General features: G+C 40.5%; 2 protein-coding genes across 2 annotated transcripts; one reads left to right on the forward strand and one right to left on the reverse strand.

Moving 5' to 3' along the window:
- Positions 1–7,171: 7,171 nt before the first annotated feature.
- On the reverse strand, positions 7,172–12,283 carry GPR141 (G protein-coupled receptor 141). The gene is made up of 3 exons (XM_028094520.2): positions 12,156–12,283; positions 10,936–11,061; positions 7,172–9,495 (listed from the first exon to the last, which is right to left on the reverse strand). The coding sequence occupies exon 3, from the start codon at positions 9,458–9,460 to the stop codon at positions 8,573–8,575; it is 888 nt and encodes a 295-aa protein (XP_027950321.1). The 5' UTR covers positions 9,461–9,495; positions 10,936–11,061; positions 12,156–12,283; the 3' UTR covers positions 7,172–8,572.
- A 22,300-nt stretch (positions 12,284–34,583) lies between these two features.
- Positions 34,584–77,111, forward strand: PNPLA8 (patatin like domain 8, phospholipase A2). The gene is made up of 10 exons (XM_028094518.2): positions 34,584–34,715; positions 41,172–42,311; positions 42,463–42,612; positions 48,438–48,589; positions 52,974–53,068; positions 55,731–55,902; positions 58,034–58,091; positions 60,222–60,416; positions 68,554–68,749; positions 75,336–77,111. Exons 2-10 carry the CDS (start codon positions 41,262–41,264, stop codon positions 75,608–75,610), a joined length of 2,343 nt encoding a protein of 780 aa, XP_027950319.1. The 5' UTR covers positions 34,584–34,715; positions 41,172–41,261; the 3' UTR covers positions 75,611–77,111.
- Positions 77,112–144,179: the final 67,068 nt, after the last annotated feature.

Consider the following 144,179-nt stretch of genomic DNA (forward strand, 5'->3'; position numbering starts at 1 on the left):
ATGTTAACAGCTAGCTCGCTTGGAAATTATTACAAATCATTATAAATTTTACTGACATACGTAAAAAAAATGTGTGGCAACAAGTAAATAATTATAAGGTATACAATATTCTATTGCAAATTCCACATAGCCAATAGATTTTTACAGAATGTTTTCACTGATTTTTGCCAGATTCTAGCATTCATAGCCAATTAATAGTTGCAACTCATTCAAAACTTGCCAGATCCCAAATATGAATAAATGCTTGGCCACTTCCACTATTAAAATCATGTTAAATACAGAAACATGTCTAAATACCAGCTTTCATACAGTTTTATCTCCTTACCATGAGTTGTTACAAAAAGTAGTCATTTTCTCACTGTTCTAAAATAGCACTCTAATCTTGAACAATAATGTTGATTATGTTTTAAAATATATCTGTTAGATAGCAATATACTGACGACCACATGTCCTCAAATTTGAAACTCTTTCTTTTTGCATAAGCTTTCCCATAAGATAACCAGTGAAAATCTATGTGGGAAAAATATTTTTCATAGGTACTCTCTATGCCACAAAAAGCATTGCAAAGATTCTCCTATTTTATGACCTAGATTCTTTTATTATTATTTTAATAAAGTTAACAGTTTGGGTGTAATGTGACATGTATAGAATGGCCTAATCTCGGCTGGTCTGGATTATTGTTTATTTCCCAAGCCACTTATTTCCCAAGCTACTTGGAGCACCCTAGTGACTCTTGGCCAACACTATGGGGTATATTAAGTAAAGACAAATGATATTCTGCCACTAGGTGTCCATGAGTGGTTTTGGAGTGGATGTGTGAGCCTGTCATCACCAATCAGGAATAATAATTGGATTTAGGATTTGTTGAAACTCAGGAGTTAAGGGTGAAAGGTGAGAGGAGAATCAATGGCCACACATAGCTGGGATGTGCCTATGTGTGACCAGCTCCCTGTAAGAAACACTTGACAGAACTTGAGCTTCCCCGTGCCTTTGCAGGTAGGTGGGTGGTTGAAACCTAGAGACAAAGCATGTACTGTGCAACACAGAAATGAGAGGACAAAGAAGTCATTGAGGACACTGCTGATAACGAATATATAAATAATAACAAAGCATAATATCCTTCTCATTTCTCAGATTAGAAAATAAACACAATTAGCAATATCTAACTTTTTCTTCCTGGAATCTTACAGATTATTTTGCACACCTCAGGGAAGGTGTGCTTAACACGTTGGGGACCTCTAGATAGAAAAATCAATATATCCACAAAATATCTGGGCAAGCATAGAGATTTGCAGATAATTGGCATATTTAAATGGTGATTTTTCAAAGTCAGGAGAGCAAAGGTTAAAGAAATAGAGCCCTTAAAGAGATGGGAGGGCACAGAAGGGAAAAAGGCCCAGATGGAGGACTGGTGCTCCTTCCAGCATGACCAAAAGAAATATGACCATGTTTCTGTATCCTGTTTTTCTCTATTTTATAAAGTTATTCAAATATCTTATGCTTTTAGTGACTTTTCTGCTGTCTTTACGCAAATTATTTCTATTACAAGTATCTTGGAGATTCCCTGTGGTCTAAAACTGTTAGCATTCAAAAGTCTATATCCATAAGCTGTATTTTTATCCAGTCAATCTGTGACCAGCTCCCAAGACCTGACCTTTACTGCCCGCCTGCTTGTACTCACTGACCCCTTTGTCTCACATTGTTCCTTGAGCTCTTCTTGAAACAGCTTAGCTCTTAACTCAGGCAAAAGGAAAGCGAAATCCCTCCCAGCGAAAAGGACTGCCCTGACAAGACCTTCAGGCTGCCCCGCCCGCCCAGACCAGTTTGAGCAGAACTCCTGACCCAAGCCTGTGCCGAAGGACTGTGGAGTGACCTCTAGAATGACCGACAACTACCTTTACCTCATTATAATGCTAAAATCTCCGCCCGGGGAGGAGCGCAAGGCTCATTTACATAATATACAGAAGATCTCACAGTATGATCATGCATGTGGGCTTTATGGGAAAGCTGTATGAAACTTCTCAAAGTTGATTTACAACAAATGGATGACATAAAAAGGTTTCAATTCTTAAAAAAAAAACAAACCACTGTGACATCAGTGTGACAATTGGAGTAAATGTGGTTGGGGAAGCGAAACCAGAGACAAGATAGAAACCTACTGTAGCAATCCGGGAGGGCGGGGTTAGGGCCTACATGAAAGCAGAGACCACAGACAAGGGGCAAAGAAGACTTGTGAGATATTTGGGGGTTAGTATCAATAGGACTTGCGAAGTAGCACTTTGCAGGGGTGAGCAAGGAGAAACCACAGAAAACGCTAAAGTTTCAGATTTGGCTGAGTGAATGATGCCTTTCACATGAGGGATGGAAAAAGAAGTATCAGAACTGGAGGGAAGATCATGAATTCAGGGATTTTAGGACGACAATGTGGAAGGAGAAGACTAATGAGTCCCACCATTATTGACTGCTAAATCAGTATTATTATGATCCACAGAATGAGTGAATACCCAGGAAACAAGTAACAGGGCAAAAGTCCTTGAGTAATAATAGCAAGATCAACCTTGCCCTGTGTGATCAGTAATTTGTGAATATATAACACTTATTACTTTAAGGCTTTTCTAACAGCCCCCCCCCACATACGCATATTTTTTTGTGAAATCCCTGTGAGGCAAAATTGGGTAGTGGGGGTCTTTGTGACCTTGGGCAAGTTTTTTATCCTCTTTGTAGTCCAGTGTCTTTACTGGAGATAATAATAGAACCTATTTAATCACTTTCGTGAGGATTCAATGATTTAAAGTAGATGTAAGGCTTAGAACAGTCCTTAGCTTACGGTGAGCATTCAATAATTGTTATCTATTGTCATGCAGAGATATAACTCTAAAATATTTCAATCAGTACTCTGGTGTGGGCATCATCTATCTAAAACCTGCAAAAGTACCTTTCCACAAAAATCCCTATCACTGTTAAATTAAATGGAGACTAGTGCACTAAAGCAAATTCATCAAAGTAAAAAAAAAAAAAAAATCCCCCTGCCACAGGTGTGTGATACTGACCTTTTGGTATGGTCCTGCACCATTTCTTCTTAAGGGGGTACCATTTTTTCCTCCTGCAATCTATTTGACATTTCCACCTGAAATGGCCCAGTGGAAAATCATGTGGAAATAGAAACTTGAAATCCAGTTTCAAGACACATGTGCTTTTATAATTATTTAGTGGATTTTTTTTTTGGTTCTCTCCAAAACCAGAACGAGTTGGAAGGATTTTTCATGGGAGAGCAATGGATTCACATCAGAACCTCTTGTTAGATTCTTCAGTGCTGTGACATGAAGTTGTCTTGGCTGAAGCTAAAGCCTCTGACCTTGCTCGCTGGGAAATGGGGAAGAGGTGGTTAAGTCCTCTTTATGGATGCATCCAAGGCCATGTTTACCTTTTGATCTAGCACCGTGATATTATTGTCAACATCTCTGCCTCTGCACCCCACCTCATTATTTGTTTGCATCTGTTGATATTCGTGAAATCTTTGCTTTCATGAAAAGGGGAAGAGCACGTTTGAGTCAGGTAGCCCAAGACAATGCGGAGAATGGGAGTTTCTTTCCACTCTGCTCTCAGGAATGAATTTGAGTTCTTTTGGAATATCAACCAGCTTCTCTGCAGGAAACAGAATGCAACTCAGAAGGAGAAACGGAAGAGGCATTAATGAAGGGACTCTTTCCAGAGGTGTGAGCAGAAATGAGGAAGCCAACAAGGGACACTGATGTAAACAGAGATAGCAGCACCAAGTCCAGGCCTGAAGGGACAAAGGGAAGAAAAGACCTTGGAATTCTCCGTGGCATGCCCGGAGAGCAGGGCCACAAAAGCAGGAGCTGAAGCCTAGAAGGGCTGCAGGCCATGCTGGATGTGTGATGACAGCGTAGGGAAGGGGCAGAGAATCAGTGCCTCATCCTCACTCTTCCCTCTGGACTGACTCTCCTGCTGGTAACTCCCAGCAGTCAAATCCAACCAGGAGCCCAATACCAGGAAAACCCAAAGCACCGGGCACCAGGGCCCGTTTCCTGATGCTCAGAGCAGGGCAAGGCAGAGAAGAACAGCGAATGGAACAACATATAGGGTTAGAAAAAGATCAGGAACAGACAGGGATGTTCATCCAGAGACTTAAAAGATTCTAGACATGGAATGAAGGTCAGAGCTAATAGAAATATGAAAGACAGTGGTAGAGACTCTGGGCCTAGGCAGAGCTGCTTTGTGGGTCCGCCAAGGAAGTGTGGCTGAATTTGGAGAAGGAACCATTCATTCTGTCCAGCCATGGCCTTGGAGCCCAGCAGAGCTCTCGTGTTTCAGTGACTGTAAACACTGGAAGAATCAGAGAATCTGGGGCATGGACATTGGAGATCTTGTGCCACTTTGTGGGGAGAAGATTTTGCCAACCAGGAGCATGAGGAACAGAGGAAGGACAGGACAGACCTATGTGGTGGCTGCAGCTGATGGTCCTGTGTGTGGATTTGCAAGAGGAAGGCTTCCTGACCCTTAGGTCTGTGGACTGAAGCAATCATAAGTTGCTTAATACAAACATACATGACATTTTCCTATAAGCAAAAGCTAGGGATATCTGGGATATCTTGCATCACACATGTATTAGTCAGGGTTCTCTACAGAAACAGAACCAATAGTATATATATGGATGGATAGACAGACAGAGAATTTGTACTTCCTGTGCACTGCTACTTGCATTTCATACAATACCATTTAATTTTTATATCCACTCTCTGAAGTAGGTTCTGTTATTCCCATTTCACATAGGAGGAAAGTGAATTTCAGAGAGATACAAGGCTCCTGTAAGAAAAGGGTCCTCAGGTACATCTCTAGATGATCTCTGGATGATCCCGATCTGTGCTAATACGTTAACCATGAGCCACGTGTGGCCACTGAAATGCAGCTACTCAGAATTAGGAGGTGCTACAAGCCTTAAATACACACTAGATTTTGAAAAGCTTAATAGGAACAAAAGAATGCAAAAAATCTCCTTAATAATTTTTATATTGATTGTTTCTTTAAATGATATTTTGGCTAGAATGGGTTACATAAAGCATATTATTTTTAAATTCAATTTCACCTGTTTCTTTTTAATTTTTTAATATGGCAACTAGAAAATTTTAAATTTTACATATGTGGCTCACCTTTGTGACTTGCATTCTATTTCTATTGAGCAGCACTGATCCAGAATTTCATTTGTAGTGAGTCATGAATTGTTGCATAACAGGTTGCCCCCCCGCCAAATCTAGTGGCTTAACACAATCATTTAGTTATATCTCTCAATTGTATGGATCAGGAATTCAGGCAGCATTGAGTAGGCCATTTCTCTGCACCAGGTGAGGTGGACTGGGATCACTTGGTGGTATCCACGTGGCAGCTGGGTGGTCTGGTGAGCCCAAGCAGCTTCATCACATTCCTGGGGCTTTGGCTGGAAGGCTGGGCTTATCTGGGTTCATCTCCACATCATCTCCAGCTGTCCATTGCAGACATCTCCAGGTGTTCTCCCCAGCAGGGAAGCTGAACTTCTTCCATGACACTTCAGGCTCCATGAGAGAGTGTTCCAAGGGACAGGAAATAGAGATTTCTAGTCTCTAAAGGCCCACTTCTGGAAATAGGCAGTGTCATTTCTCCTGTGTTCTGTTGCTTGGCACTGTCACAAATTCCACTCCCAGCGAAGAGTAAGGGACAGTCCATTTCACAATGGGAGCCGTGCCAAAGATTTTGTGTCCATTTTTAATCTATCAGGTTAATCTAGGGCAGCGATTCTTATATGTTAGCTCACATCAGAATCACCTAGAGGGCTTGTTAAAACACATTATCATTGGGTTCCACAGCCATGATTTCTGAATCAGTAGGTCTCAGATAGAGCTCAAGAATTTGCGTTTTTAATAAGGTCCCAGATGCTCTTCTGCAGGTGGTAGTCTAGGAACCACACTCAGAGCACCAGTAATCTCTACGTCAATATGACTAACAAAGAGCGATTCCTACCCACTCCCCAGCTGTCCCCTTTGCAATCTTCACCCTAAACCACCCCAGTGTATTTCCATGTAGTATCATATATTCCTACTTCTATTCTTCAGGGATAGAAGCAAAGCTTATACAATACCAGACACAGTTCTTATTGACTCAGAAAATAGGCAACAATGTGCTTGTTATCATGAACGGCTGGAGCAGGTAGGACCTAACAAGTGGATTGTCAATCTCAGACACAAGTGCCTTATGTGGCAGCATTCCACAGGTATAAAAACCTCACTCACTGTATTTGTTACCTATTGCTGCGTAATATATTATTCTGAAACTTACTAGGTTAAGACAACAAATATTTATTATCTCATAGTTTCCTGGCAGGAATCTAGGAGCAGATTAGCTGAGTGGTTCTGGCTCAGGGTCTCTCAGTGAGCTGCACTCAGTGTCATCCAGGGTTGCAATCACCTCAAGACTCAAATAGGAGAGGATTTGCTTCTGAGCTTACGCCAGGTCTACTGGCAGGTCTCAGAAGATCCACTTCCAAGCTCACCCATATGTTGGAAGGTCTTGATTCTTTGCCCCTTGTGCTGCCCCATGACATGGCAGATGGTTTCCTTCCTTCTTGAAGCAATCGAGAGACAGCAAGAAAGAGAGAAAGGATGCCCAAGATGGAAGCCATAGCCCTTTTATAACTTAATGCTGGAGGTGATAGCTCATTGCTCTGCCCTACTTCATTCATAAAAAGTCAGTAGTAAAAGGGGAGATTAAAAAGGGGCAGAAATACTAGGCAGGGCTCATTAGAGGCCTCCTTAGCCCTGTTGCCCACTATATTAAAAGGAATTCATGAAACCCAACAAAGTGGTAAGTTGAGTCCTGACTATATCCTAAAGTTACACAATCAATCACAATCTTGAAGTTATTTAGAACATACCATATCCCCTGAAAAAGTGATTACATGTAATTTAAGGGCACTGCTATTTATCTTGTTCTGTGACAGCAGGCTTATAAAATGGTTCTTCTATAGTATTCTAAGTATTAATAATAATAACAAGTTCTTATAGGCCAAAATAGGAATAAGCATTCATTTAGTTACTGACTTAATAATCACATAAAGCATGAGATTAACATTGACCAATAGCATCTGAGCCTTAATAATTAAATAAGCGTGAGTCGCTATTGGCCAATAGCGTCTGAACCTCTAAAATATATTTTTATATGAATCAACATTTTGAATCTATTTTAAAATTATTTGCAAAAAGGTGTCACTGGATTTGGAGAATAAGTAATGTTATCCTGAGGATCACATACCAGGCACTATGACACTATTTAACACATGTTGCTGTCTTGTTTCAACTTTACCCAAACCCTATAATGAAGGATACTGGGGCTCAGAAATTATAAATACTTCATCCATGATTCCATAGTTACTAAAAAGCTTTGAATCCATGTGTGCAGATGACTCCCAAACTCTTTTTTTAATTAACTATGCTGCCTTGTCAACCAGTTTAGGGTTTGGTTATTTGATTCATTAAATTTAATATCAAAGGTAGCATTATTATAAGCAAAGTATAAGGGCATGTCAATTTCTATGTCAGGTAAGTATCAGCTAACACAATAAAAATAACCAAGACAACCAACTTGGATTCTACTTACCTCAATCCAAGTTGCTTATCTTGGTTATTTTTATTGAGTTTAACTGACACCAGAATTGATTTTCATTATGTAATATTGCTTGGTCATATAGAGTGCCTTGAATAAGCTTAAGAACAGTCCCACACTCTCAGAAGTTTGGGCTCTCATATAGTCTAATATAGTCTCGTATAACATGCTTCAACTAAGACCAGCTGCCTTCTACCTTTTCCAGTTTCTTTTCCTGCTTAATGGATCCATGTCTGGAAATGTCAATCTGGGAGGCATTCTCTATTTCCTGGGTACCTACAAAGTCCTAGTCAGAATCAAACAGTATTAATGCTCCAGTGATCCTAGAAGTGTTTCCTCCCAATAGTCAAGTCTATTGACTATCGAAGCTAGCTCTTTCCTCCAAATACCACAGCCAGCAGCCATAGCTTCACGGGCTGTCAGTCATTTTCAAGAGGCACGTACATCAGGTTGAGCATAAGTTGAATAAGTTAAGGTTTCTAGAGTCCATATCTTCAAATTCTCTGGACCTTGAAGAATAGATAGTTTGGAGATGGAGGGTAAGAACATTCTAAGATCAAAGCTCAGCAAGAACAAATGCAGAGAACAGCCTGGATTCTTGCATAGGGAAGGCAGTAGTTGTGCTTAGCAGGAGTAAGTACTGCATGAAAGAGAGGTAGCAGCTGAGTCTGGAAAGGATGTTTGGGGTCAACTGGGGTAGAGCTATGGAAATTAAACATACACTACAGGTAATGGAGAACAGATCATCCAAGAAGAGGGGAACAATCAGTCTTCATTACCTTTTCATGGAAAAATAATTCCAGTGCCAATTAAGAGCAGAGAATTTGAAAAATTTTGAAATCATGGTAGCAGCCATTCATTTGAAACTGTTTTGTCACAACTGTAAAAAACTGATTACAAAGTGAGTGACAAGGAGTATTTAATGGATAACCCCACCTATGAAACACACCATATCCAGGCAACAGACGGTAGTCAAAGCAACAAAAATTTCATTATAAAGAACTAACTCAGACTTGTCTATCTCTGAGTAATTTTGAATAAAATGTACCCGGAATACATGGTGGGGTATAAAACAGACCACTATTACTAGGAGGAAGAAGAAACTTTTGATTTGAGCTCTATAGTCTTGATGTGCCCACATGTTAGGCCAGAGAGCTTTTATCAGTTGAACGATGACGGCCATCTGCATCAGAAAGAGTATCACAACCGTTGAGATCATAATGACAATCATAGAGTAGTTCAAGATAATGAGTTCCCTGCGGTCGAGATCTTTGTAGAACTCAAAGCATCGTTGTTGTTCTGAGTAACTTGGATGTACGCCATATTGTAAAAATAATATTGGCCAAAAAACAAGGCTACCAATGGTCCAAATAACAGTGCTTAAAACTACCATGTGGTACTTTTGCAACTGTTGTATTTGGAGTTTCTTAAAATAGATGAGCAATCGGAGTATGACAATGGCCACATAGAAAACAAAGGTGAAGTACATATGACCGTATATTATGCTGCTGACCAGTCGGCAGAGAAAGGATCCGAACTCCCAGACCTCTAAGATATAATAACTGAGGCGGAATGGGAGGCTGACCAGGAGGATTGAGTGTAGCACTATGATATTGAGAACGATCATGGCAATCATTGATTGGCTTTTCCTTTTGCACATCATACGTGCCATCAATACTGTCCCAGTAGTGCCTCCAAGCAAAACCATGCTGTAGAGTGTTATCAGAATCATCCTGCAGTGTCCCTTGCAGTGGCCTTGTTCTGTGTTTGAGGCGTCTGGCAGGGTGGTCGTATTGATGGGCTCCATGTTTCACCACAAAATGCTTAGAAGACCATAAACCCCTAAATCAAAAGTTTTACAAAATTATAATGGATATATTGAAACTATACACCTACACTTTTGCAATCCCAACCAATTGTTTACAAACTCAAGTGGTATACCCAATAAATATTGTCAGGGACTCCCCTTAATTACCCAAACATATTGAAGAGACAGAGTGAAGCAAAATCACAAAAGTAAGTTTGTTTGAATATAAAATTCATAACTGTACACCCAGGCATTCTATTAACAGATATGTCAAAGCTCACATACCAGGGCTGGGATTAGCATGGGACATGTTAGCCTGTGGCATAAAATTTAAGGAAGGGCCAAAAACTCGGTAATCAAAATCAAGATACTTTAAAGCAGTTTTTAAAAAAAAATCAAAATTAATGCAAAAAATTCATGATGAATAAAATAACAAAATTTTAAATAAAGGCAGAGTCAGTATACACACACTACACACTCATATCAGATCTACAAAGGTCATTCCTCCTATTGTCAGAATTCAATCTGAGATAACATAGAGAAGATCACATAAATTGTGCACAATTATTGTAAGAAGATGCATCAGACATTTTAAAATATTTTCTACTGGGGCGCCTGGCTGGTTCAGTCCAAAGAGCATGTGACTCTTGTCCTTGGGGTTTAAGACCCATGTTGGGCATAGAGCCTACTTTAAATAAATAAATAAATAAATGTATATAATCTTTTGTATGACTAGCTTTTGAGCAGGGAGCAGCACACACTCTTACATACTTTCTGCACTCTTTTCTTCTTGCTAACCCTGGATCTTTTCTTAGACTAGAGTGTCACATTTTGGTGAAAAGTTGGGGTTGATGAGTAAGTTCTGTTTAGTTGGGTTTTTTTTTTAAGATTTTATTTATTTATTGAGAGAGAGAGAGAGATAGTGAGAGAGTGGGGAGAGGGAAAAGCAGACACCCCGCTGAGCAGGGAGCCTGACGCAGGGCTCAATCCCAGGACCCCGAGATCATGACTGAGCCGAAGACAGATGCTTAACTGACTGAGCCACCCAGGCGTCCCTGTTTAGGTTTTATGTAAGTTTGTCGGGTATGGATGTGTAAGGAGCAGTGACTCATAGCAATCTGCCATCCTGCAAATGCGCGCCAGATCTGTCACTGAGGCGCTGTGGGAGTGTATGTGAGTCACCTGGCTCGACGGCGCTCAGGCTGTGAAATGGGAAAGGTCGTACTGCCTATATGAAGGGGTTATTGGAAAATTGCATGAGTTAGTGTACTTGAGACAGCTTGATAACAACAGGAAAAAAAACCGTGTAAAAGTTATGATTCTTAACATGAAACAACAGAAACAAAAAGGCATTTACCCCTTTCTCCTTACTCTATATACCTAGGCGGATATACTGTTAGTCACATAAAATTGTTATGGCATCAGTAAGTATTTAATGAATATCTGACAATAAAAAATAAAAAACTTTTTCAAACCTTTGACTGGACAGTATGGGTCTCAGGCATCAACAGGTCAGACTTCTCTTTCCAGAAGGATCTGTGTCTACTTTCCTCATGTATCTCCCATCCACACGGCCAGAAGCAAAGTTTGAGCATTTGTATCTGAAGGAGAAGTTATTCCACAGTGAATGTCTAAAATATCTTAGAATTTTTCTTCTGCTACTCCAGCATGTCCTCAGAGGAAATAACTAATTTTTTTGTTTGTGAAACATTATATTGGACCTGGCATATTTAGATGCTGTCAAATAAAATTTTATTATAACTCAAAAATGTAATTATAACTTGCTTAACAACCTAAATTTTATGTGCTGGAATATGCATTTTCACAAAGTACATATTTAAAACATATAATGCTGGGGCGCCTGGGTGGCTCAGTCAGTTGGGGGTCTTCCTTCAGTTCAGGTCATGATCCTGGAGTCCTAGGATTGAGCCCTGTGTCAGGATCCCTGCTCAGTGAGGAGCTCTGCCCCCTCATGCTCTCTCTTGTTCATTCTCTCTCAAATAAATAAATAGAATCTTTTAAAAAAATTTCTTTAATAAAACAAATTATATAATGCTTATGTGATTTTTGTGTGAAACAGAATAGTTTTATATAACTTATGAACAAATATGATACCAATTTAGTTTTAATATGTGGGCAGTCCTCAAGTCTAAGAAGACAAGATTCACGTTTGAAATTATTTTAAAGCAATGAAAATCTAAATTATTTGTCAGTTGCACAGTTTCAGTGGACATACCTCCCCAGGCAGTATGACATTTGGAAACAGGGTACCCTGCCATTTACTGGCAGCCTAATCGTGGGACAGACGCTTAACTCTAAAGTTGTCTCTTCAGCTGTAAATATGGGAATGAGAAGATCTATTTTGTAAGAAGGAAGTTAGATTGTGTCTGTAAAGAACCTAACAGATACCCTGACGTAGACTAGGGCTTCAAAGTGCGAATGCCACTTCTCCCTCCATAATGTACACAGGATATTTCATAAACACAAGATCCCATTCTTCTGTAGTTACTTCTCAGAATTGTCCTAAAAATACTTAAATACATGGGGACTATGTTCCACTGTTTTTCTCCCCCTCAGGACTTAAGGACACGGCCCCCATGTCCCCACCAAACATTATCCTTCAATAGCCTGTAATTTCTAGGTATTTCTTTGCTTGTTTTCTAAGCAGAAACAAATGACTACCCAGACTACTTACATGTTCTTTTCCTCTGAGGATTTGGTTCTGATGGAAGAGTCAGGGCATGCTGCTTATTTGTGGGTGCTCTACATGAGGGCAAGCAATAAGAACAGGTGGCTAGAATCAAGACTCCAGTAATGACAAGATTCAAGAGAAATCTTGGGGTGGGCTATGAATGACGAATGCACTTTAGACCGAAGGCTTCCAAAGTTGAACAGTCAAGATGGAGGACCCAGATAAACCTCCTGGACCACAAACGGATATTTGTCTCTACAGCTTGTGGTTAAACAGATAAAAGAGCATTCTTACACATAAAGGCTTTCATTTTTACTGCCAGTGACTTATTTGCAGAAATTTTTCTTATTAACCTCCAGAAAACATCCAGAGTTTTTTTTAAAAGCTGCCTCTTATCAGACTTGTATGTTTTCACCCATGTGTTTTACATTCAGAATGTAAGAATGACCTAGAGGAGTACTTTCGTGGAGACGTTCATATTCTCAACAGTGTGCTCAAAATATAGCTCTGTATTTCAATTTTCAAAGACTCCCCTCAGTAATCATATTTGGAGATATGGTTCTTTTGAAGCCCAAACATCTGGTACTATAACTTCCACGAGAGGGCTCATTTTCATTTTTCTCAAAGGTCTTTCCTTTTCTTACATCAACCTCACTTTCTACCTTCATAGTCTTCTTTAGCTGTGCTAAGACCTCAAAGCATATTTTTAAGGAAGCACTGGGTTTAGGACCGAGACCAACATGCCTTCCAGTGGCAGGCAAACCCAGCCCAAATCATATTACTGCTCAGCTACAGGAATTCAAAAGGATAAAAACTTGATCACCCGTATAGCAAGTTCGTGTTGGCCTACATTTAGGTAACTGATAAAATTCTCACTGATGTTGGAAACGTGAGTAGTGTCCCCACCTGTGCTATCTGCTACATGATCATCCAATAGTCCTTGTGGCCACAGAGATATAAGACAACAGAATCTAAAGGTAAAGGAGCCATAAGCTTGATTATGTCAAAAAAAAAAAAAAAAAAACCCTCTCAGTAGAAGATGAGATTTCTAACTCTTATTGTCAAAAGCAAATTTAGACCAACTCAACTCATCTGGAAAAATTTCACGTGGAACCAACATTTCAACCAGTTTTAAATGTATCTCCTTAAATCAAATTAATTCAAAAATACAAATTTTGGTTTGTAGGCCTGGATTGATCTGGCAGCCTTGTTTTTCAGATAAAACATGTTCCTAGAATCCACAGGATAAAGCATGTTTCCATAGAAACCACGCTATATTTAGGGGTTGCTTGTCTGCCCAAGGACTAACTGGGAAATGAGGGAGGTGTGACCAAGAGTTGCACACAGAAATAAATTCAGGTATAATTTGGGACTACAGCCAGCACACAAATTTATTGTTCACACTGACAATGTAAGGATTTCAAGGTACTAAAATGTGTGTATTATTGTATTTACAGCACTGTGCAGTCCATATTTTTTCTCACTATACCTAGAATTTGGCTCTTTTTTTCCTTGGATGGCACCCAGATTTTCAAAAAAAGAAAAAATAATAATAACAAAACCTTAATAGGAGAGCTTAGAAATCACCAAGTCCAGAAGAGTACAAACAACCATCTTCATTGACTGATAAAGCCACCACAATTCAGGGAGTTTGGAAAGTTACCACAGGCTGCAGGGCCGGTTGGGGAGTAGATAAGGTTGACGACCACAACCTCGTTTCAAGCCTTCATGTCCACTACACCACGATGTACAATGGTGAACTTGAGATCATTTTTGGGAGGCCCATTAACAATCTACGGCTTCAATTTCCATGTTTTCTATGATATCTGGAATCTTATTTTGGGGATGAACCTTAGTGCTTAAATAAAAGTACATTTTAAAATCCTAGAAAGTTAAAATTCTTCTTCACATGTATTTCTTTGCCCCCAAATAAACTGTTAGAGTAAGGCATTAACCTTGGTGATTATCTTAAGTTGGTTTTCAGAAGACAAAGTCATTCTGTCCCGCTCAAGAGCAGGTCCGAAGCAAACATTGCTGGAGAGGCCACCATCTGACCCACTCTTCCCCCTCCACGGAGGATGTCATCTGAGAAGGCCACCGGTGGGTAGTCTCTGCTTCTGGAATGCTGTAGTGGGAGTCACTTATCATTCTACAGTTGTTAAATTGCCACTCTGAAACATCCTTAGGAAAGGAATAACAAAATCTGCAACTGCTAATTCGTAAACCTGCTTATACTCCTAAGTCAATAACCAAGACCCTGAAGTGCCAGGCAGGATGCCTTGTTTGACCCCAAACACCCAGAGGCAAAGCCCAGCCAGACACTGGAGGCAGCACCTGGGACTTGGAGCTCTCCCGACTCTGGGCATCTGTGTTCTTGGTCCCTCTCCTCATCTCTCTCTGTGTGTTCATGTGGGTGGCTCCCTCTGTCTCCCTCTCTCCAGTTGCAACATCGCTTTCTTCCACGGAGACATGGGATTTGAAACCGGAAGGGGCCAGACAGACCATCCCACATCCCTCCCCTCCATTTCAAGACAGGAGATGGAGGCCCAGGTGGGCCCTTCTGTTCCTCTCCCTTCTCCCCCTGAGGAAGGTGACCCAGGGTAGCATTTCTGTGACTGAAGAGCGTCAAACAGCATGTTGCAAGAAACTCTTTTTTTTTTTTTTCAAATATTCTCTGGCATTTATGTTCTAGGATAGCTATAGTCTCAAATAATGAAACCAAAGTTGGCACACCAAAGTCTTAGACGGTTGGGAGCCAGGGAAATGTGTTGGGAAAGCTCAGGGAGGCTGCAGGCTGGGGAACATTTCCTCTGCCATAGCTATAACTTTACATGTTCCTCTCCTGTTCGAGGGAGTACGTGGGAGCACACAGAATGAGCGTCATGCTAGGGAGAACCTAAACACAGGCAGAAAACCTCATATTTCCAGAGTAGCATTCTCTCTAGGGCTTAGGAAAACCAGATTTTTTATTTTTGTAGGATGGAGGACTGTAGTTTTCCGTACCTACGATACAGACACTTGTGCTCTCGATGACCCCTTCTAGTGATGTAGGTCAAGTACTCACTGTTCCAAAAGAAGAAATGTGTCTCACTTCTGAGGCTCAGCAAAGGCCTAGAACTTAGAAATCCTGATCTGTAAAGACAGGTGAAAGGCATCCCTCATACATCAATTTAAATTTTTTTTTCTAGCAGAATTTTTCCTAGCAGCCAAAGACCTTTCAGGGAGGAAGGTAAATGGAACACAAATATCTCTTTGAGGTTTAGAGAGATTAAATAAAACACCTTTGATGGTTTGGAGTGGTCACAAATGAAACCAGCTATCATAAAAGGCCAACAGGGACCCTAGAGAAAATGCATTGTCCAGGAGGGATCTAAATGGGTGATCTGGCTGTCATACCAGAGCCTAGAGATTCTTTGAGGAGGGCTGAATCAAGGCACGATTTAAAGCTGGGACTGCACTCCCCTCCTAATGCAGATCTCATTTCTTTTACTGTTTCTTTTTATGGGAAGATGATGCTGTGTACAAACTCAGAGCTGGTGTGGAAAAGCCTGAGGTGGTGTGTTTGTCTACTGTGTTTGTTGCTGCGTGACACCCTAATGGGGTATATATTAGAGAGTGAAGGGAAACATTGCAGAATCAGCAGCTGTAAACAGCACACGAAGCAGGACTGCTAGAGCGCCCCATTTCCAAGAAGGCTGGTCCTTGGTTACCATGGTGATTCCTCAGCCTAGCAGAGCCCCGCCTTGGAGCTGTCTGATCCTGGAGGTTTATCACACACTGGGTCTCGGCTGGCACAGCATTCCTGCAGAGCGTGGCACCTGTATGCGCATCCAGAATCAGCAGTGGTAGAGATCAGCAGTGATGGGGACAGCAGGTTCCGTGCCCTCAGGACAGGTGGCAGGAACAGGCATGCACCGAGGAACACTGACTTAATACAGGAGTATAAGCTACTCTTGAGATTCTTTAAATGACCTGGGGTGGGACTTCAGAATAAAATCGGTATTTGCAACCATGTGAGTATGTGGGGCTTTGTCATCATAGTTTGAACACTGAAAACAAGATGATAATGGTTTTGAATCCTCAGATGTGAAGTGGGACCTCCTGGTTATATTTTTAAAAAAAAGTAAGTCCTTGCAATCTAGAGTACTTTACCTAATTAATACATTACTTCTTTTGTAGTTTTAAGCCCATCTGAGCCCGAGTGGACCCCATGCCACTGATGCCAACCTGCTGCTCTAGCCCGCTTCTCCCGAGTGCTGGGGCACGTGGCAAATGATCGTCTTATTGCCTTCACCTGTCTCCCTGCCTGGTTCCCTCCTACTTGGGCCTTTCCAGGTTTTCCTCCCCCTTGCCCTGTGGGTGCCATGGAAGGGATGTGGCAGGACAGATAGGACCTGGACGATCTCGAGCCAGGATGAGAGAAGGGGCTGTAGGGACACAGGTCCAGGTGCGGGACAGAGACAGAGCCTGTGCTAAGAGGTGGTTACTCTTAGGCGTGAAATGGTCTGATTGCCTTGGAGATGCTTGACCCTGAACTGAGAAGTCAGGCCTGCTTTCCTTCAGCCACCCCTGCAACCACACAGTTCCCTCTGGGTGAGAATCAGGTAGAGATCACATGTCTGACAGCAGAGGACAATGATCAAGGGAAAGAAAAGGAGGAATCATGGAGGGAAAGTCTCCGGGTGAGGCACTGGGGGGCAAATGGGCAAGACAACCGTAAGAAGAAGTCCCCCAGGGAGAGGGGTAGTCATGGTGCCAACACAACGGTTGAGAACAAGGGCTCTTTCTCCACTTTGGGAGAATTAAGGAAGGTGTAACCTCTCTAGGGAGTAAAGTAGGTCACTTTGCCTAAACAGAGTCTTGTTTTACATCATTTCCTGAACAGACCACGTGTGTTAATCAGCTAGCAGTAATGCCCCCACCCACCTCTGCCCTACCTCCCAAGAGTTGGTTGTTAATATCCCACCCTTCTGAAGCCGAGGGTACGCGAAGGGCTGCAGGGAATGTTGACATCTCACTGGTCTGTGGTATGATGTGGGCGAGGCCATATGGCCTCTTTCGTTCACAAGTGAGGGATCCTGAGGACACTGAGCCTCGCCTCTGTGTTGGAAGTGAGTCTCAACCCCCATCTGTGTCTGGTCCTGGGTCGAGTGGGAATAGGAACCAGAGAAGCAAGGGGAGCTGATTTTGTGTCTAAAACCTTTGAACTCACCACAGTTCCAGTTTAGGGCAGAAACTGATGTTAGGAAAGGAAACCTACATGGCTAATTACTTCCCGGCCAGAACAGATTTTAGAGGCCAGATAAATTCATTTACTGAGAAACAAGGAAGATATCATTTCAGCATCTAGAGAAACACTATGCCTTTTACTTTATTTCAGATCTTGAAAATTTAATTGATTTTTTAAATTTCTTTTCTCTACCTCTAACTGAGCCTTGAGATTTCATCAGATCAGGGAGGACCAGTTGTAGCTGGACAACTCTTGTTCCCCAGTGTGTGTGTGTGTGTGTGTGTGTGTGTGTGTGTGTGTGTGTGTGTGTGTGTGTGTGTGTGTGTGTGTCTGACATCGGACACCTAAGTTCATCCTAAATTCGTGCTCTTTCTACAACACCATGCTGCCTCTGAAGGAGAAGCAATTAATTCCTACAATATGGTTGTTTAACTCTGTGTTCTATGTTTTGTATTTAACTTAAATTACTCAGAAGTAAAGGAATGTCCTTGTAGTAGACTCTTGATGGGAAGCTGGACCAGCCTCCCACTATAATAGATAAATGGCCAGACCCTCTCCCTCCAGCGCACTGGCAGCCAGGGCTCGGGCAAGTGACCCAGCACTGTAGTCAAATATTCGTGCCCAGCGCTTGGACAGGGGGGCCAGGGCTACAGACACATAATAAAGCAGTCTAGATGTGATGTATCCCCACATCCTGGACTTGGATAAGCCCTGCCTTTAAGATCATATCTCTCAGACCACAGTCAGGGCAGGAAGTGTGGCAGGATGTTTGGTCAACATGTATGCAGCAAACACGCTTGACTACCCCCTGAGTTAGACATTTCCTACCTGCCAGTCTGTTGTTGCTCCCTAAGAATGTGACCCTGCTGTAGTTTCTTCTTGAGAACATCAGCTTCCTTTCTAGGGGTACGACCCTGAGGTAGTCTCTAGCTCTTCTGTGGGCTACCAACACCTGAAAGGATAAGGCCTGCTCTCACCATCCTGAGGGGGTGGTCCTCTGAACGATTGCATCAGGAGAACCCGGTGGCTTGCTGAAAGTGCGGATGCTTCATCCCACCCACACAGTAGCAGGAAGTACCCTGTTAAAAAGGTGCCCAGCTGACTCTGATGTGGGTTGAAGCTGAAAGCTCTGCCTCACTCTCCGCCTCCCTCTCACTGGGCCCATTCATGAATGAGCATAATACCAGCTTCCGGCTTCGCTGCCTCTACCTATCTGGATTTGGGTCACATCCATCACCTGGAATTCCTCCCGCCTCTTGTCCTTCACAGCAGGTCGAACCTGTCAGAATCTGTCATTTCCTCAGACCATGCCCTTGGACTGGCCAGCCGCCCCCATGAGGCAAACCCCTTGGGTGGAGTCCATTCCCTCAGCTTCGCCTTTCCTGGCTCAGTCTTTATCCCTAGTGTCCATAACTAAGCCAGTATTAATTATGATATCCTTAAGTCCCCACTGAGCCCATGTCCACATGACTGAAATCCATCGGTTAATCATAAGAAACTCACATTTTTTAATTCCTTAAAAGAAAAATTCTAGCCATAAACCTAGAGAATGCTTGGAGCGTGCAGAAATATCTTCAGAACTCAAGGTGCTTTTGATGGAGATGTCAGTTTCGCATTGTACTCCTCTTTAAAAACAAAACAAAACCCTCTTAGGACAGGGAAAAAATTATATGCTGCTTATTTTAAAAATAAAGGGAATCAAAGATTCTATTGCTTGTCCCAAATCATGTGGTGCCAATCTGAGTCTAAATCCCTGTTGTCTAGCTTGTCCCAGGCGTCCAATTCAAGGACTGTGCCAGCTCCCCTTTGCCTCCACATAATGCAGCGACACAACAGTCTGTTAGCAATTTGGAGCCATCTAGAAGGCGGTATTGGAAGTGTTTAACACTGCCCCAGGGAAATTAAGCCTTGTCTGCGCTCTGCTATGATAACAACCCAGTCTTCTTGAATGGGCTTTTCTGCTGTAGCTTTGGCACAATGTACTCAGCTTTGCCCATCACCAACTTCTATAAGCTTTTGTACTCTTCTTAAAATTTACTAATTACAGGGTAATTACTGTAATATCAAGACGTTTTCTTTCCTTGAAAAAGAGGCTGGCGCGTGCACCTAATTAAAACTGCTTTTTACACTTGAACAAGGTGTCAGATTTTGATCAGCAAAATCCCTCAGGGCTTGGCTTCTCCTTGAAGAAAGTTTATTGTTAAGGGTCTGGTGAAATTTTGAGTAAAAAGTGATCATTAGTGAAATTGCTCTTCATTCTAACTAGAGTCCGCAAAAGAGTGAAGAGTGAAGGTTTCTGTAGTCTCTGGTAAAATAGACAAAATCCCTATTTTTTTACTTAACCAGAAGGAAATGTGAGGTTTCCATGAAGGCTGGAGATATGCTCCTCAGACTTGGAGACTCTGAAATCTTTGATCGTTAATGGTATCTATTTGAGTTCTTTGAATGGTTAAAGTGTGAACCAGGTCACCACATGACCCATTTTGACTTGAAAATCCAAAACCAATATATCAATATGGACAGTCCTTTGTGGCCCAAGATTGGCATTTTCAAATTTTATAAATTTGAAGTAAGCAAAGAGCTTTCATCTTTAAAAACTCTCATCTGGGGGCGCCTGGGTGTTTCTGTCGGTTAAGCATCCCACTTTTGAGTTTGGCTCAGGTCATGATCTCAGGGTAGTGAGATCCAGCCCTGCATCGGGCTCCATGATCAGTGTGGAATCTGCTGGAGATTCTCTCTCCCTCTTCCTCTGCCCACCCGGCTCATGCTCACTCTCTCAACTAAATAAATAAATCTTAAAAAAAAAAAAAAACCTCATCTGATCCTATATTCCACCAACCATTGCCCTTTTACTCTCCCTGCAACTTCATAGTCAAGGGACAGTTTTCGATTCTTAGCTTATTTGTCTTCTTAGCAACATTTGACCCTGTTGAGCACATCTGTCTTGAAATAACTTTATTCTTTGGATTCCTCAAGCACCCTTCTCCCTGGCTCTCTTATACCTGCTTATCCAACCAATGCTTGCTATTCTTCAAATAAAAGCTGGAAGCTATCCAGGAAAGAGAGGAGGTGAGATCACAGGGACTAAGAATTATTTAATAAGTTGTACTTTCTTTAGTGTGTGTGTGTGTGTGTGTGTGTGCAATAGAACTTTCTGTAATTAAGCACTTGAAATGTGACTAATGGGACTGAGGAAGTGACTTGTTAAGTTTAATTTAATTTAATCAAAATAGCCACATGTGGCAGATGACTACCATATTAGGCAACACAATATAGAGTCTTCCTACACAAAATGTGGTCCATGGACCAGCAGCCAGTGCATCAGCTGGGCACCAGTTAGAAATGCAGAATCTCAGGCCCCACCCCAGACCTGTTGAATCAAAATCTGCCTCTTACCAAGATCTCCAGGTGGTTCATAAGCACAATAACATTTGAGAAACATTGCCCTAGAAGGTTCATTTTTAAAGCATTACAGTGACAGACATGTGTGCATATCCTCGCACAGCTTCTGGATCTTATTATACCTGAAGAAGTTTCTTTCTGTGAATTTTTTACCAAGACCTCCTTGACACATTAATCAAATATATTGTTTACTACATCCTAACTGAAATGACCTCTAGATGTTGGAACACTCAGATAATTATCATTTCAGAAAGCAGCTGAGTTTAACCTATTGATCTGCATTGTATCTGATTCTTCAGTAGTGCAACCTCCAGTTCCTTTCCTGTGCTCTGAGGAAATGGTATCTTCCTTTCATAAAAGAGTAGAATAAAGCAGAGAAAAAAATTAAACTACAGTGTCAATAGCCTCTGAAGAGGTAACTGGCTTTTTCTCTAGTGGAATCAGATCGGCACCCTAAGGCACAAGAGATGATTCACACAAAGCATTTGGAGGTCTGAAGCTAGAAAGAAGATTATAGGACAAGATGAACAAGATGAATGTCTTTCATGCTCTGGGATGTTTCCAATGTGTTCAGTGACACAGTCACCTCAAAAGAGACAAGACTCTTGGAATATGATGGAACCTCCAGTTGTGGTGGCCTTGGTGATGGTCAGCAGGGCAGCAGAGCAGGTCAGGAAAAGAGGAGAGACAGAATCTCTGGGTTAGGGCATCTGTGTGGCCTCAACTCAGGCAGCCCCTCTGGCCTCAGTTTCTTCTCCTGAGAAATGATATACTTGGATTCAAAAGAGACTCTTTTAGGTCAATTCCAGCTCTCACATTCTACCTTGGTCCTGGAAATCTTATATAAATGAAGTTTAAAATGATCGAATAATTATCTTTAAAAGGAGGATTCTTTCCAGCCACTCTTAGAAAATCATGTAATTTATACATTCAACAAATGTTGAATTCATTCAGTGTGTAATGTACAAGGCACTCTTCTGGGCACTGGGAAGTAACCATAAGTATCCAGTTAGGTTCTGGTGAAACACATCTTTAGGAAAGTGGTAAATAAATCAGCAACCTTAATTCTCATGCCTGTTAACAATCACTGACCAAGACTTTGAAACACCGGTCAGGGTGGCCTGTTCGATCTAAAGGTCCAAAAGCTAAGTTCACTGTGATACTGGAGGCAGTATATCCTAACAGACAATAAACCCATGATGCACAATTAAGCAATAAAAAGATCTGGTGGGAAATCACATGCAAAGAGTTCAAACAGGACGTTAGATAGTCCCCGAGAATTTGCCTATCGCTGTGGTAGTCGCGCATAGCTTTCTTGAGGAGGTGACATCAACGCTGAGAATTGAATGATAAGGGGCAGCCTGACATGTAGAAGAGGGAAAAACACTCCAGGCGGAGAGATCCACAGACGCAAAGGACACAATGCACAAGAACTGGGTGGGCTCAAGGAGCAAAAACAAATCCAAGGGATGGAGGATGGTGTGGTATGAATCGAGGTTGAGTGTATGAATGGAGCACCCGCATAAATGTCTCTCTGCCCGTGTTAGAGCTCTTTTCTCAGTGTCTGATCTCAGTCTTTCTTGCTGTACTTAAAATCATTTATCCTTCTATCAAATGTAGAGAACGCTCTGCCAGGACAAAGTATACATTTATGCATATTTGAAGACTAATATGCATGGCTCCCAACCGTCTAAGACTTTGGTGTGCCAACTTTGGTTTCATTATTTGAGACTATAGCTATCCTAGAACATAAATGCCAGAGAATATTTGAAGAAAAAAAAAAAAGAGTTTCTTGCAACATGACACTCTTCAGTCTCAGAAATGCTACCCTGGGTCACCTTCCTCAGGGGGAGAAGGGAGAGGAACAGAAGGGCCCACCTGGGCCTCCATCTCCTGTCTTGAAATGGAGGGGAGGGATGTGGGATGGTCTGTCTGGCCCCTTCCGGTTTCAAATCCCATGTCTCCGTGGAAGAAAGAGATGTTGCAACTGGAGAGAGGGAGACAGAGGGAGCCACCCACATGAACACACAGAGAGAGATGAGGAGAGGGACCAAGAACACAGATGCCCAGAGTCGGGAGAGCTCCAAGTCCCAGGTGCTGCCTCCAGTGTCTGGCTGGGCTTTGCCTCTGGGTGTTTGGGGTCAAACAAGGCATCCTGCCTGGCACTTCAGGGTCTTGGTTATTGACTTAGGAGTATAAGCAGGTTTACGAATTAGCAGTTGCAGATTTTGTTATTCCTTTCCTAAGGATGTTTCAGAGTGGCAATTTAACAACTGTAGAATGATAAGTGACTCCCACTACAGCATTCCAGAAGCAGAGACTACCCACTGGTGGCCTTCTCAGATGACATCCTCCGTGGAGGGGGAAGAGTGGGTCAGATGGTGGCCTCTCCAGCAATGTTTGCTTCGGACCTGCTCTTGAGCGGGACAGAATGACTTTGTCTTCTGAAAACCAACTTAAGATAATCACCAAGGTTAATGCCTTATTCTAACAGTTTTGGGGGGGAAAAGTCTATATTTAAAGAATTTTAATCCTCTAGGATTTTAAAATATACTTCTTTTTATACATTAAGTATATGTATCCTAATCTTCAGACTTTTTGTCCCGTGTCTGAGAATGCTCAGTTAAGCACTTGGGGAATATTTTACTTAACGAAGAAAAAAATCAGAATGAAAAAAACTACATTGAATCTAGTTCTACTTCAAAACTCAACCTTCTCTGTGAGATTCAACCTCTGCTTTTTCCAACAAACAGCAGCCATGGGACTCCATCTACCCCAACTGGAAAACCAACCCTTTTCTTTACCTGTGGCTGGAGTTTATTGGCACTAAACACCTAGCCCTCACCTCAAAAATCTCTTGGCAAAGAGAATGAGATGATCTGAGGAGTGACATTATTCCAACTTTGTTTTTTGTTTGTTTGCTTTTAAGATTTTATTTATTTATTTGACAGAGAGAGACACAGTGAGAGAGGGAATGCAAGCAGGGAGAGTGGGGGAGGGAGAAGCAGCCTTCCTGCAGAGCAGGGAGCCGCATGCGGGCCTGGATCCCAGGACTCTGGGATCATGACCTGAGCCAAAGGTAGATGCTTAACTGACTGAGCCACCCAGGCGCCCCCCAACTTTGTTTTTAATTGTTCTCCAGAGGTAGCCATTTCACTCATAAATTCCCCTTTTCCAAGATCAAATGGATTGCTTTCTCTCTTTTCTCTTTTTTTTGGTTACAAAATTATTTTCTTATAATGAGAACTTTTAAAATCTACTGCCTTAGATTCGAATATGCAATACAGTATTATTAACTATAGTTGCCACGCTGTACATTATATCCCCATGACTTAATTTATTTTATAACTGGAAGTTTGTACCTTTTTACTGCCTTCCCCCATTTCGCCCGTTCCCCCCCCCCCCCCCCGCCCCGGCCCCTCACCTCTGGCAACCACAGATCTGTTCTTTGTATCTAGGGGCTATTTTTGCGGGGATGGGGTTGTTTTTGTTTTTGTTTTAAACTTCCAAATATAAGTGAGATTATATGGTATATATATATGTCTTTCTCTGTCTTATTTCACTTAGCATAATGCCCTCAGGGTCTATCCATGTTGCTGCAAGTGGCAAGATTTCATTATATATAAATACCACAATTTCTTTATCTATTCATCCATCAGTGGACACTTAGGTTCCTTATCCAGACTATTATAAATAATGAATGCTGCAATGAACATGGGTACATACATCATTTCGTAGTGTTTTTGTCTTTTTTGGATAAATATCCAGAAATGGAATTGCTGGATTGAATGGTAGTTATATTTTTAATTTGGGGGAAACTCCATACAGTTTTCCACAGTGACTGTACCAATTTACAATCCCACCAGCCATGCACAAGTGTTCCGTTTCCTCCAAACCTTCTCCAACACCAATAACCTTATATGGTTTCTATCAGGTAATTAGTGTTTTAGAACATTGTTGGGGTAGCCCGCCCACCACCCCGTCTCTTTCCATATTACACTTCACATTTGGGGGACCATTTTACTTCAGTTTAGGAATTTTTTTCCCTACGGTTTAATTAACTTAAAATCATTAACTTGAATTATGGTGGTTAGCATATTAGCTAGCGAGGCACCTCCTTCTCCCATGCTGCCCAATTCCTGGCCTTGTACATGTTTGGCTGAAAAAAATCAGGAAGCTTTAGCATTTGGGCTTCCTTGCTGAGATAAAATGCTCTCTTGACTCACCCATTGTGATTCCCTTGAATTGTTGCACTTCCTGATCTTTGGGGATTTGGAAGGTGCATCATGGTTTCTGACTGTTTCAATTTGCATACAATCTTGCTTCACCCACTCTGAAGATGATGACTCACATGGCTAAGCATCAGCTAATGTTCCTCGAGAGAACTCATTTCCCATTTCTTTTAGACAGGTCTTTTCCTCTTCTCAAACTGTTCAAGCTGAGAACACCTTGAGAAGATTTTCACTGTTCATTTAATCTGAATTAATTAACAATTGGTTGGTTGGTTGGTTGGTTGGTTTAATCTGAAGTCACTCCCAGCTTCCTTTCAGGTCCCATTCTTCTGCAATAATCCCTTCGGACCTCCTTCCAGAGCGGCCCCCCTACCTGGTCCTCCCCATGGTGTCTTTGGCTATTCCAGCCACATTACATCCATAACCTAAATACTCAAAAATGGAAAGAAAGGTTAAATTACTATTTCACCAGCATTATACCCCACTATAAATAATCATCATCAAAAGGAGCAAATTCCTAGGTTAGCCATTCAAGGTTGTTTGTGATTTAGCTTTTCATAACATTTGGCTTCCAACCCATTCTCATAAAATACCGAATTCCTAAATTTGAGTTTCAGATAGACAACAAATAATTTTTTTGGTATCAGTATGTCCCATGCAATATTTATTTTGCTAAACCTGGCAGCCCTATCCCTAACCCCTTTCTGGAATCAGTCACTGCCTCCGCTGAATTCTCACATCACTTTGTCAGCTCTTTTGTTATATAACATATTTAATTCTTCCTTGTTTTACAGTAAATTCAGAGATCTGCCTCTTCTATAAGTTTACAAACATTTTGAAGGCAAGAATTGCACCTAGCTCCCTTTTTTGCAGATAGTCAGTACTCATAAATGTCATTTATTTTTATTTTATTTTATTTAAGATTTTTTTTATTTATTTGTCAGAGAGAGAGAGAGCACAAGGAGGGGGAGCGGCAGGCAGAGGGGGAAGCAGGCTCCCTGCTGAGCGAGGAGCCCGATGTGGGGCTCAATCCCAGGGCCCCGGGATCATGACCTGAGCCGACGGCAGAGGCTTAACTGACTAAGCCACCCAGGTATCCCCATAAATGTCATTAAAAAAAAAAAATTTTTTTTTTGAGAAAGAGAGCAAATGGGGGGGAAGGGGCAGAGAAAGAGGGAAAGAGAGAATCTCAAGGAGGCTCCATGCTCAACACAGAACCTGAGGTGGGACTCGATCTCACAACCCTGAGATCATGACCTAAACTGAAATCAACAGTTGGTTGCTTAACCAACTGAGCCACCCATGCAGCCCTCATAAATGTCTTTACTGAATGGAATTAGGCATTCTACTACATTGGTTCAGGCAGCCTCTTACTTCAGATAATATCTCTAGAACACTATGCACTTCTTTTCAGCCCTATTAATTTGATATTAATATGCTAATAATATTAACAAAATTTACTGAGTATATTCTCCATGTACAGACTGCTGAATTGCTCAGTTCACAAGGGCTGGGACCACATCTCTCTTACTGAGCAATGTATATTCAAAACTACCACAATTATCAGGTCAAAAAAAGTGTACAATAAATATTTTTTTAAAATATGAGGCATTTCACATGTATTACGTCAGTTATGTCTCTGTAAAACCCTATAAGATCTGTATTATTGGATCTACTTCTTTCTGGATGAGAAAAGTAAGATTAAAAGAGGTCATGAGAGGGGTGCCTGGGTGGCTCAGTCAGTTAAACATCTGACTTCAGCTCAGGTCATGATCTCAGTGTCCTGGGATTGAGCCCTACATTGGGCTCCACACTCAGTGGGGAGTCTGCTTGTCCCTCTGCCCCTCCCCCCACTTGTTCTCTCTTTCACTCTCTCTCTCTCCTTGCCTCTTAAAAAAATAAAGAGGTCATGAGATACAAAGTAATAACTCTGGTTTATATATATCTCTGAAGTCCATACTTTTAAGAATTTTATATGATACAAGTGAGTATTGATGCCTTTTAAAAATGGACATTCCATCTCAAATGGGACTCAAGCACCCTTGAAAAGGTCCTTGTAAACAAAAGAATGTATTTTTCAAGCATTGGAACTGAGACTTAAAAGTGGGTAATTTGGGACGCCTGGGTGGCTCAGTTGGTTGAGCATCCAAATCTTGGTTTCAACTCAGGTCTTGATATTGGGGTTGTGGGATTGAGCCTGGGTCAGGCTCCATGCTCAGTGTGGAGTCTACTTTAGACTCTCTCTCCCTCTGCTCCTCCCTCCCACCCACCCCCAATAAATAAATAAATCTTTTTTTGAGAGAGAGAGAGAGAAAGAGAAAGCACGAGCGGGAGGGAGGAGCAGAAGAAGAGGGACAAGCAGACTCCCCACCAAACAGGGAGCCCAGGACCCCGCAATCATGACCTTAGCCGAAGGCAGACGCTTAACCAACTGAGCCACCAGGTGCCCCAATAAATAAATAAATCTTAAAAAAAAAAAAAGGTAATTTACTCAAGTAAATGGCAAAGCTAGAACTGGAATGAGCTAAGGCTACCTACCTCAGAGTCCTTGCTTACCACAAACCTTGTACTTCCCAACAGTGTTAGTCCCTGAGCAACCTCTAACCTCTCAGAGACTATAAAAAATATTGAAGGAAAAGAGCTACTTGCTCTCTTGCATCTGGGTACTGACTCATTCATCCTTCCAACCAGTGGTCCTGTGCTTGCTGTGTGGCCCCGCCTTTTTGCTTTTCTTCCCTGCATTCCTCTGCTTCTGGGAAAAACTTTTCTCCCAGACAAATTCTGTGGTTCTGTGGGAGCTGCTGTTGTCTTGAAAGATCCAACACCCTAGTGCACTGTTGCGGAGTCTGAGGCGACCATGCTGTCCAATCAAAGTACCTCAGCCCCTGGCCACAGATCATGCCTTTAGATGCAATTCCAAGAACTTTTACTGATGAGAAGAGGGAGGCTTGCACAAGTTATTTGCCCAAAGTTTCACAACCACTCAGTGGTAAGACTAGAGCTCCAATCCTATATTAATTGTGAAGTTACACAACACAAATACAGATACTTGGCTACAAAACATTGGCAGTAAAGCCCATTATCCTACAAATAACTATTAAGACAAGGAATAATCTACAAAAGTATTAGATAAAAGGTAAAATGTAACTTATGTTCAAAAGCAAGTTAAAAAATATAATTATGGGGACGTGTGGGTAACTCAGTGGATTAAGCATCCGACTCTTGATTTCAGCTCATGCCATGATCTCAGGGTCATTGGATCGAGTCCCTTGTCCAGCTCTGCGCTCAGTGGAGCGTCTGCTTGAGATTCTCTCTCCCTTTCCCTCTGCCTCTCCCACTTGTGCTCTCTTTCTCTCTCTCTAAAATAAATAAATAAATCTTAAAAAATGTAATTTTGTGTGCCCTTAAGATTTTAATTTTGTGTTATTACTCTCATGCTAAAACCTGTGACACAACTTGTCTCTGAATAATACTATTCTTTCTTCACTCAGAAAATTACCTCATATAGCTGGTTTAGCTACTCTGAGGATGTCCCAGCAGAAGGTGGAATAAACTGGTTCAAGCTTGATAAAGAGGTCTGGACTGCATATATAGATAAGCAAATTCTTTAAGGCAATTTGGGAGGGTGGGGTGAAGAAAGGATGATTTTATTAATAGATTAAACAGGAAAATGACACAAGATAACAGGACTGCTCATCTTCACATCTTGCCTTCTCACAATGCCAAAAGGAATCTACCTAAAACTTAAATGGGTGGCTCAGTCAGTTGAGCGTCAGACTCTTGATTTTGGCTCAGGTGGTGATCTCAGGGTCGTGACCTCAGGGTCATGAGCTGGAGCCTGGGAGTCTGCTTGAGATTCTCTCTCTCTCCATCTCCCCCTACTCCTTCTCAACACACACACACACACACACACACACACACACACACACACACACGAACCCAAAACTTAAATTGATCATATTATTCTTTTGCCTAGAATCTGACAATGATTCCGATTACCTAGAATATCAAGGCCAGGCTTGGTCTCAGCGCTCACCTAACACTTACATCCCATTTCCAGGACTAACAACAGGGAACGGGTGGTAGTTCCTTTCATGAATTCTGGCGAGTGCTCAATAGGACTGTGTTGATTCTCATTTCATCACCTTTGACCACGATGTCTACTCTCTCTGTAAACTCTCTTCCTTGTCTCCACAACTTTACCACCTCCACTACTACCACCTGCCCTGCTAACAACTTCATCTTTTAAGACTCAGCTCAGAAGTCTTCTCCCCAAGTGAGCCTTTCCTAACCTCACAGGCTGGGCTGGTTATCTCTGCTCTGAGCTTTTATAATACCAAGTGCATATCTCTATTAGAGCTCTTTCCACGTTAGTAGTATAATTACCTAAACTTACTCCATGAGTTCTGTGAAAGTTTTTCAATTTTTTAGCAAACAGCTTGGTGCCAGGCATAGTAGAGACTCAAGTAAATAACTGTTGAAGCAATGACTCTGATTCATTCGAGATGCACACATCAAATATTACTGAGTACCTACTAAATGCCAGGCCTAGATGCTAAGGATCAAAACAGATAAAGTCCTTGCTTTCCTGTCCTCAAACGATATAAAGACAATTGTATTAATTTCCTATTGTTGCTGAAGCAAAATACCACACATTTAGTGACTTAAAACAATTCAAATTTATTATGTCACAATTTGTAGGTCAGAAGTCCAGGTAGGGTTGGCTGTTTCCTCTGCTCTAGGTCTCTTATGGTGAAAACCAGGATGTCAGCTTGTATCTGGTGGCTCTGGGGGAGAACATGCTTTTAAAGGTAATTTAGCTTTTATGGCGCACCTGGGTGGTTCAGTCGATTGAGCGATTGAGTGTCCCACTCTTGGTTTCAGCTCAGATCATGGTCTTGGGGTCCTGGGATCGCCCCCATGGGGCTCTGTGCTCAGCAGGGAGTCTGCTTTTCCCTGTCCCTCCCCCTCTGCTCCTCCCCTCGCTCTCACTCTTGCTCACTCTCTCTAACAAATAAAATCTTTTTTTTTTTAAAAAAAGGTAATTTAGCTTTTGGCATAATTCAGTTCCTTGAAGCTATAGGGCTGAGGTCCCCGTTTCCTTGTTGGCTGCCAGCCAAGAACATCTCTTAGCGCCTTAAGGCCGTCTGTATTCCTTGTTAAATTGTCCCCACTTCTTCCTGTCACTCCAGCACCCATGAATCTCTCCGACTTTCCTTCTGCCAAATCTCTACTGCTTCCAACCTGAGAAAGTTCTCCACTTTTAGGGGAATATGTGATTAGATTGGACCCACCTGGACCATCCAGGATAATTTCCTTTTCTTAAAATCTGTATCTTAATTACTTCCGCAAAGTCCCTTTTGCCATGTAACATAATTTATTCACAGGTTAAGGTCATGAGCATTTTTTTAAGAGGCCATTATTCTTTCTGCCTACCAAAGTAATTCTTCTTCTAGAATTATTTCCTGGCATATCCCTCACTGAGGTGATCTGGAGAAATACTTCACAGCAATATGTCTAAATTTATTTTGGCTATGGCATTAAGTTTTGTTTGAACAATAAAGAGACTAGACGTTCTTTGAACAAGTATTATGAGCCAGACCTTACTAGTTAATAGAAAAAAGGGTTGACTATGGATTTACAGAAGAGAAAGATCTAAGATAGGCAATCAGTAAATCTTGTAAATTGAACGAAAACAGTCAGTCAATGATACAGGAGCAACGCAGATGTCTATTTTATCTAGCAGCAAAAGAAAATGAGTTTGAACAATTATTGTATTTCGTATTATTCCAAGTATGATGTTTTCCTGAAGGCTATTAAATATTATTAGTCTCCTATTAAAAACACAAGATAATCTCCTATTTTGCACATTACTGAATTTATTTTGTTTGAAAGTAATTGAAATTCAAATAAAATTTTTTAAATAAACATTTTTTAAAAAGTAATTGAAATTCTCTTTTCCCCTAAACTTTTTCCAACATCAAAAGAATCACCAATTTTTAAAATTTATTAACTAGTAATCTAAATAAAATTAAAAATCAATTCAATAATGCAGAATTTTACAGGGTCTACTATTTGCTAGGTGTCTATGCTAGATCCGGAGGATTTACAAATATAAATATGTTTGTTATACTTCCTGCCTACAGGAAACTCATAGGCATATAAATGAATGAATTACAATACTGGGCAGCCAGGGCACTAGGAGAAGCAAGCACAAATGGAAGAAATGATTTACTCTATGAAGTAGTAAGATAAGCCTTTTCTGGTTTTTCTTTTTAAATTTTTAAAGACTTAATTTTTTTAGAAAAATTTTAGGTTCACAGAAAAATTGACAGGAGGGTACGGAGATTTCCCATATACCTTGGACCAGTGTATATGCGTGGCCTTCCCCATTATGGACATCCGCCAGAGTGGTACATTTGTTACAATCAATGAATCTACATTGACACATTGTAATAACCCCAAGTCCATAGTTCAGGGTTCACTGTTGATGTTGTACATTCTATGGGTTTGGACAAATGTATAGTAACATGTAGTCATCATCCTAGTATCATATAGAGTATGTTCACTGCTCTAAAAATACTCTGGGCAGAGCCCAGAGTATTCATCTCCCTTCTCCCCAGATTCCTAATCTTTAGCAACCACTGGTCTTTTTACTGCCTCCATAGTTTTGCCTTTTCCAGAATGTCATATGGTTGAGATCATATGGTTGGTATGTAGCCTTTTCAGATTGGCTTCTTTCACTTAGTAATAAGCATTTAAACTTCCTCTACATCTTTCCATGGCTTGAAGCTCACTTCTTTTTATCACTGACTAATATTCCATTGTTTGGATGTATCACAGTTATTTGTTCATTCACCTACTGAAGGACATCTTGGCTGTTTCTAAGTTTTGACAATAATGGATAAAACTGCTATAAACCTCTGTGTGTAGGTTTTTGTGTGGACATAAGTTTTTAACTCCTTTGGATAAATACCAAGGAGTGGGATTGCTAGATGTATGGTAATAGTTTGTTTAGGTTTTGTAGGCTCTTCTGGTTTTGAAGGAGGCATAAACAAAGGCACTGAAGTACAAAAAGGCACAAGGTATTTGGAGAACTCTATTATGTTTGGGAACATAATATATTAACCAGTTGAAGGTTGTGAGCATTTTTTAAGAGGCCATTATTCTGCCTACCACAGTAACCATTCTTCTAGAATTATTTCCTGGCATATCCCTCACTGAAGTGATTTGTAGAAATACCTCACAGCAAGATGTCTAAATTTATTTTGGCTACAGCATTAAGTTTGAACAATAAAGAGACTAGATGTTCTTCAGCAGGTATTATGAGCCAGAACTTATTAGTTAATAGAAAAAAGAGTAAAGAGCAGCCTGTGGTGAAGTTAAGCCTGGAAGGTTGGTGGGGCTGGAGCCTGCTATGGAGGCTATGCATTTTATTCTATGAGGATGAAGTGACAGCAAAAACTTTTTAATCAGGGACAACACATGATTGGATTTGTACTTTAGAAAGATCACTTTGGCTACACAGAAAAGAATGGCTCTGGGTTGGAGGTCAGTTACAGCCTGGAAAACCAGTTTGGATAAGATTGTGTCTCAAGGATGAAAGCCTAAATTAATACAGTGGCAATGACAATGCAGAGCCAGTGGGAAGATAAGAGAGATTTGGCAGTAGGAATCATCAGACTTCATTCATGACTGTTAAAGGTGTATGGGGGTAGACAGGGAGGGAAGGGAAGGACAAAGGAGGAGAAGGACTTGAGAATTATTTGAAAATTTCTGACATGGGAGAAAAATCTAGATATTTGATGAAGCCTGACTAAATTAAGGAATAAAGGAAAACAAGGGGAGAATAAATGGTGACAAAGACTTTCTGTTTGACCAAATTTTAGGCATCTGTGAGTCCTCCTCTCAGGTAGCCTTCCTGCCTGGACCCTGTCTTTGGCCTGCCAAGTCCAGTTTTAGTAAGAATCCTGCTGAATCAGTTTGGACAGAATCTCCCACCCTTTCTATCTGACCACCCTTGACATCTGATTAAATTCCTCATTCCTCACCTTTGATATGTGACCTCACGGGCCTGTCCTCAGCAAGAATCCTGTGAAATCGGTTAAGCAAGAATCACTCCCACGCTTGATGTCCCCTCTTAGTAATTTTTTATCCACTCACCCCTCTCACTCTGCTCATCTGCTGTGCATCTCCAGCTGTCATAGTTGAGGCCAATCTCTCTTCCCTACTGCAATAGTCTTGACACCTACAGCAATAAGGTCTTTCTTATAGTTTTAACAAGTGGAAGAATATTTTTTTTTAACAATGGGGAGAAGCATCACTCTAGAACTAAAGTTATCTCCAAACACCTCTAAAGTTAAATTGTTGCATACATCTTTTAACTACCGTATAAAAAATAACATGTCTGATTCATGTGCTTCACGCATTGTGATGTACACAATCCAGCCATCTGTGTGTGCCCCAAGAGCCTAGTAAGATAACAAGATGGCTTCCTTGCCATAATTTAAATATATATATATATATAGAGAGAGAGAGAGAGATTGGGAGAGAGAGATATCAGTCTAATACCCACTATGTTTGACAGTTCATGCAATTCCTTCCCTAAAGATTTTACAATCTTACAGGGTGCTAAAGCCTGGTGAGCTTTAAGGGAAAAGAGTCTTAAGTCTTGGTAACATTTTGAGGTTGCAGTCTAGTACAGGCTACTTTTCTATGTTTCCCAACCTCGATTTAATTGCAAGGCCGGTTCAAGAGAATAAAGGAAGCTGTTATAACTACTCACATTCACTGCTGTAGCATGAAAGTTGCTTGAATAGAGGAATAGGCATGGTTGTGTTCTAATAAAACTTTTTTTATGGACATTGAAATTTGGATTTCATGTTATTGCATGTGTTCCAAAGTATACTTAATTTTTTTAACCATTGAAGAATGTAAAGGCATTCTTAGCTCACAGATGTACAAAAACAGCCAATGGGCCGTATCTGCTGTAAGGCTGTAGATTGCTCATCTGGTATGCATACAATGTCAGAATTCAAAAAATATAAGTGTGAAGTGTGGGACCTTTTGTGGGAGGTACATGGTAATGTCACAAGCTAACTTCCACTACGATAATATATGTGGAAGGGCTTTCCAGTGATATTTGGCCGCGGTGGCCATGCCCAGGAATGGCGACAGCAGAGGGCTAAGCAGACGGGTAGGAGCCCCGGCCCAGGCCGCTCGCGACCCTCTCGGCCGCTGGGAACGCAGGCCCCAGCTCCGCAGAGTGGACAGGGCGCAGACACCGCCCTCAGGGGCGTGAGGATGGAAGCCCGCCGACAAGCACACGGAGTGAAACAACGGCCCCCACCCCACCAACCCAGCCGCGCCTCCCCGGCGCAAGCAGGCGCGTGCACGCACGCACGTCTCCCGCTCGTCGCTCACTCAGGCTCTATTGCGCATGTCTGGGAAAAGGAGCGGCGATTGACAGGTTGGCCCAGGCCGGAACGGAGCTGAGGAGCTCCTCCGGGCCTGGCGGGTAGACGCGGCCCGCGCGTGCGTCACTTCCGCTAGGGGCGGGACGGAGCTGTGGGGGTGGTGCCCCGGCCGCTGCTCTTCTGTTTGTGTTGGAAGCTCAGCTGATGCGGGTCGGCCAGAGTGGACGTCAGTGCGGGACAGAGGCGCGTCGCCGCTGCCGCCCAAGTAGCGGCCTGCATCCCGGTGAGTGGCGGCGGGGGGACAGAGGCGGGACGATAGGTTAGAGAAGAGGGCAGCCTGGTCTCCCCGGGCACTTGTCTGGCCCTTCTTATTTGCCCTCAGAGGGCACTTGCAGGGTCGGAGAGTGGGGAGACGCCCGGCTTTGAGGAGGTCCCGGGACCAAGGTTCCAAGAGGCAGCCGGGCACCGGAAGGAGCCGCGGACCCGGGGCTGATTGGTGCGCGGTGCCCGCCCCCGCCCCCCATCCCCCGCCGGTTTTGCTGGCCTGGACCCGCAAGCTGATTATGGTTTCCTGGTCCCGCCCCTCGCTTTCTGTCTCACCCCCACTACTCCTAGCCGGGTTACCCCGAGTGTGTTTGGCTGCCCCTGAACTGTAGGGTTTTCCAGCGGTTCCCTGGTGACTGTCAAAACGGTTTCCCTGTTCTACATCGTCCTCCACTCTCAGTGCACCGGGTCATTATGCTGCGTGATGTTTTAGTTACCAGCGGCTGCTTTTTAACCCCAGCCGTACTTAAGTGCCTTCCTCCCTCCACTGCTGTTGCTTCAGCAGGTTCAGGTATGTGTTTTTTCAAAGACGAAGCTGTGTGAATCATTTTGTTGCAGTGTTCCCCGTCATTGTCATTTCTGTCATCATGCTGGGAGGAACCTGGTTTCTACGCCTAATACAATGATAACTTTAAAGAAAAGTGGTGACTTCTAGGGGAAACATAGAAGAAGTGTCCATAAGGGACTATCTTCTTTAAAATGGTGTTTTTACTTCAGTAACAGTTGCATCTGGTTCTTGCATTATAGTCCTGGTTGCTGAGATTTCAGACTGACAAAAGTACGCTTCCTTGTGTTGAGGAAATGCTGTTAAAACAGTGAAATAGTAAGAATTTTTAAATCCCAGAGTTAAAAAAAAATGTATTAAACTGTGAGCCGAGAATTGATGCCTCTTATGAGGCAGTTGTTTCCAAGTCCATTGTAGTTAACTTAAATTGCGCGATTTACTCGTACTTTCATTATAAGAACATGTTCTTATTTCATAATTTCTATTATCAAACTTTTTCTCAATGTTGATCTTGCTTTTCTATTTCTTAGATCTATATTAAAATCTTGAGAGAGTGTCTTTATAGTGAAGTTGAGGGAAAAGAGCAGTTGACTAGTTGATGTAATTATTTGCATCACTTGCAAAGTTGATAAAAGTACAGCTTGTACTGAGTTGTTCTTTTGCTCAGTAATCACAAAGGAATTGTGCTGAAGGGTACATACTGCCTCACTTGTGGAACACATATTTGTGAAAAGGTCAGTTAGAACTCTTAGCCTTGGACGCCTTTCTGTCATGTCATGCCTTACAATCTTCCTCTCCCATGTTATATATTTTACTTTGTTCATTATCCAATTCTTTTAAGAACTTGCTGTTGTATTGGTTTCCATGACCCTGATTTTTTCAGGATATCTTTTCACCTGTGCTGTTTTGTTTTCTGGGAAGACTTCTTCTAACTCTGGATGTCAGTCCAAGCTCTACCCTTGGTCTTCTTTCTAAAGAAACCAGAGTTTTAAAAAATTTCAAATCCAAGGAATACTTTACTAGGTCCATGAGTCCTGAAATGTTAAGGAAAATATAGTATATATATGCAAATAACCATTTTTCGAGGAAGAGGAGCTGTGATCCCCAAATTCTTAGGAATTATTACCATAAACCTTTGTGTGTGTGTGTGTGTAAATCCAGTCTTGGGTTTTTAGTTGTCATTGTGCTGGTAACTCCAGACATAAACCACATCCTGTGTTCCTATAGTACATCTCCATTTAAATGTCCCATGTTACTTCATCCAAGAGATTTTTCTTCATATTAAATTGGTCCCCTTCCCAGTCATCTCATATTCACAAATGGTATTTCTCCGTGTGTCTCTGAATAAAAACTTGAGTTGTTTTGACTACTTCTCCTTACCCCATTCTTCCCTGTTACCAAGTCCCATGTTTTGCCTTTTCCCCACTTTCAAAGTGTGGCTCAAAATAACGCTTTCTCCAGTACAGTAGCATTACCTTAATTCAAACCCTTGTGACTTTATGCCTGCATTATTGCAATAACTAAGGGAAGTCCTATGTAGAGTCATTCTTTCTATCCTCAGCTGAGCCTCCACCTAGGAATTCCCTTATTTCCTCGAGTTAAAATGCAGTTGCATTCCCTAGAGGTTGGTCTAAACCTCCCTGTTGCACTTATTCCTCCACTGTATTTATACTACCCTATAAATAGGTACCCTAGTCTTCTCTGCTCTTTTCTCAGTAGGTGATGGCACCTACCACTGTACATTCTTCTCGTTATCATTTTGCAGTCTAACTTTTGTTCCAGCGGAATTTACTCTCAAAACTATTTATGTGCATTTACTGGTGTGATTTGGGAGCAGTTAAATGAAGCGTGTTGATTTTGATAGTTTTCTAGGTTTATTAATTTTTGCTTGATAATTGTTTCTAAGAGGTGTATTAAATATTATGATCATGAAATTGTCTAGTCTTCCTGTAATTGTTCCTTTTTTTTTTTTTTTTTTTTTGCTTTATATACTGTATTTCAGTGCCTTGTTGTTAGGTGTATTCATAATTGGTCATGAGAATTATGTCATTGGAAAGAAACAATGCACACCCATTACCGTAGTCTAGGCTTGTATAGCTCTGTCTTCTGCTTGATTCTTGGGCCCATTTTTCCACCATTTTCCCTGTTTTTTACTTACCTTCAACTTCCTGGTTGTTCTTCTAGTCTTGAGTAGACAGAGCTTATTACGGTCTCCAAAGCCTTGGTTGCTTTTTCCTTTGTCTTGAATGCTTTTTTCCCAGATTTTCTTACTTAATTCAGGTCTCCAGTAAAATGTCAACTAAGTTCTTCTCTTGGTCATGTCAAGTAAAATAGCCCGTTTGCCCTGAGTTTTGGAAGTATCTTTTCATGGTAGTTTTTTGTTGCTGTTGTTTAAAGATTTATTTATTTGTAAAAGAGAGAGAGCAAGCTTGAGCACACATGCTTGAGAGCGGGGGAGGGGCAGAGAGAGGGGGAGAGAGAATCTCAAGTAGACTCCCAGCTCAGTGCGGATCTCACACTCTGAGATCAAGACCTGAGCTGAAACCAAGAGTCAGAAACTCAATGGACTGAGCCACCCAGGCACCCCCTTTCATGGTACTTTTAGTTGATTCTACTGAACCCCCTTGGGGTTCACTAGCTCTGACTAGTTTTCATTTGCTTAGGGTCTGTGCACCATTCAAGGCAATGTGACTGAAGAAGATCCAGGCTTGTGATTTCTCAACTATGGATTTCCCACTATTGGGGTGGTTTTTTTTATTGTAATAAAAACAAGTATTATAAAATTTACCATCTTAAGTATGTGGTTCTGTGGCATTAAGTACATTCACATTGTTGTAAAATAGATCTCCAGTACTTTTTCATCTTGTGGACCTGAAACTCTGTGCCCATGAAACTACCCCTTTTGCCCCATTCCCCTACCCCTGGAAACCACCGTTCTGTTTTCTATAGCTATGATTTTGAATACTCTAGATGCTTTATGTAAGTGGAATCATACAGTATTTGTCCTTTTGTGACTGGCTTATTTTACTTAAAATAATGTCCTCAGAATTCATCCCTGTTGTAACATGTGACAGGATTTCCATCCTTTTAAAGGCTGAATAATAGTCCATTGTAGGTAAATACCACATTTTGTTTATCTGTTTTTCTGTCCATGGACATTTGTTTCCACCTCTGCTATTGTGTGCTTCTATGGACACAGGTGTACAAATACCTCTTGGAGACCCTCCTTTCAATTCCTTTGGATATATGCCCAGAAGGAAGGTTGCTAGATCATATGGTATTTGTATTTTTAATATTTTCAGGAACCACAATACTATTTTCCGTAGCAGCTCTTCCATTTTACAGTCCCACCTACAGTGCACAAGGGTTCCAACTTCATGTCTCTGCCAACGCTTGTTAGTTTCTGTTTGTTTTTAATCATAGTCATCCTAATGAGTCTGAAGTGATATCTCATTTGGTTTTGATTTGCATTTCTCTGAGTATCAGTGATGTTGAGCATCTTTTCATATGCTTGTTGGCCATTTGTTTATCCTCTTTGGAGAAATATCTATTCAAGTTCTTTGCCCATTTTTTAAATTGGGTTTATTTGGTTTTTTTGTTGTTGAGTTGTGGGAGTCCATTATTGGTTTTGAGCATAGCTTTTTATTCCACAAGTACTTTAATTGTATTTTATCAAATATTTCTGTGTTGGGGATTATGGGGCTTTTATGTTAATTCAGCTTATTCATTGACCATAAGTCTGAGGAAATCAGAAAAGCTGGGAAGGCAGATAGGTTGGTTTCTTTTCTCTCTGCCTCTCTGTCAAATTGGGTATTTTAAAATAATACATTCACATGCGATTTAGAAAGATTTTAGTTCAGACTATAATCTGAACAGTCATGGTAGGTTCTGGGTTGCTATCTTTCTCAGTCCTGTCCTGTTTCATTCTGTCAGATTTGCTGGAATCCTCTTTCTAATGTCATTCCTTTGCTTAAAATACTCCATTGACAGTCTGATCTCTAATCTCCTTGGCAAGATTTGTAAGAGCCTTCATAATCTGGCCCAAAACCATCTTTGCAACATCATCTTCTACTTCTCCCTCATTATTCTCATTACTCTCTCTAGGTCTTGGAGTGAAACTAGACTGCTTGCAATTTTTGATCATGCTGTGTGTGCTTTCTTAAATGCTTTTTTGTCTTTGTGTTTATTTTTTTCCCATGATCTAAAATTCTCTCCTTTTCTCAACTTTCCACTTGAATTCCTTTTTAACTTTGTCCAGTTTTTAGTGTCTTTTTATTTTTTGGACTTACCTGGATATCCACTCTCACCATTCGCATGGCACCGTCTGTTAAAATGTTCTGAACTATTTGCTTTTTCTTCTTTTTTGTTTGCTTTTTCTAATTACAAAAGTAATACCTGCTCATTGTAAAAAATACAATACAAAAGGAAAAAGAAAAAGCCCCTCTCCTTATTCTCTTTTGATCCCACTCCTTGGTTCACAAGAATAAACAAACTGGTGCTTATCCTTTCAGAATCTGTGTGTGTGTGTGTTTGTGCGTGTGCATGTGTGTGTGCGCGTGCCATGTGTGGACAGCCACGCATTTAAACTGCACGTATAGGTTTTGCTGTCTTTCATTACCTAACATCTACCTCTTTACCTTTTGTATCTCCACATGTGTATCGTGCATGTAGTCTTGCAGCTGGCCTTTTTCACTGTAGTACATATGAAGGATATGCAGATCTAGTTTCCTTTAACTGCTACAGAATATTATATGGCAACCCATTCTGCTGTATGTATGTGCCATAATTTGTTGAGCCATCCCTTGCTAGAAGACCTTTAGAGTTGTTTTTCATTGCTTTATTATTCCAAGCAGTGCATTAGGGAATGTGTATATATACTTTTGCACTCTTACACAAGTATTTCTGTAGGATTCTTAATAGAGTTTTAATAGTGGGATTGCTGATCAAAAAATATGTGCCTTTAAAATTGTGATAGATAGTAGATAGATAGATAGATAGTATTTAGTATTTAGTATTACTTACTGTCAAATAGCCCTATGTGTCCTATTTCTCCAGCCCATTATTAATACTGGATATTATCAACCATTTACATTTTTACCTATTGAAAGAACAAAATATGTTTTAGTTGGTATTTTTCTTTGATGTGGTGAAGGATGTTCTCATAATTTTACTGTTTGTATTTCTTCTTCTAATTCTCCATAAACTGGCCTGTTAATGTCCTTCGCCTATTTTTCCATTAGATTAATCTTTCTTATTATATTATGGTTATGAACCCCTTGTCTGTTAGGTGTGGCACATAGCTTCTTCTAGTCAGACTTCTTTGATTTAATAAACACAACTAGATAGTGAGATGTTTTTTTGCATGGCTATCTGTAGCTCTAGCCTGAAAGTTCCTTCGTATCCTGTTTGTCTTTGTGGTCTCAGCATCCAGCACCATGTCTGTGTAGATTAAATATTCTGTAAATGGTTTGCAGTAGACGAGGTAGTATAAGACTTGACTCTTTCAAAGAACTCAAAGTCTAGTGTCACATAAACTAGTCCAGACTTTGACAAAGAAAGAAAACAACATAGTATCTAAATTGCATATTTAGTTATGTGTTGTAGGAAAACTTATGTATTTGGTAGCTTCCCTAAATTCGTTCTTAGAAACATCCTACTACTCACTTTCTTTTTTCACTGAATTCTGTACTGAAAAATGAATTGTCTTCTGTGAGCTTAAAAGTCACATTTTTGTGACTTGCCATATAATATTCTGTATAAAAATCTACATTATCCCTAATGGAAATACGTTATTCTGTCTTCTTTGAGACAGGTTGCTGAGTTTAGTTCAAGTAGAAATGTATTTTATCTTATACCCAGTTTCAATTTTACCTTGAATCCTAACGTTTTTTTTTTTTCTTGCTATTTCAGGTAAGACCATGAATTATGGCATTTCTTAAATGAAGCATTCAGGAATGAAGTGAAAATCATAACATATAGAAAATAAATGATTTTTAAGTTATGTCTATTAATTTGACTATAGATATATATTATATTTACCTCCTTAGTAATGCAAGAAGTCTTTGTGGGAAGCAGAGAAGCAAGCAACTGCATTTCTTATGCTCACCTGAACATTACTGGAGGATAAGTCACGTCAGTCTACAAAGAGGTTTTCATACAAGCAAAATAAGATGTAAATTGACCAAAAGTGAAGCCCATTCTTGCAGCAAGCACTGTTACTCTCCAAGCCACCATGGTTTACATATTGGAATTTTGAAACTTAGCACTTCTACTCCGAAGGGACTTACGAAAGTGAGCATTCGTATGTCCCGTATTAAAAGTACTTTGATCTCTGTTTCAAAGGCTGTTTTTGGCACTCAGAATGAAATGATCTCACGTTTAGCTCAATTTAAGCCAAGTTCTCGAATATTAAGAAAAGTATCAGATAGTGGCTGGTTAAAACAGACAGGCATTAAACAAGCCATCAAATCTCTGAAAAAATACAGCGACAAATCAGTAGAAAAGGGTTCTTTTACAGAAAGTAATATTCTAGATAAAGATGAAGATATAGGTAAACAAAGCCTTTTTCGTTACACAAGTAGTATAACCACAAGATTTGGAGAGTCATTCTACTTTTTATCAAAGCATATTAATTCATACTTCAAACGGGAGGAAAGAATGTCTCAAAAAAAGGAAAATAAAGATTTCCAGGACAAACTTGAAGATAAAAAGATTGAAGAAGAGAAATCGAGCTCTCCAGATCCTAGCACCCTGACTGATAAGCTAGATTCAGAATCTTCTTTATATTCTGTGGACAAGCCTGCAAGTGCCAGTGGGACACCTGAGGCTCTTCCAGTTTCTACTAAACAAAGTATTGCTAACTTTCTTTCTCGTCCCACCGAAGGTGTCCAAGCTTTAGTAGGTGGTTATATTGGTGGACTTGTCCCCAAATTAAAGTATGATTCAAAGAGTCAGCCAGAAGAACAGGAAGAGGCTATTAAAGCTGAGCAACCTGTCAGCAAAGACAAAAATGCAGAGGAGAAAAAGCGGTTATCTCTTCAGCGAGAAAAGGCAAGTCGTTATCAGTGTTGCTTGACATTTTAATTTTGGTCAAATGCATAAATTTCATTTCCCTATGGGACCTAAGAAACTTTAATCATGTGTTGGTATTACTAGAGAAGTATCACATTCTAATCAGATATATTTTAATATGTCTTTGTAGATTATTGCAAGAGTGAGTATTGATAACAGAACTCGGGCATTAGTTCAGGCATTGAGAAGAACAACTGACCCAAAGCTCTGCATTAACAGGGTTGAAGAATTGACTTTTCATCTTCTAGAATTTCCTGAAGGAAAAGGAGTGGCTGTCAAGGTAATTCTAATTTATTTTATCTGGTTTTTTCTTGTAATAAAAATACTAATACACTTTTTAAAATGGAAAAGGCAATACCTTTCATTTTTTTATTTAAATATTTTTATGGTTTTTATCATACACATGATGTGTCATAGAGTCAGTAATTGCCCCACTTATTCTGTTATATATATTATGCTAAATACTCTCTTTTAGTCTGTGATGATAAATTACACTATTGATACTGCTATCTATACTTTGAGATTAAACATTTTAAAATAGAAGATAAATCTCAGTGTGTTCATTGAATTGCTAAATAGTTGCCAAGTTTTTCTTAAATGTGTTTATACTATATAACTACTTTTAAGACAGGAGGTGTAATTCATAAGTAAAACCATTGCTAATTTTTATTTCATGATCTTTTTGTATTTGCAAGTCAACATTTTAATGATCTTAATGATAATTGGATTGATAATTTTATTAATAAAATGATTAGCTTTTCTTGGCCTGAGTTTTTTCAAATATAAAATAGTGAAGGTAATTTAGACCCATTTAAATAGACTCTTTTCAGAGAAATACTGTAAAACATGAATGATTCGGTTGCGTCTCTTTCCATCTGCACTGCTAAGATTATTTGTAATATTTATCAACAAATTACAAATATATAATGAACAGATAATGTTAACATTTGATTAGAGATCTGTTAATGCTTGTTTTTAACTTGACATTCAGAAAATTTTAAGTTAACTTAGTTCATATTTATTCCATTTTTTGACAACCATCTTGCTGAAGAGTTACGTCTTTAAATAAGGTTGCCTTCTTTGTATAATTGTATATTGTATAATTGTATGACTCATACATTATAAAGCTAAACTTTAGAATTTCATGTTCATAAAATTGGGGATTATCTTTCATAGATATTTAATCTCTTACCTAAAAGACAAATTTTCCAAAGATAGATAATGCTTTTAAGTCTATTTAACATTTCAGGGATATACTGAAAGCAGAGATCTAAAATAGAATTGCATACTTTAAAAAAGTGTTTTATTGAAATATAATACAACTTGCAGTTATTGGAATCAAGTTCAATGAATTTTTCACACACTAAATGCATCCATGTAACCGGCACCCAGATGAAGAACACAATTTACCAGCACTTCAGAAGCCTCCCTTATGCCCCCTTCAGTCACAATCTCCCCAAATTAGTTTAGATAGATTAGTTTTGGGGTTTTTTTTGTACATTATATAAACTACTGTGATGGCGTTTTTTCATTCATCATGTTGGTAGTAATCATTTACATTGTTGTGAGTAGTTATAGAACATTCATTCTTGTTGCTTTTATGTTCCATGGTGTGAATGTATTACAATTTATTTATTTATTGCACTATTGATGAATTGTTGGGTACTTTCCAGTTTTAGTCTATTATGAATAGTCATGCTAGTAGAAACTTTAGGGCTCTTTTATTTTGCTTACTGATCACGTCTAAGGACCCTTCAATACCAAGGAGTAATGTGTTGTAGGAATGTATAATTCCGATCAAGTATGATTGAAAATCTGGATAGTCTTTAAAAAGTTCTTATCATTTCCCTAAATAAGAAGCATCTCAAAAAGAATGAACTTGATAAATTAAGACTGGTTAACATGCACACTCATGTGAACTTTCCCAGTGAAGTTTTCATTATTCAAAAGAATTGAGCTTTTGAAAAATGCTAGAATTGTTTGTTCTAAAACATTTGTATAATTTCACGTTTTTGTGAATCATATTTATGGTGGCCAAATCAGAGTGAATTGTCTTTGATAGACTTGTTTCCTCCTGTGTATATATATATATGTATTTGATGTGCTACATTTATGGCAGCCACATCTAGGAAATTGCCTTTGATGATTTTTTCATTGTTGGTGAAGGTAGTCTCCTTTCACTATTTGTTAAATAAAGAAGTAACCTTTTATTATTAAAAAAAGGGCAGCATAAACTTTGTAAAAAATTTTTTAAAAATTAAAAAAATGAGAAAATAAGAATAACATATTTCTGCTACCCAGAGATTAACACTGTAAATGTATTACTGTCTATTTGTATTAATCAGATTAAGCCGAGTTAATAAACAATACCAAAACCTCAGTGGTTTAACACAAGAGGAGCTTATTTGTCCCTTGTGCAAAGTCGCCTGAGGGTTTGGGTGACTCTCCAGGACAGTGAACCTCTGTGTGGTGGCTACTTTGATCTTGTTCTCATATATGTGCGTTCGAGGCCTCCATGATCACTCTAGTAGGGTAAGAGTTTTCAGCAGCAAGTGCCACAGGTTTCTTCTACTCACGACTTATCCTGCACAATTGCATTGGCCTGAGAAGTACTGTCTTCTTGTGCCTGGAAGGAGAAGCAAATTGGATATTGGTGAACATTAGTAATGTCTATCGTGGTATTTCTCTAGAAAATGTTCTATGCATATATATAATATACCAGAATAAAGCCATTCAGTATGTACTGGTTTTTAGTCTGTTTTTTATTTTGTTTTTTTTCAGTTTGTAATGTACACCTCTCTGTATCAGTAAATTGTCATCTCATCCTATACCCAAGTTGAAAATGTTTTTTGTGTAACTAATTGGGTCCAAATGAGGGTCCAGTCTAGACCATATTTATATATTATCTGGTTATTTCCCCTAAGTCACTTACAGCCCTGTTCCTCCTTATCCACAAAAACTAATTGAAGAGACCAGGCTGGTTATTTTGTAGAATGGCTCACTTTGTGGATTTACGTGGCTTCCTCCTCATTGGTGTTATTTGATGTATTCCTTCTTCCTTTGTATTTGCTGAACACTGGAATATAAATATAAAGACTTGGTTGAGTTAAACATTTTTTGTTAGAGCACATTGTATATGATGCCACGTACCTCATCTTCCATCATATCAGAACACAAATAATTGGTTGAAAAACGAAGGTTGATCACGGGATTAGGGAGATGACAGTCTGATCTTCTATTGGACATTTAGGCTAGAACCATAATCCCATCAGCCATTAACCTAATTGTTCCCAGAACTAGTCATTTCATTAGGGTTGCAGAATGATAAATTTCTAATTCTGCCACTCCTTCTGCATTGTAATTGACATTCTGTAAAAGTAGAGCTTTCCTTTACCAGCTAAAGCTATTTGGTTACTCAAAGACCAATTTCACAGGATAAGCAAGAAAAATGTTGTTTTCTTCTACTTAGTCACCAATTTTCAAAGTAAAGAGATGCTTTAAAAGCTGCCTCATTGGTGACATGAATTTTTTGGCATTTTTTTAAACTATCATTATGAACTCCTAGTTTTTCATAAATTGTGTTTCCATAATTTTTTTCCTCCCCCCTCTCTTTTTTGAATGCTGAATTCATCTCAACTTTGGTAGGCACCCCAAGTTCATTCATGTGATTTTAACTTTTTATAAAAATATCATGGGCAGAAAAGTATATGTAAGCACACAGCTCCCATGAATTTTCAAAAATTGAAAACATCTATATAACCCTCACCCCTTTATGTCCCCTTCCAATCATTGTCTCCAAAGAGATTAGACCAGTTTTCCTGATCGTTAGCAGTCTAGATTAGTCATGCCTTTTTCTGCACGTTCTACAAATGGAATGGTACAGCTTGTGCTCTTTTATATCTTTTTTCACTTGACATTATTTGTGAGAACCTTCAATGTGGGGTATGGTTATGAAACATTCTCATTGTGGTGTATTCTGTGGTATCAATATAGGACGGTGTATCCATTTTACTGATGGACATTTGGATAGTTTCCAGTCTGGGAGTATTAAGGAATAGTGCTTCGGGGACGTATCTTTTGGAAAACATAGGTCTTTATTTGTTTGGGAGTGTATACCCAAGAGTAGTGGTCCTGGTCATGAAGTATACCTATTTTCATCGTAAGTAGATACTGCCAAATGGTTTTGCAAAGTGTTTATATCAATTTATACTTTCGCCAAAATTGTATCGACCTCCTGGTGGGTTCTACTTCCTCCCCGACACTTTATCTTTTTTATTTTAGCCATTGTGTTGGATGTTTAGTGATATTAAATTGTGGCTTTAGTTTGCATTTCTCTGGTAACTGAAGTTTAGCACCTTTTCCAGTGTTTATTGGCCATTTGTATACTTCCTTTGTGAAGTGCCTATTCCAGGTCTTACTCATTTTTCCTTTGGGTTGACCAGTTTTTTCTTACTGATTGGGAGAATTTCTTTATATATTATGGATAAAAGTTTTTATATATATGGTGTATATTACATGTATATATTACATATGTATAATAGTAATATGCAATAACTGTATTTTTTGTAAATGTATTTTCCCACTCTTTGAGTTACCTTTTAACTCAGCTGGTTTCTCAGTCCTCCGTTTATAGCCCTCTGTCTGAACCAGTCCCAGAGGTAAGAAAGGCTATAGTTTATGAGATCACTTCTTTTTTTAAAAAAAGATTTTATTTATTTATTTGAGAGAGCATGAGCAGAGGGGAGAGGGAGAAGCAGGCTCCTCCCTGAGCAGGGAGCCCGACGTGGGGCTCGATCCCAGCACCCTGGGATTATGACCTGAGCCAAAGGCAGACGTCTCACCGACTGAGCCACCCAAGTACCCCTGAGCTCACTTCTTAGCAATTATCTTCTCTCCAGATTCTTAGCTCCTGCTGTCCTCATTGCTTCAGCAGCCCTCTGGTGCTTTTAAACAGATGGAACTTCTTTTGTCTTTTATTAAAGTTTTCTAATTGTTTTTGGAAAAAGACTGTTCTAACCAGAAATGGAAATTTACATTCCCAAGCTCCACCCGACTGAAAAGGAATTTAGAACAATATTTTTGCAGATTTGATTTATCATAAAAAAGAAACAAAATGAGTGATATATTGGGATTTTTTTTTTTATTTTGCTGAAGGTTACATAGCACAAATATAGCTGCTAGTCACCTATTCCCTTGAACCTGGGGTTCCCAACCGGGTAAGAGGCTTATGTATACAGAACCCAGAGAATCTCTGGTAAACTCAGTATAGAACCCTGAGATTTAAGCTCTTGCCTCTGGTCCGCAATATGAAGTTAAACACTTAAGAGTCTTGGAGTCCTAGTTTTGTTTAAACTATTTAAGGGGCGCCTACGTGGCTCAGTCATTAAGCGTCCACCTTCTGCTCAGGTCATGATCCCAGGGTCCTGGGATCGAGCACCACATCCGGCTCCCTGCTCCGCGGGAAGCCTGCTTCTCCCTTCCCACTCTCTGCTTGTGTTCCCTCTCTCGCTGTGTCTCTCTCTATCAAATAAACAAAATCTTTAAAAAAATAAATAACCATTTAAATGTAATGAATGTGAATCTGAATTATTTGTTGTAATGGTCAGCTTTTGCCTTCTACCTTAATTATGTTTATTGATATTTGTTTATATTTCACTATGAGCTACCCTTATATCCCATGTGCACAAGATGGTTTGTTTTTCTTTTGATAACAAGTTTAATTTCCAATAATTACTATGAAGAAGTTTGATCTTTAGGATTTAGAGAAAATAGCTTATACAATTTATAATGTTAACCTTTTGTTTTAACAATTAATACTTTGTAAATTCGTGTTAGGTGAATTATATTTTTTCTAATAAGCATTGAATCTTTTAAAGAAAATATTTGGACTGAGGTTAATTTTTAACCTAGATATTAGAAGAAATATAATTTAAATATTAATTGACATTACTATGTTAAAAAATAATGTCATTTAAGATATTGAGAAAGTAATAAACACTGGCACTGTGATTATATGTGATGATCTACATAGGTTGGTTAAAAATAATCATACATTTTCATTCTTGATTTGACAAAAGCAATAAAATATTTTTTCTCTCAATACAGGAGAAAATTATTCCGTATTTACTAAGATTGAGACAAATTAAGGATGAAACTCTTCAGGCTGCAGTTAGGGAAATTTTGGCCTTAATTGGCTATGTGGATCCAGTGAAAGGAAGAGGAATCCGAATTCTTACAATTGATGGTGGAGGAACAAGGTAAAGCTAGAAAAATGATTTTTTAAATCTATAGATCCAGTTCAGCCTTAGAACTTTTTTTAACCGATTCTGTGTAATTATAGTAACTATATCATCATAAAACCAGATTTTTAAAATAAAACATGAAATAGTTTTTCTTAATTTATTTTATCAATCTAAGAGCTTCTTTGTTGTTGTTTTTTTTTAAGATTAATTTAGAGCAAGAGTGAGCATGAGTTGGGGGGAGGGGCAGAGGGAGAGAGAGAGAGAGAGAGAATCTCAAGCAGGCGCCATGCTCAGCACAGAGCCCGAGACAGGGGTCGATCCCAGGACCCTGAGATCATGACCTGAGCAGAAATAGAGTCAGCCGCTTAACCATCTGAGCCGCTCAGGCACCCCAAGAGCTTCTTTAACATATACCTGAATTTGCTTTTATTTTAATTTGACCTAGTATTTATTTCAGTTTGGTTTTTTCAGACCTTTTTGTTAGTTTAGGACAGTGTATCAACCATGACTTAAAAAATCTTGTAAGTGTTTTGTATTGTTAGCTTTCTTTTGTTATATTTATCTTACCCAGGTTTATCAGTCAACTAGTCACTTAATAAAGTGATGGCTATAAAAGGAGTCTATATCAGTAACTTTCTGACTCCCCACATCCTCACCTGCAGAGGCCAGTTCTGCTACACAGGAGATATTTAATGTATTCTTAGCTCAGAAGGAGATAATTTCACCATCAGACTCCATTCTTACTGTCAACAGTTCATCTGTGCTTATTAGTTTGCCTAGTTCCTTACTACTTGTTGGTTAGATCCTTTGGTGTTAACCTTTCCCCCCAGATTTTCTAGCTTGGGTTCTAGTTTCCTGCCATCTCTATTCTCACCTCTGAAATTGACAGTACATGCCATGCCTACTGTTCCTTGATTACTTTGCCTCTCTGATTCGTTCTGATAGACCTGCCTTGCCAGTTACCATTTTATATGTCCAAGTACTACCCTTATCTTTTTGTTAAATTCTAAAGTCCTGTATGTCAGCCAGATTCTTTTAATTTTGACACCAATGTGAATAACGGGTGTGAGTTATGAAGGAAGAAGGCTGTTTAATAATCTAGGCAGAGGACAATAAAATAACAGCTTTGGGTGGTGGCGTGGGAAGCAGGAGGAAGGAAAAATATGCAAGAAAACTTTGAAGAAAAGGGGGATTGGATATAGAAGGAGGTCAAGAGCGCTCTTAAATGTAGACCCCATGGATGCCTGGGACAGAATTGCAGAGAAATGGGAGGAGGTGATGGGTATTGAGAAAGTTCTATTTCGAACATGTTGAATATAAGACTTTACACATCAGTATAGAAGTGCTAATTGGCAAATGAAGATTGGGTTGACTGAGGAGAGAAAAGTCTTAGAAGATCTTTTGTGCAGTGTCTGGGTGGCTCAGTCAAACGTCTGCCTTCGGCTCAGGTCATGATCCCAGGGTCCTGGGATCGAGCCCTGCATTGGGCTCCCTGCTCCATGGGAAGCCTGCTTCTCCCTCTCCCACTCCCCCTGCTTGTGTTCCCTCTCTTGCTGTCTCTCTCTCTGTCAAATAAATAAAATCTTTGGGGAAAAAAAAAGATCTTTTGTATGTTTCTTATGGAAGTGAAATAATTCAAGAAGGTGAACATCATTTATATGATAGATAAAGTGGTAATGTATTGGAGAGGATCATTCTAGTTCATAGAATTAGTTCAAAGTGATGGGAAGTAAGGAGAGTGGCAGTTAAATGAGTAAGGAATTTTACTGAGGAGCAGGAAGAAGCCAGTCCTCTCTGCCATTAAGATCAGGGCAGATAGAAAGGATGGTATCATTCATTGAGTCAACTAACAGGTTTTGAGTGCCTACCATGTTCTTTACACTGATTTGGATCCGGGAATCAGTCAGTAAGCAAAACAGACAAAATCCAAGTCTTAATGGTACTAGCGTTCCAGAGGAGGAAAGAGAACAAATAGAAAGCAAAAATGTATTTTTGAATAGTATGAAGAAAAATAAAGCAAAGTGATAAAGAGTAACAGTGCTATTTTAGAGAATGATCATGACTTCTTTTTTTTTCGATTTAAAAAAATACTGAGATACCGACTTACTATATTAGTTTCAGGTGTACAACACAATGATTTGATACCTGTTTATTTTGCAAAATGATCACAGTAAGTCCAGTTAACATCTATCACCACACAGTTAACAATTTTTTTTCTTGAGAGCATTTGAGATTAATACTTTTAATAACTTTCAAATATACAGTACAGCATTAGTAACTATGTTGCCATGTTGTCCCTTACATCCCGGAGACGTATTTATTGTATTATTTATTGCGTAACTGGATGTTTGTACCTTCTGATGTCTTCACCCATTTTGTCAACCCCACCCACCCACCACCTTTGGCAACCACCTACATGACTGTGACTTTTTTTTGAAAAAGTAACATTTGAGTAGAGATCTGAAGGAACAGTCAAGAACATTCAGCTATCTATTTAGAGTGAGGGAGGTATGTTGAAAAGAGCTTTGGGACCAATAAGTATTTGATTTTAGAGAATAGGAGTTTTGTTAGTCATTCAGGGAAGAAATTGGAGTTGAAGCCATTTGGGGAAATCTAACCGTGGATTAGGATGAAGGGAGGTTTAGATCAGCAGTTCTCCACTGGAGGCAATTTGGCTGCCTAGGGGACGTTTGTCAGTGTCTGGAGGCATTCTTAGTTGTTGCAGCTGGGGGACCACCACTTGCGTCTAGGGGGAAGAGGGAAGTTGATGCTGAAACCCTACAATGCACAGGCTAGCCTGACAGCAAAGACTTGTCCAGCCCAAAATGTCACGCATGCTGCTGCTGAGAAGCCTTGCTTGAGGGGAACATGAGAAGGCAGCCAGGATAGGAAGTTTGTGTGGAGAGGAGTAAGGTATGAGGGCTTGGGAGAAAAAGAACCCATACCTTTTATTTCTTTTGTATATGAGAGCCCCATACAGTGTTAAGCAGAGAGAATCAACCTGGCAAGTGTATTTATTTCTAAATTTGACCTGAATTAATTTATAAAAACAGCATTTTAAAATAGTTTTCTTCCTGATTATACAAGTAAAACTTGGAGGGGAAGAAAAAAAAGAAAAATATGAAGAAAAGCAAAACAAAAAATTATAGCTCACAATTCCGATTTTTAATATTATGACTTATTTCTTTAAACCTTTTTTTCTTGCATGAGTATGTATGTGCATGTTTTACTTCTTTTTTATAAGATAAATAGAGGTCACATTGTTAAGTATATTTATCTGGCATTATCTCAAATTCTTCATGTCTCACTTTGATTTCATAATGTATCTCTCTTACCCTCTCTTCAAATCCACATTACTTCTTAAAATGAAAAAAAAAATTAGCACTTTTGGTTTTCTATTTTAATGTTAGAGTATTTTCTAGTGATTTCCTGTTAGCAGCAGTATCAAAGGACACTTTGACACTCTAGGTTGTATTTGGTGGTGCCTGACTATAGCCACGACCTCTCTGCCCCACATCTTGTATTGGGTTTAGACCCTTTCATTGCTTCCGTGTATCTCCCAGCATTAAGAATTGTCCACATGTTACACATATCCTGAATTGGCCTACACCTCCTGGCCCCTTTCATTTCCACATTCATCATCAAGCTCTTTGCTGCTTTTGGCAGGGATCCAGAAATGAGCAAAGTAAGCAGCATAAAGTAGTATATCCCTCATGAGGGGCATTGTCTTGAAGTTGTTGAAGTATTTTAAAAAATGAATAAATAAAAGAACTCTTAAAAGTATGACTAGCGAGGGGCACCTGGGTGGCTCAGTTGTTGAGCGTCTCCCTTCGGCTCAGGTCGGGATCCCAGGGTCCTGGGATCGAGTCCCGCGTTGGGCTCCCTGCTTCTTGGGGAGCCTGCTTCTCCCTCTCTCACTCTCCCTGCTTGTGTTCCCTCTCTCGCTGTGTCTCTCTCTGTCAAATAAATAAATAAAATCTTTTAAAAAAGTATAACTAGCGAAATGCAGAAAACAAAAATGTATAGGAGCATAGGCAACCAACTTACATTGCAGGGAGAGGAAACCAATATATGGTGTTCCAAAAGTGAGTGCAGGTTTTAAGTATTTTCCACAGTCTGGGGTGTTTAAAAAAAATATCTTCCGTTCGCATCTTTATAGTCTTATGCAAAGAGATACTAATATAAATGTAAAACATGCTGCTATAACACAGGTTTTCTACCATTATTTAGATACTGGAATTTTGAAAGTGATCTTACTAACAGGCAGTTTTTACCGACGTTAATTTATATTACCAGTTTCCATGTTAGCATATAAGCTAGAAAAGCAACTAGTAGGCTTGTTTTATTCAAGACTTAATTTCCTTGAAACAGGAATTTTCATTTTTCCTTTTTTCTGTAGGGGTGTGGTTGCTCTTCAGACACTGCGAAAATTGGTTGAACTTACTCAGAAGCCAGTTCATCAGCTCTTTGATTACATCTGTGGTGTGAGCACAGGTAATTATTGTTACATGGAAGCCCTGCGTCCCCACAGTATGCATTTAAAATCATGGTCATTCTCTGAAGTGATGAGTATTAGTTTTATATTTTGATGATGAATAATCCTTTGATTGGCTTAACTTCATAAAATGTTTATTGGGAATAAGTTACCATTTGGAGGTGGTGGTTTGTTTTTTGTTTTTTTGAGAGAGAGAGAGCGCGTGTGTGCAAGAGCATGCACTTGTGCAAGTAGGGGTGAGGGGCAGAGAGAGAATCTTAAGCAGTCTCCATGCTCAGCACGGAGCCCAAGGCAGGGCTTCACCTCTTGACCCTGAGATCACGACCTGAGCTGTATCAAGAATTGGACGCTTAGCAGTCTGAGCCACCTGGGTGCCCAGGAAATCATTTCTTATCTGATTGTTTAAAGCCAGAATTTAAATTGATAAATGTGAGAACCTGTGTGTTTAAAAGCCTACTTCTTAATACAGCTAGGTACATTTAAAATTGTAGTTTCATGTTTGTATAGAAGAAATTGGCAATTTAGAATACGATTGTTACTGAATAATTTTTTAGTTTTCCTTGAATCACCATCTGATAAATTTTTGTTCTGTTTTCTGTTTTTCTTTTTCCTTACTTCAGCTCTATCACCCATCCATCCATCCAGGCCCACCCCGTGTATGCATTAAGCCCCTCAGGATACCCATTGCTGTTGCTTATCCCCTAGGTAACACTCAAGGACTATTAGGATTGAGATCCTTGCTGTATATTTTACTGTGTGACCTGATAATTTCTCACTTCGTGTTAGTTCATAAGCTTTCATTTCTATTTCTTTTTCTCATTCTTTTAAATTAAAATAGTTCTAAAGGCCACTAGTAACAAAATCAAATGATTTCTCTATGTTATCTCTGTCAAGTATGACAAATATGCCCAAAGGGCATGTTAATTGATGTTCAATTGTGAAAACTTACTGAGTGCAATTAAAGGAATGATTCAAAAGCAAAAGGAATTAGTGCTTCTTATAATGTTCCATGGAACACTAATTCCTCAAGATGTTAGGTTACAGGAAGTTGTTGGGTTAAAGGAAGTTATGCAGGTTTCTTTACAGAGGGACTTCTGAGATATTTTAGTATGTTAAAAATGTATCGTAACTCTCAGGATAGGAAAATAATGTTTATTTCCCAATTTGATTTAACTGTGGAAATGTTTCTTAAAAGAGACCTTTCCTATGGCTGATGTTTTTTTGGCACTTTTTTTGAAGCTTTTACCCAAACCATTTCTGTTCAATTTTGTGGTGGTTCTTAGCAGTTCACACATTTAAACAAGCTAACGTTCTGCTTTGGCACCAAAGAGAATTTTAAATCACAGAGATTCATCCATGGAGTAGAATATCAGTTTATGTAATAACGCACATTTCTGTGTTTATCACAATATATCTTTTCCATTGTGTCTTCGCACTTATGTTAATCTTAACTTCTAATAGAGTGCGTATAATTTCCTTTCTTTTTTTCATTTTGTATATTCTAATGTAGAAATTTTGTTTGCACTTAGAATTTTTATAAAGTTAATATATTTAGTTTAAGGGTAATAATATCCTTACCAGTGTAATAAAATTTAGTTTTAAAATATCTGCTCATCTTTATAATAGCTCTACTTAAAAGACACTTAATTTTTGGCAAGTTATTTCTTGTGTTAATAAGGGATTTTCTGCAAATTGAAAAAAGTAATTTCTATAGTTACGCCAGTCAATTTATTTTAAAACATAAGCTGTTTTATCTTTTACTAAAAAGAATAAGACCACGTATGACAAAATACATACAATATTTGACATAGGTTACGATAATGAGTTCCTGTTTTTTCCTTGTTCGCAATCTCACACTGATGCTGTTTGTCTTTGTCCCCCATCCCCAAAGCTTTCTCCCCTACGTCTTCCTTAAGTTCAGGGTTAGGCCAGTTAGGTACACTAGGTGGCAGTGTGTCCTACCAAGTGCAGCCAGGACATGCACTCCGCTATTTAAAAGGATATCCCAGAAGAGACCTAATTTCTTTACTTAGTTTAGTTCCCCGGACCGACTCAAAAGAGTAATTATTTTAATGAATTGGTAAGTTGTCAAGTATATTGTATTCTGTAACTAAAACTAAGGAATTTATTAAGGTTAGAAAGAACATCATTGATCATGATATCTTAATTATGTATTTGATGTACAGCAATCCTGTATTTTAAAATTAATCTTCGTATCATTGGTTAACATTTATTTAGTCCTTATTGAGGCCGGGTAGAGCCCTTTACATGTGTTATCCCTATATAAGAACATTATAAATTTTAGTTATCTTTTTTTTAAAGATTTTATTTATTTATTTGAGAGGGAGAGAGCACAAGCAGGGGGAGTGGCAGAGGGAGAAGCAGACTCCCCGCTGAGCAGAGAGCCCGATGCAGTTTTCAATCCCAGGACCCTGGGATCATGACCTGAGCCAAAGGCAGACGCTTAACTGACTAAGCCACCCAAGCGCCCCAGTTTTAGTTATTATCTTAATAGATGAAAAAATTGGGGCTGTGAGAGGTTAAATAGTTGGTCCCAGATGGCACAGAAAGTATCAGAGCTAGAATTTTAACCAGGTCTGTGACTCAGGAATAAGTACTGTAATGTCAACACCGATAAAAACTAAGCACTCTTTCTTTCAGGTGCTATATTAGCATTCATGTTGGGATTGTTTCATATGCCCTTGGATGAATGTGAGGAACTTTACCGAAAATTAGGATCTGATGTGTTTTCACAAAATGTCATTGTTGGAACAGTCAAAATGAGTTGGAGCCATGCATTTTATGACAGTCAAACATGGGAAAATATTCTTAAGTAAGTTATTAGTTATTTTTTAAAAAAATGTTTGATTCTATAAATAATATGTGCGTATTATTTGAAAAATGAAAAAAATTAAAAAATATTAAATTATTGATCCCAGTAATCAGAGGTAACCACTGTTAGTATTTTGGTGCATAATTCCGTCACTATTTTTTTTTTTAGTTCATTTGTGAGATTTACATGTAGAAATTACAATTGCCTTTTTTAAAAATTAAGACCAGGTTATAAATAGACACATGTTTTTTACAACCATTTGATATAATTTCATTTTCCTCCTTTAATAAAAGAATAGAATGGGATCCTCACTAATCCCCTGTTTTTTCCCTACAAGTTATGTTTTTTCCCCCCCCCTACTTTTGCTGTACAACATACCACTCCAGAACTTACTGGTTTAAAACAACCTGATTCTGTGGTGTAGTGTTTCTTCTGTTCTTGTTTAAACTCACACACCACAGCTGAGGTGGCTGGGACACCAGTCTCTCTCTCCACATGGCCACTCTCATTCTGGACTTCCATCTTGTTAGAATGGTCTGAGTTTCCAGAGGGCAAGCCCCATTGCATGAATACTTATTAGGCCTCAGTTTAATGGCATGTTTGCTGAGGTCCCATTGGCTACAACCACTCAAACATAGGGCCTGTAGGAAGGGACTCTTCACAGGGTCATGGATAGCGAGAAGTGTGATTCATTGGAGGGTCATTATTGTTATCCACCACATCTACTCTCTGGCCTTTTTTTTTTTTTTTTAAGATTTTATTTATTTATTTGACAGAGAGAGACACAGCGAGAGAGGGAACACAAGCAGGGAGAGTGGGAGAGGGAGAAGCAGGCTTCCCGGAGCAGGAAGCCCGATGCAGGGCTTGATCCCAGGACCCTGGGATCATGACCTGAGCTGAAGGCAGCCACTTAATGACTGAGCCACCCAGGCACCCCTCTCTGGCCTTTTTTTTGTCTTTTTCCCCCCTCTTTTTTATTGAGAGCATATTTCTGCCTTTTTTTTTAATTTTAACTGTGATAATGATTTTGTGTTATTTTAGGGACACTGTGTTTATCAGTGGAATCTAGCAGTTTTGAGGGCTTTTTTTTTTGGTATTTTCAATCTCTCTGAAAGAAGCAATTAATGTTCCTGACTTTCTCTTCAAATTTATATTCATAACATACTACACTAAAGCGTTTTACCTCTGTTTATAAAATCCAAGGCTTAAAAAAAATGTGAACTTTGCTTAAAGTGTAAAAGCAACATGCTGCCAGGGTCTCTGTCCCAATTTTACAGCAAGATCTCTGTGAAAAGATAAAGATCCTTAGAAGAAACACAGATCAGGTTGGAAAGACAAAGATCTTGTCCACTTTAGAAAGTATTTTACATTGATATTTATGAAAGATTATAAAGGGTAGATCACCACCTAATTTATACATATTACCTACATGTGAAATTCATTAATACTGTATTTGAGAATCATGAATATTGTTTGAAAAAACGTCATTAGAAACATGTTTTTTTCTTATTGAGGCAAGTTAGCAAAAAACATAGTCTTCATACCCAAAACAGGGGAAAATATATTTTTAAGTCAGGAAAAAATCTGTGAAATAAAACTCCTTTATAAAATGGAATTGTGGAAATTGCTGCCCAAGGAAAAGATCTGTAATGTTGCAGTAATTCAGAGCCCAACTCTGGTGATTTAAAAAGCATTTTGTAGGAGTGACATTGGCTCTGTATTGCTAGAACAAGTTTAAAGTCTAAATGTCCTGATCTGGTTTTTAGATTACTCTGTTATTAGTCTACATACTTCTGCAGTTTTATTTCAACACAGCTCCTTTATCCCTCAGGAGGACCCTGAAAACAGCCGGGTTATTCTGCCTCAGTGCCTTTCTTTACCCCTTAGTCGGGGTTGAATGTGTTCCCTTGTCATTTTTTGGTGTTCTTCTCAACCTCCACCTCAACTGTATATTGTTTTATGTGCATTAATTGTACTATCAGGCACCTGGAAGAGATTTTTATATTTCTTTTATGTCACTCATAGTACTTTGAGCAAAGTCCTGAGCAAACAGTATTAGCATATTTTATGTTCCCTGATGTTAGGAGATACGATCATTTTGATATACTTTAATTTTCCTCCTTTAATAAAGGGATAGAATGGGATCCTCACTAATGATTGAAACAGCAAGAAACCCTACATGTCCTAAGGTAAGTTTGGAGTCTTAAATATAATACCAACTTGGAATTGAAGGTTAGGCGATAACACCTGTTCTAAAGGCTCATTACTAAGAGAAACATTTCTTAGGAACCTCTTAATAGATTATATTGATTCCTTACCTCTTGGGCCATTTTATGAAGATCTAGGTTATGGTCATTAGACCTCTTCCTATATCCAGTAAAAGTGTAACAAAAAGTTTAAGAACATGAAAGACTACGACTGAAAATAAGGAAGAATTATTTTATCATAAGGTTAATCAAATCCAGTGATTTAAGAAAAATTGTAGCATTTCCTCACCCAGACTTTTTAAAAGAAATTTTGTGTGCCTGTAGATATATGTTAGATTAACATACAAATGGAATCCCAATTTAAAAAATTTTAAAGCCACAAGGATATGTCTCATGTGGCCTCTTTTTATTTATTTTGTCTGAAACCTCATAATCTGAGCATTGCTTGAGTTCTGTGTTCTTTAATAATACTTGTTTTTGATTAAGGAATAGCATTTATGGACTTCAGAATCCCTTGTAGCTTGTATTTATTCTTGGATAACAAGCTGTAACTGTGAAAAATCAAATTCAGCTCCCTTTATTTCTCTTTCACTCTTGCTTGTTCAAAAATCATTCATTCTTTAGTTATTAATTCTGAGCCCAATGTGTCAACACTGTGCCTCTGGAGACCTTAGTAAATGCAGACATGGTTTATAGTCCAGTAGGGCAAAGTAGGCATTCATCAGGTAATCACACAAACGAGATGTAGTTTCCCTGAAATAAATGCTGTGGAGTACAAAAACAGACCTCTGAAAGCATATATTTACAGTGACAGGAGGGAAGGCTATTCTGAGGAAAGGATGTTTGAGATCTCAGTGTGCAGGCTGATGAGTAGGAGCAGTGCTGGCAAGGGGAAGGACCTGTGCGGGAGGAGGCATGGAGAGGCACAGGAACTGAGAGCCCCAGGAGACCAGAGCCTGATGATTCAAGGGCGGCATGCAAAACGGGACTGAAGTGGCAGGTGAATCAGACCACAGGGCCTTGGAGGCCATGTTAATGAGATGCATGCAGCTCTTTTAGAGGAGATCCCAGGGTGCACTCTACTCCTCTTGTTTGTTTCCCTGCATCTTCAGAACTGTTTGTTTTTCAGTCATGGGAGTTGCCAACTTTAAATAAAAGACTAGAGTAGGTGTAAGGGAACTTTAGCCACATCAAAAAGTAATTCACTCATGATGAATGGGTTTATCATGTTTCCCACATGATTCTTAATTCAGCCTGTCTCCTGTCCAGTTAATAGAAAGACCCCCTGGATTTTAGTGTATGACCAGCTCTTACCCATGGTGGCCTAGAGACACTGGGATCGCTCACAGGATCTGGGGATATCTCCTTTGGTTTCACAGGATCTGGGGATATCTCCTTTGGTTTATAAAATGGCAAAGCAGCAAGCCCCTGGCAGGGCTTGACACGGAACCCTAATAACTTTGGCCTCCTCCATACCTTTCAGCTTCTTAAGTTTATGTTAGAGGTCATTAACCAGTACAACACATTTTACATTAATTCAACTTACATTGATAAAATCTGAGACCCAAGGTGGTCAGTATTAGTTATTTAATAAAAAATTACCTAGCTACCAGTTATTAACTATGAAAAGAAAGTCTCAAGAGTGTCTATTGTTAGTTTCAGTTACTAAAGTCGTAATGCTTTCAAAGAGAACAGAAGCAAAGACTAATTTGTAAATGATACTATGAAAATAGTGTATTACTTCTTCTTTGAGTAGTTTATATTCATTGCTACTACTGCTACGTTGATTATTATATAAAGATTTGCAAATTTATGTCTTCCTAATGTCTTTTTAAATAGCTAATCCAATCATGTAGTCCAATAATATCTTTTATTGTTGTTGTCTTACCATACATTTCTCAAAATTGTCTCAAGTCCTTGTATCTACTGTCCCATAAAGAAATACCTAGTTAGATCTGGTTCCCTTTGTTTAACATCATATTTATGTTATACATTTATCTTGATGGGTAAAGTTGTAGGTGGTTCATTCACACTACTAAATAATATTCAGTTTTCTACAGATCCCAAATACTGCTATTTACAGTGGGTATTGTTCACTTTTTACTTTACTAGGTAGCTGCAGTAAGTACCATAGTAAACAGAGGGATAACACCAAAAGCTTTTGTCTTCAGAAACTATGGTCATTTTCCTGGAATCAACTCGCATTATTTGGGAGGCTGTCAGTATAAAATGTGGCAGGCCATTAGAGCCTCATCTGCTGCTCCCGGCTACTTTGCGGAGTATGCATTGGGAGATGATCTTCACCAGGTAAGTTGACTGTGGCCTACCTTTTAAAAGTTTATGTGATTAAAGAATTAGCACTCATTAAATGTCGCAGAGGGATCAACCATGATTTCTTCTTCATGTTTACATGTGGCAAAATGTTTTTATTTGTTGCTTGTTTTTCTTAAATCAACATTGAGAGCGCGTTTTAGGAAAGATTTTCTTTGTATTTTATATAATGTGATTCATAGCTAATTATGATTTTATTGATGGAAAAATGTGGTATGTAGGATTGGCTTTCGAAATGTAATAAAAATTAAAAATAAAACACGGTCCCTGAAAACACAGAACCCAATCTGTTTGACAGTTGGGGTGACATATTTTGAAGGAGATGATATAATAAAATGATAACTATAAACACTCATTAAGTTAGCTGTGTGCCGGACACTTAATATAGTCCTTTGCATGCATTATCTCATTTAATCATCACTGCTTATGAGGTGGGTAGAGTTAGTCCCACTTTTACAAATGAGATATTGAAGTCTTGAGAGAGGTTAAGTACCTAGAGTAGGATCACAACTGTCAAGTGACAGGATTGGGATGCTACCTATAGTTACACTGCTTCTAAGTTTATGGCTAATTGATGTATAAAGTTGAATATTATTTCTGGCAATTTATTCCTTTTCTGTTAATGGAGACTTATTTATTTATCATAAATGTTTCCTCTGTCAAGTTTTTCCCATTATGAAATGTTAACCCATAACTTAGAGTAAATGATAAAGTCACTAAAGCTTTTGAGCTCCTACTTCCAAGATATGTTTTGTAGATGCTTAGTTTTTGTAATAATATCCCACCTAAAGTCAATCTCATTCAATAGAGCTATTAACCTTAACTATCCTCTCTAGTCAGTGTAAAGTATTTGTGTTCTGTTTCTTTGGTATTTAAATATATGTTGAGAAGAAAACTATTTTGACCAGGATTTTCAGATGTCATTCAAAAGCTCATATATAGATCTTCTATATGAACTACATATCAACTATATACTTTTAATTTACATGTGTCAGTATTATAATAACTAAAACACTTTTAATCAGTTTTATTTTCTCCTATATTTTTATTATATGTTAGACATATTTTTAAATATTATGGCCCGGTATCCCATTTTTTTCTGTATTTCTAGAAGTAATGTCATAATCTTTGTAGTTACAAGATTAACCTAGGTTTCCTTTTGTCTTTGGAGTCAGTTCAGACATTTCTTTGTCAAATCAGTCATTGTTGAATTATGTAAGGCACTTCCCCCTCTCACCTTTTTCTTTCTTCCACCTACTCAAGGCAGAAAGTGCTAGCTGTAGAGTTTTTCTGACATTGATTTCAAGACTTACTGGTCAAATTAAAATTTTTATTTTAAAATGTACCCTGCTGTTTTTAACCATTTCTGCTTATTCTTATTCTTACCAGGTTGTAAATGGAGAAATAATTTAGACAGTGTGTTCAAAATAGTAGTTAAGATTCATAACATATTTTAAGGTGGTTGTCATGCTACAAAATTGCAGTTATGCCAAATATTAATGACAGTGTCAAATGATAAGTTACTGCATTTCAGGACCATATGCTCCCAGACTTCAAAAGAAGTTGTCTCATTTGCTCTTTATTCTTTAAGTGAAAATAGTGCTAAAGTTTAATTCAGTACATAATAACAAACCAAAGTAATTCAGTGGTTCTTTTTCCATTTCATTTAGACTAGTGATACTTCTTTTCATGCTTAGCCATTTTTATATTGATGACCATAATCTTTGAGTTTAGGTTTGAGCTACAGAATAAAATAATTAATTATATAAAGTTTATGTAAAGTATATAACCACATGTACAGAGAATATACTTTTATATAAATCACTGACTTGACTCCAGGAGGATTTGTACATCTAATTAGATTTACATGAAATCTGGATTCTAAGCAAACCCTGTTTTTAAGAATATTTTTCTTGAGGCGCCTGGGTGGCTCAGTCGTTAAGCGTCTGCCTTCAGCTCAGGTCATGATCCCAGGGTCCTGGGATCGAGCCCTGCATTGGGCTCCCTGATCAGCAGGAAGCCTGCTTCTCCATCTCCCACTCCCCCTGCTTGTGTTCCCTTTCTCGCTGTCTCTCTGTCAAATAAATAAATAAGATCTTTAAAAAAACAAAAAAGAATATTTGTCTTACTGCATGTTCTCTTCCAAACTTGAGGAAGAAATGGGATATTCTTCTACTCACAAGGCGCCGTGAAAGATTGTTTAGGATATTCTAACATGTGAGTGATCTTGATTGCTTAAACAAAAAAAATTCAAGTGAAGTTCCTTTCCAACCCTTGAGAAATTAAGAAGTTTAAAACTAAAATACAGTACTTACTTATTATAATCCTCTTATCCTAAGCCCTTTGAATAATTATATTGAGTTATTTACAGACTCATTTTTAAAATCTCTTTTAACTGAGATTAGTCTGATACATGTTTTAATGTAAGTTACTTCATATCCTTTTGGAACCATGTAGAGTATAAATTTAGACTAATATTCTGTTAGAGCAGTTATTGAAAGTAGTGCCACAATTAAGAGGTGTGAGTAGGTAGATTTGTAGATTTTATTTGCCTTTGCCTATACAGAGAAGAATATTACTACGGTATTCACCAGGGTTATTACATGTCCTAGAAAATTATAAAGTGAGAAGAATTCTTTTTGAGTAGCTTTCCAAGTATTACTTCTCTCCCCCTGCCCAAGTAGCATCATATTTATCTTGAAATAGAATGTTTTACACAAAATTAACCCTTCTTTCTCTCTCTTTTTAACAGTTTTATTGACATATAATTGATATACAAAAAACTGGGCATATTTGATGTATACAGTTTGATGAGTTTGGACATATGCATATCCCTTCTCTCTGATCTTTCTCCATCTCCACCTCCAAAATTAAATTATTCATTTTCTGCCTTTGGAGAAAGAGCCTGGTAAATTAATTTGCAGTAAAGGTCTTGATGACAGATTGCCATGTATTATCTCTCTTAGGCCTTATTTACATTTTGAAAGGTTATGTCCAGAACTCAGAATACATTAACGTAAGAGGAATTATGATATTTCTTATAAATGTTCCAGGTAAATAGTGTTTTCAGCAGAAAGAACCTGCCTAGTACCTGGCAGATGATGCCTTTGCCAGGCCACAACTATTAATTTTCAGTATAACTCGTCAAAAATGTAGTGACTGCTAGCTCAGTGCCAGGCACTGTATTAACCATGAAGAACATAAGGGTTTTAATAAGTGCCAGCTTATTGTTTGTGTTTCCTGGGCCATAGCCTCAAACAGCTCAGACTAGAAGAATATAAGCACAGTTATATAAGAAGATGATAAATTCAATAATATGGAGGCTCCTCAAGAAGTTAAAACTACTCTACGGCTCAGCAATTGTACTACTGGGTATTTATACAAAGGATACAAACACAGTGATTGGGAGCGGCACGTGCACCCCAATATTTGTAACAGCAATGTCCACAATAGCCAAACTATGGCAAGAGCCCAGATGTCCATCGACAGATGAATGGATAAAGAAGATGTGGGCACACATACACAATGGAATATTACTCCGCCATCAGAAAGAATGACATCTTGCCATTTGCAACAATACAGATAGAACTAGAGAGTATTATGCTAAGTGAAATAAGTCAGTCAGAGAAAGACAAATACCATATGATTTCACTCATATGGAATTTAAGAAACAAAACATGAACATAGGGGAAGGGAAGGAAAAATAAGATAAAGGCAGAGAAGGAGGCAAACGATAAGACATTCTTAACTGTAGAGAACAAACAGGGTTGATGAAGGGGAGGTGGGCGGGGAATGGGCTAACTGGGTGGTGGGTATTAAGGAGGGCACTTGTTGTGATGAGCACTGGGGTGTTACATGCAACTGATGAATCACTAAATTGTACTCCTGAAATGAATACTATACTATATGTGAACTAACTTGAATTTAAATAAAGTCTTGAAAAAAATTCAATAATGAAAATATGCATAGCGTTAAGAAATACAGAAGATGTGGCTTATTCTGTTACAGTTGGCTTTACAAAGACATTTCCACTCCGGTTGAGATCTAAAGAATGAATAGTTGGGTAGGACAGAAATGGGATTGGGAGGGGAAAACGGGGAAGAATTGCTTAATGGTTTTAGAGTTTCTCTTTGGGGTGATGAAAACATTTTGGAAATAGATAGTGGTGATGGTTGTAAAACATTCTGAATGTAATTAATGCCACTGAATTGTAACCTTAAAAATGCTTAAAAGGACCAATTTTATGTTTTGTACATTTTACCATAATAAAAAACAGAATGTTTTTAAAACTCTAAAAAAATAATAACTGAGTGAGATGATTAGGAGAAGTTCCCATTGTGCAATGGTTATTTTCTGGTAGGTACTCTGTATGATTTGAAATGATTAAATGTACATTAAAAGCAATCAAAAGTATCTAAATTTTAGGCTAGTGAGTATATGTATGATGTATTGCTATTAAAACACAATTCTGTGTATACCTCTGAGAGATAAATAGCAAATTTTTCAGTCAGTTCGTTTTTTAAGTCTGTTTTACTGCAGTATCTAGCAGTGGGCCTGGCAAAACTAAATAACACAATAAATAGATAACTATGAATATGAATACCTAAGTGAAGGAAATACCATGGTCTCACCATTGTCCTGATGACTTCCTGATAGAAGAGGCATGGACAGGAGTGGACTAAGAAGGGAGTTCAAGGGACGGCGTGCCTCTGCATAGACTGGAGTGAGCACCTTAAAAATCTTAACTTCTGCACTTACGTAACGGAAAGCAGTAAAATTTAAGGAACAAGAATTTATTGCCATGGCTATTAAAACCATTGGAAACCTGACAACGTTTTAATTTGGGAGTGATATTACTATTATCAATTCTTGCTAAACCTCGTTTGCCCCTTATCTTTTCTTCCCTTTTTGTCTCTTCTGATCCTTCTTGGTAGGCTTTTATATAAAATAGTGCAGGTGTGTTCCATCTAAAATACCGAGACGGTTAAAAGTTATGTAGAGTATATCTATAGAATTTAAGGTAAAAGTAGTTTTGGGCCCCTGGCTGGCCCAGTTGGGGGAACATGGGACTCTTGATCTCAAGGTTGTGGGTTCAAGCCCTACATTGGGTGTAGAGATTACTTAAAAGTAAAATCTTAAAATTTTTTTTTAAATTCTTGCTGAATTAGAAATGAAATGTTACCTCTATTATGTGATGGATATTGTTCCAATGTCCTGTTAATTGAAAACAAAAGATAAAGTTGAAAGGACTAAATTAAAATTTAACCCACAAAAAAAATTAAATTAAACTAAATTTAAATTAGAAGCCTTTAGGAAATAATTATTACTACCTACATTTAAGGAATCCTAGTAGGGTTTCACAAAGTTAAACAGTACAAATAGACAGTGTTAAGACTTTAACAGATATATTAAGATAACTAAATTTAAAAATAAAAAATAACTAAAAATAAAAAAACAGTACAAATAGACAATGTAAGACTTTCAACAGATATATAAAGATAACTAAATTTAAAAATAAAAAATAACTAAAAATAAAAAAACCTAAATTTAAAAATAGTTCCTTTCAACTGACACATCCAAGTAACTAAATATTACTCAGCCCTAAAAAGGAATGAATTACTGGGCTGTCCAGTGACATGGATGGATCTCAGAAGCATTATTCTAGGTGAAAGAAACCAAACTCAAAAGACTACATCTATCTTGGTAACAAGAGCTAATGTGTGACCTTGGGGAGCAGATAGAAGAATGGTTTTTGAAGATAAGAGGATTGAGGAACTGAGAGTCTAGGGTGTTCTAAAGATGAAAAGTCACATGGGGTATGATAAAGAATCTCTACCTTTTTCTGCATGGGATAGTAAGGAAGCCTATGGGCCAGGTGCTGAACAGTTTGTTGAATGAGAAGTTGATAGATGACAGCAGTGATGGTAGCATGGGCCAGTAGTTGGGCCTTTAAAGCATATGAGTTTTCTAAGTGGATTGGAACTAGTAATGGTCTAGAAGGAACACTGAAGAACAAATAGGACACCATTCCCTCCTAACCATTAAGGTATATGAGATAGGAAAGAATCAACAGCTACCTGGGCGACAACATTAGGGAAGAGCAACGTCTCTGTTAAAGAGAGCATTCAGAAGAAAGTGACGTTACCTTGGAAGTTGTAGCTGTGGAACAAGATCCACACAGCCCAGTGGAAGGGTTTAAGATGTCAAGGAGGAGTGGACCACTGTGTCAGTGGCAAGGAAGCTCAGAGATTTGAATAGCATTATTGAATGGAACAGAAGCACGGTGGAGTTTAGAATGACATGTGAATTTAACCTCTATTGGTTCTCTGAAGAAAGTGGGCCTAGTACCTCTAAAAACACTAAAAACATCCCACCCTCCATAGTGATCATTTCCAGCAGATGCAGTCTCAGTTCATCTGCTTCAAGCTCAGCACACACAAGGATAGCAGTCCCTAAACTGTAGTCACTACATGCTCTTTGGCCTGGCATAGAGTAGATGGACATTTAAGTTTTTAATGAATGAACTGAAACTGTCTGCTTGGTGTCAGAGAAGCTTTACTTCTGACAGTGTTAACTTGCACTGTGATGTGTTTTTAGTTTAGGATTCTGACCTTTTGTGTGCATTCTCTGCCATGCTGCTTTTAGTTTAGGAATGATATATTATGATGGCATTTAGCTGTTTTACTAAGATGTACACTGAAAATTAAGTCTAGTGAACCTGTAATAAAGAGAAGTTTAATGCTAGCACGTGTGCTACTGTGTCGTCATTCTGCTCCTGATACAAGTTTCCCTCTTCCTGAGTCTAGACAAGGGACAGAAGAGAGAAGCTCCACTCTCCTCAGGACACCTACTGCCGGTCAGGTGGCAGATGACATGAAACCAGGGCCCCCCTTTCTTGTATCCCGGGCCTGGGGCCAGTCACAGGCCTGCTGTCTGCAGTCTTCTAGGTCTCAGAGACCATCCCAACTTAAGCTTATCTCAGTCACAAAGGGACTTTAAGAAAAGAGCGAAGGACCTAAAATATAGTGGACCCATGAATAAATGGGCCCCCATTGACAAGAAGTGTCTTTTGAAAGAATAAATAGCCTTTTCTCATGAAAGTCATAAACGTTGAAACATGAACCACATTCTTTTGAAAAGATGTAGTTAGAGTGATGGAGGTCGCACCTCAGGGAAAGGTAGAGATTAGATTGGAAATGGCAGCAAACAACCTACTGGAAAATGGAGACTAGTGCAAGCAGTGAAAACACATGATGAAACCGTTTCTCTGGGAATCCACATAGCCCTGTGTATCTCTGTTACCCCAGGGGCATCATAAAGCTACACACTGTGGATGAATGCCCTATGCATATGATAACTGTGGCTTTTGGGCTTTTTAGAAGGAGTAACTTTCTAACACTTGTCGCTTTTCAAAATTGAATGGTTACACTAATAGCAAGTGAAGTTTATCCCAGCAGTGCAAGGCTAGTTACATACTTTTATTCTGCTACAGTTTAACAGTATTCTGTCTGCATGTTTTACCCTCCTTTCCTCCTGAAGTCTTCAAAATAAGTTATTATTTATAATAATAAATGCTTAGAAGTACAAAGTTTGCCTACCTCGTTTAGATCATATCTGCATTATAATGAATGTGATACTTCGAAATTGTATGGTTGATAAAGTTTCAGTTAAATTAGTTGAATTAATTTGGTTATATTTGACTTGTGAATGAAGAGCTAGTTTTAATTGGTAGAACCACAGTTCTGTTAGGTTTTATATCGAATCTCTAGTAACCACTAGCCAAAGATACTAACTCTTAAAAATAACTTTGTTCATTTTAGTAGTTTGAGAAAAATATGCAAAGCAATCAAAGAAAAAGTTAAAATAACTTTCATAATAGGAAAGGGAAGCTTAATGAGGCCAGTGAGCTTTCACATTACCCTTTTCTGAAGCTGTAGTATATAAAATAAGTTCACTTTAAAGAAATTTCCTGTCTTCAAGTAATTTGTTCAATTTTTTGTTCAATCCTTTAGCTCTCCTTGTAAGTACATTTCAGCCTGTTTAAAATACAATTTTTGTCTTCATATTGTAAAATAGAATTTCACTTTTAAGAGTTCTGCATTATATTTTGCAGGATGGAGGTTTGCTTCTGAATAACCCTTCGGCGCTAGCAATGCACGAGTGTAAATGTCTTTGGCCCGACGTCCCGTTAGAGTGCATAGTGTCCCTGGGCACTGGGCGTTACGAGAGTGATGTGAGGAACTCTGTGACTTACACGAGCTTGAAGACCAAACTGTCTAATGTTATCAACAGTGCCACAGATACAGAAGGTTAGTCTGTCTGTTTGCCACCTTAGAGTACTTTAACTTCCAGAGTTCAGTGTTTGGTAGCATATGCTGATGCTGCCTATGAAAAAGTATGTTACATCTGTATGGAGGGCTCAGGAAGCAGAGGGGAGCAAATCTTTTGTTGTTTTCATTTCTCCCTACTCATTTCTTCTAAGTGACCCTCGAATGGAGACTCTACTTTCTCTGTATGCTAGTACTACCGTGCCTATATACAGTTGGAAAAGTATCTACAGCTGGATTAGCACAAAGGTTCAGTTGGAGACTCTTAAAATATACATCATGTCTTTACCCTGCTCAGAGTCCTCTAGGCTTCCCATCATACTTAGAACAAAATCCAAAAGCCTCATTCACTAAAATTGAGCAGGCCCTTTGAACCTAGCCTTTGACTACATCTCCTCCCCCATTCCTCACATGTGTCCCTTCTACGAAGTTGTCCTCAGTCTGGCTCAGAAGTTTCCTGCCTCTGGCCCTCTGCAGTTGCTGCCTTCTCCGTGTGAGGTCTCCTTCCCTCAGATTTACGCTTGCATCACTCCTGTTTCTTTCAGGTCTCTGCCCAGATGTCACTTCCTCAGAGAGACCATTTCCGGTTCCTTTCTGTCCCCCTCACTACGTCATTCTACCCTCTTACCCTGCTTCTCTCTCTCTCTCTCTTTTTTTTTTTTTTTGACTTAGAGCATTTGTCTCATCACATTACATATTTGCTTGTTTTATTGCTTATTATGTCTCTATCCCACAAGAATGTAACGTGAGCAGTTGTCCAGTTGACTGTGTTGACTGTGATGCCCGCACATAGTAGGCAGTCAGTGAGTATTTGTTGAATGTCTAGTTTTGGCCTGGAGGTCTAGATCTCCTTATTTTGTTACTTTATTTTTAAGTCTTTGGTGAAATCTGTTATTCAGTTCTTAAAAAGAATTGTTACCACTTACCTGCCCCTTGCTTCTGAATCTCATTCTTTTCATATCATTGTGTTACTGGCCGAGTCTTTCGTCCACATGAGGATCTTAAACTCCCCACTAAGGACTTTTATCTAGTAAATGATAACCCGAAAGAAGCTTATATACTGGATTTTTCACTATCTGAAATTTTGTCAAATCAACAAGATACTCTTTTTTCTCTTTTATTTTCCCATAACATTTTTATTTTATTAGATCACAGCACAAATGCATTTGACTTACACCTAGAATACTAAACTTCTGAATGTCTGCAGTGAAATAAATGCTTATGGCATCATAAAACAATTTTCTTAAAGATGACATGACATTGCTTCATATACATATATTCACATATGTATATGTGAATATATTAACATATACATGTGGCATATTTTTATGTACATGCAAGTGAACAGTTAAAATTGAATAAGGCTTGATCTGTGACTTAAAAATAGTAAAAGAGGAGTGCCTGGGTGGCTCAGTCAGTTAAGCATTCGACTCTTGATTTCAGCTCAGGTCATGATCTCCGTTGCAAGACCGAGCCCTGCATGGGGCTCCGTGCTGAACGTGGAGCCTGCTTAAGATTCTCTCTCCCTCTGCCTCTCCCCCACTCGTGCATGCTCTCTTTCTCTAAAAAAATCATAAAAATAGTAAAAGAAAATTTCTTAATATTTTTCACTAAACTGTGGAATTAACACCATCATTATCAAGAAGCATATTTCTAGGTCTGTACAATATTCTTATTTTAAGCAATCTGCTGAGAAAAAGAAAGCTTTTATCAGCTAGTCTCAAAATACTTGTATGTATATCTGGGTGCACATCATATGATGGAATAATTTGAAATTTTCAAGAAACGAGTAATGGTATTTCCACATACTTACACCCTTGTTAATGACAAACTTGAGTAAAACACATGTAATTGCTGATACTAGATGGTTATTGACCTATGAAAACTGCAGTTTCATTTAGCTCAATCTAATGCATTATCAATTACTAAATAAATGGTGAATAGTTGTAGACGATTAAGACTATGAATTAAGAGGAGAAGTAAGAAAACAAAACTAGATTATTGTAAACAGTTCACAAGAAGCAAATTGGACTAGGGGCCCCTGGGTGGCTCAGTCAGTTAAGCCTCTGCCTTCGGCTTGGGTCATGATCAAGCCCTGCATTGGGCTCCCTGCTCAGTGGGGAGCCTGTTTCTCCCTCTGCCTGCAGCTCCCCCTGCTTGTGCTCTGTCTCTCGCTGTCTGTCATATAAATAAATAAAATCTTCTAAAAAAAAAAAAAAGCAAATTAGACTTGATACAGGTCTTAAAGGATGATAGGGTTTTGAGATTTTTAGAAGAGGGTTAAGAGTGCCACTTCTGGCCATGATAAAATGATAGAGGCCATATATTTCCTCCCACCTTACACCATTAGCAAACTGAACGGAACAGTGGTTTTCAGCCATTAAAGGACAGGTGGCATGGGTTCATGATCCCTGAGAGAAGGAAAATAAATGAAGTAATCCCTGCGATTGCCCAGCTTGCTACCTGAAAAGAGTTTCTAGGTTGTAGCAAAGGACAGGTGAACCCAGATACAGAGTTGGAGTTCATGGAGGCCCAGGAAACTAGAATTTGTGGCAAAATACAATAGAGGAGGCAGCTTTTCAGAGTGCTCCAGAGACATGCAGGGGTGTCCCCCTTGAGTATTGATCTGTGCATGCTTGTGAGGAAGCTACCCAAAGCGGGGCAAAGAACCACAAACAGTTCTTGGAGCTCACATAGGACCCAGAATAGCTCAGATTTTTATCAAGTTGATAAGAAGGACCTTGTAATACACAAGATATGCAGTGGAGTTCTCAGAGGAGTATTGTCTCAATAGTGGCATCAGATTAGTTCTAGACTGAGGGCTGCTGTGGATCTACCCTAACACTGCTTAAAAGCAGCCCTCAAAAAGATCAAATTGAATCCAGTTAACAGCGTTCATTGTTAGAATAAATCAAACAATATTAAAAGGAATACAGCAAATTCCAGCACACAAAAATATAAAAAATCACAATGTTTGGTGTCCAATAAAAAATTACCAGGCATACAAAGAAGCAAGAAAAGACATCCTTCACCAAGAGAAAACCCAATCAGTGGGAATAGACCTAGCTATGAAACAGATGATAGGTAATTAGCAGACAAAGACATTACAGTAACTACTAAAAACATACTTTGCATGTTTACTGGGCTGGAGGAGGACTTTTTTTTAAAGATTTTATTTATTTATTTGACAGAGAGATAGCGAGAGCAGGAACACAAGCTGCTCAGGGGGAGTGGGAGAGGGAGAAGCAGGCTTCCCTGCGGAGCAGGGAGCCCGATGTGAGGCTCGATCCCAGAACCCCGGGATCACGACCCGAGCCGAAGGCAGACACCTAACATCTGGGCCACCCAGGCACCCCTGGAGGAGGACTTGAATATGATGAGAGAAATGGGTGATATAAAAGAGGCCCAAATCAAATTTTCTAGAGGTGAAAGATAACACTATGTGAAATGAAAAATACAGCTGATTAATAGCAATTCTACATAAAAACTTGCAGAAACTAGAAGAAGGATAAATACTTCCCAGCTCATTTTATAGGGCCAGCATTATCCTGACACCAAAACCGGGGGGGCGGGGCAGGGATTATAAAATACATAAAAATACCAATTCCCTATTAGTTTTTCCTTGCTGAAATTCTTAAAATATACTAATAAATTGAATTCAGCAATATATAAAAAGAGAATACAGTATAACCAAGTAGGATCATCCCAAGAATACAGAATTGGTTTAACATATTAAAAAAAATCAATGAAATGTTAATTTAAGACTAAAAATTGAAAAATTGAAAATTTTGTGGTGGTTTCAATAGATGCAGAAAAGACATCTGATGGGCACCTGGGTGGCTCAGTTGTTAAGCGTCTGCCTTCAGCTCAGGTCATGATCCCAGGGTCCTGGGATCGAGCCCCGCATCGGGCTCCCTGCTCCGCGAGAAGCCTGCCTCTCCCTCTCCCACTCCCCCTGTTTGTGTGCCCTCTCTCGCTGTGTCTCTCTCTGTCAAATAAATAATTAAAAAAAAAAAGACATCTGATAGAATTTGAGATCCATCCATAATAAAAACTCACAGTAAGTTAGGAACAGAAGGGAACTTCCTCAGCCCGACAAAGGGCATCTATTAAAACAAACAAACAAAACCCCCCAGAGCTGGCATTATATTTAATGATGAAAGACTGAATACTTTCTATTTTAAGATCAGAAGCAGAGTAAGATGTCTCTCATCACTTCTAGTCAGCATTGTACTGGAGGTCCTTTCCAGTACAGCAAGGCACTAAAAGGAAATAAAAGGCAGATAGATTAGAAATGAAGTAAATATTTATAGATAACACCATTGTCTATGTTGACAATCTTAAGGAAAAAGCTCCTAGAACTAACAAGTGAGTTCAGCAAAGTTGGAGAATACAGGGTCAGTAAAACTCAATTGTATTTCTGCATACTAGCAGTTGGAAATTGAAATTAAATATATACAAGGATAAACATCATTTATAATAGCATGAGAATATTAAACACTGATGGAATTACTTGTTTTAAATTATGTGCAAGACCCGAACTATAAAAACTACAAAACATTGCTGGACAGAAATTAAAGAAGTTCTGAAAAAGTCTGTAGATACACCATGCTTATGAACTGGAAATCTCAGTGTTGTTTTAGTGACTCACCACAAATTGATCTGTAGACACCATGCAATTGCTGTAAGAATCCAGACAGCCTTTTTCTGGGGTAGAGATTTAACAAGATGACTGTAAAATTTATATGGATATGCAAAGGACGTAGAAGAACCAAAACAATTTTGGAAAAGAACAAAGTTGGAGGACTTACACCTTCTGATCTCAAAACTATAAAACTCCAGTAAAGCAAGGGACTGTGGTATTTGCGTAAAGATAGACATATAGATCAATGATACATTGATCCATATGTGTCAGCTCAAACGATTTTTGACAAGGTAACTCAATGGGGAACGGATAGTCTTTTCAGCCAATAGTACAGGGACAATGAGGTAACTATATTCAAAAAAAGTGAGTCTTGACCCTTCACACCATATGCAAAAACTAATCTGAAATGGATCATAGACTTAAATAAAAGAGTTAAAACTGTAGAACTTCTAGAAGAATACCCTGGAGAAAATCTTAATGGCTTGGGTTAGGTGAAGATTCTTTAGATAGGACACAAAAAGCCTGAACCAAAAAAGAAAAAAATAGATAAATTAGACTTTACTGAAGTACAGATTTTGCTCTTCAGAAGACACTTTTAGTAAAATGAAAAGCAGTAGACCTAATAAAATACTAGCAAAGCATGTATCTGGTCCATTATCAGAACCAAATATATAAACAGATCCAAATTATATAGAGAATTCCCACATTATGTATATAAAAAGCACATAAACAAATTCACTAAAAAAAATGGGCAAAATATTTGAAGGGACACTTCATTGAAGAAGATGTGCAGATGACTAAAAAGTACATAAAAGACTTCACACCATTAGTCATTAGAGAAATGAAAGGTAAAACCACAAGGTACCACTACACATCCTCTAGAATGGCTAAAATTAAGGCTGACAATACCAAGTTTTGACAAAGATGTGGAACAGTGGGAACTCTGATATATTAATGGTTGGAATGCAAAATGATATGGCCATCTGGAAAATAGTGCTGCAGTTCTTAAAAAGATGAACGTGTAACATTGTAACATTGTCTATCAACTATACATCAGTTAAAAAAAAAAAAGATAAATATGCTTTTGCCATATGACCCAGCAATTTCATCGCAGAGTATTACCTCAAGAGAAATGGAATCATGTATCCACAGAAAGACTTACATGTAAATGTTTACAGCAGGATTATTCCTACTAGCTAAAAACTGAAGAGAACCAGAACTGGAAAGAACAAATTGTGGTCTATCTGTGCAATGGAATTCTACCCACCAATAAAAAGGAAGGAGCAGTTGATACATCCTATGACAGGGATGAATTTCAAAAGCATGTTGCTAGGTAAAAGAAGCTAGACACAGAAGAGCTAGCTATATACTCCTGTTTCTGTTTATATGAAATTCTAGAAAAGGCAAAGAATAAGAAGAGGAGGAACTATAAAAAGACATGAAGGAACTTTCTGGAGTGATAGAAATGTTCTGTCATGACTGGTGTGATTACACAAAGATATTCATTTGTCGAAACTTCTCAAATTATACACTTAAGATTGGTGAATTTTGTATGTAAATTAACCCTCAGTAAAGAAAGACTTTACCAAAAACTATAAAACACAAAAAGGAAAGTTGGGAAGGCATTTCAGCAGTGGCTAACAGTATGACCAAAGAAAATCGAGTACAGGAGCAAGTACTCTAATTAGCAGAATTACATGAATGATCTTGGGAGATGAATTTCATTTTGTAGTTATAGTCATTAGTATGGATTCCTTGGACCGACTGTTAATTGGCTGGAGTGATGAAATAAGGCTTTGTAATTTGCCCTCAAAGAAGATAATTTTAAATAAGGATAAAATTAGATCATTGCAGAATAAATCAATTTTCAGAATAAATCAATTTTCTTATCTACCCTGTTCTCTTCTTTATTTGTTTTAACAGAAGTCCATGTAATGCTTGATGGTCTCTTACCTCCTGACACCTATTTTAGATTTAATCCTGTAATGTGTGAAAACATACCTCTGGATGAAAGCCGAAATGAAAAGCTCAATCAGCTGCAGCTGGAAGGGTTGAAGTATATAGAAAGAAATGAAGAAAAAATGAAAAAACTTGCAAAAATATTAACTCAAGAAAAAACAACTCTGCAGAAAATTAATGATTGGATAAAACTAAAAACTGACATGTATGAAGGCCTTCCATTCTTTTCAAAGTTGTGATAAGGGTGTGTGTATATTTTCATAAGTGAGGGCCTGATCAGAAGATCAGTGAGTTTGGTTAGGAGTTGTGGGGTTCAGCATGAGTTTACTTTGAAATACTGGCAAATCCTGGAAAAGTACGTGCTTGGACCAGCTTGCACAGCACAGAGGGTATGCTTGGCTACAGAATTCATGTGGAAATTGGGTTTTTATGATGTGAATACTTAACTGTGCTTTAGGAGTCTTATTATTGTGCTTAGTTGGTTTTAGTAGATATTGCTGTTCCATTGTTTGATATTTGAAAATTTATTAATATATGTGCCAAACAAGAACTATTATCATCCTGTACTTGGTATTTTTGCTTTAGTCACCATAATCATGTTGAATGTATTTGATACTGATTTTCTGTCATGGGGAAAAGCTAATTTCTTCTTAAATTTCCATCACTTATGTTTTCACTAGCTATATCCTAGGATCCAAGTATTGACTTTTACTGGAATATCATCAAAACAGGTACAGAAAAATAGAATTTTCTCTATCAGAAGACTTTTACATTTTAAATACAAAAGAACCAGATACAGTTCTATTCAAAATGTGTTTATTTCAGTCAGTATCGTTTGGTTCAGAAAGAAAGGTGAAGCTCCAATCAACCACTTTCCCCCCTGAAATTTCAAGATAATGCTAGGTGTTAACTTTTCTAGCTCTAGCTTATCATTCACTGTTATAAAATTATTTGAATTTACTGAGAAGATATCCCTATCATTAACAAAAATAAACTATTGAAATAATGTATTGTTAAAAGGTTAATGTCGTTTTTAAATTTTTTTATTGTTCATATGAAATGTAGCTTCCCATCTCTTGTAAGCATTTGAATATACCTGCCAACAGTGTGCTTAAAAAAATAAGTTTTGTTTTATCTGATTAAACTCCTTTAACCTGCTGGATTTCGTGGAGGTTGTGTATATATCAACCCGAATCATTGTTTATGCCAACCCAATTCATCTTGGCTTTGTTATCTGTCTGCCATGTAAATGCTTACATCATGTATAGATTGGTCAAGGAGAATGAAAACAGGTAAATGCCTTTTGCTTTGTACATACCAACTAAAGCTAAACCTCACTGCCTAGATGATTGTGTTGCTTCTTTGTAACCTGAATTCAGAGAGGCAGTGAGGCATGGTTCAGAGCGCTGTGGGGAGCTGAGAGTCTGGAAGCTAAGCCGACCTCTGATGCAGAGTAATGTTTGTGACCCGGAGGAGGCGAGACAGCCTATCTGGGCTTCGGATATTTCATTTATAAAATGAGAAAAGCTAGCTTGAAAATTTTATTTACTCTTCAGTGGCAATCTAAATTCTGCCAGTGTACAAGCAAAAGATGGGAAGAGATGTGAAAATGAGTTTTCAGTCTACCAGTGTTAAACTGGTAGATTATCTGTTCTTTTCAAAGAAGCAAAGAAGAAAAATAAAATGTAGTAAATTCTCCAACTCATCAGTTATATAAAAAAAAATAGAATAAAAATTGTTTTGATGCTCAGGCCTTTTGGAGTGTCTCAAAATTCTTCTGTAATAAAGGGTATGGTGGCCATGTTTCAGTTCTGTTCTCACCACAGATAGTATTCTTTATTAAAAATAGTACCTCAGATAGGATTGTCCTTAGAGGCATATGGGCTGCATGGGATTTCCCCCAGAGGGTGGAGAGAGCCCAGCCTGGGTTAAAATTACCCTGTGAGCCTTTTCTCCTCCCACACCGCATTTCATCCAGGAGAAAGTAGATGTCAAGGGACTCTTCTGAGAGGGAAGGAAGTCACAAAAAGTGTGCAGCCTGAGGGGATGGAGGGGGGCTCCCAACCTTGTTTCAGTGACGGAATAGCTGGGCTCCCCCTGAGCCTCCCTGCCAGCAGCGGCTACGGATGGCTGCCTCCCCTTTTCCCCTTCCAGAGAGCTGCTAATCACCGAAGTGGCTAGGACCCCAGAAGTTCAAAAGCTCGTTGGAAGCTCAAAATGTTACCTAATCTGCTGTGCTCTAGAAATAATTCTAGGCACAGTTTTGAGTATTTCACAAGTATCAGTGCTAGTAATATGGCTAAAAATACAGGTCTATAAGATCCGAATGACACGGTTTTTAGACAGTCTAAGTAAATATGAAAATACCAGTGGTTTCTGAAGATACTATAAAATAGTCCTTTCAGATCACAAATACTGCATATTTTTGTGCAACTAGAATGTAAGAAAAATACAAATAATTGGCAGAATGAATTCCCAGAAATATTTTGCTTGTAATATAACATTTCAGGCACAATAAGGTAATATGTACTGCAGTTTACATATGGCACCTTATCATAAGGTCACTCTTCCCCTAATGTGATGCAGCTCATCTGTTCTACAGGGAAGTTAACTCTCTGTCCTTGTTTTTGCTTGGCTGATCATTTCCCTCTTGAACAGTACAAAATTTACAAGTGTGTGCTGGCCACCGCTTCTTTCTTGAACTGCATGTCATGGCACCTGAGTATGTCCCCATGTCCCCGTCGCTGATTCTTTAGCTCTTTTCACTGTCCAACGAAAGGGGAACCCAGAACACCCAGTTCGGTGGTGTACCAATTTTCAGTCATTCTTGTCCCCATTTGTACTTGAACCTGGTTATCTGAAGAACTGTGTAATTCACCTGATAATACCCCTCATTTTATAATGAAACCAGTACTTTCCACTCTCCAAAAGCAAAGTGGATTTCTTTCTAGGAAAGAATAGAAGTAAAGAACACTCTTCTGAAAGATGAGCGCTTGCTACCAAGTAGGTTATGGATTCTTCATTGCACTGTTTATTTAAAGTACGATAAGTTCGTTATGAGAGAAAATTCTGAAGGGGATAAATGGCCTACTTAGGTTCTTTCAAACCCTATAATTCTGTGATAATTTATAAAAATAAACAATGGTCAAATAAGTTACAAGAAACAAGTTAGGATATTATATTTTTCTTGTTCATTGTGTAAGATTTAACTGATGTCTTTAGCACACAGTTTATGCTTCTTGATAAACTTGTGTATTTAAATCAGCTAGTTTTCATTCATGCCAGTAGATACATCTCATTTTGTTAATCATTTTGTATTTTTAAAATATGTCAATGTATGCCTTGAAAATGGATTTATTTTTAAAAATCTGATTGAAAAACCAACATTTATCCTGGGCAGATGGAGGGGAGGCCCAGACAACCACTGATTTGTCAGTATAGATTTACCATTTCTGGATATTACATACACATACAATTAGGCAGTATGTAATCTTTTGTATCTGGCTTCTGTCACTTAGCATGTTTTTGAGATTCATCCAGGTTGTGGCATGTATCAGGAGTTGGCTCCTTTTTATTATTGAGTAGTATTCCATTGTAGGGATCTACCACATTTGTTGATCCATTCACAAGTTGATGACCATTGGAATTGTCTCCAGTATTTACCTGTGATGAGTAATGCTGCTCTGAAATTCACATACAAGCCTCCTTGAGGACATCTTGTCATTTTTCATGAACAGATATCCGGAAGTATAATTGCTGCAGCTGTGTGGTGTGTGTGTGTGTGTTTGATTTCTCAGGAAACAGTCCAGCAGTTCTCCAAAGTGTCTGGACCACTTTACATCCCCCGTCAGCACTGTATGAGAGTTCCAGTTTCTCCACATCTTTACCAGACCTGGGTATTGTTTCTCTTTTTGATGATTGCCATCCTAGGGGATCTGTAGTGGTATCCCACCATGGTTTTAATTTGCAGTCTTCTAATGACTATTGATGGTTAGCATCTTTTTTAGGGGCCTACTAGCTATTTGTGTATCTTCTTTGGTTAAAATGTTCAAATCTTTCGCCCATTTCTCTTTTTATATATTTGTCTCTTCTTAGGGAATTGTAAGAATTCTTTAATATTGTGTGTGTGTGTGTGTGTAGGGGTAGCCAGTTGTCCCAACATCATTTGTTGAAAAAAAAATCTCTCACCACTGAACTGCATCTGTGCTTTTGTCAAAAACCTGTTGTCTTTATATTCGTGAGTCTGTTTCTGGACTACTCTGTTCCATTGAGCAATACACTATTCCTGTATCAGTATCTCAAGGTCCTGGTTACCATACCCGTATAATAAGATTTTTTTAAATTTTTTATTGTTATGTTAATCACCATATGTTACATCATTAGTTTTTGATGTAGTGTTCCATGATTCATTGTTTGTGCATAACACCCAGTGCTCCATGCAGAATGTGCCCTCTTTAATACTCGTCACCAGGCTAACCCATCCCCCTACCCTCCTCCCCTCTAGAACCCTCAGTTTGTTTTTCAGAGTCCATCGTCTCTCATGGTTCGTCTCCCCCTCCGACTTACTCCCCTTCATTCTTCCTCTCCTGCTATCTTCTTCTTTTTCTTTTTTCTTAAAATATGTTGCGTTATTTGTTTCAGAAGTACGGATCTGTGATTCAACAGTCTTGCACAATTCACAGCGCTCACCGTAGCACATACCCTCCCCAATGTCTGTCACCCAGCCACCCCATCCCTCCCACCCACAACCACTCCAGCAACCCTCCGTTTGTTTCCTGAGATTAAAAATTCCTCATATAAGTGAGGTCATATGATACATGTCTTTCTCTGATTGACTTATTTCACTCAGCATAACACCCTCCAGTTCCATCCACGTCGTTTGCAAATGGCAAGATCTCATTCCTTTTGATGGCTGCATAATATTCCATTGTGTATATATACCACATCTTCTTTAGCCATTCATCTGTCGATGGACATCTTGGCTCTTTCCACAGTTTGGCTATTGTGGACATTGCTGCTATAAACATTGAGGTGCACGTACCCCTTCGGGTCCCTACATTTGTATCTTTGTGGTAAATACCGAGTAGTGCAATTGCTGGATCGAATGGTAGCTCTAATTTCAACTGTTTGAGGAACCTCCATATTGTTTTCCAGAGGGGTTGCACCAGCTTGCATTCCCACCAAGAGTGTAGGAGGAGTCCCCTTTCTCCGCATCCTCGCCAACATCTGTCGTTTCCTGACTTGTTAATTTTAGCCATTCTGACGGGTGTGAGGCGGTATCTCATTGAGGTTTTGATTTGGATTTCCCTGATGCCGAGCGATGTTGAGCACTTTTTCATGTGTCTGTTGGCCATTTGGATGTCTTCTTTGGAAAAATGTCTGTTCCTGTCTTCTGCCCATTTCTTGATTGGATTATTTGTTCTTTGGGTGTTGAGTTTGATAAGTTCTTTGTAGATTTTGGATACTAGCCCTTTATCTGATATGTCATTTGCAAATATTTTCTCCCATTCTGTCGGTTGTCTTCTGGTTTTGTAGACTGTTTCTTTTGCTGTGCAAAAGCTTTTGATCTTGATGACATCCCAATAGTTCATTTTTGCCCTGGCTTCCCATGCCTTTGGCGATGTCTTCTAGGAAGAAGTTGCTGCGGCTGAGGTCGAAGAGGTTGCTACCTGTGTTCTCCTTTAGGATTTGGATGGACTCCTGTCTCACGTTTACGGCTTTCAACCATTTGGAGTCTATTTTTGTGTGTGGTGTAAGGAAATGGTCCAGTTTCATTCTTCTGCATGTGGCTTTCCAATTTTCCCATCACCATTTGTTGCAGAGACTGTCTTTTTTCCATTGGACATTCTTTCCTGCTTTGTCAAAAATTAGTTGACCGTAGAGTTGAGGGTCCATTTCTGGGCTCTCAATTCTGTTCCATTGATCTATGTGTCTGTTTTTGTGCCAGTACCATACTGTCTTGATAATGACAGCTTTGTAATAGAGCTGGAAGTCCGGAATTGTGATGCCGCCAGCTTTGCTTTTCTTTTTCAATATTCCTCTGGCTATTCGGGGTCTCTTCTGGTTCCATACAAATTTTAGGATTATTTGTTCCATTTCTTTGAAAAAAGTGGGTGGTATTTTGATGGGGATTGCATCGAATGTGTAGATTGCTCTAGGTAGCATTGACATCTTCACAATGTTGGTTCTTCCAATCCATGAGCATGGAACGTTTTTCCATTTCTTTGTGTCTTCTTCAATTTCTTTCCTGAGTATTTTATAGTTTTCTGAGTACAGATCCTTTGCCTCTTTGGTTAAATTTATTCCTAGGTATCTTATGGTTTTGGGTGCAATTGTAAATGGGATCGACTCCTTGATTTGTCTCTCTTCTGTCTTGTTGGTGTATAGGAATGCCACTGATTTCTGTGCATTGATTTTATAGCCTGCTACTTGACTGAATTCCTGTATGAGTTCTAGCAGTTTTGGGGTGGAGTCTTTTGGGTTTTCCACATACAGTATCATATCATCTGCAAAGAGTGAGAGTTTGACCTCCTCTTTGCCGATTTGGATGCCTTTGATTTCTTTTTCTTGTCTGATTGCTGTGGCTAGGACTTCTAGTACTATGTTGAATAGCAGTGGTGAGAGTGGACATCCCTGCCGCGTTCCTGACCTTAGGGGAAAAGCTCTCAGCTTTTCCCCATTGAGAATGATATTCGCTGTAGGTTTTTCATAGATGGCTTTTATGATAGTGAGGTATGTACCCTCTATCCCTATACTCTGAAGAGTTTTGATCAAGAAAGGATGCTGTACTTTGTCAAATGCTTTTTCTGCGTCTATTGAGAGGATCATATGATTCTTGTTCTTTCTTTTGTTAATGTATCACGTTGATTGATTTGCGGATGTTGAACCAGCCTTGCAGCCCAGGGATAAATCCCACTTGGTCGTGGTGAATAATCCTTTTAATGTACTGTTGGATCCTATTGGCTAGTATTTTGGTGAGAATTTTTACATCCATGTTCATCAAGGATATTGGTCTGTAGTTCTCCTTTTTGATGGGGTCTTTGTCTGGTTTGGGGATCAAGGTAATGCTGGCCTCATAAAATACGTTTGGAAGTTTCCCTTCCATTTCTATTTTTTGGAACAGTTTCAGGAGAACAGATATTAATTCTTCTTGAAATGTCTGATAGAATTCCCCTGGGAAGCCATCTGGCCTTGGGCTTTTGTTTGTTGGGAGATTTTTGATGACTGGTTCAATTTCCTTAGTGGTTATAGGTCTGTTCAGGTTTTCTATTTCTTCCTGGTTCAATTTTGGTAGTTGAAACATCTCTAGGAATGCACCCATTTCTTCCAGGTTATCTAATTTGCTGGCATAGAGTTGCTCGTCATATGTTCTTATAATTGTTTGTATTTCTTTGGTGTTGGTTGTGATCTCTCCTCTTTCATTCATGATTTTGTTGATTTGGGTCATTTCTCTTTTCTTTTTGATAAGTCTGGCCACGGGTTTATCAATCTGGTTAATTCTTTCAAAGAACCAGCTCCTAGTTTCGTTGATCTGTTCTACTGTTCTTTTGGTTTCTATTTCATTGATTTCTGCTCTGATCTTTATTATTTCTCTTCTCCTGCTGGGTTTAGGCTTTATTTGCTGTTCTTTCTCCAGCTCCTTTAGGTGTAGAGTTAGGTTGTGTATTTGAGACCTTTCTTGTTTCTTGAGAAGGGCTTGTATTGCTATATACTTTCCTCTCAGGACTGCCTTTGCTGTATCCCAAAGATTTTGAACAGTTGTGTTTTCATTTTCATTGGTTTCCATGAATTTTTTTAATTCTTCTTTAATTTCCTGGTTGACCCTCATTCTTTAGTAGGATGCTCTGTAGCCTCCATGTATTTGAGTTCTTTCCGACTTTCCTCTTGTGGTTGAGTTCTAGTTTCAAAGCATTGTGGTCTGAAAACATGCAGGGAATGATCCCAATCTTTTGGTACCGGTTTAGACCTGATTTGTGACCTAGGATGTGATCAATTCTGGAGAATGTTCCATGGGCACTAGAGAAGAATGTGTATTCCGTTGCTTTGGGATGGAATGTTCTGAATATGTCTGTGACGTCCATTTGGTCCAGTGTGTCATTTAAAGTCTTTATTTCCTTGTTGATCTTTTGCTTAGATGATCTGTCCATTTCAGTGAGGGGGGGTGTTAAAGTCCCCCACTATTATTGTATTGTTGTCAATGTGTTTCTTCACTTTTGTTATTAATTGCCTTTTATAAATGGCTGCTCCCATGTTCGGGGCATAGATACTTACAGTTGTTAGATCTTCTTGTTGGATAGACCCTTTAAGTAGGATATAGTGTCCTTCCTCATCTCTTATTACAGTCTTTGTTTTAAAATCTAATTTTTGTGATATAAGGATTGCCACCCCAGCTTTCTTTTGGTGTCCATTAGCATGGTAAATGGTTTTCCACCCCCTCACTTTCAATCTGGGGGTGTCTTTGGGTCTAAAATGAGTCTCTTGCAGACAGCATATCGATGGGTCTTGTTTTTTAATCCAATCTGATAGCCTGTGTCTTTTGATTGGAGCATTTAGCCCATTTATATTCAGGGTAACTATTGAAAGGTATGAATTTAGTGCCATTTTATTGCCTGTAAGGTGACTGTTACTGTATGTTGTCTGTGTTCCTTTCTGATCTATGCTGCTTTTAGGCTCTCTCTTTGCTTAGAGGACCCCTTTCAATATTTCTTGGAGGGCTGGTTTCGTGTTTGCAAATTCCTTTAGTTTTTGTTTGTTCTGGAAGCTTTTTATCTCTCCTTCAATTTTCAATGAGAGCCTAGCTGGATATAGTATTCTTGGCTGCATATTTTTCTCGTTTAGTGCTCTGAAGATATCTTGCCATTCCTTTCTGGCCTGCCAGGGCTCTGGATAGGTCTGTTTGCAATCTAATATTTTTACCATTGTAGGTTACATATCTCTTCTCCCAAGCTGCTTTCAGGATTTTCTCTTTGTCTCTGAGACTCGTAAGTTTTACTATTAGATGTCGGGGTGTTGACCTATTATTATTGATTTTGAGAGGGTTTCTCTATGCCTCCTGGATTTTGATGCCTGTTTCCTTCCTCACAGTAGGGAAGTTCTGTGCTCTTATTTGCTCCAATATACCTTCTGCCCCTCTCTCTCTTTCTTCTTCTGGGATCCCAATTATTCTAATGTTTCATCCTATCGTATCACTTATCTCTCGAATTCTGCCCTCGTGATCCTGTAGTTGTTTATCTCTCTTTTTCTCAGCCTCTTTATTTTCCATCATTTGGTCTTCTATATCACTGATTCTCTCTTCTGCCTCATTTATCCTAGCAGTTAGTGCCCCCATTTTTGATTGCACCTCATTAATAGCCTTTATGATTTTGACTTGGTTAGATTTTAGTTCTTTTATTTTTCCAGAAAAGGTTTCTCTAATAACTTCCATGCTTTTTTCAAGCCCAGCTAGTATCTTTAAAGTCATGATTCTGAACTCTAGGTCCAACATTGTACTAATGTCCATATTGAGTAGGTCCCTGGGTGACAGTACTATCTCTTGTTCTTTTTGCTGAAGTGATTTTTTTCGTCTTGTCATTTTGTCCAGAGGAGAATAGATGAATGAGAGAACAAAATGCTAACAGGTTTACAGCGTCCCCAGGAAATATACTGTATACAAATCAGAAAAGACCTGAAACCAGGGGAAAAGAAAGGGAAAGAAAGAAAACAGAAAGAGAAAAAAAAAGATAAAAACAAAAACAGAACAATACAAAAAAAGCAGAATATGATCAAATATGATCAGGTTAGTGCATAGATCAGTGCCACACACTAGATTTTGGGCGTATTTTGGTCTGTTAGAAAAAAGTGCCTCCTAAAATTTTAAAGGAAGAAAGACATATATCTACAAAATAAGGGTTGATACAATGAAGGGATGGAAGATGAGTGTAAAGATGAAAGTTATAAAAGATTTTATAAGAGGAATTGATAAGAAGTTTGAAAAAAGAAGAAGATTTAAGAAAAAAAAAGGAAAAAGGGAGAGAATGTGATCAGGCAGGAGACTAGAACAAAGCCATACACTAGTGATTTAGGGTATATTTTGATCTGTTAGAAGAAACTGTATCTCAAAATTTTAAAGAGAGAACAACTTATATATATATGCCAAAAATAAGGGTAACTACTATGAAGGGATAAAATATGACTCTAAAAATGAAAAATAAAAAACGTTTTTTTAAAAAAGGGATTGATAAGATGTTGGTTGAAAAAGGGAAAAAAAATAAAAAAAAAAAAAACAGTTACCAAAAATTAACTTTGATGAACTAATGAATCATGGTAAAAAAAAGCCATGAATTCTATATGCAGTATTCCCCTAGCGCTGGAGTTTTCCCATTCTCCTTGATCGGTAAACTTGGTCTTGGCTTGCTGGCTGTTCGTGCTGATCTTCTGGGGGAGGGGCCTATTGCTGTGGTTTCCAAATGTCTTTGCCGGAGGCTGAATTGCCCCGCCCTTGTTGGTCCGGGCTAAGCAAGCTGCTCGGGTTTGCTCTCAGGAGCTTTTGTTCCCTGCAAGCTGTCGGTACAGCTTTGGAGGACCAGGGCGAAAATGGTGGCCTCTCAATCTCCACCAGCAGGAGCTGAGAACTCGGGGCCCTGGTCCTCAGTGCGCCCCCAGAGAAAAGCAGTCACTCCCGTGTCCCTGGTCTCCGGCCGCACTCCGTGCTCACCCGGCCTGTGACCGAGCGTTACTATCTCTGGCACCCGACCCCGTGTGGAGCCTCCAAACCCAGCAGATGCCTGCGGTGCCTTCCCGCGCCGCTCCTCCCCAGGGAGAAAGGGGAGTCCCCCCCAGCTCTGCCACTTGTTGGGTCCCTGCTGGAGGAGCAGTGGCCCGACTGGGCCGCCGATCACAGTTTATGGCAACCTGGAGCTGAGAGCCCACGCCTCGACTCCATCTCTGCAGCTGGCTTCCCCGCTCCGATACCTGGGAGCTCTCCCGCACTCAGGCACCCCCGGTCTTTCTGTGACCCCAAGGGTCCTGAGACCCCACTGTCCCGTGAGGGTTCCACCCCCTGCTTAGCCACTGCAGCGACGTCCCTCAGCAGAGCCGACTTCTAAAAGGTCCGATTTTGTGCTCCGCGGCTCTATCACTTGCCAGAAGCGGCCGGCGGAGGCCCCTCCCCCGCCATCTATCCTCCCGAATATTGCCTCGGATTCGCTTCTCCGCACGTCCTACCTTCCAGTAAGTGGTCGCTTCTCTGTTCAGAGAGTTGTTGCTACTCTCCTCTTCGATCTCCTGTTGAGTTCGTAGGTGTTCAGAATGGTTTGATCCTTATTCAGCTGAATTCCTGAGACCAGACGAAATCTAGGTCTCCTACTCCTCCGCCATCTTGCTGCGCCCCCCCCCCCCCCCGTATAATAAGTTTTGAAGGCGGAATGTAATTCTAACAATTTGTTCTCTTTGAAAATTATTTTTATGCTTTGGGTTCCTTTGCATTTCCATATAAATTGTAGAATCAGCTTGTTTACACACACACACACACACACACACACACAGACACACGTGCTAGAATGTGATAGGGATTACATTGAATATATAAAGTTGAGAGAACTGACATTTTAATATTGAATCTTCAGTGGTATCGGTCCTTCGAGGCATACAATGGACATGGACTACCTCTCCATTTATTTGGATATTTAAAACATTTTTTTCTCAGCAATGTTTTGTAGTTTTCAGTGTACAAATCTTGCACTCCTTTTGTAAAATTTATTTCTAAGTATTTTATTCATTTTGATGCAATTGTGAATGGAATTTTTTTAATTTCACTTTCTAATTGGTGCTAGTATATAAAAATACATACAGTGATTGCAACTTTGGTGATAACATGGTTTTCCAGTTTGTGAATTATCAAACTAGTAATGTCACAGTGACCTGGCCAATGAAATACAGACAGGGTGCTATAGATTGTGAAAAATAATTGCAGTATTGTCTTAATGGTCTCACTGGAATGCATGATTGTGATAGTTCTGGGTTATTGTTATCTTTGGGCAGTGAACAGCTATTTTAAAGTGCTAATACTAATTGTGCAACAACGTGTATGTATTAAATATCACACATTGTTACCTTATCTTTTGGCATAAAGGTATTTAGAGCTCTAGGAATTTTGTTCATTTAGAAAAAGTCAGATCCTGGATTCTGGATCGGATGATATTTTATTGTTGGCAGACACTGAGTAAAGTTACTTATCAGTTACTGAGTGACATTTTAGCATTTTATGTTATTGTTACTTAAAATGCTTTGAATTTATATCTGATTAGATGTGTTAATTGGATTAGAGTTCAATCTCAAACAGTAAAAACATGAATTACAGCCTATTTTAGAGAAGAAAAGCCTATTAGGTGCACAATACATTTGTTAGATTAAGAATTTAGGAATAAGAGTGCACACTTTCCGTGTTTCCATATGTATTCATTGTGGATTCCTGAACTGAATTCATAATTAATGAAACAAAACCTTTTGACTTAGGCTGAGCAATTGTGAACCATTCAGTGTAGAGTTCCTGAATTGTACAAATTTAAACAGGAGTCCATCATGAATTTAAAATATGGCATAAAATTGGGGTGCCTGGGTGGCTCAGTTAAGCATCTGACTTGATTTTGGCTCAGGTCATGACCTCAGGGTCATGAGATTGAGCTATGCTGTCTAAAAAGTAAATAAATAAAATATGGCACAAAAGAATAAACATGAAAGCTTATCGCATGCCTTGTGATTTTATGAAAATACACTCTTATTTTTTCTTTAGCAGTTAACAGGACAACAAATAAGACCTATTTCTGGTGGTAGAAAATTGCCATTTGCCTTATTTTTTTAGTTTTTTCTGAGGCTGCCCTAATTTCCCTTGTTTCTTCCAATGTACATTATTCTGACAAATTCTTGGTCCTTGTGAATGATCTCCATTAAATGCAAAACTTTGCTAGCTTTATGCCTCACAGCTGGAACATTTGAGGGCTTGTTGCATACCAGGAGCTGAGCTGCGCAAGTGACACGTTAGCACGCTGAATCCTTCCAGTAAGCCTGCGAAGTGAAGATCACCATTATCCCTCCCTTAGTAAGAAGTAGTTGTGCAACATGTCACAGCTAGGAAGTGGGAGAGCTAAGATGCATCCATTTTCTTAACCACAATTCTTTCCATCCCTCTTTCCTAGAATGTCCTTTCCTGAAATGTTGCAAAGTGACTTCCTACCCCCACTTAACCAAATCTAACCTCTTGGGTTAGAGGTTAGACGGGAAGACGTGTAATCCCAACATCAAACCCTGTGCACAGTTCTTATGCCCTTGTCTACCACAGTGGTTCTGTGCTAGGAGTGGCATTACCATATCCCTGAAAAAGCAAGGGAGTAAGGAGAGATTGTCTGGGGGACCATCGGTATTTGGTACCTCAGGAGTCAGAGACAGTGAATGTTATGCTGTGGACCGGGCACACAAGAAAGCCCTTCATAATGAAGAGCTCTCCCACCCAAAATACCAACATTGCTCCCTTTCAGAAACTGTGAGCTGCTAATCCACAAAACGCAAATAAGGAATTTCTTCCACCAGAAATTGAAAGTCTAGTTGGACTAGAGTTAGGATGCCTACACCATTTGCAAAATTCCATTTCCAGTTCATCCCAACAGGAATTCTTATTGCATTCATTGCTCCCGGTTCTTCTTCTTCCTTTTTTTTTTTTTTTTTTTTTTGCCAAGTTTAATTACAAATGAACTGTTCACTTAATCTCACTTTTTTGGACCAGCTCTGTGGCAGTTGCTCTTTTCAGGACTAGGAAATAGGAAGGAGGGAGGTCACATTAAAAAACAGTTTGTTCTGTTCCTGGCAGGAGCTATCTGCTGTCCAAAAAGATTCACAGAGTACAGATGTCCCTGGACTAAACTGTTTGCATGTGCTGGTCCAAGGGTTTGATAAATGTGTCTCTCTCAGAAGTCACACTGATCGCCTTGTTCATTAGAGCCTTTATTCAACTGAGGCAAGTGGGCTGAGATTTATCACACCCCACAGAGAGGTATTATTAGTTTGGGTAATTCGTTTGTTGAAAATAAAGCATTGACTGGAATGTTGACTTACCTTCATGATAAAAATCATTAATTCAGATTCATTCCTCACCTCTAGACAATATAGAGTTGAGATATATTTTAAAGATTTCAGTCTGATTAATATGAACAGGTTACATGGGCCAAAATGGTTGAGAGTTCCAGTAATAATTGTAGCTGACATTTATGGCCATTCAGTGGCCATCACCATGAGCTTGTGAGGTCAGTGCTATCATTATCCCTCTTTTATACTTGATGGTCATGATGATGGTGAGAAAAGTCTTCTATTTCTTGACTGCTGCTAAGTCCAGACTCTCTATCTTTCCCCAAAGAAAAGCAAGTAAACTTCTCATTACCAATGGGAAATTAAAGATTATGGTGTGAACATGGGTGATACCAGTCTTTTTAAAGTTATATCTAACGGGGCACTTGGGTGGCTCAGTCGGTTAAGCATCTGCCTTCAGCTCAGGTCATGATCCCAGAGTCCTGGGATCGAGCCCCGCATCCGGCACCCTGCTCAGTGGGGAACCTACTTCTCCCTCTCCCAGTCCTCCTGCTTGTGTTCCCTCTCTCGCTGTCTCTCTCTCTGTCAAATAAAAAAAAAAAAAAAAAAAATCTTTAAACCCTGGACTGAAATCCCCATTTAAAAAAAAATAAAGTTGTATCTAACATAAATACTGTAATATGCTTTCACATATTTTATTCTAATCAAAGACATCACATTGAAATGCCTGATTTGTATTATTTAGGCAATTTTCAAGGATCAAACCAAGACAAATGTACTAACTTATAGAAGAATAAAGTAGTATAACAATTACTACTTGGCAGCACTCTTTCTTGTATCATATACTGCTACTAACAGTGTTTGTAAAACACAAAGTGATTAACAGTGATCCCAAAGTCCATCCAATTATCTGAGAAGAAAGGAAAGCTATGTCATCTTAGCTTATGTTAATTACATTACAATGTATTCCCAACACACCTTGCTTCAAAATAGTATTGAATGCAGCATTTTGATTAAATTACTTATGAAAATAATTTAGAAAGAACTGTGAATGCAATTAAAAATAACCCACGCCTTGACCAGAACAGTATTAAAAAGCAAAAAAACAAAAATCACCAAATGTTCTACACCAAGAGACACAATCCTTGGGATTCATAAAGGAATCTTACAAAAGAAAGTGTCTATCATTCTTCCTACGTTTTGTACAATCGGACCACATTTTTTTAAAAACATGTTCTAGGGTAACAAACATAGCCATTGTGCTTTTGTGTTTGTGGTAACATGCATGAACAATCTAAGGAATTCTTGAAAGACTCAAATTGAAAATGTTAGGTAAAACAAGTGTTACTCCACACCTCTCCCTGCCTTTCAGATTTGTTCTTAAAAACACAAATTTTAAAAATAATACTAGAATTAAGAACCATTTAAAACAGTTTTTTTCTGTCTTCAGTTGTTAAAGCCACATTCTTGCAAATCACAGGTGCTGTTATTGTGCTAATTATGAATGCTCCTTTGGTATCAGGATACAAATAATCCATACATATCTAAACATGCCCTTAGGCATCCAATTCCTGTGTTGAATTATGTGAAAAGTGCCCAGTGCTGACCCTCAAAACCTCAAAAAGAGAAGTATTGGCCATGTTAATGCAAATATTTGTTTATGTATGCATACAGAAGAAAGAAATATATGCCTCAAAGGTTTTGATGAAGTTTAGATAGTATAGAATGTTATTATATAGGCTTACATCATTCTTATTTTGTAAGCCTGGGTAAGTAGCTATGTCCTGATCTTCAGACTCAGCGTCCCGAATGTTGGCAATAGTGTGTGGAAAACTACCGCTCCATCCAGCTCATCACGAACAGGATCATCAGCTCAACTCCAGCTCTCTTTAGAATAATTTTCACAGCCAGAGTTAATGTTTTTTAAAAACAAGGATCTTGTATGCCCTGCAATCATCTGAGAATATCTGCAAAAGTCTGATTACAGTCTTAAAACATGTAAATAAAGCTATGACGTGCTTCTGTTTCAAGCATGAAAGAAAAAGGAAGGAAAATTCTTATGGGATAACATAATTGAAATAAGGTAGCTTTCTTTATTTTTAACTAAATATGTATTCCCGACTCAACTTATCATGTGGTTCTCTTACAAGATCCTTAATATTTGTCTTAAGTTAGGTTTAACTGAATGATCTGCCTTAAACCATTATGGGGAGTTGGGAAAAATGAAAATGCTTTTAAAAGTACTTTCTGAGACAGTTTACTTTTAAAATCTGAAAATGGGGCTGTTCCCTGTGCTGGTAGGTAGATTGGTGGCAGGCATCATTTTCCTCAGGGTGAGTAAGACCCTTTGCAGACAATAGAAATTGCACAGATGACAAAGCCTGTCATTTCCTCTCACCTACAGCCTGAGGTAAATACTGCTTCTGCATCTGCATCGTCAAGTCTCTCATCTTGACAGGGGCTCAAAGACAACCCTTCTGGGCACAGAAGAAAGGGTTTTTTTGTTTGTTTGAAATGTGAGCTTTTATCTACCCCTTTCTGATTGCTATCTGCTCATCCTAAAACCATCTTTTCTTCATCACTGCCCCCTAACTTGGGCTCTTTGTCACTTTTTCAATCGAGTCTTTTTAGTGGGCTGCCTACATCCTTAAAGATATGTCTTATTTTAGTAAATTTATGGGTGAGGAGCTCTGTACCTTCAATGAATAATAACTATAGTAATACATTTGTACACATTTATTTATAGTTGCATACAGCATTTATATACTTTCCCAAACACCTTCAAATAGACTTCTTCATTTTATTCTAACAACTGTCGTGTGGGTTTGGCAAGGCCAGCATTTTCACCCCACAAGGAATATATGAAAGGCACATCACCAACAAATCCAAAGGCTTGTATGACCTCACCCTGTTAAATACGATGGTTTGAGCCAGTGGATTCCCAGCCCAAGACTCCTTCCGCTGCTTTGCATATCATAGCTGGGGGTGAGGAGATTGGATGCAGTTAATAGGTTTTGGTTGTGATGGTGACTGTATCCTTTCTCAGGATCACGCAAGAGTTGTATTTCTGTAAGATTTGCTTTTATTTTTCTAAAATGGGAAAACTTCATCTAAATGACATTTGTTAAGTGCCTTTTTGGATCATTAACTCTTATTTTTTTAAAGATTATTTATTTTAGAGACAGTGAGAGTGCAGGGGTCATGGGGAGAGGGGCAGAGGTAGAGGGAGAATCCTCAAGCAGACTCACCGCTGAGAGGGAGCCACATGTGGGGCTCGATTTCACGACCCTGAGATCATGACCTGAGCTGAAATCAAGAGTTGGATGTTTAATTGACTGAGACACCCAGGTGCCCCTTTTAACTCTTGATGAGATTTCAGTATATTAAGGAATTTGTCCTAGAAGATTCTAGGAAGATCTGGATGTCAGAAAAACAATATAGTGAGTGATATCCTACACACTTTGGAAGTATACCAATGGAACAAGATTGGTGCGATGTCCAGATTTCCATCTAGTTTCTCCAAAGTCCCTGGTCCTAGCCCACAGGAGGTAATAGGTTTTGTGTTAACATGAAGGTATTTGTTTTATGTATGTATGTTTGTATGTATGTAAGCTCTATGCCCAGCATGGAGCCCCATGTGGGGCTTGAACTCACAACCCTGAGATCAAGACCTGAGCTGAGATCAAGAGTCAGATGCCTAACCGACTGACCCAGCCAGGTGCCCCAACATGAAGGTCTTTATTGAAACTTGAATGGGTTCCACGTGAGGCCTTAGCCAAGTTTCTTAATCTCCCTTTCAGTTTCCTCACCTGAAAAATGCAGTGTTGTGAGCACTAAGAATAATGTAAGTCAAAGTGCCTGAATATAGCAGGTGCTTAATTGGTAATTGCTATTATTTTTGTGTTCTGGGAAATTAAGGTACTGAGGGAGAGTACATTAAACTGATCATGTTTTTCTGAAATATATAGTTCTAACATCAAAGTGTGTTTCTCAAGCACAATGTCATAGATCTAAGTTGTACAACACTCTTCCCCCTCAGTCCTTGTAAGGATGGTGTAATCACTTGCTAGGACCTCTTTTTATTTTCCTGCATTATCTTTTATTATTCTATTAAGTTGTATCATATGTTGCATTGCTAAACACATTAATACTATTATACTTAGTATCATACTTTGGGGATAAAAATCGAGGATATAAATCGTCTTGTTGCACATGAATTATTACATTCCCTATTATTTGCTTCCAAATGATTTTAAACAATTTTCTGAAATTGAATTTAAAATAAAACAACAACAGGGACACGTGGGTGGCACAGTTGGTTAGGCATCTGACTTTTGGTTTCAGCTCAGGTTGTGATCTCATGGTGATGAGATCAAGCCCCATGTCAGGCTCCGTGCTCAGCATGGAGTCAGCTTGAGATTCTCTCTCTCCCTCTGCCCCTCCCCCTGGTCTCTCGCTCTCAAATAAATAAATAAATCTTAAAAAATAAAATAAAGTAAAATAACAAAATAAAATAAGCATGAAAACTGTAGACCCTACATGTTTTAATTTTGCCTAAAAAATACTTTAAGATACGTAGCATATTATATTTCCTTTAGGTTGCGGTAGTTGCTAACTGTGCAAATGAAACCACGTGGCTGTGAAGAAATGCAGCATGGGCCTTCCTGGGGTTCCCACCTCAGATCCTGACTGTGGAGGCTACTCCTTTCACACAGAGACTACTCCTTCAAGAAATGTAAAAGAGGGAGTTTAGTCTGGGTTACAGGGCAGAAATTGTGGCAGGCGGGGAAGGAACAGTTTCCCGAGAATACATTGATTTTTGTTGTCCTAGGCCCAGGGATTTAATCTTCCTCTGTAGCTGAGGAAAGATGTTTTTTTGGTGCTTTGTGCTTAATGTGTTGTTTCATTTTTTAAGATTTTATTTATTTACTTAGAGCGAGAGAGAGAGCTCAGACTGGGGGAAGGAGGAGCAGAGGGAGAAGCAGACTCCCCACTGAGCAGGGAGCCCGATGCGGGGCTCCATCCCAGGACCCGGGATCACGACCTGAGCCAAAGGCAGACACTTAACGACTGAGCCACCCAGGCGCCCCTTAATGTATTTTTAAACTCACTGTTATTTAGCAGGGTGTCGTCCTTGTTCCTTGTGCTATACACTCCTCCTCCCCTTGGCACACACGCCAAGGTTCCAGAGGCCTATGAGTTCTCTGTGCTGATGGTCCATTTGTTCATTGAGCGAATATTTATTAAACATCTAATATGTGCCAGACATAGTCAAGAAATTACAATAAAATAGGCAGAGTGATGAAAACACCAAAGTACCAGACCTTGTGCATCTCAAAGAGAGTCACTATGGGAAGCTTTGCAGTTTTATCAGTGGTTTTCCCAGTGCGACCTCTCTTTGGGAACTGTATTCCTGGGCCAGTGCATGTGTGGCTGTGTATATAATTTCAGTTTTTTATATATGTAATACATGCATTCTGTTATGTCTATAAAACATGTAATTTCTATTATATGGAAAATAGGTAATTTCTGGGATATATGTATATGTTTAATTTTTTGAATTAATTTCTTTACTAATACTGTGGTGGAAATACCTGAGACTTTGGAACAAAACAAGCAAGTTCAAATATATGACCTTTCAGGAAGGTCTTCCAAGGCTCAGTTTTGTCACCTGTAAGACCGGATTAACAATGGAAAATCATATGGTCGTGAGGATTTATTTGTTTATTTAATTCATCCAAAATGGTACCCGTGAATTGAACGCCTATCTTACTTGACAAAAATCTATCTGGACATTTTAAAAAATTAAGCCTCAATCATACTGCTTTTTAATCAAATACCTTCTAAATCACATAGGATTTGTATGTGTTTAGACAGAAGCATGCATTGTTGAGCAAAAGTATATCAAAGTATTCAGCCTGTGTGGTTTTTTGTTTCTGCCTTTAGGTTTTTCCATTTCAAAATACTATGCATTTCCAAAGACAATCACTAAAGGGCCGAATGTCCAAGAGTTCTTTAGGCAAGCACCTAGTCTTTGCCTCACCGATACATATTTCCTGTAGTGTAGGGTCAGATGACTGCGGTGCATTCTATTTCCGGGCCATCTTTTGAAGATCACCAGAACGCAGAGGCCCCTCTCACCTCAGGGCCCATATTCATGGGACACGCTGTCCCTGGGCTTTGCAGTAGGACCATGAGCTGCCTTACTTCCGAGTTTCAGTGCCAAGGCCAAGGTACCACTGTCTGGTCTAGGGCATGACAGGAGAGAAGAGAAGGAAAAGAAAAATGAGAAAAGAGACCCAACTTTTTTTTTTTCATTGACTTACATTTTTAAAAATTTAAATTCCACGGTAGTTAACATACAGTGTTGTCTTAGTTTCAGGTGTACAATATAGTGAGTCACAGTTCCATGTATTACTCAGTGCTCATCAAGAGAAGTTTAATAATTCAGTTTAATTAATTCTAAGTTTAATTAATCCCCTTCACCTATTTCCCCCATCACCCCACCCACCTCCCCTCTGGTGACCATGTGTTTGTTCTCTATAGCTAAGAGTTGGTTTTTGGATTTATCTTTCTCTCTCTTTTTTTCCCCCTTTGCTTGTTTGTTTCATTTCTTAAATTCCACTTGTGAGTGAAATCATACGGTATTTGTCTCTCTCTGACTTATTTTGCTTAGTATTATAGTCTCTAGCTCCAACCATGTTGTTGCAAATGGTAAGATTTCATTCTTTTTCATGGCTGAATAATATTCCATTGCAAATATATACCACATCTTCTTTATCCGTTCCTCAATCGATGGACACTGGGGCTACTTCCATATCTTGGCTACTGTACATAATGCTGCTATAAACATAGGGGCAGGGTGCCTGGGTGGCTCAGTTGGTTGGGCGACTGCCTTCGGCTCAGGTCATGATCCTGGAGTCCCTGGATCGAGTCCCGCATCGGGCTCCCTGCTTGGTGGGGGGTCTGCTTCTGCCTCTGACCCTCCCCCCCATGTGCTTTTCTCTCTCTCTCATTCTCTCTCTCTCAAATAAATAAAATCTTTAAAAAAAAAAATAAAAATAAAAATAAACATAGGGGCACATGTGTCCCTTTGAATTAGTGTTTTTGTATTCTTTGGGTGAATACCCAGTAATGGGATTACTGGATAGTTCTATATTTAACTCCTTGAGGAAACTCCATACTGTTTTCCACAGTGATTGCACCAGTTTGCATTCCCACCAACAATGCAGGAAGGTTCCCCTTTCTCCACATCCTCTCCAACACCTGTTGTTTCTTGTGTTGTTGATTTTAGCCATTCTGACAGGTGTGAGGTGAAATCTCATCATAGTTTTGATTTGCATTTCCCTGATGGTTAAATGGTGATGATGAACATCTTTTCATGTGTCTGTTTGCCATCTGTATGTCTTCTTTGGAGAAATGTCTGTTCATGTCTTCGGCTCATTTTTTCATAGGATTATTTGGGTTTTGGGTGTTGAGTCGTCTAAGTTCTTTACATATTTTGGGTACTAACCCTTTAGTGGACATGTCGTTTGCAAATATTTTCTCTCATTCCATAGGTTGCCTTTTAGTTTTGTTGATTGTTTCCTTCACTGTGTAGAAGCTTTTTATTTTGATGTAGTCCCAGTAGTTTATTTTTGCTTTTATTTTCCTTGCCTCAGGAGAGATATCTAGAAAGATGTTGCTATGACCAGTGTCAGAGAAATTACCACCCGTCCTCTCTTGTAGGATTTTTATGGTTTCATGTCCTTAATCTGTGTTGAGTTTATTTTTGTGTATGGTGAAAGAAAGTGGTCCAGTTTCATTCTTTTACATGTAGCGGTCCAGTTTTCCCAACACAGTGGTTGAAGAGACTGCCTTTTTCCCATTGCATATTCTTTCCTCCTTTGTCAAAAATTAATTGACCATATCATTGTGGGTTTATTTCTGGGTTTTCTATTGTGTTCAATTGATCTGTGTCTATTGTTGACCATACTGTACTGTTTTGATTACTACAGCTTACAATATAACTAACTACAGTTACAATACAACTCAAAGTCTAGAATTGTGATAGCTGCAGTTTTGTTTTTCTTTTTCAAGATTGTCTTGGCTGTTTGGGGTCCTTTGTGGTTCCATACAAGCTTTAGGATTGTTTGTTCTAGTTCTGTGAAAAATGCTGTTCATATTTTGATAGAGATTGCATTAAATGTGTAGACTGCTTTGGGTAATATAGACATTTTAACAATATTTGTTTTTCCAATCCATGAGCATAGAATGTCTTTCCATTTCTTTGTGTCATCTTCAACTTCTTTCATCAGTGTTTTATAGTTTTCATGGTACAGATCTGTCACCACGTTGGTCAAGTTTATTCCTAGGTATTTTATTGGTTTTGGTGCAATTGTAAATGGGGTTGGTTTTTAAAATTTCTCTTTCTGCTGCTTCATTATTAGTGTATAGAAATGCAATAGATGTCTATATATTGATTTTGTATCCTGCAACCTTACTGAATTCATTTATCAGTTCTAGTAGTTTTTTTGGTGGAATCCTGAGGGTTTCTATATATAGTATCATGTCACCTGCAAATAGTGAAAGTTTTACTTCTTCCTTACTGCTTTGGAGATGAGACTGATTTTAAATAAAAATATTTATTGGAAAGATAAGTCTGGTCAAACCTTATTAAACCTAATTTAAAAATCCCCCATAATTCTGACACCTTAATAGAACTTAGCATATTGCATGTGATTTTTCTCTTGTATGCTTTTTAGAGTTGCAATAATAGTGCACATATCATTTTGTGCTCCACTATTTTCATTTAAAGTATTGCTTATAAATATTTTTCTCATTTCCCAGTCTCATTATTTTAAACTCTAGCATGATAGTTTCATGTTGTGTTATACTATAAGGTGTTAAATTACTAATATAAAGGTCCTCTAATTTTAGCAAGTGGAATGAAGCAGGAAGTGAAGTGATTTGATTTTTACCACCTCTTCCTGTCTCAGAGAAACTCTTGGTAAATGAAAACAGCTCAAATAAAACAACAAACAACAACAACAACAACAACAACAAGAAACCAACAGTCCTGGACAATGAACCAATCGAATAATCAAAACATTAAGGGGCAAAAACACATTTATTATTAAGTACAGGTTTTGTATGAAAACCCAGTAAGTTTTTTAAGCTAGGGAAGAACAGTAGGAAAGCACTTTCTTATATCAGATTAGTCAATTCAAGAAAATTTTATTATAACAATAATCCTGCCTCTCTTCTCCTCTCCCCGACTAAGAAAAAAAAATTAAGATTAGATCCATTTAAGTATGAACCATTACTAAACCAAAATCACTTAAATCCAGAAGTAACCTCATTATTCTAACTATGTTTTAATACACCAGCATATTCATTACAGTAGAAATCGATTCTTTTAGGCTCTTCCCTAATAAATGGGGGAGGGGTGCTTGGGGAAAGAATACAGTTGCAGGTCTACATAACACGTGTAAATAAGATATGTTCTGTGTTCCTGTCTTGACAAAGATACCTTCATGAAGATCTTGACATCCACATTTGAACTTAGAGTTCTCGTAGTTCTGTGTCAGAATGTGGTGGCGAGAACAGCTCCAGACCCCAGCCCATGGCCCATCCTTGGCTTAGTCATAAACCTTCAAGGGCCTCAAGCGGACTTAGGTGAACACCCCAATCCATATGGCCATGTTCTGTCCACACCACTCATCAGCCACTTATCAGACTTCCAGTTTTTGTTGTTGTTGTTGTTACTGTTTTCCAGTTTCATGAAGATACGTTTGGCCTATAACATCACGTCTGTTTAAGGTGTACAATGAGCTGTTTTGCTACATGTTATCTATTGTGACATGATCACCACAATAAGGTTAACACATCCATCACTTCACAAAAAGTAGTTACTTTTTTTCATTGAGATGTAATTGACATGTAACATACTAGTTTCAGGTGTACAATATAATGATTCAATATTTGCCTATATTTGTGAAATTGTCACCACAATAAGTCTAGTTAACATCCATCACCACACATAGTTACAATTTGTTTTTTCTTGTAATGAGAACTTTTAAGGTGTATACTCTTCAGGCCTGCAGTTCTACCCACCAGCAGAGCAGTTCTCTGTTAGGAGCATGAGGGGGAGACCCTTGCAGGTCCTGAAGAGATTCAGAGATCCTGGATCCCCAGATGTGGTCCAGGAGAAGGAGGGGGTGACATGGGCTCTGATGGGCCAGAGCAGGGCCTTCTAAAGCATGAGGCCCAGGGCAGGGTGGTACTGAATAACCTTATGTCCTATAGATATCTGGCATTTAAAAACATTAGAAGACCTTAAGGTAAAATTTAAATCAAGGCCTAAAAGAAAATATAAATGACATACTATTAACCTAACACCTTTTTTTCTTCTTGAAAAAACTCAACTGAAACACCAAATCAGAAAGCCTTTGGATCAACCGTTCATTTAGATCCCAGAGTATCATTACTGAAGACATTTCCTTTCATTTCTCCTCAGTGAATACATCTTGAATTGTACCTGTCATCTGTTCCCTCTTAAGCCAGCAATGAAGGGCACATATCAAGAGTGTTTCTCAGTATCTCCATTTTCTAGAACAATAGTTTGCTGTCCCTAATGACCCCATGTGCAATGGCTGATTGCACATTGACCTGAGCTAGTCTCACATCCATTCACCAGAACCTATGTAAATTCTTATAGATAGAGACTGAACAGATGGAGAAGTTGGCTCCAAGGAACACACTTATTATGACTGAAAATGTTCCTCCTCTTTCCAAGTTGGTTCCCCAGCCATGGGGGTGGGTTGAGCCAAGCAGAAGGTCCTAATGACTCACAAGCTTCCAGAGAAGAAATCCACATATGGCAACCACTAAGATCACATTTTCCTCCAATTGCTGGAGCATTATATTCTTTAGATAGGTATAGGGGGACTGTGTTGCTAAGCACCAGGCAAAGACTGGGTGGCATATCTCTTTCGACGCGTGCCCAAGTGGCACCAGGCAGGCACACAGAATTCTGGTTTTGTGGCAGATGGTGAGGGATGGCATGAGAGCCCTGGTGCTTTGCATCTGTGGAGACTATCTAGTGCTTACTGGGTAGGTGATGCATGAAACTGCACCTCCTCTTATTAGTTATGTATCATCCATAATAGCACATCCTATTATTATCCAGGGTGGGTAACAGTCACCCGCTATGAGGCTGCAAGAGGTGTGGCCCAGCTGAGGCTATGGCTGGGATCCAGGAAGAGGAAGGAGCAGCTCTATGTGGTCACAGTGGATGGCAGACCCTGGGCTTGGCTGTAGGAGCTAAGTGAGGCTCTGGGGTGTGGGACCGTCAGAGTTAACCGCGGACAAGTCACATTGTTGTCTCATGTGTTTTCCACACTTGCTTCTTTACCTAGACCACATCTGCATCTTATGCCAACTACCATTTGATCCATCTGGCCCTCACCCATCCAGAAAATAGTCATGATTTGTGCGTCAGATGCGAATTCAGAGTTCTGAAATGCACTTAAAAACAACTGTATCAGTGATGAATTGATAGCTTATAATGAGAAACACTTATCATCTCCCAGTTCCTGTGGGTTGAGAAACCAGGGGCAGATGAGTTGGGTCCTCTGGCTCAGGACCTCTCACAAGGCCTGGACTGGAGTCACCTCACAGCTCTACTGGGGGCACCCTGCTTCCACGCACAGTCAGATGCCTGAGGCACGACTCAGCTCTTCACAAGCTGTTGGCCTGGAGCCTCCCTCACTGTGGCCTCTAATAGCGCAGCTCACAACATGGCAGCTGGCTCCCCTCCCAGCGAGTAAGGGGAAGAGCAAGATGGCAAGATAGAAGGAGCCTCAATCTTTTTGTAACCTAATATCAGGGGTGACATCCCGCTACTTTTGCAATATTACATTCATTAGAGGTGAGTCTGTAGTTCTCATCTACACTAGGGGAGGGGACGACACAGGACATGCATATGAGGAAGAGAGGCTCACTGGGCGCCATCTTAGAAGCTGCCCACCCTTAACAACTATGCTTTTTGACCATAATGGATTATATACCTTTTCAAATAGAAGGGCTTTAAGAACTGCTCAGTTCACCACAGCCCCATCAGGACCCTGGTGCATGTTGCCCAGTCATAGAATATTAAGACAAAGATGACACTGGTTCCAGGCACTCTGGTAGCCAACAACCTTGTTATCCTACTGATAGTGTTTCATTCTTTCTTACCTAGAGTGTGACCAGCTGTCCCCTGTGTTCTGCCACAGGGGTCAGAGAAATGCTCTTGGTTATCACTGGAATCATAAAATGACATAGTTAAACATGAGTATTCGTTCTCTCCCAACCTGACTCTTTCATTCCTCGGTGTGGAAACTCAGAGACACACACAGCTCAGTCCTGGCAGAGCTGGGCCCCTGTTCGGTTCTGGGGAACGGAGCATTGGTGTTGGGGCAGGTCCCTCGCGCTGCCTCCCCTGGCAGGCCTGGGCCCTGGATGGAAAATTCGGATGGAAAATAAAAGGAGAGAAGGAAAAAGGGAAAGAGGAAAAGAGCAGGAGAATCCTGAGGAAGAGAGGCAGGACTTCTGAGGGGGAAAGAAAGGCCGGGTGTATATTCACTGCTGGTACCAGTGGGGGGCTCCGTGGCTTTCTGATGTCCCCACTTCCATGCAGTGAAATTTGGAAGCGTCCATCAACACAAACTTTTAGTGTGCTGTCACTGAAAGGCCACAGACAGCAGTGGCTAAGACCTGGGACTCTGGAGCCAGAGTGCCCCAGCTTGCATCCCAGCTCGGCCCCTAACTGTGTGCCCTCCGCAGGTTACTTACCCCCTTCCTCCTCTTCAAAAATGGGGATGAAATGGTACACACTGTATGGGATGGCCGTGGGATTAAGCGAGTTAATAAATGTAAAGTGCTTACAATAGTGTCGGGTAAATGGAAAATTCTATTATTTTCCAGCCATGAGGAAAAACACTTATTCTCAGCCCTCACCCAGTTGGAGGATGGAGCAAAGCAGGGGACAGAGGGTAGAAGTGGGGGACAGAGGATAGCGTAAGGCTGAGGGACGGACTCAGGGGTGGCAGTTAAGGTAAGGAGGTGTGTTGAGCATATCCCTGGCAACACGGAGCCAAATCAGAATGCCTCATGCATGGCCAGGCAAATCGAATGGATAGTCCTTTTGCCCACTCAGGCATCCTTCTAACCCTTTTTCACATCAGTCCTCTTTCCCCCTCCTGCTTTTTTCATTTCAGCTCCTCATGCAGCAGCTGTTCGGTTCTCCCTGTCGCTCATCCTCTCAGGGGACTAATCCTCCCCAGCCCTCCACCCCCCCCGCAATGGAGGGCTGCAAGGCAGCTGAAGTAATATGCTGGAAATGAAAGCTATATACTGATTTTTGGGGGGTTCCTGGGTGGTTCAGTCCATTAAGCATCCGACTCCTGATTTCAGCCCAGGTCATGATGTCAGGATTGTGAGATGGAGCCCCGTGTCAGGCTCTGAGCTGGGCATGGAGCCTGCTTAAGATTCTTTCTCTTCCTCTCCTTCTGCCCCTCCCCCACCTCATGCTCCCTCTCTCTCTCTTAAAAAAAGCCAACTATATACTAATTTTACATTTATTACAAGCCATATGTCATATCAAAATTGTTTAATTTTAATTTTTGGTGTTGTCTCTCTGTTCCCATTTCCCCCAGAGCTGTTTTCCTCTTTGGTCTTTGTTCTTTTTATTAATAGTATGTACTCATTTGACAGATATCTGATCAAAGAATTGCTTTTCAAACTAGAATCTGTTGAGTACCTGATATGTCCCAGACTCTGCAGTACTGACCCTTATAATAACAATGTGTCTTCAGTATTACTCCTCTCTCTGTAGAGATAAGGGAAAGCATACCTGGAGAAGTCGTCACTCGCCTGAGCCTCCTCCTTGTACACATTCCTTCTAGAACCCCTGAATACCTCTGCATTCCAGGCCCCTTGGAAGGCATCAGGACTGACCTGGGCCTCACCAGGACTGCTCAGAGTCTACCTCAACCTGGTGTTGAGCACAGGGCTGAGGCTGGAAGGAAAAGAACGATTCCACACAGAAGTTGGGGTTGTTGTTTAAGGATGGTTCCTTATGAGGTCGAAACACTGGCGGACACAGACAGTCCAGCTTCAGTGCCCACGGAACAAATTGCTACACAAAACTAGGGCAAGAACGTAAGAGAGCAATGTGCCATTTTCCCACCTCACATTGCCCTGGAAAGCAATGTCAGCAGGAAATCAGTCTCATGGTGGCTGGGGTGAAGGGACCCCCTTGGAGCATGAGGGCACAAGGCAGAGGGACATGCAGGAAAACCCAGGACTCAGCAATTACTGGAGTCATAGGGTGTGAGGGGTCTTGAAGTCCTTTGCACAGGTGGGAATGATGAGGCAGTGAGAGCTGAATTATGAGGATTATCTGTGGCTCCATTTGTGTTGGTAGGAAATAAGGTCATACAATCATAAATGACAAATTGTCCTCAAAGAAGTGAAATTTTGTGTAGTCAAACATGCAGACATAACAATGTGACACGTACTATTACAGTAAAACACACGGGAACTCAGGAAGGACTTCACAGAGGAAGTAAGGAGTGAGCAAGTCTCTGAGGGTTGAACGAGAGTTTGCCAGATGCAGAAAGGATGGAGGAATATTCTAGATAGGAGGAATCTCATGTGCAGAGCCTTAGAGTTTTGACAATTCTTCTCATTAGAGGATGGAGACGTAATTTAGGGGCAGATCGTGAAGGAGACTGCCAGGAGATCTGGAATTTATTTTATAGGCAACAGAGAGCCAGGCCAAACTTTTAAATAAGGGTATCATAAAATCACACTTTTTTTTTTTTTTTTTTGAAAGGTCATTCCAGAAGAAATTTGGAGAATTCATTGAGAGGTGAGAAGTACCCGGTACCTGGTGGGATAAGGACCAGGGTCAGAAGAGGGATGGGACTGAGCCAAGACCCAGTGGCCAGAGGTGAGAATACGGTTTCAGAAACCATGGTTTCCAGGACAGGGGGTTCTGCGTGGCTGGAGCACATCTGGTGGCAGTAGGAGAAAGAAAAGAAGGCTGCTCACCTGTGTGTGTGGTGCCGTGGGTTGAAGTGTCAAGTTTGAACTGAAGTTAGAGCAGAGGAGTGGGCAGGGCCTGGAAGGATGCCCGGAACCTTTTTTGATCTTGAATACCTGCCCTAGCCCTGGGGCCTGGAGCCTGGGAGTGGGGAGCAGGGAGGAGGGGCTCCACCAAAGTTATCTTGAATGAAACTAGAGAACGGAAGGAAAGTCGGTTCTCCAGCAGAGCCCAATGAGAGCTGGAGCCTCAGTAAATGGTCAAGTCAAGCTCTCTGATACCTGGCGTTTGGGAGGAAGCTCTCAGAGATCAGGCCGCAGACTGGGGATTAGTGAGGACCGTGAGTGCCAGGCTAAGGATCTTGGACACCACCTAGGATACAGTGGAGAGGGGCCTCCGGACCCTGAACTATGAACCCGCAGTGTGTTTGCTAAAATACTACCCATTTAGAAGACCTTAACTCTTTTTTTTTTACCTTGCAAATACTTCTCCATAAAGCCCCCAAATCTGAAAATAAGCAAATTTGAACTAATTCTGTTCTCTGGGACCAGAAGACCCAATTCCTACCGCGAATAGACAGTCTCTCCCTTACGCTGAAGGCTCCCTTTCTGGGGGCTGTTTGAAATTAACAGCTGCAAAATAAATAAATACAGAGAAAAAATAAATAAAAATACTCCCTCCCCCCCAACCAATCTCATCCATCCAAGTGGTGAGTTTAGAAGAAATTAAATGCTTTACAAGAAGAAAATGGAAAGGCCACAGACCTCGGACAGAATCCTAAACCCATGAAGGTGGCATTTAAAAACCTCCCGTTTTCTGGAACATCTTTTGTAGCCAAAGCCCTGCCGCCCTCGTCCCCGGAACGCTCCCGCCCTCCGCGCCCCCGACCCCGACCACCACCGCCCGCACACGCTCGCAGGGTGACGTCGGTCGCCGGCGGCGCGGCCTCCCAGGTGAGGGGGCCACCCAGTCCCCGCGGCGCGGGCGGCCCGAGCCCATTCGCCGCCGCCGCCGCCGCCGCCGCAGGGGCGGGAGGGGCTGGGCCAGCCGGGGAAGGGCGGGGGACGCCGGGGAGGAGTGCGGGGCGGGGGTAGGACGCGAAAGCGAGCGGTGAGGAGGAAGAGCGCGGCGCGGGGCGGGGGCGCAGGGGCGGGAGCGGCGGAGGCGCGCGCCGACGCGGGGCCAGCCCTGCTTCGCCCGGGTCGCGGGCGGACGCGCGCCGCAGTCGAAGCCTCAGACGCTTGGCGCAGGGGACAGCGCTGGGCGGCGGGAGGCGGCGGCTCCGTCGGGAACGGACGACGTCCGCGCTCCAGTGTTCCGGGGACTCAGCAGCGGTGGGCGCGGCGGAAGAACGTGAGTAGCTCCGTGCGCGTCCGGCGGTGGCAGTCGGTCCTGCTCGGGGGCGACGGCTGGAGCGGAGGAGGGTGCGGGGGGCTGCTGTGTTGTCACTCGGACGCGGGCCCGGGGTTCAGCAGACCGCCCTCCCGGCTGGCAGCGCCGCGCCACTCTCTCTGCGGCAGGGCGAACCTGATCGCCAACTCCTTTCCTCCCCTCAGGCCTGGGACGCGCCCGCGGGCGCCGAACGGGAGGAGGGGGACCGGCGCCCGGGCGGGGGCACGCTGAAACGCGACAGCCCTGGCGGGCGCAGGCGATCCCTTCACCTCCTCTAGTCTGTGGCCAACTTCTGCTTCCGCGCCCGCTCCCCGCGTTTTCAGGGAAGCCCTGTCGGGGGTCCCTGGGTGGGCAGTTGGGCCTGGCTGCAGGGGCCCGGCACCGCGGCTTGCCGGGCATGCACACGGCGGGCGCGGGGTGTCACGCCACGGTGCCGGCGGGACGAGGAGCGCAGGTGCGGGGCTGGCGCGCACCGGCGAGTACGCGTCCGGCTCCCCGCGGACACATCTGGGCGTGGGCTTTGTTCGGATGTGCTCACACCTGCGCCGATCACTGGTACTCGGGGCCGAGGCGACCTCCACTCTCGCCGCCCCGGGGGAGAACTCGGGGAATCAGGGGGAACGGGAGAGACCGCGAAGGCAGCAAGGTGGGGGCTTTCCGGGGGTTTTGTTGGCCCTACAAGTGCGGGTCCCCGGGGTCCCGGCGCCCCGCCCAGCCTCCGGAGGCTGGGACTTTTTGGGGCTGGCCCACCGGTTTGGGGGCTGACCCAGAAGAGCCCCTTCCCTGCCGGGACCCCCAGGAGTGGGTTCTGGCCGCACCTTGGCCCGGGGATGCTGTGTTGAGCCGGGAGCGATTGCCGGCTTTGGAGCATCCATCTCGCCGCGAGCGCCATCTGCGCCGTGCGCCGCCCCCGGCTCCCTCCGGGCCGCGCGGGTGGGCGCCGCCGAATGTTGGTTCCCGAATGGTTCGGCCATTCCCGGCCCTCAACTCCCCGCGCGCAGAGGGGACCCGGGGTGCAGCGGTCGAGCGGAGCTAGGGACTCGTCATCACTCCCGGAGCGGTGCACCCTGGGCAGCAAGCGCTGCCGGAGGGTTCCTCGGGCCCTGGGGGCTGGCGATTAGGCCGCTTCCCTTCGCTCCGGATCGCATGCCCTCTCTCCGGCTCCCGGCCCTCGGCCGCATCCTCTGTCCCCCCGCGCGCTCGGGGGCCGCCCCTGCGCAGCTGCGGGCGCGGAGGGAGGGCGCCGAGCGGAGGAGCCTCCTTCCACCCCGCCTCTCTTCTGCCTTCCCCGTAGCTGTTTGCCCTAAGAGGGAAGCGTTCTTTTCCTTCTCGGTCCCGCATGGTTAACGTGCAGAGGTGCGGGTCTGAGGGGCTGGGCCCTTCCTCGCCCGAGGCTCTGGCGAAGAGAAGAGATGGAGGCGAGCGTAGTGGGGCAGGAGGCTTTCGTTCTGCACCAGGAGCTCTCCCTAGGGCTGTCAGGAACGCGGTAGCTACTGAATACAGACCTGCAGAGGCTGGACTGCTTTGGTTGCGACTGCTTTAGGCTAACCAGGCCCTGTTATTAAAATATTGTAACAGTTCAAGAGTAAAGGAGAGCTTCCGGAAATACTGAAATGGAATTAGAGCACTGGATACTTTCCATGTTAATGGTAATGATAGCATTTTTTGAGAGCTTCAGATGTACCAGGCGTTGTGCATGGTACAGGTATCATCTTATTTAATTTCCACAACATATTACCCTATTCTTAAAATTAGGAGATGGAGCCTTGAGAGGTCACGTTACTTTCCCAAGGCCACATAGCTAGGAAGTGGGGGAGCAAGGTTTAGTTTTTGCCCCTACGCTTTACCATCCATGACTGTGAAAATGGGGCCTTTTGGAGGCTTATCATATTAGTTTAGGGCAAGCCTAAAACCACCAAGTGATCAGGGACATCAAAAGTCCATTCACTTCTGACCCCAGCAGACTCCACAGTAGCAGGCAATATTGTAACTCAGCAGATTGTATTGTGTCCTGTATCTCCCTCGAATTCCTTTACATGTTCTTTTATTCCTGTTAGCTTTCAAGTGTTAGCCCAGGCAGTTACAGTCACTGGACTGTTTTTAGTGACCAGACTCCCCTGTGATTACAGAGACTGAGAGGTTCCTGGCACATCACAATTCTTGAGAAAACTTTTTTTTTTTAAAGGCCAACATTTCCATTTGGCAAGTGGTTCTAGTAGACTCCCAGTCCTGAATCTCCTTTGTAGACTATTTTGACTGCAGAAGATTTACTCCTCAAATTGGATATTGAATTTGAATAGGACCCTAGTATAAAATCTTAGGAAAGCATTCCATCTCCTGAATATATGACTGTGTGGTACATTTACAAAGATTCTCCATATTAACTAATGAAACAAGAGTTTGAACTAAAGTGAAAGCTGTTCCTGGGATGGCTTTTAGAATGATTGTAATTGACCAACTGCAAAAGTGAATTCATTGTGCATTCTTAATCCTTCTGACTCATATTCTTCCTTCAACCTGCTTTGTACTTCATTATAGGAAAGTTGCAAAACATTTCACATCATCCAGGAATTTGAGAGCTGTAAGAGAACACTATATTTAAATGTTTCAGTTTCAAAATGAGTACAGTGGGGCTTAGAGAGGTCACTCAGCCGCCTAATGCAGGGTAGTGAGGCAGGCCAGTACCCCGACATGACATCATTTTGTTGCTGCAGCAGGGATGGTGAATGAAAAGCAAGTCATCTTTGGCAATGGTACTTCCTGTGAGGCTGATGTGACTCTGACAAGGATAGCTGGGGGTATAAGTGCTTCAGAAGTGTGAGAGGGACTATGGAAAACTTCCTTAAGAATCATTTCAGGGGTGCCTGGGCACCTGGGTGGCTCAGTCGGGTGAGCGTCAGACTCTTGGTTTCTGCTCAGGTCATGATCTCAGGGTGGTGAGATCAGGCTCTGCTGCTTAGGGTGGAGTCTGCTTGAGATTCTCTCCCTCTGCCCCTCCCCTTGCTTGCTTTTTCTCTCCCTCCCTCTCTCTCTCTCAAAAAAAGACATTTCAAATAATCTTCTCATGTAGGTGGAGTTTTCCTTGTATAATTGGCTGAGTATAAATAGAATATGCAGATATTATATTGTGTATGTTCAAAGGAGCTATTTAAGGAACCCCACAGGACGCTTTTCTGGTAAAGAGATTCATTCATTCATTTATTCATAAATATGTACAGCATGCATGGCCTACTGTTCTAGGCACTGGAGATACAGTGCTGAGCAAAACAGAGTTCCAGCCTTCAGGAAGATTAATTCTAACTTTCTCATCTAGGGCTGCATTCTTCTGTACACTTCTGCACACAGACTCTTTTTTCACATATCATAAATGTACAGCTTGATGAACTTGCTCAAACCCAACACACCCATATAACTGTGCTCAAATCAAGGAACAGAACATTATGAACATCTGAGAAAGCCCTCTTGTGGCTCCTACCAGTCATTACCCCCTCCCTTAAGGGTAAGCACTGAGACACCCATGCTTTTTTTCCTGAGATCCTCGCCAGGAAATCAGAAGGATTTTGTTTTAGTCAGCTTGGGCTGCCATAACAAAATACCATAGACTGGGTGGCTTAATGAACAGAAATGTACTTTCTTCAAGTTCTGGAGTCTGGAATCCTGAGATCAGGGTGTCAATGGGGTCAGGTCCAGCGAGGGCTGTCTTCCTGGCTTGCAGATGTGCACCTTGTCACTGTGCCCTCATACATGCTTTCCCCACAGGGTGTGCACAGAAATCTCTCTCTTCCTCTTATTACAAGGCCACTGATCTCATTAGATTAGGACCCCATCCTTATTACCTCATTGAACCTTAATGGCCACCTCCCCAAAGCCTCATCTCCAAATACAGTCACATTAAGGGTTAGGTCTTCCATGTATGAATTTCGGGCTCACAGTTCAATCCATACCAGCCCCGATTTGCTGCCCCTGTCAGCAGCCTTCAGAGTCTCACCCCCATTTCCAAAGAACAGTTTCCATCTGAGAAGTATGGTAACCGGAAACAAATCTAACTAGAATATAGAGCTCCTGTGGTATTCTTCTCTAGGAAGTTTTTTGTGTTCACGTCCGTAGCCTGCTTTAGGTCAGCCTTCAACTGCTGAGGTGATTGGGGAAGAGGAAGTGATTTGAAAATGATTAAAAATCATTAAATACATTTAGATGTATTTTCCCTTTTATGTTTCATGTTGCCCCACCTGAAGGAGCCCTGCACCTTTCTGCCAGCTGAGGCAAGAGGACATCTAGGGATGCTAGGGCCAAGAATCCAGTGGCTTATTTTATTTAACCCTTCGTCCACCCAGGCAAATGAGAAGCCGCTTTAGCTTTAAAGAGTCTTTCTTGCCATCAGGGCTAAAGTTTCTAAGTCTAGGAATATGTGCCAAAATGAACTGATGAATGTTTACTTTTCCTCTCAAAATGTGAAGAACAGGGCTCTATGAGGAAAGCCTTGGAAGAGCTCTGCCTCCAGTTGTAGCAACTGTAAATTCTTCAATATCAGGTTGTCTTTAAATGGGGGAGCAAATGTCATGTTTATAGCAAATATGATATTTTAGGGTGTGCCTGGGTGGCTCAGTCGATTAAGTGTCTGAGTTTGGCTCAGGTCATGATCCCAGAGTCCCAAGATGGAGCCCCCCCTGCTCAGCGGGAGTCTGCTTCCCCCTCCGCCTCTGCCCCTCCCCCGCCCCCTGCTTGCACTCTCTGTCTCTCTCTCCAAATAAATAAATAAAATCCTTTAAGAAAAGAAAATGTGATGTTTTTGCTAAGTCACTTTTTTATTGCGATAACATATATATCATAAACTTTATTGTTCTAACCATTTTTAACTATGTAGTTTAGTGGCATTAAATACTTCGAAACATGATGCAACCATCACAACTGTCCAGCTCCAGAACTTTCCTCAACTTCCCAAACTGAAACTCTGTACCCATTAAACAATGACTCCCCATTCCTTCTCCTCCCAACCCCTGGCAACGATCATTCTCTTTTCTTCTCTATGAATTTGACCACCCTAAGTACCTCACATGAGTGGAATCATACAGTATCTGTCCTTTTCGTGACTGGGTTATTTCACTTAGCATAATGTTTTCAAGGCTTATTCATGTGTCAGAATTTCCTTCCTTTTTAAAGCTGAATAATATTCCATTGTATGTAATACCACATTTTTTTAATTCATTCATTTGTTGGGCTGCTTCCAGTTTTTGGCTGCAGTGAATAATGCTGCTGTGAGCATGGGCGTACAAATATCTTTTCAAGTCATGACTTTCAACTCTTTTGGGTATATATCCAAAAGTGAGATTTCTGTATCGTAAGGCAGTTGTAATTTTCTGAGGCACCCTGATTCTGTTTTCCATAGCAGATGTACTGTTTATGTTCCCGAGCGCTCAGGGTTCCAATTTCTCCACATCTTTACTGACACTGATTTTATGCTTTCTTGACAATAGCCATCCTAATGGGTGTAAAGAGCAATAGCTGTTACCCTTTAAAGTTATAAATTAACATACTATGTATTATGAACAAGTAATTCACAGAATTTTCCAACTTATTGGTTTAATTTTTATTGACAAGGAGATGTACAGTTTTTTAACAAGGACTCATTGACCCCATACTTTGTGCAAAGCGTGCTATAAATGCCATGCAGTATGTATGTCATAGTCCAAGAGAAGTCAGCACCAGTGACAGACATTCATGTTAGTTTTTTTAAATGCCGAAATAGAGCATATATGTCTATAGGGTGGTTGTGTGAAGCGATGTTGTTCCAAGGATAGATTAAATATTAGTAGGATTTTATTTTCCTGAAAAAAATTACCTTAGCATTTGAACCCAGTTGAGGGGCAGATGGGCCTCAGATCTGGAAACACCCAGGACTGTCCTGTTTAGTGATGTGCTAGAGTTGTGCTCTGCAGGTCTGCACTGGGCATTTCGCCCTACCATTGAATCTTCAAAGATGACAACATAAACCCTCACTACCCAGTTATAATTGCTTAGCTGAGCTAATAAAAAAGTTGTGGTGTCAACTTAATTGACCTATTTTACTGGCCTACAAGATTAGAATTTCAGGTTAGAAAAAGGTAGTTTTTAGAAGTCTGGTGGAGGGTTTCCCTCAAGTGACTGAAAAACTAGTGGCTGTAAGAAATGATGGTGGTAAAGGGAACAAATCTACAAATACCAGTGCTCAACTGCTGCACATACTGTCCAAGTGGCTTATTCGGTTTAAAAGCAGGGATGAGGAATAAATCTTTTCCTGTGTGGTCTCTGATTTGCTTCCACAGTGCCGTGTATTAAAGCACTGTTTAACTCACACCGGAATGAAAATGGTAGTTGCTCTCAAACTGAAAGGATCCTTTCTAAAATTCTTTTTTTTAATTGACCTATAATTGGCATGTGATATTTTATTAGTTTCATGTGTACAACATAGTGATTGGACATTTGTAGTCTTCTGAAATTCTTATTAAATGGTGCTAGGGCTAGAGAGAATAATTTTAATATATGTATTCATATGTATATATATATTTAAATAATATTTAAAAAATAAATATATATATTCATATGTGTATTTAAATTTTATGATGTGCATGGTCTATTGGTTCAAAACCCACTGTAGCCAGAAAAACATATTCCCAGGGCAATGTGAGGGAATCCTGTAGGAGGTCTTCTGTGTAATATGCAATGAATTCGATTTATCTTTCTCAAGTGGGTTGAGAGCATTCAAAAAATTCGGTATATGTATTCAGTATGTAGTGATCTTTCCTCCAAATTTCAACTTTAAAGCAATTTCATGCCACTTTCAGATGACCTTGACATTTGAGTAGCACGATTTACAGCCCACATTTTTGAACAACACTACAAACTCACGTGAAACACATTAGCAGATTCTCTCCAAGGGAAGGGGAAAGGAAAAAGTCCTAATTGTCCGTTCCTTATGCCTGAAGGTAAAAAGTGGACAGTGGAAAGAGTTCCATCCCAGAGTTTTTGTGGTCTCTGAGGAAGGATGGCTTGCAAGCAGTGCTGCTGCCTTCCAAAGCCTGTGCGGCCTTTCAGTCCCTCACCTCAATAGAGAACTAAAAGGACAAAAGTGAACAAAGGAGGCCTGTTTTGCCTGCCCCACTTGCTGGGCTGTTGTCTTGGCCCTTTTCAGTGAAGGAAGAGGGGGGGAGCTGGGTCAAAGTTGAAGAACAGTGAAAAGGAATTCAAGCTTCATGTCGAAATTTGAATTATAGCTTCAGTTTGAGTGCCGAGTAGATGAGTTTGAATTGAAATTTTTGAAGCTGTGGAAGCTTCAGTGACAGATGGTGTTGGAACAACGTACACGGGGCTGGATGGTGCATCCAAAAAGTGGAGTGCCCGGGCGAGGCGCTCAGTAAACATCTAGTTAACTGACAAAAGTTTGGAAACTGTAGGAAGTGCAGTTTGATGCTGTATGCCGCATTAAGACATTGGGCTGTGTGAATTCTGGGGAGGCCCCTGCATCTGGCATACTCTCAGATGCACTTGTCCCCCCCCGATTGCATTGCAAATATTCTCACCGTTCTGCTGCCGGGCCCCCCTAGTATCTACTGGAGGAAATACAGAAATGCCTAGGCTGCTCCCCATGTAAAATCTCATTACAGTGTTTTGGTGTTGACCACAGATTGTTTGGATATATGACAGGATAAGTCTGTCCTAAATATTGACTAGCTGGGTTTTTTTTACCCTGTATGAGTCGACTTGTGAAGCATGATTGTGGCGACCTGCGTCTAGTGGGGAGTCCATCACTGTTGTATTTGCCACTGAAGTCTTTAATGGGGCACATGTCTCCCCCATTCAGTTCGGTAGGCAGCATCTGATTTAAAACATTTCAGAAAGAGGAGTTGGCTGTGTGTAGAACCAGAATAATAAAACAGCTACTGGGAGGTCACAGTTACTGAGATGTCAGTGAAATAAAAAATAATTTGGTGTAATTTGAAATACTTCCTGATGTCTGATGAAGCCATAATTGGAAAATTTTTTCTTTGGCGTGTTTGACCATTTATATAACTTGAGGACATAGTTTTTTGTTCTGATATTGGTAGCATGATGACCAAAAGTCATTTTTTTGTATACATTTAATACCTTCAAATATTTCTAGTTTTAGAGAAATGACATTGACGTGGCAACAATATAAAAAATAGTAGATACTTAGAGATAATACTGTAATATAAACAAAAGCAAATTTACTTCAGAATTGATTCTATGAATTTATGTCCCATGTTGTATTTTACATAAATTGTAATACATACTTCATATGTCACACAAATTTTAAGGTAACTTGCCTTTTAGTAGTTGGAATAGGGTTTTTAAAACTCCATGGCCATATGTTTCTAGTAACAGTTACCTCGATGCCAAATTAGAGTGGAAAGTAAAATATATCAAGGGTTGATTGCTGTCCTAGAACCATAAGGGGACCCATTAAGCAGCAGGGAGCGAGTGAGGTCACGGTTGGATTCATTTGCTAGGACTGGGGTTGGAAGAGCAGAGATCAGGGAGGGCGAGGGATTCAGACGGCGGGAAGGCTCAGGTGGGTAATGAGAATTGTGACATCCTGGAGAAGTCACTTGACATGATAATATATGTACATTGAAAACAAATGCAATACACTGAGAAGAATTTACTAAGAGTCAGAGCTAATATTATTTCAGCATCACAGTAAAATTCTTAGATCATCTCATCGCTCCGGCAACTTTGTTCCTTTATGAAGACGAGGTATATAAAAGTGGGAACTTGCCAAACACATTTGGGATAATTACGCATGTTAAACAGAATTCTTCCCTTTGCACAAGGTTTATATAATGAATGAGCTCCTATAATGTAGCAAAGTCCAGTTCAGGAACAGCTTTTCAGGGATATCAGAGTAGACAGATTGTTCTATTGAAAGAGCATAGCATCCTTGACACCAAGCGAAACCCAATCAAATAAGGCTAAATAAAAATCCGTAAAGAGGTGGACAGGTGGTAAATGAAAAGAAGTACTTCAATTGTATGAAAATACTTGACATTTGCTCCAGATAACATTGAGAGGCCAAGTCTCTCATGCTCAGGGAAGCAGATAACGGAATAGTCATCCAGGTAATAAAGGCACTTTTGGCCTTGCTCACAATAGATCCTGCCCCCTTTCCCCAGGAAATCCATACTCATTCTGTCCTTGGAAACCATACTCATTCTGTCCCATTAGGAGACTGAGCTGCATTTCTGCTTGTGGGTGGTGGTATGTATGTGAGCGTGCCCATATTTGACGAGTGAGCAAATGTAAGAATGAATGACCAAGTACATGAATATTGCAAAACGTCAAGTGGATCTTTTGTTGGAGAAAATTGGGGAATTTGGTCCTCACCCTGGTTTGAAGATCCAGACGAGGTCTAGACCATGGGAAATCAAGCATTCATAGTTTCAGGCCCGGATTCTGTATGATTGTCATTTGCTTCCTGGTTCTAAATTAGGCACTCAAGAAGACAGGTGAAATCATTCAGTCCAGAAGGGTACCATTTTTTAAATTGCTGCCATGGAGCCTTAAATGACATCTCTGTGACCCCGAAGAATTGCTCTGTAATTTTCTACCTTTGCTCACGGCAGATGATTCCAGATTTGCACAGGCCTTTCCTTTTCCTTCAGGGTCTGAAGCCGGTGCTTTTCACTTCCTTCTGGAGGTCTCTGGGTGGCTGCACGCTGGTTGAGTTAAGCACTTTCTAAGATTGCTTTGCCCCATCCGACTGTGAAGGAATCAGGAGCAAGGCGCCCAGGACTGAAGGGCTGGTGCAGGACGCTGAGCCGAAGCACTCAGGCGGGCAGCTTTAGACCCCAGCTTTCCTCCCTTTGCCAGCTGGCCCTGAATAGTCCCAGATGTGAATGGAGTGACAGAGTGGTTCTTCCCAACCAGTTAGTGGGTTGTGTGGGGGTTGGGGTCAAGGCGGTGGTGCCATGTGTGAGAGACACATAGGCAAAAATTGTGTGTGCAATTTGTAATTAATGAAAATTTGAGAAGTGCCTGGCTACTTGGCATAGACTGAGGAGCCTCAGTTTATGGTACAGCTTTGGAGAAGTTGCTTAAGTAGTTTTCTCTCTTTCGAAAATGAAGACAAAACACAGACCTTTCTCATCATCCAATGCTACCTCACAAGAGGGTGTTACTATGAAAAATCAAGATAAAAATGAAAGTACCGAGGGGCCCCTGGGGGGCTCAGTCGGTTAAGCGTCTGTCTTCATAGATCGTGATCTCGGGGTCCTGGGATCGAGTCCCGCGTCGGGCTCCCTGGTCAGCGGGGAGCCTGCTTCCCCCTCTGCCTGCCCCTCCCCCTGCTTGTGCTCTTTCTCTCTGTCAAATAAATAAATACAATCTTAAAAAAAATGAAAGTACTGAGAGAAGGATGGCATCAGTCGATGTTCTCTAGGGAGAATGCAGCTGCCATGTTTTCACCATAATCTCTCAAATTTGCTTGAGATCTGTATGTATCCTACATCCTTAGCAGTAACTATGTCTGCTTGATTTTGAAGAAATGAAGGGGTCTCACACTGCAATCTAAGAGATTGATACCCTTTTTAATGCTGCACGGTGGGGCTGTTTTCAAAAAACACAAACTACATTCTTAACCTTCAACAAATAAGTATATATGCAAAAGTCCGATTGAGCCAATGTCATAAAAAAAGGATGTAAATTTAGTATTAATACTTTTTTCCAGTCATATTCAATATCATTAATAGTCTTTTGAGGTCTAATTGTGTTTTATTTTGAGCCATAGCCTATTCATAATTTTTAAGAGGACAGTCAGTAATCTTTTGTGTCAGCCATGACTAACTAGCAACCCCACAAGCCAATAGAGCATGAAACCATTTTAATATATTAAATTCATCCAGCTCACACACGGCATATGCTTAGAGGTTTGATACAGAGAAACATGTGCATTGTGGCTTATGAGCAGGTTTGTGTATGGATCATAGTTTCTATTTATTCTGTTCCTTTGTACCTCAGAGGAGAGATAGGTACTTTAAGATAGTAGCTACACAGCCACTCTGGAAAATATATGCAAGTTGCTGAAAAACCTAAAAATAGAACTGCCATATGATCGAGCAACCCCCTCTTTTCGGTCACAAAGATGTCATTTAAAGCTCTGTGGTGGCAGTTTTAAATGGGGTATCCTTCTGGATTCGTGTCTGAGTGCCTAATTTAAAACCAGGAAGCAAATGACAACCATACAGAATCCAGGCATGAAATTATGTAAACAGAATCTCAAATATGTATCTGGACTCCCATGTTCACTGCAGCATTATTCACAGTAGCCAAGATATGGAAACAACCTGAGTGTCCATCAGCAGATGAGTGGATAAAGATGTGGTATATATATATGTATATATACACACACCATGGAATATTACTCAGCCTCGAGAAAGAAGGAAATCTTGCCATTTGTGATGACATGGATGAACCTGGAGGGCATTATGCTTAGTGAAATAAGCCAGACAAAGACAAATACTGTGTGGCATCACTTATATGTAGAATCTAAAATAAAGTTAGGCTCATAGAAACAGAGAGTAGAGAGGTGGTTGCCAAGGGCTGGGGGTGGGGGAAATAGGGAGAGGTTAGTAAAAGGGTACAAATTTTCAGCTATAAGGTAAATATCTGAAATTTAATGTATAATATTGGTGACTATTGTTGATAACACTGTATTGTATAATTAAAATTTGTTAAGACAGTAGAATATAAATGTTCTCACCAAAAGAAAAAAAAAGTGAGGTGATGGATGTGTTCATTAACTAGTTGGGTGGGCATCCTTCCACAGTGTATATGTATATCAAATCACCACATGTGTATTTAAATATCTTACACTTTTGTCAATATCTCAATAAAGCTAAAAAGTAGTAGTTATCTTTTTAAAATTTATTTATTTTATTTTATTTATTTTTATTTTTTAAAAAGATTTATTTATTTACTTGAGAGGGAAAGAGAGAGAGAGAGAGAGAGAGAGAGAGAGAGAACAGGAGAGGGGCAGAGGGAAAGGGAGAGAATCTCAAGCAGACTCCCTGCTGAGTGCAGAGCCCAACTCAGGGCTCGATCTCACAACCCTGAGATCATGACCTGAGCCAAATCCAAGAGTTGGATGCTTAACTGACTGAGCCAGCAGGTACCCCAATAGTAGTAGTTATCTTTGACTTGGTTATAGACACAGAGCTTTAGAAATGGGAATGTGGCGTGGGTTGAATTGTGTCCAAATTCAGCTATTGAAGTCCTAATCCCCAGTGCCTCAGAATACGACCTTATTTGGAGGTAGGGGCTTTGCAGTTAAAATGAGGTGGTTAGAGTGGGCTGTCTTTCGGTATGACTAGTGTCTTTATAGAAAGAGGAAAGTTGGAGACAGGCCCAGTGGGCGACCACCATGTGGAGATGAAGGTGAAGATCTGTAAGTCAAGGAACACCCAAGATGGACAGCGAACCCCCAGAAGTCAGGGGAGAGGCCTGGAACAGATGCTGTCTCATAGCCCTCAGCAGGAACTAACCCTGCCAACCTTGATCTTGGGCTTCTAGCCCCCCAGACTCTGAGACAATACATCTCTCTTGTTCCAGCCGCCCAGTCTGTGGTGCTTTGTTACGGCAGCCCTAGAAAACCAATAGAGAATGCAGTAACGAGGTCTCCCGGTTCTAAGCCTGCCTCTTACAAAGAAAGAGAGGGTGAAAACAGAGCTTCCCACCACAGCTGCATGTTTGTATGTTTGTGTCAATGTTTAGATATCTGTGCGTCTATCATTGTCTACTTTGTGGACCAAGGGAGTATGTGTATATAAACCAGTTATTTAGAAAGTCTCTATACCTTGAATTAAAGCCCAGAAATACTGAGAGTGGTAGGGAGAGTATTTGTTTTATCACCTGGATGGACGTATGACATGGATAGTTTACTCAGTTGATTACTCTTTTGGGCTGTAATCCAATCGACTCCAACTCTGCTGCCTTTCTTATGTGGAAATTGTTGTCACCTGGAAACTGAAGGGGGCGTATTTTGTTAAAGGCTCTGCAGGTACCCTTGCTGCTCCTTGCTAATCAGAAGCTGCCTTTTGACTTGGAAAATGGTATGGTTGCTGGTATTTCTTCCTGCTCAGGAGAGCGAAGGCAGGCATGAGCCGCCAGGCTACGCGGTGTGAACGTGCTTCAGTGGGACGGGGTGCAGGATGGCACTCCGCTATCATCAGGCAGCACCACTGCCTGAAGACGCAGGATTGCCAAGTGCTCTTCATCAGCTTGAACATTGGTTTGAATGAACTGGAAACTCTAAAACCATTTTAGTTGGTCCTTAATGACGTCTGCCCACTTGGTGTGCGTTTCTGTTCGTTGTCCCCTGAGACGCCTTGCCTGTCTTAGATGGTAAGCTCCTTCAAGGTGATGCCCTACTGAAGTCCTGGGTAGTCCTGGGAAGGGCCTTTGACGGGCTGCTGCAGCTGAAGAAGGACCCACCTGTTTCCAGTAAGAACGATGAGGTGATTTGGTGGTAGGGTTCTTGGGATGAGCACCTAGGACTCTACAAGTCTTGAGTTTGTGCGATGCATCAGTTCCATTCTCATGTATAAACCATTTGCCAATTTGGGGTTTCCTCGTGGTGCTAATGTGCTTCCCTTGCTGCGGACTCGACTTTATTTATGACCCTGTCAGGACGGACTAATGAAAACCCACCAGTATCTAGCAGGAAATACTTTGGAATCATGGCCGTTTTCTGCAGATTGTTACAGCTTGCCTTTACCGTGCGAGGCAGTGAGGCACATACTGACAGAGTGAAACATCCGGGGCCCTACACAGGAGCGGGGAACAGGCAGTGTTTTGCTTCGGAAAATCACTCTCAACGTAAACTCTTTAGATATTTTAAGTACTGGCCTAAAAGCCAATTTTGTGAAGATTGTCTGAAAGGTTGAAGGGAACCATTGTAACATCAGCTGTTGCCCAGAGCTTATTTGCACACGTACTCATACGGAGCTAGCCATGCCCGTCCCAGGAGAAATGACCAGCTTTAGATCCATTTTATTATTTGGAATGGTGAGCCCAGATTTTATTACATTCAACTCACATTTAAAAATTTCCAACTCTGGACAAGCAGAATACATCTCGGGAAGGCAGTCACTGCCACGGAAAATGGAAAGGGGTTCTGCTCAGGTCGTTGTCGAAGCCTAATTTCAGCCTCCCCCTGACCCCCTGCCCCTCCTTGCATCGCCTCCACAGTTAGGCGTGGGGCCAGTGATGAACATGCATGCGTCACACACCTGTGACCAAGAGGGCCTCCATCAGGAAAGGGCAGAGTATCAGTTACTGGCAAGGGATGACTCGTCGCAGCTGCTGTGTGCGGCCCAGCAGGCTCCTGCTGTAACAGCTGCTCACCACAGCCCACCATCACACCGCCTCGGCCGCCTCAGTCCAAGAAAGGCGCCAAGCCTGCTGACCCTGAGCCGTTACTGCCTGGGCGGGCCGGGGCTGGGGTGCTATAGAGAGGTCTCTCCGAATTTCAGGAAATGAGATCACAATGACTTTATAGCTTTTCTATTAATAAATAATAATTCACAGCATGTATTGGTTGGTTAACTATATGGAGTGCCTCTCATGAATTATCTCACTTGATCTTCACAACAACCCTTTATGTCAGAGGCTAGCACCTTTTTTTTTTTTTTATAAAGGGCCAGGGAATAAATATTTTAGACTTTGTAGGTCACACCATCACTCCCCAGACAGTCGGAGACAATATATAAATGAGTGGGCATTTCCATGTTTTCATAAAACTTTCTTTACAAAAGAGGTAGTGTCCAGGTTTGGCCTGTGGGTCATATTTGCCAACCCTTACTTTATGTTATTATACTCATCTTATAGGTAAGGAAACTGAGGCTTAAGTAATGGGTCAAAATAGCACCGCTGTTAAATTGCACAACTGGGATTCTAACCCAAGGAGTCTGGCTCCTATCCCTTAGTCTTAATCCCTGTGAGCTACTATGTTATCCTGCCATGAGAAATGACAAGGAATGGAATTTTAGTTTCCATGTGCTATGAGTTATAGATTATGACTCAAACTTCTAAGAGAGACTTTTGTTTCCCTTAGAAATGATGTGTAGGGAAGAGCATCAGTCTAGTCCTGAAGATACTATTTAGTTAAAGGTAGATAGTTTAATCTATAGCACATTCAAGTAATGGGACCACATCCTTGAATAATTGAATAAAGCTTTTAATGTTCTCCAAGTGACCTGATACTGTGGCCATTTTCATCAAGAGGATTGCAGAAGAAAAAGTACTTTAATTAAAAAAATATATGTAAATGATTACTTTTTTAAAATTTGCTGACACATTGGTGGCCCATGTGTTGTATAGTAAGATAACTGGCATATTCCCAAGAAAGATTTTTATTTTCACAAAAACAAGTTATGCAGAAGAGTTTCTTCCACATTTATCTTTTTTAAAGATTTATTTATTTATTTGAGAGAGAGAGGGCATGTATGTGTGCACGCATGCACGAGTGAGGGAGAAGGACAGAGGGAGAGAATCTTCAAGCAGACTCCCTGCTGAGTGCGGAGCCCAGTGTGGGGCTTGATCTCATGACCCTGAGATCATGACCTGAACCAAAATCAAGAGTCAGATGCTCAACTGACTGAGCCACCCAGACATCCCTAGTTTCTTGCACATTTAGTATAAAACCTTGGAATGAGAATTCTAAGCAGTTTTTATTTTCCAGGATGGACAGCTCCTTTTGTGTTTTATTTCCATGGTAACAGTTAAGTTTCTACTTGAGAACAACAAACCTGCAAGATAACTGTCCAGTTGACATTGTTGGGCACCCCCTTAAGGGAATTTGCAGTGCATCATGGTGTGGAGATAGCCCCAGAAGTAGAGTTACACAGACTTGCTGTATTTTTTGTACGGCAAGCTCTTATGTAAAGGGCTGAAGGTTCTCAGAATAGACCAAAGTTAGGAAACATTTAGTTCTGGCTGCTCAGCGCACACAGAATACCATGAGCTGCCAAACTTCAAAGACATTCCCAGGACACCATAAAGGGCTCCAGAACTCACAGTTCTTGACTGCTGGGTGAATGAAATTTTAGGAAGTATGCAGCTGGCAAAATGGGGGCTTCATGTGACTAAACATTGTTGCTTGTACTTTGTTTGAGGGAAACTCAAAATGGAGCCACTCCCTGGTGGGGAAATCAGAGAGTGGAAACTCTTGTGGGGAGGTAACCCTACTCTCTCTTTGGAAATCTGGTCTTTGAATTTAAGTGAGCCTCTATTCATTACTAACAAAGCTGATGGAGGAATAAACCCAACTAAGGAAAAGTTGACTGCGTGTTTGTGCGAAGTGGTTACTGTGAGTTAATTGGTGTAACAAATTATAAAGGGCATGGTCAACAAATTGGAAAAAAAATTTTCTGTTGAATCATTTCCTAGAAAAGATAGGCTTAGTTCATTTAATTTTAAAAATGTAGCCCAAGTAAAAAATGGAATTATGGTACTATGGACAACTTTTTGTGTTCCATGACATTTTATTTTTACATCTGTCTTGAGGTGGAACTTCTATATCGTAAAATCTACCCATGGTAAGAGTATAATTCAGTGATTTTTTAAAAAAATAAATTTATAAACTTTGCAGTTGTGGCAAGCAGATTTCTAAGATTGCCTCTAAGATTCTTTCTCCTGGATACATACCCTGTGTAATATCCTCCCTTAAATGTGAGTGGGACCTGTGAATATATATGATGGAATAGTACCCCCATCATCAGATTACGTTATATGGCAAAGATGAAGGGATTTTGCAGTTAAGGTCCCAAGCCATTCAATTATGACTTAATGGAAAGGGAGATTATGCTGGCTGGCCTGACTTAATCAGACATAAGCCATTAAAAAGGGATAGTTGTAAGAGAGACGCTCTCCCACTGTCCTTGAAGAAGCTTCCATCCATATTGTGAATTACTTACGGAAAAGGGTAGCGATAGTCCTTCAACCACAAGGAACTGAAGGAGCTTGGAAAAGAACCCAAGCTCCAGATGTGAAAGCAGCCTGACCAACACCTTGATAAACTCAGTTCAGCCATACTCCAACTTCTGACCTGTGAGAAACTATGAGATAATTAATATGTGTTGTTTTAAGCCTCTGAGTTTGTGGAACTTGTTGTGTGGCAGAGGAAGCTAACACAGCAACTGTTACACAGTCCAGTTTGAACATTTTCATTATTCCCCCCAAATTTCCTTTGAGGCCTTTCGCAGTCAGACTTCTACTCCAAGGCAACCACTAATCTGCTTTCTTTCTGTATAAATTTGCCTTTCCTGGACATTTCTTGTTAATGGAATCATACAATACAGGATCTTTGGTGTCTGGCTTCTTTCATTTAGCATAATGTTTTTGAGGTTTCTCCGCATGGTAGCATGCTTCAGTGGTATTCCATTGTATGGAGATACCACTTGTGTTTATGTGTTCAGCAGTGATGGACATTTGGATCATTTCCAATTTAGGATGATGACGAACAATGCTTCTGTGAACAGGAGCATGTGTAAGTCTTTGTATGTATGTTTTCATTTCTCTTGAGTATACACTTAGTGGAATTGCTGGGTTGCATGGTATATTTATGTTTAACTTTAAGATACTGCTGAATTCTTTTCTAGAACGGCTGTATCATTTTACTTCCTCATCGGCAATGTGTGAGGGTTCCCGTTTCTTGACAGCCTTGCCTGTCTTTTTTATTATGGCCATTCTAGAGGGTGTGTAGAGGTATTTCATTGTGGTTTTACTTGCATTTCCCTCACGATTAATAATATTGAACATATTCTCTTATGCTTATTAGCTATTGATATGTCTTCTTTGGAGAAATATCTAAGTGTTTTGCTTGTTTTTTTTTTCAGTTGAGTCATTTATCTTCTTATTGATTTGTTAAAGAGTTTTTAGAAAATACTTATCTGAGAGGGAGAGAGACCCAGAGAGAGTGTCTTTTCACTTTGTTAATGGTGTCCTTTGAAGCCTTTTGCAGTCAGACTTCTACTCCAAGGCAACCACTAATCTGCTTTCTTTCTGTATAAATTTGCCTTTCTTAAAACAAAAGTTTTAATTTTGATGAAGTCCAAGGTATTGGCTTTTTCTTTTGTTGCTTGTGCCCTTCGTGTCATATCTAAGAATTCACTTCCTAACCTAAGGTCACAGAGACTTACTACTATGCTTTCTTCTAAGAGTTTTACTGTTACAATTTTTCCATTTAGCTCTATGATCCATTGTGAGTTAATTTTTGTGGATCATATAACTTATGGGCCTAAGGTCTTTATTTTATTTTGTTTCCATATGGATATCCAGTTGTCCTAGCATCATTTGTTGAATGAATAAGTTGGCAAGTTTTTGGCTATTATTTCTTCAGATACTTTTTTTCTGCCTCCTTTTTCTCTCCTCTTCTGTCCTTTTGGGACTATCATTGTACTTAAGTTGGTATGCTTGATGTTGTCCCACTAGGCTCTGAGACCCCACTTAATTTTTCTTCATCCTTCTTTCTGTTCTTCAGATTGAGTCATTTATGTTGAGCTGGTTTAAAGTTCACTCATTCTCTTCTGCCTTCTCAAATTTGCTATGAGTGCCTCTAGAGAAGTTTTCATTTCAGATATTGAACTTTTCAAATCCCAGATTTCCCATTTGATGCTATTTTATAATTCCAGTCATTTTTTTTTAAATGTTTCATTTATTTATTCATGAGAGTCAGAGAGAGAGAGAGAGAGAGAGGCAGAGGGAGAAGCAGGCTTCCCACGGAGCAGGGAGCCCGATGTGGGACTCGATCCCAGGACCCTGGGATCATGACCCGAGCCGAAGGCAGACGCTTAACCATCTGAGCCACCCAGGCGCCCTATAATTCCAGTCATTTTATTGAGGCTCTCTGTCACATATGTTTTTGTTGAATGCTGACATTTTAGATACATGGTAGCAACTGTAGATTCTGCCTTTTTCCCTATGAGGAAATTTTCATTCTGTAGTTGTTGTTTATTTGTTTTGTAACTTATTTGTACGGAATCTGTAGAATATATCCCCTGCAATGTGCAACTGCTCATGTCTCTACCCAGTTTTGTTTTATTTTTTTAAAGATTTTTTTTTATTTATTCATTTGAGAGAGAGAGAGAGAGCATTGAGCAGTGGCAAGGGTCAAAGGGAGAGGGAGAAACAGACTCCCCACTGAGCCAGGAGCCTGATGCGGGTGATCCCAGGACCCCAAGATCATGACCTGAGCCAAAGGCAGACGCTTAACTGACTGAGCCACCCAGGCACCCCAGATTTTGTTTTATTTAACTTTTGCCTTGTTTCTTGGGGTTTGCTCATGTGTCTGCATAGCTTAGTAGTCAGCCAATGATTGGTCAGAAGTTATGCTTAAACACCTCCAGTCAATAAGGAGTTGCTGCTGATGGATTTATGTGTGCCTGGGGAACGCATTCAAGCTCCATACCATTGTCAAGTCTTCCCCCAGCTTTTACATTCTCCTGGACTATCGTGTGTCTACCGTGTGGGTGGTTTGGGCCATGGTTGTGTGGGTGGTTTGGGCCCCTCTGGCCTCTGCTATGCATTTGCACAGCTCTCGTCAACCCAGTAAATGTGAAGAGCTTTTTCTAGCTCCCCTATGTCTGGTTCACCTACCGAACTCCCTGTTATGTCCCTGATTAGTCCTGCAGTCCTTTGCCCTAAATGGGACTTCAGCCTCAGACTATCTGAACTGCTAGTATGCCTGTGTGTGTTCCAGTAAGAAAGTACACTTTAACTGTGTGTGCTCCCGTCAGGGAGCCCCCCTCTGGCAGGTGCAGTGAAGCTGCTGATTTTTGCAGTCTTTTCTGCCCTGGTTGAACGAATACCAGAATGACAGAGCCAGGATGGGGAGTGGGGGGCAGGAGGTGGGACCAGATCCAGGCAAAACCATGGCCACAGACTCACTTTCTGACCCTGACTTTAGGTAAGTCATCGGGAATAAATGCTCAGAGTGTTGTACGCCTTTGGTCAATTTCCAGAGCACTTAAAAGGTTGGGTTTTTTGGATAGTTTAGTCCAGTTGGATAGTTGCTTTTTGGGGAGAGAATTTTTCAACTTCTTCACTGTCCTCATCATAATTGCTTGTTTATTTGATTTTAGAAGGCTCATTCATCAGAATGAATGGACCCAAGAATACATTTGAGACACTTACATCGTCCCATTATTTAAAGGATAGATTTGTTTCTAAAATGTACTTTTAAAGGCAGAGTATATATAGAATAGAGATAAAAGGACATTAAGTGTAGATAGACATGTGTTCAAGCCTGTCTCTATTCTTGCTACAACTCATATAACCTCAGACTAGTTGTTTAACTTTTGGGAGCCTCAGCTGCTTCATCAGTAAAACAGAGATTATAATGAGGTTGTGCTGATTAATTGAGATAATTAAAAATACTTAGGACAGGGCTTAGTACATAGGTAAAAGCCCAATATATACTAGTTGCCCTTGTTTAGGGTTGACAAGTGATTAACACTGACTTTACAGAACAGTTTTTTCTTTTAAAGAATGATACTCTGGCACCTATTCTTTAACAGTTGGAAAATTCAACTATTAAAAGAAAGGTTAAAGGAATTAGAACCGAGTCAGCAGAAGAACAGAAAGCAGGGAGAGACTTAATACTGAAGGGCACTAATTAAGAAATGTAGAAATGTATAGAAATGCTGGAGGTGGACCTTGGATTGTAAAGAAAGCCAGAGAATCGACACAAAGAAGAAAGACCAAGAACAGCTTTCTACCAACAGGTCTGTAGCTCCATCTAGTAAGGAAGGACTCTGGTAATGAGGACTGCTTTACACCTTTTTCTCCTCAGAACTCTGTGTCCAGTGCTGTGTCATGGCGGGTGCTCTGATGTGACCCCCCAGGAGGCAGCTCCCGCCCTGTGCCTTCCTTCCCGCCCTGTGCCTTCCTTCCTCAGGCCTTAGGCAGTTTTCCCAGTCCAGAATGGATCTGTGGGGGTAGGCTCTCACTAAAGTTCTCACCCATGGCGACGTCCATGTGGGCCCCCAAAGATAAAGAGTGACAGTGTATTCTGAAGCCAGTCTTGTCACATTCTTAGCTTCTTTCCCCACAGAAGAAAGAGTCATTGGTCAGCTCCAGCGTTGCCATGGAGGTCCTGACACTGAGATACAGGAGAGGTGGCCCATGAACAACCCCACTTTAGTGATAAGAACTAAGGCCCAGAGAGTGAACCACCCAAGCTCCTGGAGCAGTTAGGTGGCAGAGCCAGTCATTTGCCTTCAGATCAGCCTAACTGCTGGGGCAGTGCTTTCACAGTATTTAGCAGCAGGTCCATATACTGATGACAGGTATGCAGAATGATGACTCCAAGCCTCTGGAAGATCTTTCCTCTCCAACAAAGAGCACATTCAGAGCAGGATGCCTATTTTTTCAGGAAAGTGGACTGATGAATTTGAGAAGGATTTTCAACAAAGATTGGGACTGTCTAGTTCCCTGGGTAGTCTAATTTAGAAAAGAATTACAGTTGTCTCTGGCACACTGACTAGACAGTCAATAAACGCGATGGAGTGAGGTTGCTCAGATGCTAATGCAATAAAACCCCCCAGCAATTGAAGGTGGATTAGAACAGCAGGTCAAGGATCAAGTGCCAACACATAACTACACGTCGGTCCTCCCCCAGATTACATAAGTAACGTTGAACTTACTAGTCATCCCATTTCCTGAGCAGCCTTATTGTATTTCTAAAGCCTAAGAAATGGCATGTATGGACTACCAGTGAATATCCTAGGAAAACCCTGCCTGGGCATTAGGGCTCTTAGGCTCAGGCAGCCAGCCCTCCTGCCCTGGGCCTGTGGTTAGTGGGCTCCGCTCTGCTTCTCATTGAGTCTGGCTGCTCTGTAAGGGATGAGGAATCCGTAGGCCAAGTGGATATCCACTTTGCTTCTCAGACTTTACCCTGAATCACCTGGGGATCTTATGAAAATCCTTCCGATTTCAGTAGGTCTAGTGTGGGACCCAAGATTCTGCATTTCTAATAAGCTCCCAGATGCCAATAATGCTGCGGATGCCCAGGGCCACGCTTTGGGTAGCAAGGTTCTAGACCTGGCTCTTAGTGCCAGAGAGCCTAGAATTCCCTGTCTGAAGAGCTATAGCTAGGTCCTGTATGGGTCTCTAAGGACTGACTGCTGCAGGTGTGCACATCCATAGACCCAAGGGGTAGCTGGGAGGTGGCAGTGTGTGAGTATATCTCCCAAGCCCAGCGGGTGGGTTTGGGAGAAAAAGCTTGGATCTTCCAGGGGAATTCTATATGCAGGAGTATAAAGCCCTTCATGGTGCAGGACTCAGAAAGGGAACCCTTCATTTCCTCGGGAAAGATTTGGTTCAAATTCTTTTGTCATTATTTTTATTTTTATTATTTTATCTCTGGACCTAAACACAAGATGAGCAGATTCCAGTTTTCCTTTTTCTTTTTTTTTCATGCCACTTTGGCAGTCTGAGAGAACACTTTTATCTTCTCTTCATTGTGCCCACTGAATACTTGAAGTATGCCGACAAATTTGCAACAGGTTTCTTCATTGTGTTTTGATAACTTTGAGAATCTCCTAAATTTCTAAGTAGCTGGTGCAAAGATATGTCATATGCTCACTGTTCAGTGGAAATTGATAGTCTTGTTATTTTAGTTCTTTGAACAAGAAGCAGTGTGTCACTTGCCATTACTTAAAGGATTCTAATGTTGTCTCTGAAGATTTGGTGGAGACAGCCAGTAGCAATTGCCATTAGTTGCACTTTAAATAATCCACATAGAGAGGATCAATACCATTAATCTTTTCTTCATTCCTTATTTTTTTAAGACTTTATTTCATTTTATTTTTTTACAGTTTTAGGTTTACAACAAAACTGAGAGGAAAGTAGAGATTTCCCAGATACCCCCACCTCACATGTGCATAACCTCCCCCACAATCAACATCACTTACCAGAGTGGTACATTTGTTACTGAGGATGAACCTACTTGGACATATCCATAGTTTGTTTACCTTAGAGTTGGCTCTGGGTGTTGTACATTCTATGGGTTTGGCTAAATGTGTAATGGCATTTCTACTTACCATTATCATATTGTTCAGAGTATTTTCACTGCCCTAAAAATCCCCTGTGGTCTGCCTATGCATCCTCAGCCCTGGCAATCACTGATCTTTTTACTGTCTCTGTGGTTTTGTCTTTTCCAGAATGTCTTATAGTTGGAATCGCATAGTTTATAGCTTTTTCAGATTGGTTCCTGTCACTTAGTAGTATGCATTTAAGTCTCCTCCATGTCTTGTGATGGTTGAAGCTCTTTCTTTTTAGGGCTGAATAATATTCCATTGTCTGGATGGACCACACTTTATTTATCCATTCACCTACTGAAGGACATCTTGGTTGATTTCCAAGGTTTGCAAATTATGAATAAAACTGCTCTAAACATCCATGTGTAGGTTTTTGTGTGGACATAAGTTTTCAATTCCTTTGGATAAATACCAAGGAGTGAGATTGCTGGATTGTAGGGTAAGAGTATGTTTCTTATTCTTTTCCAAAGCTTGTGGAAGAGCTGACAGGACACACGGGACTAGTGGTTGAGATCATGAACATTTTATAAAGACAAAACACGCAAAACCATTTTCCAAACGAATGTGGCAGCTGAGGCCAGTGGCTGCCACTAGAATTCTGGATACCTTTCCGAGCAGGTCTCCTTCGTGCCTGTCTTCTGCTCTCCCTTGCTCATCATCTGCCCAAACTTGCAGCTGGCGGCTAACTCCCAAAATGCCAGGTTAGTCAGAGCCATGCCAGGTACGTAAAGCAGCTTGACTCACTAAAGCTGAGTTACCTTTGCCGCCCCCTCGATTTGGCTCACCTGGCCCTGAATAGCTCTTTTAAAACTAATGTTTGGCCTATGACCTTGCCCAGATTTGGCTTATGCATTTTGTAAAAATCCTGTGAAGTTGATGCTCCTCTTGTATACTGTCTTTTGACAGGCATTATGAGTCACGGTCAGAACTAAAGACAGTAGGCGATTGTTGAAGTGTTGCCGCAGCCTTTGGCTACAGTGCCATGCAGGGTCTGACTTTGCCCAATGCAGTGTGTGTGTAACAAAGGGGGCGCTTATGTTGGCAGCCCAGTCGGACCCTGTGGCAGTGGAAGTAGCCCAAGCCGGCGGAAAGAGCACTGGGCGAAGAGTCAGGAGGCTTTGGCGGGCAGTTCATTCTGCCATGAATAACATGACCTTGGGCAAGTCAAGCACTTTCCCCATTGCTGGAAACAAGGCTACCCTCTCTTCTCAGGATTATGGCTGAGATAAAATGGGATAATGAGTCAAAGTGCCTTGAAAAAGTGAAAAATGCTAGGAAATATTCGCCCTGCTTCTCTATTCGTTGAGCAAACATGTTTGCGCTGGGCACACATTATCCTGAGGAGTACACTGGGAGACACCGAGGTGAGCAGTGAGTGGGACCTCGTGGATTCTCAGTGTGGTGGAGAGATGAGCCAGCAAGCACATCCTCAGGGTGTAGCATGGTGGGGTCTGTGAGCTTCAGCGGCTCTGAAATGCTGTTGGAGAATAGAAGGGGCCCTGGCTAACTCTGCCTATGGTTGTTGTTGAATTCATCGCAGATAGAGTGGGTTCTGATCTGGCTCTTGCCAGAAGTTCACCTGACCGGAAGGGGTTGAGGGCATTCTCGGCATGAGGACCAGCATGTTCAAAGGTGTAGAGGTATAAAGGTGCATATCATTATCATCAAATTAAAATTGACCCAACAGATATTCACTGAGTACCTGCTAGCCTCTAGCCATGGCCAAGAGCTGGGGAAACAACAATGAATACAATGGCCTCAGTCCCAACATACTTTTGGATTTATTTGTTCATTATATTAGTTTCTTATGGCCGCTATCACAGATTATCACAACTGGGTGGCTTAAAATGACACAGAAGTATTATCTATAATACTTTGAGGTCAGAAGTCCTAAAATCAAGGCATCAGCAGGGCTGCCTCCTTCTGGAAGCTTTAGAAGAGAAACATTTTCCTGCCTTTCCCAACATTTAGAGGCTGCCTACATTCCTTGGCTCATGGCCCTTCCTTCATCTTCAAAGCTACCAGTGTAGCATCTTCAAATCTCTGTCTCTGATTCTCCTACACTTGGATAGTCCAGGATAATATCCCCATCTCAGGATCTTTAATCATATCTGCAAAATTTCTTTTTGGCACCCAAGGCAATATAGTTGTACGTTCCAGGGATTAGGCCAGGGACATCGTTTGGGGGCCCTTACTCAGCCCACCACATTCCTTCAGCAAATATGTTTTAGTTTCCCACTGTTTGGCACTAGAGAATTGAGTCTCTTGGACTTACATACAAGTGTTTTAGATAATCAAACAGTTGTAGTCATTTGTGTCCTCGGCACCAGATAGATTTAAAAAGGTGTTTCATACCCAGCACATCCCAAACTGACCTCCTGCTCTTCTTTCCACCCCAGACTTGTTTTGTCTCAGTTGATCCTTTAGTTGCTTAAACCAGATCCTTGAAGTGATGATTGAGTTCTCGCTTTCTTCCGTACTCCACGTCTAATCTGTCAGGAAATCCTGTCTGTTCTACCTTCTAAGTAGACCCAGAATCCAGCCACTTCTCAACACAACCAACCAGTCCTCCCCGGGACCGAGGTGCTGTCTGCATTCCTGCAAGAGCCTCCTCCTGTCCCATTTCCGTCTTGCCTGTTACATTTTATTCTCAACACAGCAAACGTGAGGATCTTCTTAAAATAAAAGTCAGATGGGGCGCCTGGGTGGCTCAGTTGGTTAAGCATCTGACTCTTGGTTTCGGCTCAGGTCACCATCTCAGGGTCATGAGATGGAGCCCATGGTGGGCTCTGCCCTCAGTGGGGAGTCAGCTTGGGATTCTCTCTCTCTCTCCCTCCGTACCTCCCCCCACTTGTCCTCTCTCTCTCAGATAAATAAATAAATCTTTTTTTTTTAGATCTTTTTATTTATTTATCAGAGAGAGAGAGAGAGCACAAGCCAGGAGAGCAGCAGGGGGAGGGAGAAGCAGGCTCCCCACTGAGCAGGGAGCCCAATGCGGGACTCGATCCCAGGACCCCAGGATCATGACCTGAGCCGAAGGCAGATGCTTCACTGACTGAGCCAACCAGGCATCCCATAAATAAATCTTTTTTTTTTTTTTAAAGTAAAATAAAAGTCAGATCATGTCACCTCTGACAGCAACCCATTCCTCTCAGAGTCCAAGCAGGATTTTCCAGGCATCACTCCTGCTCAGGCTTTTGCATCGCTCTGTTGTGGGCCTGGACCTCCCTCCCCTGGGTTTACACATACACTCCCTCACCCCTGTCATGACTTTGTGCAAATGTCCCCTTTTAATGAGGCTAACCTGGTCACCTTATTTAAATCGCAGCTCCCACCCCTCACTACTGATTCACCTTCAGTTGCTGTAGCTTTTTCATTTCCATAGTACTTACCCCCTCTTAAATACTATATAATTTACTGCATATTTAATGTCTCCCCCCAGTAGAAATTTAAGCTTCACAAGACTAGAGATGTTGCATCCCTAGTGCTTCGTATCCAGTCCATATGAGGTTCCTAGTAAATATTTGTTGAATGAGTAAATGAAAAAAGTCACTAGATGCCATTGAGTGACTTACCTATGTGAGGAAACATGGTAGGCATCTCTGAAACAATCCAGCACCTTCTTGTATTGCTTGCAGTTTAAGTATTGTACCGTCTTTTGTTGGGAGAGTCATAAAAGGTCTACAATGAGGGGAAGTAAAAATGCACTCAGGAGTGTGTATTTGAAAAATAAACATCAGCTTAGAGAGGAGCCTCCTTAGGGGACCTGGGTGGCTCCATTGGTTAAGCGTCTGCCTTTGGCTCAGGTCATGATCCCAGGGTCCTGGGATGGAGTCCCGCATCCACCTCCCTGCTCAGCAGAGAGTCTGCTTCTCCCTCTCCCTCTGCCGCTGCTGCTCCCCCTGCTTGTGTGTGCTCTCTCTCTCTAAAAAATAAATAAATAAAATCTTTTTTTTTTTTTTTAAAGAGGAACCTCCTTCACATGGACAACCTGGTCTTGTTTTGTGATTTAAAATTTAAAAATTTAAATGTCATTCACTGAGCACCTATAACTGCATATTTCACTGGGCCCTCTGAACAAAAAAAGCTTGCATGAAGCCACCAAGTTTCCCCTTTACAGTCTGGGCTGCTTGATAATCCTTGCAGCCCCTTTTCAGAAAGCAAAAGAAAAGAACATTTTAGGTCAAAATGGCATATCGAAATTCCTATTTTCCTTCTTACTCTCTGGATCTTTGCCAAGAATTTTTATAAGAGGAAAAAAAGGTGGGGGGTAGCAGGTATCCTGCCAGCCTGTTGAGAAATGTCTGTACTCTCCTGCCAACCAAGAAAGGAGCTGAAAAACAGGCGTAGATGGAGTGAGGTGACTGAGAAAGAGCATGAGATGTCTCAAAATCTGAAAGGAAAGCAGTGCTATAGTATTTTTTCAAGCTTATTGAAGACCAGGTATGGTTATTTCCATTGGTGTCAGGAAGGTTTCTGTAAAAGCTGTTTGTCATCGGCAGGTTGCACACTTGCCCACAGAGGGGTGAGCCCCTCGGAGCCTGTCCTAGCGTGTAAGGATCACGGGGCTCGGTTCTGTTTCTGCTCCCATCTCTCTTGCCCTCTCCTCCTCCACCTCCCTTTGGCCCAAGGATCTCAGTGTCTTTTGATTTGTTGGCAAGAATATGTAGCCCTTTGGCAAGCCACGATGTCACATGTGCTCCCCTTTGGACAGCAGGTCTGTCCACATGCTTTTCTTCCTCATTAGGACATTAAAATATGTTTCATGGCTGGGGCACCTGGGTGGCTCAGTCGGTTAAGCGTCTGCCTTCGGCTCAGGTCATGACCCCAGGGTCCTGGGATCGAGCCCTGCGTTGGGCTTCCTGCTCAGCGGGGAGTCTGCTTCTCCCTCCCCCTGCTCTTGTGTGCTCTCGCTCTTTCTCTCCCTCTCAAATAAATAAATACAATCTTAAAAAAATATGTGTCATGGGGAAAACAAAGAGGTCAAACGTGCAGACATGTATATACTTTTATTAATATATTCAGGCAGAGCTTATGCAGGCTATTTAACCAATTAATTTTTACAGTTCTAGGAATTTTTACAGGTTAGCAAAAATATATTTAAAGGCCACTCTCCCTTTTCTCAACTGGGTGTAGAAAAGCTGTGAATGGCTTTTTTTTATATGTATAATAGATGGAGCTATTTATTATTATTGTCAGCAAGATACCTGCAGATTTCATATTCTTTCTTTCCATTTCTATGAAATTTTAGAATGTTTCTCTTCATGTCCTTTCTCCGGTTATAGCCGTTCATCACGACCCCCATTTGTCATTAATGACCCGTGGCCCCTTTTTATTAGATATACTTAAGAAGGTCATGGATCTTAATTCAGGGGTAGAGGAGACGTATTATTATCCTAATTTGCAGGTTGTGAGACCACAGGGGAATCTTAAATTTTTGTTAATGATTAATCACTCACATAAAATGAGATGCGGCAGTAAAATAGTTAAGAACAATAAATCTAGAGTAAGATCAGATTATGTTTGGCAGGATTTCTCAGTCTTGTTGTTTATTTTTAAAATAATAACTTTCATTGCCAATGAATAATTTCTATCTGGACAAAGAATTGGCAGGCTTTTTGTACTAGTGACCATCTCATGCTGTTGAGTAAAGGATTCTAAGGTTCTGATCTCTTTTTTGGGGTTATTTATATAGGTGAAGAAAATATGGTGGAGTTCAGGTATTTTGAGTGAAACGAGCACGGTGATCATAAATTTCTCTCAAAGCTAAAATTGGTACTACGTATAAGGAGCAATTCTCATAAAATATTTCTCTCTAACCAGTGAAATTGCCCTGAAGGACAAAACCAGTCCATATGTCAAGAAACTTGATTTAGATTTGAAATGTCGGGCCAAATAGTAGTTAAATGCAACACATATTTCTGGAATGCCTGTCATGTCCCGGGTGCGTTTGTAAAGTAACTTGCTTTACTACTTGCTTTTATCGTTACTTGCATCTCATTATTCTCCACTGATCGTATTTGATCCTTATGACGGTTTCAAGCTATGGGGTAAACAGTATTATCCCCACTTGACAGATGGGAGAGGAAACTGAGACCATGGACTTGTCAAGGCCAGATAGTGGCTAGTAACAGAACAAGCCAAGGAGCCGGTTCTTCTGGCTTCCCGTCCTGTGCTTTCCCCAGGATTTTATGCTGCATTCCCTCTCCTGCCAAGTGAGCGAACCAGAGCAGTCCTCAAAGTGCGGTCCCAGGACTAGAACTGTCAGCACCATCTGGGGACCTGTTAGACACGCACATTCTTGGGCTCCACCGCAGACTTAGGGACTCGGAACCTGGTGTGTGTGTGTGGGGGGGGGGTGGGCGGCAGCCATCTGTGCTAAACTTTCCAGGTGATTCTGCTGTACACCCAAGTTTGAGACCCACTGACCTCAACAATACATTTCTTTGCCAGTAAAAACACGGGTGAGGCAGTTTATCTGTTATTTGTTCATTAGGGCTGCCTTGTGGGAGGCACAGGGAGTGTCTGCATTCTAGGAACTCATCTAGATGGGGAGAGAGGACCTGCTCACCTGAAGCAATTACCCGTGCCCGAGCTGCTCACTAGTTAAGAGCTGGCCTCCGGGTAGAGCTACAGGCTGTCATCTTCAGGGAAGGGGGTAATCCCTGGAGGTGGCAGGATTGGAGGAGCCTTCTTGGAAGAAAAAGAAATGTCGACGGGCCCTGAGGCGCCCTAGGATTTGAAGTGAGGGGGCTAGAAAACGGGAATTCCAGCAGAAAGGAGAGGCTGTGAAACCATAAGGACTATTGGCTTGAGTTGAGCAGAGCCTTTGTGCTAGGAATAGAAAGAAGTAGATGGGATGTGTCAAGTGGACCACACTGTGATAAACTGCTTTAGTCAAAAGCTGCCATATTGGACAGTGGGGAACGATAATAGATTTTGACAAAGTAACAGACAATATAGCACTGTTGAAGGAATATTAAGCTGCCATATGTAAGCGGGACCCACATGGACTGTGTACCATCCCGTGGTATTTTGCACATTGTTCGCCCTTCCCCACCATAAATATCTGTGGGTTTTGAATCAAGTCTGCTTTTACAGATATTTTTAAAACAGTAAATCGTACAAAAGTATTTATTTGAGTTGTGGCAATAATCACGTGTTTTGATTCTTTTTTTAAATTTAATTTTATTATATTATGTTAATCACCATACATTACATCATTAGTTTTTGATGTAGTGTTCCATGATTCATTGTTTGCATATAACACCCAGAGCTCCATGCAGTACATGCCCTCCTTAATACCCATCACCGGGCTAACCCATCCCCCCACCCTCCTCCCCTCTAGAACCCTCAGTTTGTCAGAGTCCATCGTCTCTCATGGTTCATCTCTCCCTCCGATTCCCCCCCCCTTCATTTTTCCCTTCCTTCTCCTAATGTCCTCCATGCTGTTCCTTATGTTCCACAAATAAGTGAAACTATATGATAATTGACTTTCTCTGCTTGTCTTATTTCATGTTTTGATTCTTAATCAAATAATAAGCTAGTGCCCTGTTTGTCGGCTGATGGGGGAAAGAAGTCAGGGCCTCCTCTGATCAGTGCAGCTGGCCCAGCACCTGCTTCATGGGCTACTTGCTCTGTAGCTAGAGGGGCTTTGGTCCTACCCCGAATGAGGCTCTGCTCAGAGAAAGGACGATGGTGCACACTTCACCCGGTCAGAGTAAAGTGGCCTTCCCATATGGGCATCGTGCTGTCAAAAGCTTTATCAACTGTAAAAGCATTTGGTTAAATAATTATTTTATATAATTAAAATAAAGAGGAAAAATTATCAGGTGCTCACTGTTTAAGTCTTGTGCCTCGGGCAGAGCCATGACTAAGATATCGTCCACAAGTGGCATCTAGGGTCTTGGGGGAGACAGGTGTATAGACATTCATAAGAGAACATAAAATGGGAAATAACTACGTAGCTTCAGCTCATAAGTGAACATAAAATTGGAAATGTAACCACATTCTGCTTAATATCTCGTTCTGATGACAGAAGTGTACCTATCTTGGGGTGCCTGGGTGGTGCAGTCGGTTAAGCATCCGATTCTCAATTTCGGCTCAGGTCAGGATCTCAGAGTCATGGGTTCGATCCCTGCGTCCGCCTCCGTGCTGGGCAGGGAGCCTGCCTGAGATTCTCTCTCTCGCTCGCTCGCTTTAAAAAAAGAAATAAAAGAAAGAAATGCACCCATCTTTTTAGCTAGACAGACATAATCAGCCCTGCTTCAGAGACACCTGGAATCATCCATCATCTCCTCTAGAAGATTTGAATTCACTTTTTAACATAATTACTGCATTAGTGCCATCCTTCTGTGGTAGACAGCTTACCACTTACATCGTCAGGAAGACAACAATTTAGGCCACCTGATCTGGACCCTAAAGAACACCGTCAGGAAGACAACAATTTAGGCCGCCTGATCTGGACCCTAAAGAACACTAGGGTATTGGTGATGCTACCAGAATGTGGAGCCTGGCTTTCCTCAGTGCTTCGGGGAAGTTGAGGCTTTTTGTAGTAATTGCATTGCTCCCTGAGGTCTGGTCCATTATCCACACATTTCTGGGCATGATTGTCCCTGGACTGTGTCCGGTGGCAACAGTTTCACCTGCTGTCGTGATGAGAACAGCACATGATTTGCTAATACGGGTCCCTGGAGCAAGACAGGCTGATGTGACAATTCTGTGCCGTGGGGTGGCTACTATTTTGTATTTTATTTTGTAACCTCAAATTTTGATCTGATTATTAGGGGAGGGTATATGTTTTAAATATATCTAAGAACTGTAAAATCTGGGGCAAGTATGTGAGGGAGCAGTGTTGCTGCCCTGTGTTTACATATCTTGACAGACTCACTTAATAGATTGCAGGTATAATAAATACACGGTAAATTTAAACCCTGAAGCCTCCTGAACCACCACAGATAAAACCTGCTCATTTAAAACACTGTATGTGGGTGCCTGGGTGGCTCAGTCGGTTAAGCATCTACCTTCGGCTCAGATCATGATCCCGGGGTCCTGGGATCGAGTTCCGCATCGGGCTCCCTGCTCAGTGGGGAGCCTGCTTCTCCCTCTGCCTGCCGCTGCCCCTGCTTGTGCTCTGTCTCTGATAAATAAATAAATAAAATCTTTAAAAAAAAATAAAACACCACATGTGTGTCATCTCTTCCAGGGTTAGAATTTCACCTTGCAGAGTGATAGGAAAGCAATTTCAGGGGTTGGAGTTATGCAGGGGTCTCAATCCCCGTATGTAGAGAGAAGCTAATGAGATATGGATTCGGAAAGATACATGAAATAAACATTGGGAAAATAAAACTTTACCCTTTAATGCTTCATTTCTCTGAGTTATCCTCTATCATAAACATCATAATTTTTTGTGATCTTACTAATAATTTAAGATAGTGGTTCTTAACCTTTTGGGTCATGATCATTTTTAGAATCTAGTGAAAGTTATGACCCTTCACCCCAGAAAATTGCTCATGTGCACATCCTTAGAAAAAATTTCCATGACATTTGGAGGTGGTTCGTGGGCTGCATCAAACCCTAATATCTTAAGGCATTCATGGAATATAATGTACTAGCTATCTACCATCCTTGAGAGTATTGAGAAAGTAGTCATGTACATCATTTTCTATACAGTGTAACTCTCTCAGGGTTAAATTAGGTGGAACCCTGATTGAGAAAGGCTGTGGGTGAAACAAAACAAAATTCCAATACAGTGTCTATGCTAAATTTATAGTCATCCTACTGCTCAAAACTAATGTACAAGTTTGAGATTTAATAATTATACATTTCATATATGCAGCTGATGAAACACTTAAGTTCTACCCTGAGATTAATAATTTACTGTATGTTAACTAACTTGAACTTAAATAACCCCCCCCCAATAATTATACATTTCAGAGAAGGATCAATTTCCTGCATGTCCTTTTCCCCAGTATTTTCATGTTAGAATAAATTATGTTCAATTTCACTGTAATAACTATTTACTTTGCACTTTTGAGAACCATTGCACACTAGCTATAGATAATACTACCCTACATTCAGTTTTTAGAATCCGGAATAACAGTGTAAACCCCACTGACAAAAGCTAAGAAGTTTGAAAATGATGTGTTTCACGTACTAAGTAAAGGACCCCTTTCTGTTTCCCCACCTCCTTGTTTCCTTGCCCTACAGGCTACCCATCCCTTCATTCAAGTGAGTAGTAGACACGCAGTAATTGTCGGTTGGAGATGCCAACTGTACATCTGACTGACTTCATTCTCTCCAGAGCTTCTAGAATGCCACAGCACAGGTGGTTTTTCCAATGTTTCCTTTTTCTCCATGGACAGAATGGCTACCATTTTGGTAATTTGCGGGGAGGCCCACGTGGGACCGAAGCAGCAATTTCTAGCTCATTCCAGCTCATTCCCTTCTCGCTGAGTATCTGAAGCTCCATTCCTGGTAGGAAACACCATGTGCCTTTTTGCCAGTCAGCCAACACTGGGCTAGGTTGGGGTCCTAAGATTTATGGCTGTGAAGGGGTGAGACTTCTTTTCTTTGGTTTGAGCGCATGAATCTCAGGGGACAATGGGCTTACAGGGGCACATGATTGCCGATCAGGGGGCAATGGGCTTACAGGGGCACATGATTGCCTCCACCCCAGAGAAGCAGCCATCGCACAAACCTCACAAGCACCTGGTTTGTGCGATGGCTGCTTCTCTGGGGTGGAGGGGGGCAAGCACACAGAAAAGAGCTGGTGACAGTGGCAGATCAGATGTGATACTTGTGACTGTTTCGCAGAGGAAAATTTGAAGGTTCACTGCGCACAGGAAGGGGATTTCTACGCTGATGTCAACATGTATCAATTATTTGGCTTCACTATAGTCAGTGTGTCCATCCTCTGGGGTTGCCCACCCTTGCCTGCTTAGAGGAGGGGGCTCCAGCCCTCCCATGCTAGGAGCCTCTGCGTGTAACCCCTATGTTCTTGGTGATGACCCTGAGTGGTAGAGAAAAGGTTCGATTCTATTTAAGAAGGCTGCAAAGTGTAGTGTGTTTTAGGAAAGATTTCCACTGAAAATAAGTTTAAGAGCTTAAAGCGATGAGTCTGTTATTAGAAATATTGACTCTTACCCAACGGCTGAGGTGCCACTCCATTTTGTTTTGGAGCCTCATCAATCAAAATGTTCATGTTTGCCTTTTTGAAGTTGTTCCCCTTTAAAGCAAGCTCGAAGTGTAGAATCCCATTTGAAAATTTTATTTTTACCCCATTTTAAATTATTTTTATCTCATCTTTTGCTCATAACTTCCTCATTTTTATGTCTTTATATCTTTCTTTCCTCTCTGACCTTGGTGATTTTTTTTTCTACTTTTTTTGTTAAGAGAGCCCTGCTGAGACTGTGGTCTTGCCTTAGCCTCCTTCCCTACCCTCTCCACTGTGATTTTTTTTTAAAGATTTTATTTATTTGAGAGAGAGAAAGAGAGAGAAAACGAGCGGGGCAAGGGGCAGAGGGAGAGGGAGAAGCGGACTCCCCGTTGAGCAGGAAGCCCAATGCGGGACTCGAACCCAGGACCCTGAGATCATGGTCTGAGCTGAAGGCAGATGCTTAACCAACTGAGCCACCCAGGTGCCCCACTCCACTGTGATTTTTTCCCCTCACTTTCTCTCCCTTCTTACCTTTTATCTTTCTTATGCTTTCATTTACTTCCCTCTCTGACCCACTATAAATTCCTTTCTCCCCTCAGCTACTTCTGCCCTTCATATTCCATATGCATGTAATTAGTTCATACATACAACATATAAGGAATGATACAGGGAGCATGTCTTCTCTGCCCAGCTATGAAACAGAACATCACCAATTTTTTTTAAAGATTTTATTTATTTATTTGACAGAGAGACACAGCGAGAGAGGGAACACAAGCAGGGGGAGTGGGAGAGGGAGAAGCAGGCTTCCCGCGGAGCAGGGAGCCCAATACGGGGCTCGATCCCAGGACCCTGGGATCATGACCTGAGCTGAAGGCAGACGCTTAACAACTGAACCGCCCAGGCGCCCCAGCCTTGGTTTCTAATATGTAAAACTGGGTGCAATGATAGTATCTCTTCTCAAAGCTGCTTATGAAATGAGATAACGCATGTAACGTGCTTATAGCAGAGCCTGGCATGTAGCACTGAATAAATGTTAGAGCTTAGAACATTAAGTTCAGCTATAATCTATTTGAGGTTTTGAGCTTAGAACATTAAGTTCAGCTATAATCTATTTGAAGCACTTAATTTAGGATCGAACACAGAGTTTGAAGGCTGTGTGGTTGGTATGGCAGCTCAGAACAGGTAGGAATAGGAGAAAGGAGAGACATTCTCTGACCCTTACAGGCATAGAAAGAACATTTTTCTGACCTAAGAGCTTGTGAAGTGGCCGCAGGAGAAGGCTTTCTCTATGAAATGTCATGTTGCTGCAGAGAAAGTTGGAACCCCATTTCCCATATGCCTGTTTTTATTATTGGCCCACTCTGCCTGGCATGCCACACACATACCTCATTTTCTGTGGAGGTTGGCCGCCATTTTATCTGTTAGATCTTTTTCCTCCTGTTAGAAAGAATGTGATTACGTGTGTCATTAACCTCCTCAGGGCAGGTCAGAAGGCTCTGTAAACTCCTGAGATCCTAACAGTAGCTAAAACCACAGAGTTCTCAAAATAAGCTGTGCCGATTGATCAGGAAGCAAGCTGATTGAAGAGCAAAATGATTTATTCTGTCAGTGGTTACTACCCCATTGATTTTCCTTGAATTGTGGATTGAATAGCTTCAGTCCCGAATCTGGAATGATTGGCATGCTCTGGTTTCAGTAACAACTCTGCTTTAAGAACACAACACAACAGAATTGGGTTAGGATATATTAACTTTGTGTTCTGCTTTTTTTTTCCAGCAATTTTATACCTGAAATGATAATGACAATTCTAATACCTTCATGATGATGATTTTCCATTTACAAAATGTGTTCGTACTCTTTCTGAGTTCATCTTCAGAAACCTGGTGTTTATAGGCTTTAATTACATTTCTCATTAAGAGAGATTTAGTTTTGAGTACTGGGTATTATATAAAACTGATGAATCACTAAATTCTACCTATGAAACCAATAATACACTATATGTTAATTGAATTGAATTTAAATAAAAAAGATTTAGTTTTTCTAATAAATTTCATAAATGTGTTCTTCCTTTCTATAGTCATTATGCAGAATCTGGGAAGGATTGAAATCCAGCAGGCAGATAATGATGAAATTGTTTTTTTGTTGTTGTTTACATATTTACTTGCTTCTCAGTGCTATTACAGTAATGGAAACAACTCACCAGAAAGTATTAACATGTTTTGCTATTGATGGATAAATTCTTGCTCACACTTGGAAATACTATTATAAAGTTTAATATTTATTTTCAAATCCTTTAAAAGTTAACATTTGTGTATTATAAATATAATTGCAATGGTCTAATATGGAATACTTTCAAATATTTGAATATATGATCATGAAGCACATGAACATTAATAAATGGCATCTGACATTGTGGGCAAGACCTTAGTATGACATGTCAAGAATGAGTTTGTTACTGAAACCAGAGCATGCCAATATCTAGCTCACACTTCTCTCATAATGTTGCAGCCATTCCACTCCATCTAACACAAGATTATGATTCTTTTATGTTGTTTAATACACACACACAGAGTCTTGTTTTTCTAGCACCTACCATGAGGTCATAGCACTATTCTAATGAATTCTTTTTTTAAAGATTTTATTTATTTATTTGAGAGAGCGAGCGAGCATGAGCGATCATGAGTGGGGAGGGGCAGAGGGAGAGGGAGAAGCAGGCTCCCTGCTGAGTAGAGAGCCCGATGCGATGAGGGGCTCGATCCCAGGACCCTGGGACCATGACCTGAGCCAAAGACGCTTAACTGACTGAGCCACCCAGCCATCCCTATTGTAACGAATTCTTCACTGTCTGTGTAGGGGTTCCTTTCTACATGTGCTATTTTAGCTATGTTGGGGGAACAGAGTTAGGTCTTCAGTTGTGGTTTTCATTAACCCTTCGTTAACAGGTACTTTTCTTTTACCAAAATGCTCTTACTAAATTAAGGAGATATTTACCGTGAATAGTTTCTTCCCATTCTTTCCTCCCCAGATGCTCCCCCCACTCCCCATTTCTTAGAAAGCTGTAAGACAGTGTCATATAGTGGAAAGGATATAAGACTAAGGGTATGGAGACATCTTGATTATCCAGGTATTTATTATGTTTCTACTCTGGGCTGTGAGAAACTCAGACTAAAGAAAAGAAGTCAGTGGACTAATTGGGGAGAGGGACCCTGGATACCTTAAAAAGTCAAGTCACAATATAAATTCACACAGAATAAGTGCAAAATGAGTAGTTAAGTGTAGGTACTATTAGAGGTAGGAAGTGTTTTGTGATTTGGGAGAATTATTCTAAATTTTGTTTTTTAGATAGCTGAGAAACTCCTCCAATGTGGGACTTCAGGATTCCCTTAAAATAGGTGGCCACAAGAAAGGTGAATTTATTTGTATACTTTTATACTTTAAAAAAGGGACAAGTCATATATTGCTAAGAGGTTTCAATTCATTCAAAACACACAGATTATTTCCTCATTTAGCAAAGGATTGCTCACTATTGGGGAATGTAGAAAAGCATAAGGAAGTGGAAATGCATAGAGGAGATGCTCACCAGTCATTAAGTATCTGCAAAGATTTATTTTCTGTGTGTTCAGAAAGCAGAATCTCTGCAGCAATATCTACTGGAACAGGTATTTTTAAAAAAATTTTTATTGTTATGTTAATCACCGTACATTATATCATTAGTTCTTGATGTAGTGTTCCATGATTCATTGTTTGTGCATAACACCCAGTGCTCCACGCAGAATGTGCCCTCTTTAATACCCATCACCAGGCTAACCCATCCCCCCACCCTCCTCCCCTCTAGAACCCTCAGTTTGTTTTTCAGAGTCCATTGTCTCTCATTGTTCGTCTCCCCCTCCGACTTACTCCCCTTCATTCTTCCCCTCCTGCTATCTTCTTCTTTTTCTTTTTTCTTAACATATGTTGCATTATTTGTTTCAGAAGTACGGATCTGTGATTCAACAGTCTTGCACAATTCACAGCACTCACCATAGCACATACCCTCCCCAATGTCT

Source organism: Eumetopias jubatus, unplaced genomic scaffold (genome assembly GCF_037043125.1).
Source record: "Eumetopias jubatus isolate StellerSeaLion01/CBP00866 unplaced genomic scaffold, mEumJub1_p1.0 scaffold_14, whole genome shotgun sequence".
In the NCBI taxonomy this organism is placed as follows: domain Eukaryota; kingdom Metazoa; phylum Chordata; class Mammalia; order Carnivora; family Otariidae; genus Eumetopias; species Eumetopias jubatus.

What these genes read in the sequence shown, in the direction of transcription:
- GPR141 (XM_028094520.2), bottom strand. Translation starts at nt 9,460, where the DNA reads ATGGAGCCCATCAATACGACCACCCTGCCAGACGCCTCAAACACAGAA.
- PNPLA8 (XM_028094518.2), top strand. Translation starts at nt 41,262, where the DNA reads ATGTCTATTAATTTGACTATAGATATATATTATATTTACCTCCTTAGT. An exon ending in TATCTCTTCAGCGAGAAAAG is followed by an intron (nt 42,312 to 42,462) that starts GCAAGTCGTTAT and finishes ATGTCTTTGTAG; the next exon opens with ATTATTGCAAGAGTGAGTAT. An exon ending in GAAAAGGAGTGGCTGTCAAG is followed by an intron (nt 42,613 to 48,437) that starts GTAATTCTAATT and finishes CTCTCAATACAG; the next exon opens with GAGAAAATTATTCCGTATTT.